The following is a 144,179-nucleotide window of genomic DNA, read 5'->3' on the forward strand; positions in this document are numbered from 1 at the left end:
GTGCAAAAATATGTACCCATGAAATACAATGTAATTATGCATAATAACATTGTAATTATGTGTAAGCAGACATTTATTTACTAAGTAACTACTATGTAAATACACAGCAATTACAGACACTTAATGGAAAGTGTTACCATTTCTCTTTTATTAAATTACCTAAAATCTATTTCAGAGCAGTTCAAAATGACACCCATCAGCCAGACTGACACTGTTAGAGGGGAGTGATGTGTCCACACACATTCCAGATAGTCGCCTTGCAAAGGCAAAGTGGTGGCAGAGATGAAACAGCTCATATCATGCCTTATCTTCACACAAACACTGGAAATCACTTTGCAGCCAGCTACAAAACTTTGAGCAAACAGCGTAACGAAAGTTATCAGCTGCCATGCTTATTATTCAGAGAGAAACGACGTTTAGTTTATTAAAAAAAAGAAAAGATAATCCCACTTAAACATTTTTTATCTTCCATTATGGAGTCAGCCGTTCAATTAATTTAACTGAATTCCGTTACAATTGACCCAAAACACAAAACTTATTTTAATCTTACTTTAAGCTGATACCCAGGAGAGACTGCAAACCATATTGCAAACCAGTGTCCTCTTTCTACACCGTATGAGGCCGCTTGTCAATTTTGTATCCAGGTCATTCTCATATGAGTGATAAAAGATATTAGTACACGCTGTACCGAGCAAAGTCTATTTTTATACTGCATGTGAAGAACAAACTCAAAGATTTTGATTAGAATAAACAGTGCTTACATAACATGTGTGGTTGTAAATGTTACTTTGCTTATGGTGAACATTGCAAATAAAAAAATATATATATGTTTTAGAGATGAAACATGAATTAAGTTGTGGTATTAATGAAACATGTATTTTCAAAGATTACTTCTTTATATTACGTATTTTAAACTAAATATTTCAGTCAGAATTTCACAGTCAACATAACATTTTGTATTTGCGTGTTTTAACTTAAAAAATGTAATTGCAAAATTATTTACTGCAACTAATTAAAACACATTTTGTTTGCACAATTTGTATGAATTTGTACATATGTGTATAGTGTTCTGTTGTACTGATGTACACCTGTTTTATTTAAGGAGTACAACGATTTAACAGAGAACCATGCGGGAGGAATCTAATAGGAGATTGTATTGGTTTAGATATTAGCCCTCTCTAGGTTACAGTACATAATATGAACCAAAGAACAAAGAACCAAAATATTTTCAACAAAAAGGATTGGCTTTGATAATGCGGCTACTGCTAATAGAGGCAAGAAAATTGGTTTTAAAATCTCTTTAAAATCTCACTCAACACACTTATAACTCTTGAAAGAATTGTCCACTTGGAGACCCAGTGCATTTAGTTTAATTGTTTTGGGGCTTCTTTTTGCTAATGAGTGCAAGTCTTATCAAGAGGGTTTTGTTGCTGCACTGTATTTGCTAAATATTTATCCCACCACCCCCCCTCCCCCCCCACCAGTTGGCCTGAGGCAAGTTTGGTTTGCAAAATGTTCCCGGACACATGGTAAGAATTAAGTAGCCTACACCCTTGGCAAGACGGTTATTAACTGATCCACAAAACTCAGTTCATTTCCATCCACTCCAAAACCACTTTTCAATGGTGCAACCCAGTCCCATAAATAACCCTGCTCAGATTCCTGATCACTGGAGGGCTATTTAGACATAGTAAACAAAGCTTTACTATTTGGGAATGTGGTGGAAGTTTCGATATTAATTCCTGTAATAGAGACTCAGTAGAACAGACAAAGTTGAATAAACAAGTTTAATAGTTTGCAAACTTGAGAACAGCTCAACACTTACAGTGTCAGGAAACCCAAGCAATGCTCTGCTGGCAGATCCAGTAAACACAATATATATACCTTGCAACATACAGTTATTGCGAGCCAATCACAGAAGCTTAACTCAATATACGTCGGATAGCAACAGCTTGGAAGATTAAGCGAGACCAATCATATAACTCAAAAACAACCTTGCCCTACTTGCAAGCATCCTGTACTGTCTTAATATCTTGACTAAACTCGGTGACATTTCTTAAGATTTCTTAAGAAATGTCACGGTGCAGCGTTACAAAATGAAGAGAGCTTCCTCTCTCTAACTAGCAGTTAAAACTTTCCACTTCAAATAAGGCTACGCCTCTGCACCTGCAAAATGAAATGAGGACACATGCACAATAACAATTATTTTTATCATCTTAAACTTAATACTTCATAAGGCACAAATTACATAAATTGGTATATCTTGAGTTCTATATACCTTAAAAACTTGATACACATGTTATTTTAATGCATATGACAAGGTTAATGTAATGCATAGCAAATTATTCTTCCACAGGAACAGGTTGCTTCCGAAGAAGACAGCACTCTAAAAGTGGATTGTGGTTGGTTGGTGGTGACAGCTCAGTAGGGCTCCCCAGAAAGTGAAAGAGTGTAATACTGTGAGAACACACTGTGGGGGCTGAACTGCCAACTGGTGTTCATAAAAACAAGCAGAGTCTGTGAGAGGTATCAGTGCATGAGTTACTACTCTTGAAGAGAACATTGTCTTTCCAAGAGAACTGTCATCACTGGCAACTAAAGACATACGATCGAGACCAAAACGTTAACTGCTTAGTCATTGCTCAAGGTAAGGCAAGATGCTCATATATTCGTATTTCTATTGCATTTGTTTTTAAATACTGATATTGCTTTTCTTTTTGGTTGAATAAAGCTAAATTATAAAATGAATGAATAATGAAAAGCGATTTTATTGACTTAATATGAGAAATTATGAAAAATAAATATACTGTATGTGGGATTTGATGTATTAATATTTTACCTTTGAAATGTAGCTACCTATATATATATTTGTTCCACTTTTGATATATAGTATTTTAAATGTATTAACGTAAATGTGTAGCATATTTAAACAATATATATTCAGGAATATGCTTTTGAATAACTGACACAAATCAAGTGTTATCAAACATTTTAAAAAGCGTTTACTCCAGTCTTTAATTATATAATTATAAAAAATTAAAAAGAAACAAACAACTAAGTAATATAATTAAAAGGCTCTTAACCCTTTCAGACATGAAATATATTTATTTTCCATTTCTTTATATGGGGAAAAATGTCATCCTCATATGAGGCTATCATGCATTTGCGTCTTCCATACGTCCCCATATGAGGTCACCATGCATGAAAAGGATTAAGGACACGCGTGGCTTATTTGTCAGTTTTGTAAAATTAACATGAAATTTTCTCCTTTCAAAAAAGGAGTTGATAATTAAACAGCTTGAAAATATGCACATTCATTTCAATTGACCGGATTCCTAAGGAAATTGTGAACGGAGAGCATGAAAGACCAGAGAAAGCATCCACCTATCTCAGTGTCATTGAGATCAGTATAAGACAACTTTATTGTTATGATTTATGTGAATTGAGAAGTGTCCTGGATGATTTCCTGTGTTATGTTAAGGAAAATAATGAACCCCTAGATAGATTGAACTTGCTCGGACTGCATGATTCTGTTTCTCAAGTTACTTTGTATGCTACATATTTCGTAATAAATCTGTGTATATGCATTAACTATCATTTAACTTGAGGACATAGACTTTATAAATTAGTTTAATGGACACTTAAATTATTTTCTTTTAATATGTTGCATGCATACACATTTATATCAGGATGATATCACAAACTGTAGAATTCTGCTAAGTTTGGAAGGTTGTTGTTATTTTCGTAAAAGTAAAAACCTTAAAAGATGAGGATGTTATAAGTATAGGTAGTTATTTTATTTTGCAACTACGTTGGCTAATAAATCTTTAAAGATATTCTAGAAACAACTCTATATTATGTGATTGAATATCCGACTTTGTAAATTGGGTGCAGTGTGTAGTACTGGCTCTTGTTAAATGGGTATTTTTATGGTTGCAACAGGAAATAGTAGCGAGAAGCTGCCCTACAATGTGCTTATAGGGCAGTGAGTGTCTTTTGGACTGCACCAGAAAGTATTGGCTACAATTGAAATGAACTGACTGAAAGATCCTCAGCACTATAGAGTTACAGAAAAAGTATGTTTCAAAGAGTCTTGTGAGAGTCTCAACAACCCCCTGCTTGTTTTGGCATTGTCTGTCCAAACTCAACCCATCACATACTAAATTGTTTTTGAACTGGCCAAAAACACAGACCATGGAAGCAGATGTTTAATGTTGAAAATCCCAATGTGTTGATGCCACCTTTTCATTGCATTGTGCTTGCTTCTCTGTAAAAGGTTGAATCGATACACCTAACCCTTGGGTATTCCCTCTGGAAAAGCCTGTTTTGGAGAATAAACATAACATTCTAGCAACATCACAATGTCATACAATTAAAGGTTAACTTATATTTCATTAAAATGCTGTTTTTTTTACTGATACACAGTAAATCAGAATCTGAAATACCACGTTGATGAATTATTAACCAAGCTTATCTCTGTCAACCATATGATGATGCTAATATCTACCAGGACCATCTAAAATGAGCAGACTGAAGTGCAGCATGGTTTGGTGTCTAAGATTCAAAGCATTAGCAAATGGATACCACTTTTGCTGATTGATAATTCTCTCCTCAGCCAAAAAAACAGACATAAGAACTGTGATTTCCTTCCTGTGCATGGCTTCAGCTGTAATACATTGCCTTTTTTCTTTATATGGGAAAATCAATTTACATCCTTTGGAAAAGCTCCATAGTTCAAGCCTGTTGAATTGTACTCCTTAAAGGACAGTGTCTGCTGGAGTGTCATGTGTGTCGTTGACTAGTTTATTGGAGCACCCAAAAGCTCTTACAAACAGGAAATGAATAAAAAAGCAGAGAGCTGTAATCTATAGCTAATGTGTATGTGCTGTATATATACTACTTAGCTTTGTTAAGTCTGCAGTTGAAGATGTATTCAGTAGAGTGCAGACATCTGCTGTTCCGATATTAATGAACTACAAAATCAAATGTATTACAGAATATCACAGAGCAGTCTGAGCCATTCCTGGTTTTACAAGACGTTTAATAAGACACACCTGAGCTTGTTACCTATACACTGGGGCTAATCAAGCTCGTAATAAAACCTAGCATGGGTGAAAATGCTATGCAAAAGGAGTCTTATTTCTGTCCCTGTGATGTCCAGTCCATGAGAGCTCAGAGCAGCTACCCATAAGTGGCTTTGCCTTCTGTCTGACACAGAGTCTTATGCTATATTTCTTTTATGATATATAGTTAAACAGTAACACTAATTTCAATGTGATGGAATTTCCATCTGTCAGGGTGTAATATACTACTACCACTAATATCAGGGTGTAATATACAGTATATTTCAGAAAGTTTACAACATAGCATCATTTCACAGACAGTTATAAAGTATTATATTCTGTGACAGCACTGACGTCTCCTGTAAACCACATGTTTACATTTTATTAATCTTGTGCACCAGTTCCCCACCTGGCCAGGAAAAATAATCTGTAAATCCAATTCTGTCAGTTCATTTATTATTGTTCTCAATTGGGAACCTGCTCATGAAAAGCAGGCTCCAGTTTTGTGATTTGTGTCGTCTGGTTCCTCTCTAGGATCCAATGAAGTCCTGGTTCCAGTAATAATGTATGACTACCTTTTAAACTTTCGTCATGCTGCCTGGTGATTGTAATTTATGGCTATTAAAGCAGAGATACACGGGCTCTGCCAGGCAACAAACATTTCAAAATGCTCTACGCAGTATCAAAGGGTCAGCGACTCATTATCCAGATGCTTTATTTATGAGGCAACGCATTCACAAAATAAAAACTCCAGAATTGTAACGCCACCAATCTGAAATCATCATAGTTGAGGTAATTCAAAACTAGGTTTCATTATATGAAAATATAAAGGCAAATGTACAAATATGCATCTATTATATATATGAATCGATGGTTGGAAATTTGGGCCTGTGATTGGTTAAAACCTAATCATAGGAGCAAAAATAGGTTGAACTATTGCCCTAACATCCTTACACCACCGGGCAATAGTTTCTATCTGTCATGTGATTGGTTCACATCACTGTCAGTCCCTCCCCTTTTCAAAGGAACGACTTTCACCTCCATTCCTAACAACAAGAGAAAATGATTAAATGTGAAAAAAATGTGATTCTGTGACTCAACAGAAAATGAATTACAAAATATACTGCAAAATAAAGATGTTCCAAACACTAACACTAAAATTGTGATTAAAACGTCACTGTCACCTTTTTCGGACTTTCTGAAATTCAAACAAATTCAATTTGACGATGTAAACAAATATGACGGCTGGTATATAAACTGGATTATGCAGCATTCAACAGGACAGACAGAGTGCTGTATGCCAAAACAACTTTGATAACTATGCAGTATGAACTTCAAAAACATTTTCTGTTATTTATGTATGTTATTTATTTATTTAACTTATGCTTTATCAGCTATATTTTAGCTTTATATAGCACTGCACCACTGTGTATATATGTATGTATATTTATATGTGTGTGTGTGTGTGTGTGTGTGTGTGTGTATATATATATATATATATATATATATATATATATATATATATATATATATATATATATATATATATATATATATACACACACACACACATACACACACAAGGTAATCGTATACATATAACGGAGGGAGGCAGCATCGGGGCTGGTAGGTGACGTAATCACACACAGAGACATAAGCCCGATATACGTAGCTTGCAAAGCAGCCGGCTCTTTTGTACAGCGGTATTGGCGCTATGCTTTAGTGCGAGAGGTCCCGGGGTTCGCGCCCGCCCCTCCGTCTGTGCGTGGATTGCCTCGTCCTGTGTGATGCGCCTTCCTGCATTAACCAAGATCGTTACAATATATATTGTAAGAATTCTTGAAAAATAATTATTGCACTGTGTTTACTTTTCTTTCTACACAGCTTAAGAAGGGTTTTTGTCCGAAACGTCCTAAAATGAATGATTTGAGTTTGTGTTTTAATTAATACGGGTCTGGACTTTATTGCAGCAGTACTAATTTATTTTTTTTAAGCCAGCAGATGGCACTACAGTTGCATGTACTGTTTTGCTCAGGACTGAGAACGATGCAATATTTATTTATTTAGACAGGAAAAAAAACACTACTGAGATACATCTAATTTACAAAAACCCTATGTTGGCAACAACAGAGCCATTATGATAAACAGAGGAGAATGTTTATGTGTTAAGTCACATTATATTAATACAATAAAGTTGCAGACAAGGTAATCAAGTCAAAATGTGACTGCTATTGGGGGGGGCACATTAAACTGGGCAGCTGGCTCTTTGAGCTATATGTATGTGTGTGTGTGTGTGTTTATATATATATATATATATATATATATATATATATATATATATATATATATATATATATATATATATATATAGTGTGTGTGTATGTGTGTGTGTGTGTTATATCAATAAATAGCATCACACTATTATATCAATATCAATATTTTGGAGATGATTATTGGAGGGGTCTGTGCCTCTGCTCGCCTTCCTTTTAGAAAACTACCTTCTTTTAGTAAACTACCTTCACACAAAAACCAAAAACAAATAATTTGCTTACAACCCATTGTCAAATATTAAAAGAAAAGGCTGCTTAGTTAGTTATAATTTAATACCTGATAATTAAATTGCTTTGAAAATCGTGTTAAGTGTGGTTAATTTCCTATGAGAGACCTCAGCTATGCTGATGTGCCCATCACAATCCTCAATCTGTCAAGCATAGAAAAATAGTGACACCTTGTGGTGTAAAGCAGACAGTACATATTACACCCTTGTCATGGTGGTAATAGAATACTATTTAAAAAAATTGAACATAACTAACTATTGATTATGTAGGGTCAATTGAACAGAAATATGTAAAATACATACTACAGCTATAAGAAATACAAATCCTTTGTCTTTATCCTTTCATGAACACATTTTCAAATCATAATCCAGTGGGCCTCACTTATATGTGCATTGTTATCATCACTTGCGGCTGAATATAAGAGTTTTCACTCCTAGGCAAATGCAGTTACATTCACAAGATTTCCATTACACGAGAGTAGATGTTAAAACTTCATGCTGATTTGAACTCGGCTCTCGCCAAGATAAGCACCAACTAAGACGTAGCTTTACAGTAAACTAATGTGATCCATATGCGTCTCCATCCATTTACGTTTCCTTCCATATGATGATGTAGATATCCTTCTGTCTGGTGTTAATGGCTGAAGTGTAATGCTGGCTCCAGGGATCAGCTTATTTTGCCTCCCTGGCGCATCAGCACACACAACGGCTGCGATGCTGGCTCCGGGGATCAACCAAAGTGCGGCCTCCCCAGCGCATCAGCATGACAACCGTCTGGATTGAGCTAAGTAGGGTACATCTCTGGGGTTTTCAAGTGGGCACCTTCCATCCTCAGTGTTTCGTCGACTAGCCCACGACACCTCAAGAGGGCTCGACGGTGATTCTGGCGTCCCAGCATCACCCCCCTCCGTCCCCCACTCAACTCAGCCCAGCTTACTTACCTGTCCCCAGCCAGAATCTTTCCGTCTCAACCACAGCCAGTTGCTGCTCCTCTCTGCTGCTTCAGATAAGTTCTTCACTGTGCGACGCAACTCTTGGCCACTGAATCCGACGTCTCTGAGAAACCGGGTTGTAGAGTGTGCCACAAATCCTCGACAACCCACTTCCACTGGGTAAACCCGAACTCTCCATCCTCGCTGTTCCGCTTCAGTGGCTAGTTGAGCATACCGCAGTTTCTTCCTCTCATACGCCTCATCTACAGCGTCCTCCCATGGCACTGTTAACTCTACCAGGTGAACAAGGCGTGCTGATCCAGACCACAAGACAATATCTGGTCGAAGGTTAGTGGTGGCAATCTCAGGTGGAAAAATAAGCCGTTGACCAACATCTGCCAGCATATTCCAGTCTCTAGCAGCTTCCAGTTGTCCTGGGCGAGGATTGGTTTTAACACCTTTTCTTGGTGGTTGCTCTCCTGGGCGGAGGAATGTTGTCTTTTGTGTGTAATGTTTTGATGGAACAGGTGGCAACTTATTGGTCATGTTACGCTTGTCTTCCAATGCTAAGGCCAAACATCGCAGCACCTGGTCATGGCGCCAAGTAAACCGTCCTTGGCTAAGAGCCACCTTACATCCTGTCAAAATGTGCCTTAATGTTGCAGGTGATGAACACAAAGGACATGAGGGATCCTCTCCTACCCAGAGGTTTAGGTTCTGTGGTGATGGGAGAACATCATATGTTGACCTGATGAGGAAACTGATCCTGCTCTGTTCCATTGACCATAGGTCTTGCCAGCCAATCTTGCGTTGTTCCACACTCTCCCATCTCATCCATTCTCCCTGTTTGGCCTGGGAAATGGCCTTTATACACCTCATCCTCTCCTCCTGCTTTTGCACCTCGTTGACTACCAGCTTCCTTCTTTGAGCTGGGGCCGCCTTGTGCCATGTAGGAGGAGTTGAACTGAAACCAAGACCCCCTCTTCCATGCTGAACTTGCCCCATGATATCACCAATTCGAAGGGCAGCCTTTGCATCTTCCACAGCTTTCTTTGCCGCCCACTTTCTTCCAGTTTTCAACACAGGTGCTGCCTCCCTTACGCATTTATCGCGTGACTCTACTAATGTCATTTCCAGTCTGACCTTGGCGCACTTAAACTCCTCGGTTAGAGCAGAGACTGGTAGCTGCAGTATTCCTTTACCATAAAGTCCCACTCTGCTGAGGCAGCGTGGAACTCCCAACCATTTCCTGATGTATGAACTGATTAAAGCTTCCAGCTTCTCTACTGTTGTCAAAGAAACCTCGTACACAGTCAGTGGCCACAGCAACCTCGGCAGTAGACCAAACTGAAAGCACCAGAGTTTTAGTTTACCTGGTAGAGCGCAGCTGTCTATGCTCTTCAACCCTTCCACTGCTTGTTGTCTAACTTCTCCCACACGAACTGTGTCCTTTAGATCCCCGTCGTACCATCTCCCAAGACTCTTCACTGGCTTCTCAGACACTGTTGGTATTGCCTCACCATTAATGAAGAATGTTTTATCTACTACTTTGCCTTTAATTATAGAGATGCTCCTTGATTTAGTGGGCTTGAATTGCATTCGTGCCCATTCAATGTTATTGGTTAATTTGCCCAATAATCGATTAGTGCAGGCTACTGTTGTAGTCATGGTTGTCATGTCATCCATGTATGCTCGAATTGGTGGTAGTCGCATTCCAGAAGCCAAGCGCTCTCCTCCTACTACCCATTTTGATGCCCTAATGATTACTTCCATTGCCATGGTAAAAGCCAGTGGAGAAATGGTGCATCCTGCCATTATTCCAACCTCTAGGCATTGCCATGTAGTGCTGAATTCTGAAGTTGAAAAACTGAATTGCAAATCTCCAAAATAGGCTTTCACTAAATTTGTTATTGTCATCGGTACACTGAAAAAATCAAATGCTGCCCAAAGTAGTTCATGTGGCACTGAACCATATGCATTAGCCAAATCCAGGAATGTCACATGGAGCTCCTTCCTCTCCTTTTTAGCTGATTGAATTTGTTGCCAGATCACATTGATGTGTTCTAAGCAACCTGGGAAACCTGGAATGCCCGCTTTTTGTATTGAAGTGTCAATGAAGCAGTTCTTTAATAGGTAAGCTGACAATCTCTGAGCAATAATGCTGAAGAAAATCTTGCCTTCTACGTTTAATAGGGAAATGGGACGAAACTGACTGATGCTTGTAGAATCTTTTTCTTTAGGTATAAAGACTCCACCTGCTCGGCGCCATGCTCTTGGTACAACCTGTTTTTCCCATGCCACTTTCATCAATTTCCACAGAATTCGTAGAACTCCTGAAGCACTCTTGTACACTCTGTACGGAACTCCATTAGGCCCTGGAGATGATGAAGCCCTTGCTTTTTTCACAGCTTGCTCTATTTCTTTCCACTTAGGTGCACAGTCCTCCATTTGGTATTCTGGTGGATTGATAGGTGGGATGTCTGACGGAATTGACATAGGCTCCTGCCTTTTTGAATCTGTATGTGTTTCCTCCAAATATCTCTCCAGCTCAACCTTAGATGCTTTTAGTGTGCCATTCTTCTCACTGGTGAATAACTTCTTTACAAATTTGAATGGGTCTTTATAAAAGTTAGCTCTCGCACGCTCCTTCTTTTTGTAGCGTTTCCGTAGGCGCTCAGCTCTGCGCAATGTTGCAAGCTTATCTTTTATGACCCTTTGTAAGAGATTGAGTCCCTCCTTCTGACTTTGTTCTGCTCTTCTCCATTGGTTCCTCAGCTGTCTCCTTTCTCTAACTAAGCGTTCAATCTCCTGCTGCCGTCTAGACTTTCCAGGAATAGTTTGTACTTTTTCCTTCCTTTTTTCAACTCCAAACCTCTCACTTCCATATGCGTAGATGATGTCCCCAAATTTATCCAGCTTCTTTTCAACTGTTCCACTTAATCTTTCCAATGCAACGCAGAGATCTGTGTTTACTGTGTCCCATGCAGTTTTCTCACAAGCTCTTGGCCATTTAACTCCAGGCTTGTGCCCGTTGAGGTTCTTTTCTCTCTTATGCTGGTTTGTCTGACCGGGTTCACAAGGATCATTAGGTTCATCACTAACTGTGTCCATGCAAGTCCTCCTCACATCTATGACAGGGGTGCTGATATCCTGCGAACTGTGGTTTGCTTCCTGTCGCTGGATTTCATTCGACTGACTTGACTGACTTCGTAAGAAGTACTGATCAATGCGAGGCCCTTGTCCCTTCTCCCTCAAGCATTTCATTCTCCCTTGATGAATCTTCAAACCCCTGACAGTTGTCGCCTTGCTCCAGCCGCAGACACAAACCTGGAGTTCCATGTCTTTGTTAACTGCAGATCTTGAACTAGTCTTTTGTGAAGTACTCTCCATACTCATATCCGTTTCCGTTCCTAAGTCGTTAACCGTGTTGTCCAACATTGAGTCATCTTCCGCCCCCGCTCTCGCAGACTCTAGGGGTATTTTTCTCTTTAATTTCTTAGAAGCCTTGGGCGGGTGTCTCCAGCATCCTGTAAACACAGAGCTGGATACTGCCGACAAGGGTAGCTAACCCTTACCAGCCCCAATGGGGTCTCTTTCCTCCTGTCAGCTGTCTCTCCAGGCTGTCACAAGGTCTTTCCCTTGTTGCCAGCTGCACTATTCACAGCAGTCACTGGACGTATCCAGATCTTCATGATTTCCATTACACGAGAGTAGATGTTAAAACTTCATGCTGATTTGAACTCGGCTCTCGCCAAGATAAGCACCAACTAAGACGTAGCTTTACAGTAAACTAATGTGATCCATATGCGTCTCCATCCATTTACGTTTCCTTCCATATGATGATGTAGATAATACTGTAAGCCACTTCAAATTTAATTTGAATAGTTTTTGAATAGAGAGAGAGAGAGAGAGAGAGAGAGAGAGAGAGAGAGAGACAGAGAGAGAGAGAGAGAGAGAGAGAGAGATTAACAATGGAACATCATTAACAATGTAAATGTAAAAAATCAATTGAAATGGCATTTGATGCTATTTACCACAGTGTTGCGATTTTAAATTTTAAGTGCATTTTCCTATGTGTGATAAAAGCTTAAATTCGTGCATCATAAAATATTACAAACAGAAGTTTTAGCTTTAATTAATTAATTTAAGGCAAAAACAGCCTGCTAAACAGTACAGTATGTACGCTGTCTGTACAACACGTTCAATGTAGTATATCCTTCCTTGTTGTGGACAGTGTGTGTTTAATATAATATAACCTTTGTGTGTATGTGTGTGTGTGTGTGTGTGTGTGTGTGTGTGTGTGTGTGCGTGTGTTGCTTGAAGTGAAAATTCCCCCACACATTTTATAATAAGCCTTGGGTAGCAGGATACTTGTGTCAAATTGAATGTGTAAACCCAGTTAATCTCATTAGAACCATGCATTGTAACAGGTTTCACATTCTCAGACTTCTGTAATGATAGCACAGATACTGAGCAAACTGTTCAGCAGTGCTATTTATTTAGGTGTTCACTAATCAGACTTTCTCAGGTTCATCAATTCTATTAATGTGGAAAAGCATTTTAGCAAGCAATGTACCCAAGGGGTTTTTAAGTGTTTAGTTTTTGATCAGGAAATATATATATATATATATATATATATATATATATATATATATATATATATATATATATATATATGAGCTTATTAAATTGCATGATGTATGTTTATTAAGTGTCTCCAGATCATTGTGATTGATTACAGAATTTCAACCCCTTTTTGTTTTCATCTTTATAGGCAACAGTCGTTTAATCAAGCAAGGGCTTACGTCTGAAGTACAAATCTTCTGGATTTTACAGGCACTGTTAAAGATGGAGAATTCTACAGCAGGAACCACGGAAGACCCCAGAATCTCGTTAAACTGTACTCGCTCTGGAATGCATAATTACATCTTTACTATGATCCCAATTGTTTATAGTTTCATATTTGTTGTTGGTGTTTTGGGGAACAGCATGGTGGTGGCTGTAATTTACTCCTACGTGAAAATAAAAACAGTTGCTAATGTCTTCATGCTGAACCTGGCACTGGCTGACCTCACCTTTCTGATTACCTTACCCCTGTGGGCTGCTTACACAGCACTGGGCTATAACTGGCATTTTGGAGGATTCCTATGCAAACTGAGCACCGGTTTGGTAACCTTCAATCTATATGCCACGATATTCCTTCTAACCTGCCTCAGCATTGACCGTTACCTGGCCATAGTCCATCCAGTGAGGTCACGCCCAAGACGTACATTGGTCTATTCCCGCATCACCTGCATCATCATCTGGGTCTTTGCTTTTGTACTGAGTGTGCCTACAATGTGTTTCCGTGACGTCATCTTAATCACCAACCCTAACATATCTGTGTGTGCTTTTTTATACAAGGATGCCAGCTTGAATAGAGTTCTGGTCGGGATGGGCTTCGTGAAAAGCATTTTGGGTTTTCTCATTCCTTTTGTGATCATTATCACCTGCTACTGTCTGATTGGCAAGACCTTGCTGGGTGCCTACCAGGTCCAAAAAGGCAAGGCCCGAAATGACGAAGTTCTGAAAATGCTTGCAGCAGTTGTGGCTTCCTTTTTCATTTGCTGGGTTCCGCATCAAATATTTCACTTTATGGACATACTTGTTCATTTGAAAGTAATAAAGGCCTGTAAGTTAATCGACATTGTTGATACAGCTTTGCCTTTTACAATCTGCATAGCGTATTTTAACAGCTGTCTGAACCCCATCTTTTACGGGTTTGTGAAAAAACATTTTAGGAGGAAATTATTAAGGCTCCTAAAATGCACCTCCCCTTTAAAGGCCCATCCAAGTCTTTCTACCAAAATGAGTTCCCTTTCATATCGGGGATCAGAAACTTTGCATTTAACAGCTAACAAGTCCATTACCTTGTGTTATGTTAAATAAACACACAAACATAGCAAATGCTACTGCACTAAAAAAAAAAAAACAACATCATCATATTCTGTGCCATTTATAAAAGATGGTTTTCTTTAAACAACATAATCTTAAAATAACATATGTTATTTTACAATCTATTCATAAAAATCCCTTAAATTTTAGATGATGTTAATCCATCTTAAACCATATCAGTCAATGTAGACAACTAAAATGGTCTAAAACTACTAAGACCGTCTTAAGTACAGTATTTTGCTTAGGCCATCTTACGTTTTATGATTAAGCTATTAAGTCCACACTATCTTAAAATGATAAAGGCCATTGTGAATGTTAGCTAAGCAGCTAAATAAACTACCTTTTATTCAGTTGTGCAGGAGATACTTCTAGTATGTTGCTTATGTTTGAGCATATAGCTACATGACCAAAAGTTTTTCCATCACCCTATAGAAGTAACACATTTTGCTTCATAGGGTCGAATGAAACCTGCTGAATAATGTTACGTTAACATATTGAATTACAAACTTTGTAGTTTTCCGTATACTTGAAAGACATTTCGAAATCCAACATGAAATACTGTACTACTATTATGGCTTCCTGTAGACTTTTGCAATATCATTTTGTAGTGTCTTTGGTTACATAAAGATAAATAAGAACGTTTGGCAATAACTGTAGTATCATGCAGTACAGGGTGAGTTGAAAAAAATGATCACTAATAAACAGGTATCAACCATTATTTTTTTGTTTTGCACCACTCTCCTCGAATGAGGCTTTATAGTACATATAATACAGTAGATGAGATTCTGGATTCTCAGCTGGTCATTCTTTGCAGACATAAACAATTGTTACTGAGTCCTCCTCCTGAAACACCTCTAAACCCTTTACACTGGAAAACAAAAAGATCAATCTCAAGTACAGTACTTTACTGCTGAACAGACATGGTTTCAAATGAAATGCGATTTAAACTCTCTGCACTTCGCATAATATTGTAGTGTACTAACTAATGATTATTGGTTTATTGTATGTGTATAAATATATTGATTGCCACTTCATATACAATATATGATTATTATTCTAAATTCCCCAAAAGCAGCTAGGCTTGTTAGCGATATTGCTAATGAAGAAGTAATGAGGGAAATCGTTACAGCTAACAGTAATACAATTCAGGGATGCTAAACAACTGCTTTGTCAAAACCAGGCCTTCACTGGGCCACAGAATGCTATTAGGTACCACAGTCCAAACTGGGCTTTTATTGGGGAAGGGTTATTATTACAAACATTACGGTACTGTATTGGGGGAAAATGTGGTTAGAACCAGAATGCCAAAACAGACTTTTAGAATGTATCATGTTTTGTAAATAGATAATATATTGTATGCACAGCACTGTGTTGTACTGTTAATAAAATGTATTTGTTTTAAGGATGGTTGTAAATTAAACGGGCAGAATTATTTGGTTAAACTAAAAATCTAGGTCAGTGCAAGAACCTGCAGTCATTAATCCCAGCTGTGTGGTTTGAAATGTAAGCATATGTATATTGTTAGCAGGGTGATACAAAGAAAACCTGACCTGCTGTCCCTACATACAGCATATTGGGATTCAGATACTGGGCTGTAAGCAGCATCATCATTATGTTTTAGTATTGGCTGAAAACATTTTTCACAATCAGTGGAAAACAGGCCAAGGTCAAGCAAGACCACAATAAATGTTATTTAATGTCAGTTATTGAAGCAGGCAGAGCCCCACTAAACATCGCTGTTGAAGTGTTCCATAAACACACTGATTAATCTCACACGTGTGTCAGCTATCAGCCAGGACAGCCTGGCTGTGTGCTCCGCCACCTTTGATGATCTTTTTACTGTAATGAATGTTCTCTCTTTGTTGCTTCTATATTTATTGTGTATGTCAATAAAGCATTACAATTGTACAATATTTCTACTCATAAAAAGTCGTGAACATGTTTTTGTGTGTGTACAGTTTCATAAGGAAAGGTGTCTTAAATAAATATGTCCATATATACACATGTATATCACCATATCAGATTGAGAAAAATCAATTACCTTTGGCAGAGAATAGCCAGTTCCATGGAAAATGTAATTTGAGTGTACTCTGAGTTGCTTTGGTGAGTCTGTGAGGACAAAGAGAAAATCAGTTCTAACTGTAGAACAACAGGGCATTGGTGTTCTGCACTGCAAATGTGACCATGCAAGAGCCCATTACCAGTAGTTTCATTCATGAAAAATAAATCTCACTTTTTATAAAACTTAAATAAATCAGGCATTTTCAACACTAATTAATAAAGGGAAGTGGAAAATCCAGCCAACTGTATTTCCTTTTCTTTTTTATAATTAATTGCAGGATTTCCATCATAAACTTTGTGCACAAGCGTCCCTTCAATTGTTCAGGGCCTCAGGTATAAGTAACACCAACTGCACTTAGATTAATATATCCTTAGCTTAGCTACTAAAACTGTGGCATGGAAATGCTGATGCCCTAAATAAACGATGAAAGGGTTGTTTGGTTTGAGGGTCGAGGTAGGGTGCCACTTCAGAATTTTAAATCACCTAAGAACAAACAAATGGACATTTTTACTTTGACTCTTAACTGAATATAAGTACTTAGCCCAGCTAACAAATTAAAAACACATTGCTAATGGTTCCAGTTAAGTTTTACATTTAACATAATTAAACAGAGCAGTCAGACAAAGATTTAGTTACACATAAAACTGCCCAGAATTTTTTTTAAAAAACTGTAAATCTCCAGGACAGCAGAGGAGTCAAATCGTTTTCCCTGTCAAGGGACACTGTGTTGTGCAGTGCTTTTCATACAGTAGGACTTGAGACTGCTTCTCATCATAGAAATAATTTTCACCAGATTGCTGGACAGACTAATCTAATAGGACAGCAGATGCTTGAGAACTGCACATTCTGTGACCTTCTGCTTTCTCAAATAATGTTTTCCATGTATTAAGAAGAATGGACACAACAGTGTCTACTTGACTTGGTTTCAGTGTTCTACCTATTAAACAATTAATAGAAGAAATTACTCAGAATAATACAGTCATTGGACTGCTCCTACCTGCAACTAATTTGGTTCCTGCTGGATTTAAGATATATTTTATTTCCCCCCTGAATTTCACTGAAACTGTGTTGTCTTTAACCAAATACAGCTTGTGTTAATTTTATCACGTAATGTTTGTCTTCCTAAAAATAGATTCTGATCCATTTGAATGACCCTGTGTTTTATTTATTAAATATGATACTGATGGGAAAAAAAAAATACTTAATTTGAACCCAACAGGTGTTAGACATGTATTAAAGATAATGCCGAGGGCATTTGGTAAATGACTCGGACTGAAACTTCTATTGGCTGCTTTGTGAAGAGATAAGGAGTATAAAAGCACTTGTGATACAGATGGAAAGTACAGACAACATGAAGGTACTTCTACTCCTGGGCTTTATTGCCACTGCTCTGACTGCTGGACCCTCAGCATTTGATGGGTAATTAAAACATACATTCATTGATTTGGGTGACCAAGAACCACAGTCTAGTTTAGGGGAATATATTATATAAGAAATGGATTAAACAGATATTCAAAAAGAAGATAAAGATGGTGTCATTTTGTAGGACGGCACCTCTAGAACAGTTTCACTTTATCCTGCTCCTAATTTAAACGTATGTGGTTATATAGAGTTGTTGTTATTTTTACAGGGCAAAGGTTTATCGCCTAAAGCCTCAATACGAGGGTCACGTTGAAGCAATTAAGAACTTGGCAAGCATCATACAGGTATGGCTTGTTTTCTCTCCATAGGATATTGCAGTCCTGTCACAGGATTTTCACCCCACATACCCCTGTTCAATATATCTAATGTGGTTCAAAACACTGAAATATATAGATTGAAACAAGGTCCGTGGAGGTATGTGTACTTTTTCAGACAAAAATACACAAATAGAACTCATTCAATATTATAGATGTAATAACCTTGAGCACAAATAGTAATATTTTAATGATATAAACGGTAGCAGGAAGATCAGCCCTTGTTCGGTGCGTGGAGATGCTCATGAATGACTGAATTGAAGTTGTCTCTTTTCAGGTTGATTTCTGGAGCCCTGACAATGAAGAAATGGTTGCTGCACACACAAATGTGGATATCCATGTGAGCGCTGAACAGGCTCCACTTTTGGAAACCCTTTTACAGCAGAGCGGAATGGAGCATGAGTATGTCTTTCATGTTTACACTTTGGGTTGAAATGAGTGGAAAGCAAAGATGTTCAAATGTTTGTTTGTTTTCTATCCTTGTGTAGAGTGCTGATTGAAGACCTCCAGTCTGCCATGAAAAATCAATTTGACAACAAACAGCGTTCAACCGCTGGCTACAACTATGAAAAATACAACACCTTTGAGAAGGTAGGTTGATCCTGGTTTACTGTCACAGTCATGAACAGGTCCTTCCCTTTAATTTTAGGAGAACTAAAGGACTCCCTACTCTATATTTTTCAGATTGAAGCCTGGACTGCCAGTATCACTGCTGAAAACCCTAATCTTGTCTCCAGATCCCAGATTGGAAGTTCCTTTGAAGGACGCCCTATGTACCTTCTCAAGGTATTTCAGCCATAACTATAAAACGCACACAACAGTGGTACATTTCTAAATATTAAAAGACATGTATTTCTCAAAACGCTGAACAGATTAAGAAAGACTTACGGTCGAAACATTTGTCATTTAATTTTAATTAAGTTTATTTTAGTATTTCTAAACCTTCTTAGGGTAGTGTAAAGTCTGAATAACCCTTTGGTGCCCAAATGATAGAAAACCAGAGAAAATCTGATTATGCAGTACATTGTCCAATACTACTAACAAGACACAGACGTGCCGTGTGTTATGGTATCCTACAGGGCAATTCAGACCCTAATAAAATGACCATGGCCTCCATGCGGCGTGTTCATCAAAAAAAACACCATCAGTTTGCATCCGAAGGCCTGCTTCACTTTGGTTCCTATGCATGTGGGTTTTTTTGCTGTAAAAAATGCCACGAGTGGGAAAAGTTATATTGCAACCTCTTTTTCTTGAGAAAAGCAAATCACAGTTTTCTGCACCTAGACATTAATAAATCAGTTCATCCGAAAGTATCAGGATCTGACACCAGCGCAGTTCACTTCACAAATTCATGTTAAGACAAAAGCAGACTAGTTTAGATTAATTGAAGGTTAATTAAACAGATAGTCTTTCTCAATATTACAGGTGGATAAAAACATTATCACTACAGATCAATTACTCGCAACATATCCCCTTCAGTCACACATTTTTAATGTAACTTTTTTGAAATTTTAAAACAGTTTGTGTGAACTCTATGGAGTTTGAGAAGTTGCCCTGCCATAAAAAAAAAACATATATGCATTGTAAAATAGATACATAGATAGGAAACTTAACATGGTACAATTGTGCACACAGTGACTGAAGAGGGTATAATTAATACATAAAAATAAAAAAATAAACCATAAGAATGTATCCATGAAACAATGCATTACAATTAACAACCATGATGTTCCACACTTCCTATGTTATAAATGAATACTTTATGCAATTCTTCCACTGAGACCGGATAAGTATGTTATCCTAGATATTCATGGTTTATTATCTTGTTTCTGTGTAGAAGAGTAAGTAGTATTGTCCCATATTCGAGATAAAAAGCTAGACAATAACAGTGGTTGGTCTTCTGTGTTGCAAGCAGATGTACATTTATGAATAAAGCAATAAAAAACCTTAATGGTAAATGACAGAGTAATGGAAGTTATAATGATTAAGGACACCTCTTATCCAGCTAGTCCCTGAGAAAGCAGTCAAAGAAAAAGCAATAAAATATATATTGTTTTAATAATTCTGCTATAACTGGCATACAGTAACTAGAGCAACTCCCATTAATTTCACACCTGTCTCTTTAAAGTCTGGGGTTAATGTATGCAGCACAATTAAAAGAGCATTTAAATGCATACCAGTCACATTATGCTTCTTTAGATAAATACACCTACATCTGCAGAAAAAAAAGATAACGTAAAGGAACTACAATTATAAAAGTTTAACGCAGTACTGTATTCCATCATATACATTCATAACAAAGTGTAATACAGAATAGTGAAAGCACAGGCCAGCATCAAAAATTATAGAGAAGTCAAGCCTTCTAAAAGTTATGGTTCACCATGCTAAGGCTTAGTATATAGCAAGGCAACATGCAAACATTTCTGTGCAAATGTACTGTTTGTATGCATTCCATTTTCAAGGATATCATTTATAATACAATTGCAGTAAAAACAAGTTGTTTCCTTCATTCCTATAAAATGTGTGACGTTATTTTTTACAGCTAGGCAAGAGAACTGGCTCCTCAAAGCCTGCTATCTTTGTGGACTGCGGTATCCATGCTAGGGAGTGGATCTCCCCTGCTTTCTGCCAGTGGTTTGTGAAGGAGGTCAGTACGATGAAAACATAATCTCAAATTGTACATTGTAAATGTCATGTTTCAGTTCACTTTTTACACAAGGCCAGAGCACAGACACATTGTTTAATTGCTTTAGTAATAGCTACAAAGAGAAAATGGAAAAGACACACTTAAATCTTTAGAATATTTCCGTAAAGATTACGAATGATATCGATACAATAATTAGATAAATTACTTTTGCTTTGATTAAATAAATGAAGCGGTTCTAGACTGTTCTTCAGTTTCTTTAACAAGCAGTCGACAGAAGTGTCATAAATATCAAACTATTTCATTAGTCCTGACTGAAACGTTTCAATGTCTCTTCATCTCAGGCTGTCACGACATATGGCTCTGATGCTGAAATGACCCGTCTCTTGGACAACATGGATGTCTTTGTTCTGCCAGTTTTCAATGTTGACGGCTATGCATACACCTGGAGCAAGGTAAAGGGTGAAGTAATCCCTCTCTAGTCAGCCTCTCAGGCCCTCAGTGGACAGAAGTTCACCACACAACTGAGCACAATTGGTGCTGGGTAGTGGGCACCTTTGAACTGGCATAGAGCATTATCTCTATTCAGTCTTCAGGCTCCAGTGCTGCTAATCCAGCACCTATTTAATGAGCATCAGATTTGCAAATTATCATATTCTTAGATTAAATAAACCCTACATAAAAAGGTGCAGGGTGTATCTCACTGGTCTTTTTTTTTTTGCACTCTAGGACAGAATGTGGAGGAAAACTCGTTCCAAGAACTCTGGTACCACCTGCATTGGTACTGACCCCAACAGAAACTTTAATGCAGGCTGGTGCAGTAAGTATGTGTTAGTCAAACTACGGTATATATAGGATGTCCCCACACCACACCACACCACTGAAGAGTCAAACATGTATGTATCATTCAAGCCCTAAATGTAAGAAACATACTGTATACAGTACAACATGCTTGATTGAATGTCAATAGAAAACAGGAAAATAATACAAGTGCTGTAGTCAGAGTTTTGTACAGGAGAAAAGCAGTCAGGCTGTAGTGACCTGGATTATAGAAACGGTTAACTTTGAAATGGTTTTCAATTGATAGTAGGTAACAGGTTCTAATACAATGTTTGTATATTTTTTATGCAGTTATTGGAGCTTCAAATAAACCATGCAGTGATACGTATTGTGGATCCAAAGCTGAATCTGAGGTCGAAGTCAAAGCTGTTGCCGACTTCATCCGTGCAAACCGTTCCATCATCAAAGCCTACCTGACCGTGCATTCCTACTCTCAGCTGCTCCTGTTCCCATACTCTTACACTACTGCACTGGCGGCTCAACACAGTGAACTGGTATGTACTGTATGGGAGGCATCCTAGCCTTTCTGGCCTCGCTGGCTCTGAGTGGGGGAAATTCAGCATTATATCACTATTGTAGAATATATATTTTTTATAATGAATAGTTAAACAGGAAAAATCTAGATATATATAGTCTTAATGTGACATAATTTCTGTCTCACACAAACTATCTTGAACAAGGTATATGATAGCTGTATCACATCAATATCAAGGACCTCTATACATTATCTATGTATAAATGGAATACACATGATTGTAAGTCTTATACTTCTATGATATTATAATCAATGTCATTTTCTTATAATATTATGCTAATCGTGTGTTCTTTTTTTTTTTTTTTTTTAGCTTGCCGTTGCAGAAGGAGCGTCAAATGCTTTAGCCACACTTTATGGAACACGTTACACTAGCGGCCCTGGAGCAGTCACAATCTGTACGTTAACAATTTATGTTCTTGACACTAAATCAAGTGTTATACAGGTATAGATGCACTCAAGAGAGGAAGATATGCTGCTTATGATCTGTAGCTACCAAAAGATTTGAAACCTGCAGCCTGACATGAAATACAAGGTACAAGATGTCTGTAGCATACAGTACAAATCCCCTCAACATTACCATGAAAAGAAAGCACCCTAATGCCCATCATGGCATGTAGGATAGCCTCTTAAAATAATCGCTTATAGACATTGAGTTCATAAACAGTGTTTCTCTCCACATAGCTTGCCTCTTTCTAATAATATATCCAATTAATCAGTTCAATGTTTTGTGTCTCTAGACCCTGCTGCTGGTGGTTCTGATGACTGGGCCTATGACTTGGGTGTCAAGTACTCTTTCACCTTTGAGCTTCGTGATACTGGCAGATATGGATTCCTCCTTCCAGAGTCACAAATCAGGCCAACTTGCCAAGAAACAATGCTGGCAGTCAAATACATTGCCAAACATGTTCAGGATAACCTTTACTGAAATGGTTTGTAAGGAATAAAATAAAACAGAATAAATAAAACGCATGATAATATTACTGAGTCTGTGTTCCTCTCGTTCGCCTCAGTGAACCTATGTACTTTACAGTACAGTATACAATATGTTAGCAAAAATGTATTCCCATCCTGGATGTAATAAACAGGAAGACTGGTCATCTATATAGACGTGGCATACGTACTACATTGTGGTGGTGTCAGCCTCTTGCCAGGTCCTCATTGTAAATGAGAATTTCTTCTCAATTGACTCATCTGGATAAATAAAGGTGTTGATTGAGTGCTACTCCTGAGGAAAATGTGTCATGATGGTCACCATAGGTAGAAGTTTGGTTGAACTAGCAATCACATTGCTGATAAAATAGGCAGTGCCATTAAACTAACCCACTGAAAGTGTGCCTGCAAGCAAAAATACTTTGTTAAGATAGAACGGGGATGAGAAAACACATTCTGTATCATGTTGTTCATATAAAACCTGTAACTGACGATCCAAATATAGGTGCCCTTAAACTTAGAGGTATTAAGACCTGAAGTTGTTTTAGATCATTATAACATAGCGCCTGGTTTCTGTTTAGCTGTGCATGTTGAACCAAATTGAAATTATATTTCTTTGCAACCATAAATAAGTCACTCCCATATCTATGTTCTGGCAGCTGTACTTTTAAATATCACACAAGCCTGTTTGTCAGCAGATTGAATACAACACAGAACTGACAAGAGTTACTGTAGGTGTTATCCAACTTGAGTGTGTGGGTCTTTCAGTTAATAAATTATGCAGGGTAACACCCAGGTAGATATAAAGGAGGTTAGCGTGGGCCTGTTTGCGGGCACATAGTCATTTTACTAAGACAATTTAACAGGTTTGACACAACGGGACTGGGCGTAGGGCAAGTTAGACACACATCTCCTTTTAATGAACATATCAAATTTTTCTGCTTAACCTAAATAAAAATAATAATAATAATAATAATACAGGTAAGAACATACATATGTACGCTAATTCAAAATAGATGTAATAGTAGATATCTGTCAACAACTGGTGCATGACATCGAGGGTTAGCAGATTGTAACGTGTATTGTTTAAGTATTTTGCTTACGTAAAGTCATCTAGGTCTTAAACACCACAAATTTGTATTGTCTTATTTTATTATGTTCTGCCTGTATACTGCTGGTATACGTCAATCTCATTGACTTTTTCGTCACACGACTGGTGATAGCTCTAATTTTGAAATTACACCTGTGTAAGATTATTGGCAATTCAGTTTTACGCGTCATATTAAAGGAGTTAATCTTTTAATTTGTGATTCGGTCTTAATTGATGTAATCTCTCTCTCTCTCTCTCTCTAGATATATATATATATATATATATATATATATATATATATATATATATATATATATATATATATATATATATATATAAATAAATAAATAAAAAGACATAGACTGACTGACTGAACGAATGAATGAATTCACTACGGAGTTAGTCCGTTTGACATATTTTTGAGGACTGAGAGAAAGCAAACGGAAAACAGACAACGGACGACAATAGCTGAAAATGTTAGAACTGGTCTTTCTTGTGGTTTTTTGTCTTCTTGTAGCTGTTCAACCAACATGGTCGGAACTCCGATTTGAAGGGTAAGACTGGAGATTGTAATTGCTGAACGTGTTTTTAACAATAGTTTTTTTGGTATCAGAATTTTTGTAAAACTGAGTGGGTGTGTTTTTTTTAGGGCGAAGGTTTTCCGCATGAAACCCAATACTGAAGAGCAAGCTGTATTTATTAAACATTTGGCACAAAAAGTAATGGTGAGAACAAACCGATTTTGCTAAGGTTATACAATATGACAGCTAGATTTTAAATATCATATATATATATATATATATATATATATATATATATATATATACATACATTTTTAGTGGATTTAACAATAGTCAGTATTTTTTATTTTCACGTTCCTTCCAAGTATGCATTGCTAGTCACTCGTGGTACTTTTTAGTCCATTACAAGTTTTGCAAACATTATTAGACAGGTAACAGTATTTAGTATCTGGTTGTTTTGTTAGTGAGTTTGTGTGGCATGCATTAAATTGGTGAACATGTTTATAAGCAATACAGTCTTTGCTATTAAACAAATTGCAGGATCACATTGGGGTGCTTTGAACTGAACCACCATTGCAGTGTAGTGTTAAATACTCCTAAATAAGTGGATTTCTTGCCCACAGCAGAATCTCATTGGCTGAGGGAGGTTTGTCACTTTTATTTTAATCCTACAGATGGATTTTTGGTTCCCGGAGTCTGTTAATCAAGTTGCTCAAGGCATGACGGCTGACATTCATATAGGAGGAGACTCTGTGTTGTATGTCGAAAACCATCTGAAATACAGTGGAATTGATCACAGGTGTGTGTAAATTATATATATATATATAATTTCCCCTTCTACAGTAAACATTGCACTTTTTTCCCTGGACAGTTTCTTTTAAATTACTTTTAAATTATAAAATGTAAAGAACTCACGCTTGACATGTGATTGTTTTCTGTATTTTATAATTTTAGGTGTTCTCATACACATACCCTCTGACTTAAGCAAAAATATGTTTTATTGTGACTAATAAACAGATTGTTTGTGTTGGTAGGCAGGTCACTTGTTTCCATGCCTGTTTCTTAATCTGTTTGCATGATCCTCCAGCATCTTCATTGATAACCTGCAAGACCAGATAAAGAGCCAGTTTGACCGTGTACTTCGTTCAGCAGAGGTCTATGACTATGAAAAATACAATGACTGGGATAAGGTCAATTTACATTACCTGTTTGACTAAGTATTTAAAAAAAAAAAAATTAAAAAAATATATAAAAACACTAATTACATGTTTATTTTGTTTTAGATTGTCTCCTGGACTGAGCACATTGCTGCTACCTTTCCTTCTCTCGTCACTCGTACAGAAATTGGCAAAACTTTTGAAGGGAATCCCATATACCTGCTGAAGGTTGCTTCTTGCTCATTGGGATGAGTTATTAAAAATTGTCATACAACTGTTACCTGGTATCTTCTTACAAAGTGCACATTGTATCATAGATGTCTGTGTACTATTGAAATACAGTAGTTCTACTCACTCTACCCCCTGCTTCCACTTGCTGTGATGATGGGTTGCAAATTACATCTTTGAGCTCTGTTATTGCATACTTGTACGTATTATGAAGTAATGCTATGTATATAACTAACATTGATACGGAGAAATCTAGCTTCTCTGAGTCTATCTAACCACTTTTTGGCAGGTCGGCAGCCGCCAAGATCAAAGCAAACCTGCTGTCTTTATGGACTGTGGTATTCATGCGAGAGAGTGGATCTCCCCAGCATTTTGCCAGTGGTTTGTGAAAGAGGTAAGAGTAAAATGTATCCTCTTAGCAGTCCTGTTTTATTTAACCCTGCCTGAAAGATAACATTTCAGAAAGCACAGCAAATGCCAGTCAGGCAACTTAATCAATGGCTATAGTCTGGGTAGCCTCAAACAGCTTTACCATACATGTAACAAAGAAACAAATATACTGCTAAAATGTATTGTATATTTACATGGTTTCAGAAGCCCAGAAAGTTGTTATTGGTAACTTGTTTGTTTTCTTTTTTTTAGGCCACAAATACGTATGGAAGTGATAATCTTATGACCACCCTTCTTGACAACCTTGTGTTCTACGTTGTTCCAGTCCTCAATGTGGACGGCTATATCTACACCTGGACAAATGTATATATTTAGACTTTTGTTATACTTGGCCCTAATGGATTTTGACATGGGGGGCCCTTTTTGCCCTGAATATAAAACATTTCTTCTGAATGTCGGGAACTGGCTGACTGCCTGTTCAAACTCGAGTCTTATCCTGAACTTTTTTTTTTCCATCAGAAATTACTTTTTTGATGTTTTCCAACAGGTGGAATGGGTAAAATTTACATTGGAAAGATGTAAAACACGTGGAAACATAACTATTTGAAAAAGAAACCTATGTGATAATGACACAATTATTGCTCGGGAAAACAAAAGGGCTGAAATGGTGTTAACCGGACAAAGTATTTGACTGTCAAACGGTTTGATATTCAGGGCCTTTGACTCCTCTTGTGTCTTTGTCTGAACAGGATCGCTTGTGGAGAAAGAATCGCTCCAAGCACCCCAGTAGCTCCTGCCTTGGTGTTGATCTAAACAGAAACTTTGATGCTGGATGGTGCAGTAAGTGAAGGAATGGTGGCTTGCTTTGGATCCAGCCCCATTGTTTTGAGTAATTTTAAAATCCTGATGTGGGGATTTTATTTCTGTTACTCGAATGCGTAAGATGAGGTTTCTGCGTAACGGTGTCTGCGCTATTTGGAGAATTCAGTTTCTTGCAAAGTTTAAGAATTAAAAGTGTGGGACCATTTTAAAAGCGTCGGGTGTTTTGAAATGCATATTTAACACTGAAAAGGGAGATTTAAAAACAGGCTTTTACAAACACATCTATTTATATTTACAGAATTGGGCTCCTCCAAGAATCCATGTGACGAAACCTTCTGTGGATCTGAAGTAGAATCTGAGCTAGAGGTGAAGGCTCTCGCCAACTTCATTCGCACTCACTCTGACATCAAGCTGTACCTTACCATCCATGCCTATGCACAGGTGGTGATTGTCCCCTATTGCTACGATTATAAAACCACTCCCCATTGCAATGAGCTGGTATGCAACAGTTAGTAATTCAATTTTGATTTGAACCAGTCCGTGGCTGCCTTTTTCAATCTATTTTCCTTGCAGAATGAAATCGCGAAAGGTGCGACACATGCTCTGGCTAGTCTTTATAATACAAAATACAACTATGGTCCTGGAGCTACCGTCCTGTGTAAGTGTGTGTGTGTGTGTGTGTTTTTTTGTTTTTTTTTATATATACTTTTTAATCTTCCTTGAAAAGAGGTTATTTGTAAGTGCTAAACCAATGCTATTGGCGAATTACACCCCCCCCCCCCCCCCCCCCCCATTTCCAGGGCGTTTGTTACTCAAACCTATGTCCTGGTGGAATGGTATCTGTCTTGTTACAGACCCTGCTTCTGGAGTTTCCGAAGACTGGTCCTATGATCATGGGATTAAGTATTCCTTTACCTTTGAACTCCGGGACGTCGGGCGCCATGGTTTCCTCCTACCAGAGTCTCAGATCCGTCCAACTTGTAAAGAAACTATGCTGGCAATCAAATATATTGCTAAATATCTTCTGGATCACCCTTATTGATCAGATTAAGCGATGGAATGTGTATTGGCTGTTTTGTATTATGTACTAGATATTGGATTTTCTATTCTGTTGCAACTTTAAAATCAATTAAATGTGTGTATTTTATAGAGGAATTGTATATGCTTCCTTCAAACTTAATAGGACAAAATAGTCTTCTGCCTGACTAATCTTTAATCTGACTTTATGGTATTTATACATTTAACAATCTGTGTAATGGTGTTTTATTTTTATATAAAAAAAAAAAATCCTGCATATTCTATGTTGAAATCCATCTTTAGAAACAGAAGTGCAATTATAATATTTAGCCACTAGGTGTTGCTAAACACCAAAGAGAAATTCCTGTTGGATATTTTGTTTTTCATGCTTCAAAAAATCTTGAATTTGTATTCTGAAAATAAATTGCTTTGTAACTCTACCAACGCCTCAACTGGTATTTGTTTTCATATTCTCCTTAATCTCTACCTGTTTAAATGGATGTTTTGATAGGGATTTTATTGTGAACATGATTCATGATACTGATTGTATAATGAATATTGATTTAAATGTATACAGATAGGATACATTGCCTAGATAATCTGACAATTCATTCAGATGGTGTGTATCAGTTTGCATGAAGAAATTGGTATTGTTGTTTCAAATAACTTTAATGTCTAGACTGATTTTGTTTTATTTGATTGTAAACTAAAGTCTTAAACAATATGTTGAACTTTTCAGGTTCCATATGCTATGCAGATTTGGTTTTCTCTCAATATTTGGATATTCTACACTGAGATGATTGAATTCTTTCCTCCAGTCTGTTAATCTGCAGACTATTCAAGCTCTGTCTTCATGGCTTTCCCCTCCTTGGACATAACACTCGGTGTCAGTGCTGGATGAGAAATATGTAATTCAAGAGTAAACTCTACAAGAAATGTGTGTTGTGTGTCCATTTAATAAAGCTCACAGTCAGCAATTTACTGCAAAGGAAATTAAAAACTGTCACGTTGCTTTCTGGGGCAAGGCCCAATCAAGAACCATTACCAACTGAATGTCAATGGTTGTGAAACTCACAAGATGAGGAGATCTCATCACCAGACCTTGGCACTGCAGTGTATATGTCTAGATTCTACTCTAACCATTTCAGAAAACTGGTCAAATGAACATGTGGAAAACTAAGGAAAAGCTTAGGTGGCTAAATGTGTATTAAGAAGTGTCTGCTTCCTGGTAATTAATCCCCTGATGTGTTATATTTAAAATGCACTTGCTAAAATCAGACCATCTGACCGATAGCAGAAGTTCCAACATTCAGCAGTTTATATACAGCAGCTTTATATGTCAAATACTTGCAAAACCTTGATTACAGTAAAAAGAAAAGTGAACAACCAAAAAAAAAAAAGGGGGGGGGGGGGGGGCAGTAATAAGCTCCACAGTAACTTTTCAATATGCTTCAATTTCAATAGATAGAACTGTTGGAGCATAACTGCATATAAAATACAGCACTGTTCACTGCAGAAATTTCACAGTATGCAAAGCATAACAAACAGTTCTAGGAATCCCATGACATTCTTGTAGCGGTATATTTAACAATAAAACTCAATGTGAGTGTTGTGTGGTACTGCAGCTTTAAAAATAAAACGTAGTTGATATATTTTGCTAAACAGTGTAGTGCATGCGTATAGTTATCATAAAAGTAGCATGTAATTATTTTTACAACTTTGGGAGCAGCCTCAGTGGGTTACAATTAGGAAATGAAAGAACAAATTAAATATGCATATCTTTATAATTCATAGAGCAATTTCTACAATGACCAGTCACTTTAAAACTGGATTGAGGGGTGCATAACTTTTTACCACAAAAACTAAAAACGGGTAAATGAACAGATCATTTTCCCCATTCAAATGTTTAACTCTCGTGTGTAGAAGGAAGCTCGAGTGAAGATCACGTGACAGTTCCAGCGTATAAAAAAAGACTGCATTATTAGAAACACACTGCTGCTGGTTCCTCTCGGCAGTAACTTGGCTGCGTTTGACTGTTTTGCAGTAGCATCGCGACAGAGCTACAAAAACCATGACAGGTAAGGTAGGGGTTTTAGACTAATTATTATTGTTAAAGATTTCTGTCAACTTGTCTCGGTTAAAATATATTGCGAGTTCATAGAGCCTACCAAAGAAAGTTAAAAGCTAAAATTGAGCAGCATATTAGAAGTATAAAAAATGTATTTTAAAATATTTGCAATATTTAAAATAAGCTTACCGTCTTGATGCTTGACCAAACTAAGCTCACATAAACAACTGGACACCATAGAAACCACGAATTGTGCTTCCTCGAGCGGAAACCAACTTGCCAATAAAATACGTGTAGTGTAGTAGGCCTACCTATCTAGTACGTGACCACTTAAACTTCAACAACGTAAATCTAGCTATTTATTTATTTATTTATTTATTTTGGAAGCAGTAGCGTTACGCAAATGTTACCATTTTATGGCAGATAGAGCTATCGTTAGATGCTGAGTACAGGCGTATATACGCACGTAGCAGTGTAAAGCGGAAATTATACTTTTTTTAAAAGTAAACCAAGTTTGGTAATCTCTGGAACCTAACCACGTAGTTTACACACAGTATTTAATATTCTGTCATGTTACGGTAGCTGGTCAAAGTCCCGTTTTGTGTAAATATAATAACCTTTATTTCCAAGGTCACTTTTTTTAATAGTCTGATGGGTAGTGCTGCTAGTACTAGAGAGCTATACTATACTCGGTCGTTGCAAAGTTTGTCAAGGTAACAGTGGATTGAGCACAAATATGAAGCCGTAATCTACGACGTACATATGGTAAAGTTATTTGATGTTGTTATTATTAAACTGTTAGTGGAAGACCAAATGGATGTAGGGAATGTAGTACAGGGTAGTTGGGTATGCATGTCGGTTTCATGCCGTGTATACTATACTAATGTGTTTGTATTTATAAACTTAGTACGGTTTATTTAGCTAACTGTACATTGCTAACAGCCTATCTTTTTATGAACACGGTCTCAGTAATTCCAGCTCTGAAATCTGCAAACAAAATTAAGAAATTACTTTCAAATACACGGCATGTGTAGCAAACAGAGGGTGACTGGCATTTTGTTCCTATCCTTTCACCAATAAACCAGCGTCAAGTACAGTTAATCCCCTTCATTCTCTTGTCACCTAATAGCATCAAATATTTTTATGCTGAGCATAGTATGCTGAAGTCAATAACCTGTCCTGGTAAATTCTGAATAAAAACACATTTTCTCAAACTATGCAGACTTGCCATGCTTTCCCACAGACCTCTTTTTATCGTCTGCAGTGCCCGTTGAAAGGATATTTTTCCAAAATCTCTCCCTAGCTCCCCAGTGTAAAATCTTAAACAGTGATATCTCACCCCATAACTAGACTTGCTCCTCATAGACCCAAGTGCCGTGTGATAATGTGAAGGTTCGTTTCTAAAATCTTGCATGCTACTTAACTTTTAGTTTGTGCCTCCCCAAACCGGATTGTATTGCCTACAGTATTTTAGGTGTGTGACTGACCATTAAAAAAAAAAATAATAATAATAATAATTGGGTAAAGCTATGGAAAGCCAGAAGAGATGAGGTGGGGATGGCATACCTGAAGCTCCATAACCTGCATGTGTTGATGCACACTGTTGCACATTTCCTATTAACCTTTTAAAGTTCATTTTCACTTCTGCAGTGTGACCTCCTATTTAGACCTCAAAAGCTGAATCTATCTCTAGCCTAGTGAAGGAACTTGACTGGATTTTGACTGTTTGGGGATTTACATCTAGTTCCCTTTTATAAAGAGGATTATGGTACACCAAGAGCACTTTGAAACTGTTTTATGACTGGCAGGTTGAAGCTGAATATTGCAGGTAGAAATGCTTTCATGTTACTTGGGTGAAAACCTATTTACATTTTGTGAAGTCTCGGCTATACTAAATCCTTTTTTGTGTTTGCTTAGGGCCATTGCCAATGGTGAATAGGCCTTTTTATAGCAAGATTCTTGTTTATCCAGATATGTTTTTATAACTTTGCTTGTAAAAACCTTGCGTCTGTTTGTATGGCAGCATGGGTACAATCAGGGTTTCCAAGGCAGTCTTAATTTGACTGGGTTCTAATGTTTTTATAAATAGTGGGTTTTTTTTTGTTGGTTTTTTTTGTTTTTTACTGTAACTACTTTTGTAATGTAGATACTGATCTATGTACTGAATGTTTGTTTACAAGCATCTTAATGGCTCAGTATAACTCCTGGTTCCAGAGCTTAGTTTGGACCAGAACTTGCTGATACAGTGACTCTAAAGCCCTGGTACATGTCAATACTTAAACATAGAACAATGAAGAGACTAGAGATTAGTCAAACGCATTCTTAAATGCAGTACCTATTGGTCATTGGAAGATGATGGCTTTGCCTAATTTTAGCAAGTATTTTGTATAAGGAGTATTGGGTTCATGATTCTAGTCTACCTGTTAACTAAAGAAAGAAAGAAAAACCCATTAACTTATAATTTTCTTAATAAACAAAGTGCATAGTTGAAGACAATTTGACCAAGGAGTTTAGGTAATTTGGGTGGTGCTACTTGAAGGTGTGCTGTTTCTTTACCTTCAGGTTGCTAGTTAAGTTCCAATGGCAGGTAGTCTTTCACGTCACACTTTTATTGACCTGAAAGACAAGCTGAGGTGTTGGTATATTCCAGTAATGTAAAGCCTGGCGTGTGTTACTTGTATGCATGTCTTTCCAGATGCATTTTATAGTACAGCATGCGAGACATCCTATGTGCTTTCTTGTTTACAGACCAAGCCTTTGTCACATTGGCCACAAATGATGCCTATGGGAAGGGAGCACTGGTGCTTGGCACATCGCTGCGGAACCATAGAACTTCAAGAAAGCTGGTGATCATGGTTTCTCCTCAGGTCTCTGAGCCCATGAGGTAAAACAGAAGCATGGTTGCATCATTGGTTTATTTTTTCCTACTTTTATTTCCCAAATACAATTTTGTTTTCTTCCCACCCTCCCATTAGGGCAGTGCTTCAGAAGATCTTCGATGAAGTAAGGCTAGTGGATGTATTGGACAGTGGGGATTCTGCACACTTGGCCCTAATGCAGAGACCTGAGCTGGGTGTTACATTGACTAAGCTTCACTGTTGGACTCTAACACACTACTCTAAATGTGTATTTATGGATGCAGACACAATGGTTAGTAACTCCTGTTTTATCCATTAGACAAAGTGCACTCTTTGAATTTATTTTGACAAAATGCCTCATTGTATTTTATTAGCACTTTGATATTGAACTGTTTTTACTGCATTTTGAATATAACAAAAGGGGGAAGAAAATATGCAAACATACTATAGCTAACAAATCCTACAGGTGAGTACTACTGTAAAAGATCATTGGTCTGGCCTTCCAGTGGGGTCTCTGATTAAACCTGCTATGCATATGTAATGCACAAACACATGTTAAACAGAACCAATTTTCTCTATCTAGGAATGTTTTATTAAATCTCTGTTCTCCTATCATTCTAGGTTTTGTCAAATATTGACGAGCTGTTTGAGCGAGAAGAATTATCGGCTGCACCAGACCCCGGCTGGCCAGACTGTTTTAACTCTGGACTATTTGTATTTCGACCTTCCAATGAAACCTACAATAAACTACTACAGTTTGCTTCAGAAAAAGGAAGCTTTGATGGTAGGTTCCCCTGAAACTAAGACTGTACATTTGTTTAAACAGTAAGCATTGGTTTACACAGAAGGTTTAATCTAAAACTGTCTATGCAAATTTTCAATGAAAGTAGATTTAGATGTTTTTTGTATTTAATCGCCTGTTAATTCTGGGGACTCTACAATTTTACATGCATTTCTACATTCAATATTCAATTACAGTAGTACCGGTAGTTGGCATCAAGATGTTAGTGCCCCCACAAACTTGACACTGTTCAATTTGTAAATTTAAGGCCAGTTTAAATACTTTATGGATTTGTTATATGGGGGGGTGGGTCTGCACTTAACTACACATTGTCTTGCTGTGCTGGGGCCATTTATGATAAATCTGGAAAATCTATAAACAGCAGTAATGTGCTCAAAGCCCATCCTTTTCTTATCCTTGCTGTGCAGTGTGTTTTAAGTCCACACCCTCTTTTATACTTTACCCAGTAAATCCACTGGGGGTATGTCATTTGGGGTTAGATGTATTGAGCTTTGTGCTTGCAGAAACTGTCTTGACTTGCTTCTTGCTGCAATAGAATTAAGAATGGACTTGTGTTTTTACCCCCATTTTACAATCTGTTGCATTATTGGTTGGCATAAAATGGCTTCCCAGCAATTCCCTTCAGTCCCCTAACTGTATGCAGGACCCAGCTAAAATATGTGTTATCCTCAATGGTGGCAGTCTATTGCAGCTTCTTGTTTTTTTTTTGGGGGGGGGGGGGGGGGGGCTCTAAAAACCTCTCTTTTGACATTGACTTTTAATCAAGTTATTGAAAGGACAGCCCACAACAGCATGTACTTATTGAAGTGAATGCACTATGGGAGAGTACAGTTAACTAAGATTCTAGGGCATTTGAAATCCGGTGGGTTAAAGGATGGCCGTTCACTTAATCAGGACTATCTTTACTGGCATCCAACAGCTGCACTCTTGGCACAACTCAAGGAAGCTTTGCTGCAGTATATGATCAGGACATAACCACTATAAAAGTAAAGAGAACAGTAGTTATTTCTGTGCCTGCTTGCTATTGCTTGAACCTAATTTTGTTAACATGTTTATTGAATACATACTGATTTTAAAATGGTTGCTCAATGTAAAGTGTGCTTAAATTCTTCACCAAACTGCCACATATTGGGGTGTTTCGTTATTTATTTTGTGAAACTTGAACTCCAGACCTTTTCTGAGCACACTACTTGCTTATGTAAACTCATTTTGAAATGCTGCCTCTAACTTTCAGACTTTACAGGCTGAACCATGGATTTATATGGCTTAGTTATGGATATGCATTGCTGCCTCGTGCTAACTTTAATACTACTATGTACCCTAGCTTACTGATCCAGGAGAAAAGAGAATAACAATTTCTCCTTTTCTGTGTTGTAATCAAAATGGCGTTTTGGTGACGGATATCTGAATGCCATAAGCTCCTCTGTTTAATATGATGCCAAGATATATTTCTTTAAATGTCCAGTCATCTCCTGGAAATGAGAGGGCTTTGAAACAATATGCTGTTCTGAAATTGCTAGCATTAAAGAAGCCCAGAGGGGTTTTGTTCAGCAAAACCATTGAGTTGTCCAATGATGGCACTGGCCTGAGATTCCTTTGGTTATTGAACTCCCAGATGTATACTGCTTTTGGGATGCTTGATTTGGTGAGTTGAACAAGGATTAAAAACCGAATCATTGCCCATGTTCATGGCAGATGATTGAGTAGCTAGAACATGTCTCATTGGGGCCCCCCCCCCCCCCCCCCCCCCCCGAGTGGCGCATCCAGTAAAGGCGCTCCTCGCAGGATGTGCCCTATAGCCTGGAGATCGCTGGTTCGAATCCAGGCTATGTCACAGCTGACCGTGACCGAGAGTTCCTAGGGGGCGGCGCACAATTGGCTGAGCGCTGCCCGGGTAGGGAGGGCTTAGGTCGGCAGGGGAATCCACGGCTCGCCACGCATCAGCGACCCCTGTGGCCGATAGGGCGCCTGTGGCTCTGCAGCGGAGCCGCCAGATCTGTGTTGTCCTCCGGCACTATAGGTCTGGTAGCATTGCTGTGGATCTGCAGTGCGAAAAATGACGGCTTGGAAGGAGCACGTTTCGGAGGACGCGTGTTTCAGCCTCCGTTTCCTGAGTCGGCGGGGGGGTTGCGAGCGGTGAGCCGGGGATACAGATAATAATTGGGCATGCTAAATTCGGGTGAAAACCGGGGTAAAAATAATTGGCGACGACTAAATAAAAAAAAAAGTCTCATTTACCTGAAGCTTAGCACTTGCTGCACGGCGGGGGCAAGGCAAGCATTTGTACAAGAGGCAGCACCCCTCGGTACACATCCTGTATTCTGTGACTGTCAAGTTCCAACATGGGTTATGCAAGTCCTATATAAAGTTATCATGTCATTGTCCTCTGACCTAATATGGCTACTAAATTGAGGTTTTGTAACTTTGACGTTTCTGCTGTAAAGACAGTAGTTTGAGTTATTGACTTAATATTTTGTACAAAACTATTTTGGGTTGTACAACTTTGAAGCATTACATTAACCATTTGTACTTTATTAGTAATTCTCTTCCACTTGAGTAAATCTGCATAGGCATGGCTTGCTTGCTTGCATGTCTATTTCCCGCTCCTGGTGGGTGACTCTTTGCACGCATTCCAGCTGAAATATTTTCATATCCTCCATCTTGACAATAGGGGCTCAAGAGCAGCTGAACAGCAGATTCTGTTTCAAACGCTCTTGCTGAATTGTGCTGAGACACGTAACAGTTTAAAACTGAGTAATGGAACCTTGAAGCTGTGTGTAAATCCATTTTCCTGTTGCGATAACCAAAACATGCCCCCTTCAGTACGGAACTTTGATTTGAAAATTGTGTGGTTTAAGGGTGCGTTTGGCTATATTCTGTATGTAGCAATAATTAAATGTTTAACTAGTCTTTCTCAATGTCTTGCATTTATTTTTATTGCTGTATATTCAGTTGGATGCAGACTGGAAATAGCAGTCATTTTCATTTCTTTTTGTGTGGGGGTGGGGTTAGTTATGAAATGGTTCATAGAAAGGTTCACACTATTCTGCTTGATTGACTCTAAATAATCACATATTCATCCAGCAGTAGTGCAGACTTCAATTCTGAAGCCTTGTTTTTAGATTTCATTGGCATTTGCTTCCTGTCTGCATGGCATGGCTTTGGGGCAGTCTCTAGCAGTGGGCCAAGTAAGTAGACCAGAACAATTAGGGTGGGACTTACAGGTATTCTGGATCACTGAGCTGTCATATTCACTGAATATTCTGTTTTAATGAGACTCTGAAATCAAGAACATTTGATCAAGTCGGTCGGTTACAACATGTAGGTGTAAACCAGACATTCAAGGAATTGTTGGTATTGTATACAGCTCTCTGGTCTCTTGGGTAGTTTCTTTGTACAAAGCTTTGATTTGGAGAAGATAGGCTGGATAAATGTGCAGCCTATCTACAGAGCACATTAATGGGATTTTTTTTTTCTGAATGAGATTTACAGTGAAATATGAATCCATTTGTGTAATAGGATTGTGTAATAAGATTTGTGTAATAAGATTGGGAATATTCCCACTTGCTGTAATCTCTGCTACTTGATCTGTAAAGAGACAATGGGGGAACACTTATCTTCAGTGTGTAGATTGACTGTCACAAAGCTATTTTATTTTAAAGTGTGTTTTGTGTTTTTTTTTTTTTTTTTTTCCTCCAGGTGGGGACCAGGGGATTCTGAACAGTTTCTTTAGCAACTGGGCAACAGCAGACATCCAAAAACATCTGCCATTTATTTACAACCTGAGCAGTATAGCCATTTACTCCTACTTGCCAGCATTTAAACAGTAAGTACTTTAACGTGTTAAGTGTGTTTTATAAACTTATATTAACACGTCTATTTCTAAACTCTTGTAATGAGGATGTTAGTATATCTCCTAGCATGCTTAAACCATTAACCGACAGCATCTAAAACAAGTTTTACAGAAATTTGTGGCTGTTTGTTTTAACTATAAAAGTACTCCTAACTCCATAACAGGCAGTGTTGTGTGGTACACTGCCATTACGGATTCTGTCCCCTGTCGTGAGATCTGGTTAAAAGCTCTAAGACCAGGAATGCAGACGAGCCATTGTGCGGGGTTGCCGGTTTGCACCCAGCCTCTGCCTTGTAACTATCAAAACATCTAGTGGTCAGTACTGCTAGAAGGGCAGTACCTTCTCAAGAATGCACATATCTGGGACTATTGAACTGCACTGTTGGAAAATGCTGGAAAAGTATAAATCTGTCTGACATGGCAAAGTGTGCTGTTAAATGCTCCTTAACACACATATATAAATTATATATATAAATTATATATAATAATTACTCAAGAGCTTACTCAAGTATTTTAAAATGTCAGTATTTTAGTTTTAAATACTTCACTTTTAAATTTGAGTGAACTTCAGAAACACCTACATTTTAATCCAATAAAGCCATGATAGGTATAACCAGAATCTGGAGCTGAAATGTAAGTAACTGAGAATTCCTAGTCATACCGTGGTATGACCTCAGGTTACTGTAGATTGGAGCAATAGCTAGCATAAGCAACCAGCGTTGGCTGCCTGTCCGTGCTTGGTGATCCACCTTGGGCCTCAGATACCAATGACTAAAAATAGGTTGGTTTATTTAAAGACCTTTTTATGCATAGCTGAAGTGTAAAATAGTACTGAACCTCAACTGCCACTCCACAGCTGCCTTGTTTTGTCCTCCCGAAGTTCAAACATGTCTGCTCATAGTCCTACTACACTTGATACATTTTGTATTTAAAAGGTACTGTATTTATATGTACACAAACAGGTTTTTATAATATATATATTAGTGCAAGTGAATTTTAAAATTGATTTGTTAGTTGTGGTTCTGTGAGTAAGTTCTGTTCAGCATACATGCCTAGTTAAACTTAAATTTATATGTTCCATTTTTCCATCCTCTGTGTAGAAAAATAACCTTGCTCAACAAGCATGAATCTTGTCATTTCTGGGCATGCATAACTCTGGATAAGAAAATATATTTGAGGCATGGTTTTATGAAGCTTTTTTTGGGTGGGGTTCTGACCTAACAAACCTTGTCTTGTACAGGTATGGTGCAGAAGCCAAGGTGATCCACTTCCTGGGAGCAGTCAAGCCATGGAATTGCAGATATGACTCAAAAACAAAGCGTGTGACTGGAGACAGCCAGGATCCACCCTTGCTTCATCCAGAATTCCTGAATATGTGGTGGGACATCTCTATGTCCATACAGCCTCTGCTTGCAGAACATGGAGTGGTGATCCATTCAGAGCCTGTGTGCCAATCAGTACGTGTGTTTGTGTTTGTAAACGTATCCCCTGTAGGGGTCCTAATTTTACAACGGTACATTGCACAATTTAAAAATTCATCATTTTAAAATGTTCTTGTGCCCAAACTAGTATACTTCAGTACAATTCAGAGCCAGTTTGTGTCTTGGGTTTCCTTTTTTCTTTTTAAATATGTAAATGGGAATTGTGGCACACTTGCTATACTAACACTACATCTTCCTTTCTTTCCATACCTCTGACAACTGTTTTCAGCTCTCCAGTCTGGTTTCTACACTGGCATTCTCTTGTGGGTTCTGTAGTGAGGTATGCGGACTGAAACCTAGGCCTGCCTCTGCTTGTGTTCATTTCTTGCAGCTTTTTTTCTTTCAGCAACTCTGCCTGTGTCCATTTGTGTTGCATGATCTCTTGGATCTTTTAAAGCCTAATGTGGCAATTAAATTTAGGGACATTTGGCAAATAATGCTTGTGCTGCCATAAATGAGCAGATGTTGGTTAATGTGGGATGATTCTATAGATGCCAATCCACCAGTTTGAATTTTTTTTTGTCTTGTGTGTAATGAGTTTGCCTCTGTCCACTTATTTGATTTCTGCTTTGTTTTAAGTACTCCACTTTGTATCTTATCTTTGTGTTCTGCAATAATGATTTCAGGATGAAGCCAGTGAAGCAGTATCTCGCATCCACGTAGGTGCACCCCCACCTCCCCCTCCCATGTCCTCTGCAGAACGCAAGCAGAAGTGGGAACAGGGACAAGCAGATTACATGGGAGCCGACTCATTCGACAATATCCAGAAGAAGCTTGATGCCTACCTGAAGTGAAATGTGTTTACTGTTTTTCATAAACTTAGTGAACTTGCAGCTCTACAGGAAATGATTCCAAAACTTAAGTCTACAGAATTATGGTCCATATGCTTCTACTTGCGGACTGATTTTGTTTACCGAGTTACTGTAGGTACTGTGGTGTGTGTGTGCTTTTTTTTATTTATTTTTTTTCCCCTCGTTTTCTGGTGTTTCAAACACCTTTTGACATGATTGTATCAAAGTAATGCCTTTTTAAAGTAGCAATTTTAAAAGCTAACTTTAGACTGTTTAAATGTAAAGTGCCCTAGGTCACCTGAGAGAGGTAGGTACAGTTTTTCACAGCTGTTAGCCATACCAGGCAGCAAAGAATATATCAACTTTGGAAATGCAAGTTTTGACAATTCAGTAACTTTGTGAAATTGTGCTAGTGAATATACTCCCCTCTTTATTGGTAATTGTCAACTTGAAACATGTACGTGTGTATATAATATATAATCATCTATGTATATCTATCCGATACCCCCCCCCCAGTATAAATACATTGTATTGGGTATCTATTGAACAAAAAGTACAATCATATCCCCTTAAGCTAGTGTTTCCTCTAGATCTAAAATTGTTTTGGAATACTGCACCTTTTTTCAATTTGGTCTTTTAAAAAATAAAAATTTAAGTCTTGAATCTTTTGATTTAAATTGTACTACGAAAGGGAATAAAGTGGCTTATTTAGATTAATCGATTCTGATCTCCTGGCTGTTTTCACAGACCTCAAATTTGGTAACAACTATTGCTTACTATGATGTCTTCAGTATTAATGTAAAATAGCAACTTGCTGTTAAGTCTACTTTGTAAATATTTTGCATGTTTTAAGATGGTTTGACACACTTGCTATATCCAGGAAAAGCAAATATTTAGCACTTTAGTAAATCTGTGTGGCTTACTAGTGAATATGCAAGCCCTAAAGGACAGACTTTCCTGTTGCCTTGGCTTAATCTACTGTTTACAAAAGACACTTACTATTGCGGTGACATAGGGCCAAATGAGGTATAGGCATTTGAATATTTAACTTGCAGTTCCTACCTTTTGCAACTCTGTTTTCATACATTGTTCAAATGAATATCCAGTATTGCATGGACCTTTTAAACTGCAAAACACTCCTTCAAAATGTTTGCTTAGGCTGTCTCATGTTAGAAATTTGTCAAGTTTTCACTGATGTATCTATACTGGCACTGAAGCAAAAGCTTTTGTGCAGCCATTATGAAGTTTATCAAAGTCCATTAACATTACAACTAAACTGCTGCATGTTTCCTGTACCATGGCACTTTATCTGCAAAATAAAAAACTACTGATGTGAAACTATGTATTGTAGTTGTGGAGTTTAATTGATTCATGGGATGTGTTTTTGTAGTACAGTGGATCTATTTTTATCTTTTTATGCAATGTTTTGAAGCTGCTTTTTAAATTTGAAGAAATGGCTTCAACAAATGTGTCCAACTAGATCTTGGTCTTGTGAACATACACAATCGAAACAACTTAGACAAACTGATGGCTGTATTTATTTTGTATATATTTTTCAATAGCAAAGGCATACAAAATGCTTTGTCATTAACATTTTAGGAACAGGAAACTAGACACAGTAGCAACTGTCATATTGGCCAGTCTAAGACCAAGCCAGCATTGCCAATTTTCTTTTTTTTTTTTTTTTTTTTTTTTTTTCCCCAAAAGAAAAGCATTTAGATTTCATGATTGAAGTCTGTTGCATAATAACTTAAGGAATAGTTAGACATGCTGTATTCTATCTAGGATTTGGTTAAAAAAAAAAAAAAAAAAGATAAGTGGAAGGGAATCCATTCTAGAATGGTGAGGACAGTCTGAGCACTAAGTAAATTCCCCCCCCCCCAAAAAAAAAAAAACCTACAAGTTAAACTATGCCTAATACAGAGGTGTTGTAATTTTGAAAACAAAAAGCTTATTGTTTTAAGATTTATAAAGTAATCCCCACCCCTCTGTGATGAGTGAATTTTTGGCAGAGAGCAGTTGCCTCTTCTACATCAAGAGTGATGATGCAAAAATAAATCATGAGCTCACTTTGGTGATCACATCTCTTGTCTGGCCAAGCCTATGGCCTCTATCAACGCACTGGTTCTCTGCTGCAGGATTCCAAGTGTATGAAGACATGGTAACATGCACTGAAAAGCTGTTAGTAAGAATCAAGTTCAAGTAATTATTGACACAGCTTTGTTTCCAATTAGAACACAATTAATACCTGTCGCTGTACATGTTTAAACAAAATAAATATTTTCATCTCTAATATTTAGCAACAATGCCAAAAAGGTACCAGATCCATCAGGGAAACCCTTGGAGCTGCTGTGAGAGGCTGCCAAATGGCACATTCTTCATCCGACCCCAAACCCAGCACGAGATTAATTTTGTTAATTAGCATCTCCCATAACTCACTCGGTGTGGCATCATCTTCATCTTGTAAAAGAAAAAGTATATTCATTATTGATTATAAGGATAAAGCCTTCAAATGTTAGTTTAATACTAACAGTGTGGGTTGCTATTGCATGTACCATTTATTACTTTAAAAGGGGGTCTCTTTCATTCATTTTAAGTCTACATTCTGTCCTCCAGCTTTACCAGTAACCGGACTTACCAGTTTGTAGAAAGTAAAATAGTTTTAGTTGCAGACACACAAACTTCCTCCCACTCTGTCAACCAAACATCTAGCCTCCTGCTACTATGTGCACTGGCTCATTAAAGAAAAAAATAAAATGTAAACCAAAGGGAAAAATGAGAAATCTTTTTATCTTTTGTTTTCTTTGGTGGTGTTTTTGTATACTGATAATGTTTACAAGAAAACCTACAGAGATGCGGAGTGCTTTGAATTCACTAATTCTACAGGGATGCTAAATTAAAGTCTAGAACCATGTTTCTGCTTATTAAAATTAAAAAGGTCAGTAATTATGCAGCCACTTTTAGAATCACTGTCAATACTGTAGAAGCAGGAAACTAACATTGTTTATGAATACCTGCAATTCTTGCATTATGAAATACCTTAAATACGCTGCTGAAGATTACTGTGCCACAAATCTACTGGGAGCAATGCCTTTTCAAAAACCTGCAAGTCTCTTTTCTAGGTTATAATTATATTAAATTGTCCATGTCTAGCTTAATTTCTGAGAGAGCGTATAGAAAATACACAATTACTAGAATTAAAGGGTACATAAGGACCTTTTTATTTTATTGTGTTACATGTTCCCATGTGTTGCTACAACTGCTTATGTAAGGTGTGTGTATTGTAATTTTTTTTTTTTTTGTTACATTTTGACCACTTTTAAATTGCATTCCCTGCCTCAAGATGACTTCACATGTACCCGCATGGACCTCTCAGAACTACATTTCCCATCATCCTCCTGTTCACTGGTAAATCCATCTCAGTTACATATCCAACATTCCAGCCTATTCTATCTATGACTTTCAAGAAATAATAATAAACCATTTTATTCAGGAATAAAGAAAGATCATAAAGTGCAGTGTCTCACATAAACATTCCAAATTGTTTACAAACAAAATATAATCTACAAAACGCCAGAGGTGCATGGTGTAATCTACTGCAATCTCTTTGGTTGCAAATAATGCAATTGTTTAAAATTATCCAAGAACATTCATAATTGTACACTACTTGCCTGAGCTGAGGTGGCCAAACAAACCTTTAGAATCCACAGTCGTAGCAGAGCTTCCAAACAAACATTGGTGACAGCATAACTGCCTGAGTCTCACCAGGATAGATAAAACTACTCGGTGTAGTTTGTCAGAACAGTTCCTTCACTGAAGCACCTGCAGAAATCAGATTAAATGATAAGTGATGTGGGCGACCTCTGCTTAGCAAGCAAACCCGTAATCCACAGGGCCCATTTCAGAATATGGAGCATGTTGTTCCCTTACCTGCCAATAACAGTTCTGCCTTCTTTCCTGACAGACTCATAAAGCTGCTTCTCCTCCTCGGACAGCGCGATGTGCTGAATAAATGCCTTCTGCTCTGGTAACTCCATCACTGTAAAATGTGTCATGTTATTTTCTACCAAATGGTATAACACCAAGCAAGTGACTTTCTCTTACCCCAAAATCTGCTGCTAGCACATTGTAGGTCGTCACCACGATGTCTTGAAGAAAGGAATGATGGATCCCTGCTCCGGTCATAACTGTAGTAAAGATAAACACTCAGCTTTACATTGGGGCTCACAGGCTGCTCAAACTGGTCCTGAAAGACATCCAATTTTAACATTCAAGTTTGTTGACAGTAGTAATTAGTCTGATTGCACCCTGTGATGACATGCCATGCTGTATTCTTACAATTCAAATGGTTATTAGAATCCCTTTATGGTGTCCATTTCCTCACAGTTTATTAAATCTGACAAATGATTACTGTAGGTCAACAGTATCACTTACAATCCAGTTACTAAGAACAGACAGGGGGCAAATAGTAAGGTTATCGGGGAAGAAACATGTCCTACAAAACAAAATAAATTCATGCACCAACTTACACCCCTGCAAGCAGTTTTCAAGTACCTGTCGATCACAGACAGTCAGAAACAAACATGTTTTTTTTTTGGTTTGACAGTATTATTAAAGGTGATGGAGAACATTGTGCTTTTTTTAAAAAACTTATTCAATCATTTAGTTCCTTGTGCATGATATCTTGAGAGTGTTAATGTAATATTATGGACCTGTAGCAATAACTGAATAAAGATGTATTGTGGGTGCAACAGGAAACATCTATCTGATGTCAACATATTGGTGTTGCGGTAATTCTCTACCATTGATGAAGTAAAACCACCTTGTTCTCCTTTCCTTGAATGCCTGCAACCAGTAAAAAAGTAAAAGTGCTGAAGTGTTATGCAGGACAATTGCTGAGCTGCCACAAAAAAAAGGCTACATGTGTTTATAATATGGGCGTTACAGCCCAATAAATATCCCAAAAGCGAACATATTTGAAAAGTAGACAAGCAAAAAGAATCCCAGGACATACCTTTGCTTGAAACTCCTTTGTTCTTTCCCTGTTTTTGCTCTACTTTACCTAAAAAAAAAAAGAAATTATTTCAGGAATTATCCAAGAATCAAAAAACATGAAGTGAAAAAAAGAATAATTTCCTCTCCCAAGCTTACTTTTCTTTCTAGGAGACACCCCATGTACTTCTGTAAGTGTACTTCACCTTTGTGAAAAAAACAAACTTCAATAAAGCATTACGTTTTCAGCAAAATAACAGTCACACTTGAACTAAAGAGTGTAACAGCATTCCGGTTAACTTCACTTTTGGCTTTGTGGTAATATTTACAGTAACTCTTGCATCATCCTAAATGTGTACATAATTACATTTCACTATATGGTCATTTTACTGTATTTGTATCTACAGTGAAGCCTGGATTAGGACTGAAGTGCCAGTGCCTCTGTTGTTTACTGTACTTTAACTGAGGGAAGTACTTTCCTTTCTTGAGTTTCCAGGCTGTGACCCATTCTCCTTACAATACGTGTAACATAGAAGACAGACGAGACAAACTGACCAGACAACAAATCCTGCAACACAGCAATTGTCTGGGTCGTTACAATATATATGTTAATTTGAAAGTAAAAATATATGAAAGCATAACAACATTTATGTACAAAAATATATTCACTAATATACAATTGAACAAGAACTGCTGAGTATTTATTTTTGTTTCATACAGTATTAAATTTCAGTGTTTACATCTGATAGTGAAAAAAAATCAAGATAAATAAATAAATAAATAAATAAATAAATAAATAAATAAATAAATGTCTATGTATTGATTTATGTATTCATTTATTTCAATATTCATTAACGTATTTATTTATTTATGTTTTACTTTTACCAAATATATAGGCTATCCTTCAGCATAGCTAATTCTCAGAAAAATTAACATTTCATTTTTTCCAGTGGGGACCACAAATAGCGTTACTCTCATCAACCAGTATCAAGAGGAGGAACTATACTTCCTTGCGCCAATAGGGACCATAATGAGCGTTACACTGACAGGAAACCAAAAATGTTCAGATCTCAGGGTCGTGGGCTGTGTTTCATTTCAAAACCTCGTCCCTACACCCTACTTCCCTTCAAAGTGATCACTTCCAGGAGTGATCACTTCGAAGGGGAATAGGGCGCAGTGGTCGCAAAAGTGTTTCATTTGAAACACACTTCAGCGTCATCATTCACAGCCAGGAAAAGGCGTCATCATTAATCAGCTCTGGAAATGCGTACAGACAAAAAGAAGAACGCGGGAGGTCATTGTCATTCATCCCTATATTTTTAATAATAAATGAAAATCGGAAGATGGGATCTGCAATGAGAAGGAGAGCCCATCATCGCCGTCGTGCAGGAATTCCTTACAAAGCTACTATGAAATGTTCCTGTCAGGACACTGCACTCTGATTGGTTATCATATTATTGTTAATAAAACAATGAATAATCCTCTCCCAACACTGCAGCCATTACACATCTAAAGTAGTTCATGTTTGGCAGTGAATGAGCGTTTTTGTTACTTTAAAGAAAAAAAGTGACCAGAGGTGCTGACTTCCTCAGTTGTCCTGACAGGAACATTTGGTGGTACCTTTATAGGCACTGCCAAGAGGCAAGAATGATGATGATGATGATGATGAAGACGACTCGAAAACAGAGTCCCAAGAATTCTCAGCTGGGAGAATAAGAAGGACATTTTTACCTTAGTTTGGCGACTTATTTCTCTTACACTATGACGACTTTTTTTTGTACATTTCTCCTAAGTGTTGGGAACTACAAATTAAAAGTGAAATGGTGCTTTTGCCTGATTTACTTTTTTGCGCCAATATACCCAGAAACCACGTACAGCTATCCTTGCTGTATAGATAGAGAAGAGAACAGATAAGAGGGGAAAAAAAGTCTGACAGTTCTCGTTGATAACTTCGCGCGTTCCTCTCAATGTCATTGAATCATCGCTGAAATCCAAGCCAGTTCCATCGCCTACCTCAGCCTTCCACAAAGTTCCATTATTGAACTGCAGTAGAATATGTGAACTCTGGGTGGTGCTGTTTTTCAATATACTGTAACCATTTGTTCTTATTAATAAAAGCCACGTATTTCAACATCAAGCCTTACCTAGCTTTCTGTGAAATCGTTATTAGAACACATTCTCCGCTGCTCTACTAGATTAAAAAGTACTTATTTGTTTTGATATTCATTATATTGCAAGTAAAATTGAATTAGTAGCTAAGATTAAACCCTAATAATAATATACTGTGAAAACGTTTTGTGTAAAACAGACATATCCAATGTACATGTATTTGTACATTTGGTAGTTTTCTAACGTATTCCTACTTGTGAATTCCAATATTGTATGGTTCCTAAATACAATGTAGAGATGAATTTGTTTTGTGCAATGCTCATTACTGATAATGGGGTCCTTTCTTTAGATCAGGGAAGTCTTGTGGTTTGCAGAAACAGATGTGTAAACCATGTTAAACGCCGGGATAAATTACATGGCTATTTCTATGTATTCAAAATGTATAATTGATCTGCTGATATTATACAATGTAATAAATGCAACAAAGCAACAGGTGTAACTGTATTAGTTGTATTAGCAGCAGGAAACAACAGCACAACGTGTGCTAAATAAAGACAACTGCTAGGTATTTGTCCCAGACCTAAAACTGTCAACAGCTATCTACCTACAGTAACTCTGGACCCCCGACTGGCACTGACACACTCCCTCATTACAACCCAGCACATGTAACTCAAACCTTGCTTTTAAATAATTTCTCAAGCCTTACAATTCTAGGGTGATGCAATACTTTTGGCCATAGCTGTATATGCAGCTGTGTGTGTACAGGTGTTGTTATGTGCGGTTTGCACCAGGGACCGGTTTCGATGTACTATATTCAAGGTGTAACCACCTATGCTTTCTCATTATTCAACTGGTTTCTTAATAATTCTTAAGTTAACACCCTATTTCATTAATACATTCTCAGTACTTCGTATCCTACTGAGGATAGTTGTGCAAGCAAGCGCGTTCCAAAATAGCAAAATTGGCTTTAACATAGCCAGATATGTTAATTCCTCTAGCTCTTTCTCTGTACACTGTCATTTTCCCCTTCTCTATTTTACAGTGCATTTCCACTCTTGTACCATCTATGTTCTTATTATTCCAGTTTGTGCATACACTCGTATTTTTAACAAGCTTGATTAAATTGCATTCAAACCATGTAGCATATTAAAAAATTTAACCCGTTCCTACAGCTTCGTCTGAGTGGACGAAATATAACCAGTGAAGGCGTTTTTCTTCTGAACCGACGACATTTTAGGACTCTTGGATTTATTTAAACGCCGGGACCTAGCAGTGAAAGTGACTAGGAATCTACAGGTTGTTAACTTAATCCCAACATTAAACCCTGCAAAAATGAGAGATCAGACTGTGTAGCAAGTATTATTGACTGCAACATGGTTTTGCAACCACATGAAAATGGCACACTTCGGGTAATGTGGTTTTTAATGAAATCTGGGATATAGCAAAGTAAAGAATACTGAGGGTAATAAGTACATTTTTCTGGTTGTCTCAGCTCTTTAACTATTTGAACACTGTAGACTGGAATAGGTATAGAGGTCTGTTAAAGGTAACTCCACTCAACACTAGACTGGTAAGGCCTTCTCAAAAATTTCTTAGGACCAGTATAACAGTTATATTATTCGCTATTAGACATTGCTTCCTTCCTGCATACCAATACCAGGGTTGATTTCATTTGCATTTAAATGCAATCAAGAAATATACACCGCATTTGCATATGAATCAGTTTGCGACGTGCAGTAGCATTTGACAGAATATAGTTGATCGATTTCAAATGCATTTGACAAGTATTAATATTTAACCAACGCCAAGTGGAAATAATGTAATGATACAGCTATTAGTGATACATTGTTAAAGTAATTGCAGGGTTACTTGTGACCTAATTTCTCCCAATACAAAAATACTACAAGGTTTTGGGCACAGTGAATGTATCTGCAGAATTAGTGCTGCAAGTACTAGTATTGTACGTGAAGTAATATTACTAATTAAACAACTAGAACTTCTTGCTATCAGGCTAAATGCCAACGCCGTATGTAAAACACTGTGAGAATAGAATTTCTGGAAAAACTGAATGTACAAACCATAAAAGGGGACGTTAGTTGATTCCCTGCTCTGCATGCCTTTATTTGTAAAGCCACGAGTGGCAACACTCCTGCAGAAGGCTGCAGTGTGATAGGATATTTCAAAGCAGGAAGTTGAAATCTGTCTGGGGTGTGTTTTTGTCTTGAGTCCTAACGCCAATTGCAGCGGTGCCAAGCAGAGTCCTCGAGGTGCAGCAGCATTTAAGATGCCGAACGTTTCCCGTGTGAAGATGGCACTCATGGTGCTGTTTTCTTTGTCATTAACTCTAGTTTTAGGGTTATGGCTCCCCGACTCTTTGAATCTCGTTGCAAGACTTTGTGGTTTTACAGAAACCACTGTAACTCACAGCATAGTGCTGGTGTACTTATTATTTGTGCTGATATGTGTGGCAATGCCCGATTTGCCCAGGGGATCCGTGAAGGTAAGATTATTATTATTATTATTATTATTATTATTATTATTATTATTATTATTATTATTATTATTATTATTATTATTAATAATAATAATAATAATCAGTCATTTAGCAGACACTTTTATCCAAAGCGACTTATATACTTGGGGGTGAACTATGCATCAACAACTGCTGCTGCTGCAGAGTCAGTTACAATAGTTTTTACGTCTCATCCGAAGTAACTGTTAAACACATTTTTTGTTTGTTTGCTGTGTAACTGACTTTTCGTCGTAAGTAGTATACATGTCATTGCAATATTGTATATGGAAAAAACATATTAACCAATACGAACAGTGCCACATATATACAGTATATAGTTTGCCAGTTTATTTGCATTTCTTTGTTTTAGTTTTTCTTTACAGTGCGGTCTTTATAAGTCAGGACCAGAAAGCATCGAAACTGAGGCTTTGGTATATCAACCGTTAATACTAGTATCAGAGAATAAGTCAAATAACTTAGGTGTTGACTTAGTCGATTGCTTTAGCTTGCGAGGTCATGTTGAGGTTGATTCGGGAGTAAAAAAAAAAAAAAAACTGGTCTGATTAAGTAAATCCAATTTAGATAAAAAATATACCCCCCTGCCCTGCGTACACCAGCATTCTGAGTGACAAAGCAAGAGCACAACACATATTTAACACCCACCTATCAGGAAGGTCAATTTAATGACATATCTGGGTGTTTTTATAACAGTCCCTCAAATGATAAAGTTAATTTGTCAAAGTCTGGGTTAAATTATTGCTAAACAAATAGTTTGGATAGTAGAAGCTTAGTTTAAAGTGCAATTCAAGCCACTTGTCTTAACATTAACTCTATTGCTTGTTGAAGGCTGGGGTCTAAAATGTACTTTTAAAGCAGTAGGTTATTCCAGTAAGGGAGGGGGGGAGGCAACGTTTGTTTTTCACTAATAGATAATAACATTTCACATTCCGTACTATAGTATAGAGCCACATGGCGTGCAGCCATATTGAGCTCCAGTTTTGCAAGCAGTATTCCTTACAGTAAGCAGAACATTACTACACTATATGCCTACCACATTCTGTTGTCTTTCAGGCAGAAACAGGAATGCAGTTTGATTCTGTCTTGGCAATCTATAAACTTAACAAAGATAGCACTGATAATAATGTAGTGATGCCAAGTAACAAACGAAATAACAAACAGAAAAACAGCTGTAAAATGTAGTAACTGTGGGACAGTAAGCTTGTATATAGGGGTTATGTTATAGTAACACTGGTTATACATCAAGGCAGTCAGCAACCAATGTGTTTCCAGTGCATTCCTTGGCTTTGAATTCTAAGTGGCCCATGCTTTTTCCACTGTCAAATCTGTGGGAACAAAATGAAATGCTTTATTTCCGTTGTAATTGTTGGAAAGGCACCAAGTTTGCTGCACAACATCGTTTCTTAAATAAAAGAGCACATTGTTAATACTTGGTTGTTGTATTTTCCTTTATTTTGTGTGTGGATGACCTGTCCTGACTGTTTTTTCTTCAATGTAGCTTTAAACTCTTCAGTCGCACACTCCCCCATGAAAGCTATTACCTTAGATGTTTTTTTAATTGTTGGGTTTTCCTGAGCAGGTTGAAGGAAAGGCTGTGTTCATTACAGGCTGTGATAGCGGATTTGGGTTTGCTTTGGCAATGCACCTCCATGCACTGGGGTTCACAGTGTTTGCAGGATGCCTCCAGAAGGTAAGCTGGTAGCATGTATATAATTGTTCTGTTAAGGCACTTATCTAGTCTTTGTCATGCTATATATGTAAAAAGGGTTCATCCTTTGGAAACGCAACTCATTTAAAACAGAAACAGTTCATTATCTGCAGCTAAACTAATATAACCTTCATCAAGCCTCCAGGCATCCAGTGTTGAAATGCTCTTACAGTATGGAAGTGCCTGTTTGGTTTTAATTAGTCAGACTTTGCTGTAAATCAAACAGATACATGGATAAAAGGAAGGGAAAGGCTATGATTAAAATGTCACCATAGCAGTACTACATTCTGCATTTCAGAAGTCAGCAAATCAAATATCTGTACATAACGTACAAGAATATGTTGTTCGTTGGAATAGCAGACATATATGCAAATGAGTGACCATTATAATTATCTGCCCCATGAAAGAAAGGAGGTTTCAGTCTTCATGCTCGTCCATTAGATCCCAGTTCAGTGGGTGGTTTATGACATGCACAACACTCCACTGGAAAGTGCAATTGGAGCACCAGAAGGGTGTGTGAGGGGAGTGCACAGAAACTAAAAAATAGGAATTGTCTCATTGCTAGTTTTCCCCCTTCTCAAGCTAAATGTAGTTAGTTTTTTGTTTCTATGGCAGGCAAAGGAAGGGACCGGGGTGCGCGAGCTGGAAAGCATGAAATCGGACAGGATGAAGGTTGTGCAGCTGAACGTGTGCAGTGAGGAGGAGGTGGCTGAGGCTGTGAAGTGTGTGAGGAAACATTTACAGGAAACTGAGACAAGTAAGGGAGCACACATTTCTGAGCACTCCACCTTCCATGAGCAGGCAGAATTCACCATGCTTTCTACTGAGACAGGTAAGGGAGCGCACGTTTCTGAACACGCCATCTTCCATGAGCAGGCAGAATTCACCATGCTTTCTACTGAGACAGGTAAGGGAGCGCACGTTTCTGAGCACACCACCTTCCATGAGCAGGCAGAATACACCATGCTTTCTACTGAGACAGGTAAGGGAGCACACATTTCTGAGCACTCCACCTTCCATGAGCAGGCAGAATTCACCATGCTTTCTACTGAGACAGGTAAGGAAGCATACATTTCTGAGCACTCCAGCTTCCATGAGCAGGCAGAATTCACCATGCTTTCTACTGAGACAGGTAAGGAAGCATACATTTCTGAGCACTCCACCTTCCATGAGCAGGTAGAATTCACCATGATTTCTGGTTCTATATTTCCATTAGAGGTACGTTACTTCATGTACTAGCAACAGAAACATGAAATGGAAAGTAAAAAAAAAAAAAAATTTGGAGGAGCACATGGTATGCATCGCAATGTTTTTCCATCACGTGTACATTTGTGAAATTATATTTGAAAATAACCCTCATCAAATAAACCAACCAGCAGAAACACAGAAAACGGAAACTCAGGGCCGAATTAAGGGACGTGGGGGCCCTACACTAACCCATATTTTGGGGGCCCTATGCATATTATGTTGAATAGTGTTATTGGCATATTGGTTAGTCCAGCCCTGAGATGGGGACAGAGAGTGTGAGCGGAGCGGAGCGAGTCAATTGTACATGGAGCGGGGGAGCGGAGCTGGATAGGAGCACGGAGCGGACATTTCCAGCCCGCTCTTTCACAGCACTGAGAAGAAATTGCAGTTGCAGGAGCTAGTCCTATTCACAAAGCTTTATTATGAATAAAATCAAGTTTGGTATCGTTCATAATCTCTCCAGGTCTGTGGGCGTTGGTGAACAATGCTGGAGTATCAACATTTGGAGAGGTGGAGTTTACAAGTCTAGAAACATACAAGCAGGTCGCAGATGTGAATCTGTGGGGCACCATCAGGGTGACGAAGGCTTTTCTTCCGCTTATCCGCAGAGCCAAAGGTAAGCTGGACTAAAGTGCTAGAAAGACAAGAAAAAGTTTTAATACACAAAAACTGGGAGTAAAGATGTCAAGAAAACTAGTTTAGGCAGTGTGTTGTTTATGTACTTGTCATAAAATACTCTCCCAGTCTTATTAACAACATGTGCAAACTAGTAACAAACAACTTTGGTACAGTTAAGACTACTTGAACTACTTGAATTATTTCTGGTCAGTAAAATTGGGCCCAATTAACCAAGGAAAAATAGTAACCCCTCCTGGTGAACGACTCAGCATAAAGACCACTTCACTTTTAACAGCATTCTTTATTAGTACATTTTCTGTGCCTTCTCTCTCTCTCTCTCTCTCTCTCTCTCTCTCTCTCTCTCTCTCTCTCTCTCTCTCTCTCTCTCTCTCAGGACCAGGTTTTTATTTAGACTCAAGAGTTGTTCTTTGTTTCCAGGCAGGGTGGTAAACATCGCCAGCATGTTTGGAAGAATGAGCAACTCGTCTCGCTCCCCATACTGTGTGTCCAAGTATGGTGTGGAGGCCTTTTCAGACTGCCTGAGGTACGAAATGCATCGCTGGGGAGTTAAAGTCAGCATCATCGAGCCTGGAAACTTCATTGCTGCCACTGGGATCCTGACACGTGACATTGTCATGGAAACAGCGGACAAACTGTGGAAGGAGGCCCCCCAGATTGTGCAAGAAGACTATGGGAGAGCACACTTCGACCGCCACGTTTCAGTCTTGAAATCCTATTGCAACAGTGGGTTGAGAGACGTAGCAATTGTTATAAAGGACATTACAGACGCAGTCATGTCCTGCTACCCATACACACGCTACAACCCGACAGATGCCTATTGGTGGATCAGGTTACAGATAATGACCCATCTTCCTGCTGCCATCGCAGACAGGCTCTATATTTATTAACTTGAGCGTGACCAGGTTACCAGTACTTTATGTTAATGAGAAAAAAACAATCTCTCAAAAACAGGTCAAAGTATGCACTATAGCTACAGAACATTGTGTTTGTGCTCTAGTAATGTTCTGTATTTGTAGTGTAAAGGTTAAGTGATTCAATCCGCACTATTGAGATTTTTACACACATCTGTAGAAATTCAAGGATTTCCTGGAAAAAGACCTGAAGAGAAATGAATACACATTTTCAGGGTTTAATCTCAAGCCTGTTCTTTAGTCTATACAAGTCTGATCATTGAGGGCTTTTTAATGTAGAGACCTTGAACATAGCTCTTGCACAGACTGATCTGTTAATCTGTTCTATTGCTTAACAATACTGTATGATTCAAACTTTTCTAAATAATTGTGTTGCTTTTTGTGAAATGCTATTGGTGGGGTCACCACTTAAAAGTGCATTATTATTATTACAACTCTGCCTTTTCCATAATCACTTTATAGAATTAAAACATGTTCATTAAAATTAATTGTCAATGGAGTTCATTCTTTATTGCAGAAGCACACTACCCTTTGCAGATTAAATGCTGTTTTGTCAAGTAGGTGTAGCATGTCATCTAACCATAGCATCGTGTCCTTCAGATGAAGAAAGAAAGCTTTGTTTTTTATGAGTGTATGCTGTAGTTCAGACCTATTTTCTGCCATCTGTAAGTAAGCATGAGGCTTGTCAGAAACATATTATTTCTGAGATTATTTTTTAGGTTAGGAAAAGGCAGACTGACTGAATGTCATGGCTTAAGATTTCAGGTCCTAGATGTAAAAAAACAGATCTGACTGCAGCTCTGTATCTAGGTCATATCTGTCTTGGGCAACATAAGGTATACAGAATAATACTTGAAATGTAAGTAACAAAAACTGCCTGCTTAAATGTTGTACACACTAACCTCAAAAATAATCTCAGAAATAATATGTTTCTGACAAACCTCATGCTTACTTACATATGGCAGAAAATAGGTCTGAACTACAGCATAGAAAACAAACCTAAATTACACATTTCCTAAATGCTTAATCCATAACTGCAGGTAATCAGCCTCAAGACAAAGAATGTGCTGTGTGGTTTAGCATAAAGCAGAACGATCTGAACACCGATTATAAGTTTTGGCGGTGTAAATTTTGCATCAATAAAGTGTAGTGCAGCTTAGTACTAAGTAAATTCACAGTTAGGAGCCAAGTGTGACCAACTTTCATGCCAAATCTTAATATATAAATAAGAAAGTTTGTCTGTCAGTCTGCTCCTTTATGCATTCGGACCCCGCAGGAGCCAGATTAAATCAAACTTTGCATGGCCTCCGCTTTCATCCAGGGGAAGGTCGAGGGCTATGTTTGGATCCAGAATTTGGACCCCCCGGGGTACTTTATTTAGTAACCCCATTGCTGGATCACTACAGTAGCCATGTATCTCAAATTAAAGAAACCCACAAACTCCCCCCCCCCCCAAAAAAAAATAATAATAATTTAAAAATGGAAAAAAACAAAACAAAAATAAAGTTAAAAAAAGGGAAAGGGTTTCTCCGAGCGCATTGTGCGACACCCAAGATCGGTAACTTATAGGAAACCATAAGGCTACCATTCCCCAATTTGTCATGCATGAAATATTGAAATATTGAATTTCCCCGGGCAATGCTGGGTGCTTCAGCTAATTTGCTAAATTTTTGTGACACTAAAACTCTTTTAATGGCATTATTGGAATACTGGGGGACCTAAAGCAGACCTGAGCTGTGGTTCAAACTTATTGGAAAGCTTGTCATGGAAACAGTAAACAATAATAAAAACGTTGCTTTTTTTAAACTTCAGTAATTTACATTTTTAGTAATTTAGACTTAATAATAAGAAAGAGCACTGGAAAATATTTTATTTTAAATGTTTGTGGAATAAAAATGACTAATATCCACTGGTGGCCCCCAATGATATCTTAGTTGTTCTTGTAGTTTTTAGGCAAGAGTAGATCTAGTAGGATCTTTGGGCAGCTAGCTACTTGCTCTGGAGGGATTTCACAACCGAGCTCTGTGGTCTGACAATACACCATACACCAAAAGGATAGTACTTTTTAAAGGAAAATAGGAAAAATAATCCACCACATCAGGATTTCCCAGAATTACCACTTTGGCATTAAAGGGTCTGTAATTTATGGCAATTCTCTGTTTTTTAAATATTATTGCTTCTGTTCATAATACTGTTTTAATAAGGCACTATGAAACAAGTCCTATGTTCTCACTGTTCCGGAATTCTGATAGAATTCTGATGCTAAAATGGAACATTAAGCACAGGTTGTTTATTTTTGTATTTATTTTTTGCTTTGATTGATACAATGATAGAACAATGAAAAAATACAAAATAAAATTGTTTTATACAGTTCACTGGGTTAAGACAGTAAAATAAATGACTACATCTGTAGCAGTGGCTTCTAGGCTGATAATGTCTAGAACAGCAGAAACTGTAATAGCTACTGAACTTTCACATATAAATACACCAGACGTATTTGTAGTATAAAATGTAACTAATGGTAAAACAGCAAAAACAAAAGATTTGCAAAGCTTTTTATTCCATAGCATTATTATTCTTAACTGTTTATTTCTTGTTTTGCAACATAAAATTGTGTCCAAACAAAATTGGAGCATGCTTTGTGACTCCCTCTATAATGTCCTGTACTGCTATAATAGAAGTGGTTAAAAATGGCTCTTCTATACCATGTCTGTTCAAACCCTACAGCGGAGATTTAAATACCAAAAGACAACAATATTGCATTTAGAAGAATGAAATAAGGACTTGGAGCCACAGGCCACCCTGAGCAAGAACTCGCAGGTAATAGAAATGAAATCTGTTGCTGATTTGTGAGGCAACAGACATCCCCTCAAAGGGAAGGAGCCCTCCAGTGATCACGTCTTCCTGCTGCTTTCAGTATCTATTGATCCAGTAACTAGACATTTCTAATGTGACCTGACTTTTCCCCAAGACATATATATATAAACAAATTGAACTAAATATACACCTTAAGGAATTTACTGTGTTTCATAACTACAACTCCATAACCCTATTCATTGTCTTTCATGCTTTCAAAATGCGTCCATTGCTGCATGCAAGGACTTGTGAATCATGGTCCAAAAATGTATTTGTTTACATTCCACAAAAGAACAATGCACAGGCCTTTTTATTTTAGTATAGGTTTATTTTTAATTCAAAGAATGTTGAATTTTAGGCATTCTTTACAGATAGTGAGTTTCAACAGATAATTTGTTGAATATCAAAAATGTACTTGTATATGTTATGGTCAGGGTCATACAATTCTGCTAAAAACCAAAAAATGAAACCTCACCATTTTGTGTGGGCTCAAACCAAGCCTTACACGTATATAACCACCTAAGTTGCAGTATTTGTACTACCTGAATCTATCAATTAAAAAAAATAAATAACATGCTGAAATTTTATTTTACAATCGAGTATTGCAACATAGAACACTATGCCTGAATTGGCCTCTAGAGGTCTGTCACAGATGGTTCTGGCACGTCCCTTTTGTGCTGTAAGTCATTAGATCCTTTTGCATGGAAGGCCTCGGTTGCAAGGGTGTGCTGTTCTTTGATGGACCCAGATTCAGTAAAAATGTGTTTGCCCACCTACGATGGGAATGAGAATGCAGAGATGGGAGCCCAGCTAACAAGATTGAAGTTTTTGCAGGTATCAGGCTTTTAAAGAAAGCAGAAACTGACCCAAGCCTATCACAGCTACTGGAAGCAGGGCGATCTTTGGGATAAAAAACTGAAGATTTGTGAAACTGTAACAAATATTGTAATGACTGTAATGTGTTTTAAAGAATGTACAACCAATTAGAAAATATTATTAGCAGATCTGTGTAAGGCCTGTGGGAAGGAGTTCATTGCATTGAAGGTCAGACTGACCTGCTGAAAGTTCCAAACCTCCCTTATCAGGCAAAAGCATCTTTTTTAATTAGACTCAGAGTCTCAAAACATTCTGATCCAGCGAGAGCAGAATGGCAGGATCTATGGAGCACAGTTAATATGCTAGAAGCAATCGAACTAGGTTTGATTATAGTAAGAAAAAACAAAAGTATTTAAATAAATAAGAAACCTAATATAATAACATTAAGTAAATGTATGAGCAGCACTAAGTTTAAATATCCATTAATATTAATAATAAAAAATTAGCCTCTTGCCTTCTGTGTGTATCAATGAAGTAAAATAGAACTGTAGTTTATAAGAGATTGCTATATTGACATATCTGAATTAGAACTACAAAATCATTTAAAGTATAAACTGTAACTCTTAACAGTAAACTTACTAAAGGAATACAACTAATGTTGTAAACTTGTTCTCGCCTGCTTGTAGTAAAAGCAGTGCTGAAGATGACTCATTGGTTTTGGCCGATGAAGCGAGGATTTTTGATGGTCAGCAATTTAAAAGCCAAGATGATCTCTATAATGAGCAATCTTGTTAATGTTAACGAACGGGAATACCTTTTGGATAACAGAAGATAGGAGTTTATCTTACAATAATCATTTTCTATATATAACAGAAATGAATTCGAACCTGGCAGGAAGCGTTGGACGTGTTAAAACGTTAAGTAAGATATTGGTTTGAAATAATGAGTATTGAAAAATGTTTACGATAGTGTTTCATATTAATCCAGCCTAAAATTGGCAAAAAGCAAAGGTTGTCTTAAAACCTGCTTTGACTGGATTTTGTATGAACAGTGAAGAAGGTCAGACTTAGTTCAGTCAATATAACACTAAGGCATTCTGGTATATTAATGCTAGCCTGTGTTTAGATATAAATAACTGGACCTTCCATTAAAATCTTGAAAGACTTATCAGTGGAGTAAAATAATATTACAATTTCTAGGAGCAACTGTTATACTGAAGTAACTTAATTAGAAATACATCTTATAATGCCATTTAAAGTTAAACTGTTGAACATAGGAATTTTAGAAACCGAGAGAGAGGTCAAGCTTGGTCCAAGCATGGTACCAGTTAAATAAGGCTATTATAGTTAACGTGTTTATTACAGCTTCAATTTAAATGAAACTAATTGAACTGACCACTGTATGCTTATTCAAAGGCAGTCTTTGTCAAATACTTTGTTAACACAAATTTGTATATGAAGTTAAACTGACCCATTGACAACACACTGAAAAGGTAACATAATATGTGGCTAGGAGGGATATATATTTTGACCCACCTTAATATAATCAAATAGAGCTGGTGTTACATATTAAAAACATCTCTCATATATACACATATACTTGTATTATATTATAGCAAGGATTCTGTGAACGTTGGACCACCTGACTTTTTAGAAAAAGGAGGAGTTGGAAAAAGAGAGCGATGAAATCATGTTCCAATATTTTTTGGCAAGAAGATATATCTCAGTTTTGAAAAAAGAGTTGACCGGATCCTTCTAGAAAACATCATTAATTTAAAAATAAGATATGTCAAGGCCGAGTGATGATTAGATTTACTTGGGACCTGATGTATTCAATGGAGGGAAAAACCTATAAAAACCAAGGTAAAACCCCAGTCAAGTATCACGCGACTTGCTAACTACAAGTTGTGTGGTCCATGCTCTGAACATCTCTGAAAAACTGATTGCTGTTTGGTGGTATTCACAAGTCTCTGCCTTTTGAAGACAGTTCTTATTTTTTAATATATCCTACACTACGCTTCCATATACTGGAAGGTAAGCATATTTTTGAATTTAATATCTCTTTTATATTGATGCATTGCTATAAGGTATAGAAATGATGTTTTAGTCTTAAGAGAATGATATATATATTGAATGTTCTAGAATTTAGCAGTGGGCGTTTTTAGTTTTATGCATGCATAGCCTAAGGGCTAAGCATATAATTAACCATATCTGTATTACTATACTGAAGTATTAATGCTGTTAAACCTGTAAAGGCACCAGATCGCCTGGACTGCTTATTACTTGGGATTTAAGGTGGTCTGTGCAACCAACCAATCCAATTTTTAACATAAGCATTCACTACTACTGCCCTGATTCGTTAAAACTTTAAATTAAATGAGTCTGTGATTTTCTTGAATGTTAAGAAGTAATCTGGATACATTGCAAGCCCAGAGCACGAACAATCCACTTACAGGAGTCCGAAACATCTTTATGTCATCCTGAACGTCTCCCCTGAGTTTAAGAGTGTGCTCAGAGCATATACATAAATAAAAAAAATCCTGACAGGTCGCTGTACATTGTTAAGCATTTACTTGAGACAAATATTAACAGTTTGTTTTATGCATGGAGGAATCCACATACAAATCAATATGGATGTCTGATTAGTAAGAGATCTAGATTACTAATCGATATGTATGCAACTGGGTGGTCAGAGACAGGGTATAGAAGCAGATGGGTGGTGATTTATAATCCTGTTCCCTGAAACAAACCTGGAAGCACACCCTGGATACTGACACAGAATCTGGGCTCAGTACAAAATAAAACGTTGCCAGAGTTGTATGCCAAGATACCCGTATGCTTTCCACTGAGTTGCATAGTTACTTCTTGGCTCATGTTTATTAAAGGACATTCCCCTCACAGTTGAAAACTGTCTGTACAGTATATAGTGTCTGCAAGCTCCCTTTGAGCAAATGCTTAACCTGCTTTATTTGCAATTATGTGTCAACAACAATAAAGAATGTGCATTTTAAAAATTTTTCTGTTTTTATATTTATGATACATTTACTTGATGCAAGGGAAAATGCATTGTAAATAATGAACAAGAAGGTATTCTCTTCAGACCCCCTCCACTATACAATATTCTTTACAATACAAAATACACATCCCCCTCACCTTGTAATGTGTGTACATTCTGATCTCTAGCAGGTTATCAGGGATTACTGACCACTTTATAGCAATTCAGATTTCTAGACTTACAACTGTTGTTTTTTATAAAACTATGGAGGCTAGAAAATAGCCTTAAATCACATCTTAACAGATACAGCTCCTCATCTAAATACAGTGTCTTAGTTTTACCATTCTACATAAGACTGGGTAGTTTAACTAGACGTTGGCCATTTACACTTTAAGCAAGCATTAATAATATAAATTCTTACAGGTTAAGGTGTTCACTTAGGGGTAATAAGTCACAGATATCTGCCAAGATCATCATTCAACAGGGAGCCAGCATACTGAGCCCTTTATAAACCATTAGTCTGATCTCATTGCCACATGACTTCATCTAGGAAAGATTCTGGACTGCCACAGGCAATGCTTTACTTGAAGGGTTTGAAGCAATAAATTTGCTTTACAGCATGCAATTTATGAGTGCAATTATCTATTTTGAGGAAGTTTTCATTTTAGTCGGCCACCATATTAAAAAAAATATCTCTATTCTATCTATATATCTATATATCTAGATCTATATATATATATATCTATATATCTAGATCTATATATATATATATCTATATATCTAGATCTATCTATATATATATTTATATATATATATATATATATATATATATATATATATATATATATATATATATATATATATATATATATATATATATATATATATATGGGAGGCTGTGTGGTCCAGTGGTTAAAGAAAAAGGGCTTGTAACCAGGAGGTCCCTGGTTCAAATCCTACCTCAGCCACCGACTCATTGTGTGACCCTGAGCAAGTCACTTAACCTCTTGTGCTCCGTCTTTCGGGTGAGACATAGTTGTAAGTGACTCTGCAGCTGATGGGATAGTTCACACACCCTAGTCTCGAAGTCGCCTTGGATAAAGGTGTCTGCTAAATAAACAAATAATAATAATAATAATATTCTCTATAGATTGCTTTAAAAAAAAAAATCACACCAAGAAACAAAACAGAGTTAATGATTTTATTATGTTATCTACACATCTAATAAACTTTGTTGTAAAAAAAATATCACAAGTGAAGTTTATTCCCCTGTTAAAAGCAAGAATACAATACATTAATTTCACAGTATAGGCCACATCACTCCACTGCTCAAGATGAATTGTCTACATTTAAATGACACTTACAATGTTAAGATACTACACTTAATATTCCTTTTAGTTGTCCAAGATCTTTTTCTTAAATTGGCAAAGACATTTGAAAAAGACAAGAATGTTCTCCTAAAGTTAATATGTTGAACGTGTACAGTAGATTACTCTTCCTGCAGTATAGAAGCCGGCTGACTTCTATGTAAACGTGAGCTTCTGAGGTGACAAATTCTTGACCTGGATTAAATCGGAGATGTGTGGTACATATTTTCTGTAATAAAACCACCCTCTACATCAGGGACATTATTATTAAGATAAATATTATTTAGCAATCCCCTGTTTTACGCCAATTACAACTGTGACAGTAAATAACAGAATTGTCTAAGGAAATACACAGCAGAAAATAAATCTAAATGGAAAGTCACTTGATCCTATTCACAACAGCTAACCTAACCTAAATCAAGCATCGATGTCCCCTAGACTAAGATAAAATAAAGTAAAAACCTTTAAAACAAGGATTATCAGTCACAATAGTGATACTGCAATAGGTATTAAAAGCATGCATTAACTATTTAAATGCATCAAAAGACAAAATAATAATAATAATAATAATAATAATAATAATAATAATAATAATAATAATAATACAAAGCCCCAGCAAAGCAAATGCCATGAACATCACACACACACACACAATAGAAGGTGCATGCTCTTAAATTAGGAGTTCAGCAGAAACATTGCAAACACTGGCAGCATCAGGGATTTATAACACCTACATAGTCCTAATATCTAATTTCTTAATATACTACTAAGAGTGTTCTCTGTGATTCTCTATTGTTTCTTCTTTGATCATTATCTGCATTAATGTTGAAGAGATGGGATGAAGATGAGCGTTGGGCTGTGCACTGAAGTCCATAGGTAAAGCATTGTGCACTGAAGCCTGTGCAGGATACATATGCTTCTGCACCTTGATTCCCCATAATAACCCCTGAGGAATCTTCTCAGGGTTTTTTTGCTGGAACAGTAAGCAAGGCAAATAATGATTTAAGCAGAAACATCAAATAATTCAAAACATGATTAAGATATTTAACAGGTTACAAAATAAATAAGGAACATGTAGATGGTATACGGCACACCTGCAAGCTTTGGTTTCTCGCAGCTAAGGCACATGTTCAAAACAGCCTGGGCATTCTCACATTATCTGGCTGCTGAGAGATGACTCTTTTTTGGCTCAATTTTAGTATAATCCAGAAAAGGGAAAGACATACAAGCAAACATAAGCCCCTTTCAATGTATTCATCATTTAATGTCATATTTTTTACATTTTAGAGGTGACTTTAGAGGTAAAGGAATCCTAGTTGCAATACAACTCTCTCACTCACCGTTCCAGGGACTGTACCTTTTCTTGTTTAGAGTTCCCATCATCTACCTTCTCATACCCATAATATGCCAGGGCATAAACCCTGGTCCCCATGTAAAAAAGTGCAACTTACTGGCAACTTCCTGACAAACGAAATGTGTAAAACTGGATAAAGGTGCTGGAAATCATAATGTCTCAACCACAAAGTACACAGATGATCAAAGCAATTAAAATCGAAAAAACAACTTTCAAAATTTATTCGCCCACACATTTGCATTAAAAAACAAAATAGGTTGATTCAACATTTTTATATATATATATATATATATATATATATATATATATATATATATATATAAGGTCTTCCAGCCAAGACAGTTAATGTGCACATGATACAAATATGATAAACGATCTTGAGGACTGGTTATACACTAATCCCATGTGGCTGCATACAAATCCTTCCTCATAACTGAGGATCAGTACAGCTTTTTTATTAGGTACCCAGCAAGCCTTGTCAAGTTAACAGATAGCAATATGCAAACATGGGGGCTATGTCTATCTGTTATCAAAATTATCAAATGCTAAGAAGAGATAAAATCACTTGCTTTGGTGTATAGTCTTAAGGAACAGGTTGTTTTGTCTCCTTGCTGTATAATACGCTAGTGGTTTCTAGATCATTGCATGGATTTATTTCCCATCACCCAAAATACATTTTAAAAACAAAAGGTCCAGCTTTTATAATCTCCTAGGTGCCATGCCAGTACCCAATATAGCCATGATCTTGACTATGATTCTTTTATCTCAGCTAACAATGTCACCTTGGGTAAAATTGATTCCAGTGAACCTGCAGAGGGGAGGAGTGGTTGCATAGATCTTGGAAAGTTAAAGAATTTAGATTAGAACAATTAGATTATAAAAGTATATATGTAGTAAAAGGATAAATACAGTAGTACTACTACACAAGCTTAACATCTCTAATCAGTCTTCTCAAAAGGGATACTTGATGCACTTGCTACAATTTCTGATGCATGCTTGCTCCCAATTCAAACTGGGCAGACAAGCCCATTTTACTGAATATTTTACAGTTTAGCTTAACTAAAACGTTCAGTTCTTTGAACCTTATTTAAAACAGAGCAGCATATGATTGCAATAAATGTTAAACCCATCCAGTGAATCAGAATATTGTCGCCCATTTCTGCTACCAGTCATTATGCCTTGTGAAAAGACTTTCTTTTGTGTGAAGCAGTCCCATTTAAAATAGTACATCTGCAGTCTCAATGCAGAAACAGATGTGGTATAGAGCTTTTTTAGAGTTGAACCAGATTTACTTTTCCATGTATCCATGAATTCTAGATTATAGTAAACACTGGTACGGCAGTTTAATGCTCTTCATTAGTACTTTCAACACTGCAGATCTGTATACACAGCTAAGAAAGATACCTTCACTCAACACAGCTGACCAAGAAACTAAACAAATATAAATTGTATTATTAATATCTGTACATTTGTATTTATTTTTCAGTACAAGACACTAAAAACTATTTCATTAAGTTGTTGTAAGATGGTCTGTTTGTACAGTTATACTTTTGGTTTCTTCCTTTCGTGCAAAGGTTGCATCTTACATTGTGAAATGACAGCTTGTGTTGACAACTGAGGCAAACACAGAGAAAACTATGTTTTTTTCTTTTTTTGGCATGTTCAAAAAATGACAGCGAAGTGGTTTAGTGTACTGTACTTCTAATTTAATTCAATTCTCACACCATTTCTTGCCCTTAATTAAAAAACGAATTGTTAGCAAAACTAAAAACAGCATCATAACAAAAGGCAGACTTGTCAAGGTTAAGCACGGGAGGGATCAGGCCGCAATTACACTCAAGACTTATTTATTATTATTGTTGTTGAATATTGGTCATTTACAGGTGTAGGTTTGTTGAAATACCAAATTGAATTGTATCTTCCATCTGTGGAAATTAATAAAAATGTACTTTAGCTTTAAAATGACACCATGGGACTATCATAAAATGGCTTTTCAGAGCCAGAGAATGACATTAGAAAAGGAGAGTTTTAAAATCCGAAGATATAGTAACAAAAAAAATTGGTATAAGCTAAATAACTGTTGTTGTCAATATACATATATACCTATGACCTAAAAACATGAATTGAACATTATTCAAGAAGTCGTTTTGTTACATAGCGTCCACAGTAATTTTGTTCTTTACCACCAGCTGGTCGCAATAAAGTATCCAAGTTTCTTTTTCTGGTGATCAAGACAAGGCCTTAACAAGGTACAGTTTATCTCCCTGTTCACTGGTAAAAATGGGTGCCTTTTTGTAATGTTCCACCAGCTCTTCCATAGAATCGAATTTGCGCTGTCCAATGCAATAGAGGCCGTCCTTTAGCTGCACCTTGAAATGCTTATTTTTACCTTGTGCTTTCAAGGAGATTGAGAAGTCATTTGGCTAGAAAAGAAAGAAAGAACATTAAAAAAATAAATTAAAAAATACTGTAGTTATTGTTACCATGGACACAGAACTACAAGTGTAACTGGAGTGAGACAATCACCATTTAAAAATAAAAAGAGTTAAAAGGTTTGACAAGTTTCTTTATGCCTTTGAGATAACATTTCCATGGTTTGCCTCTTTCAACATGCTGGGGTTAGTTCAAACCATAGTGGTGGTATGAGAAGAATTCAGCCAGTGATCAAAGACATGGAATGCATAAGAAACAGTGATGTAATCCTTAAAATGCAGTTCAAAAAACACATGAAAGCAAATGTGTACACAGTATTTGGTAGTGCTCATATACGTTATGCGGAATACGTTATGCACACATTACAGAAGGCTTGTGCCAGGGGTTCACCACTCAAGTACAGTTCTTCTCCAAACCAAGTGCAATTCTACAGCATAAACCTGTCAATAAACCCTTCTCTTCATTGACAGAAATTCATACCACCACCCTGGCAAAACCTCCCTGGAAAAACTGCAGTGGGAGTACAGGAAGTGGCTTCTCAGCTCAAGACCCCTGTTCCTGATTACACTCACACTGCTCACTATACTGCCTCTAATTTACTTTATATATTTGTCCATTTAGTATGGACGTTCACAGAATCTACCACAGCTGTCGTTGCGGAACTAGCTGATTTTACTTTGAACTGCAAATCGACCCATCTATTTAAGTTAAACAGTATTCCCCTAAAGCAGCTATGGCTGGAACCATTTCTGAAATGCACATTCTTTTTAAGAAGGATATCATTGTCCATTTATACTTAACTAACAATGTATCCAGGTTGTGTTATGTAACTGCATTCACGTTTAGACATGTGAATGTGCAGCTTCTGTTTTTCGTAAACAAGATATGTTACATGAGCAGGTTTTTCCAGGTTAACTTTTTTTTATTTATTTATTTTTTTACAAAATCAACCACTGTGGTTCCACCCTTGAGAGCAACTGTAACATTACTTATTTGGTTAAACACACTGATTACTGTATCATGTGAGGCATGGGTTCACCAGGCCAGCCAGAAGCCATATCAGACACCTTGGCATTTCACTCAAACATTCAAAAACAACAGCTGGTAACCATTTTAACTGACCTACAATTCTCTCTAAATCATGTTAAAGCCCACTTACCGAGGACTCGCTGTCTCGAATGAGGAAATCTCCTTCTTCCCCCCTCTCATTCAAAGCCATTTCCGCCTGATGTCTTGTTACTTTCCCATAGTACCATGGCCTGCCTGCAAACTTCCCGCTGGTGGCCGGCACTATGTAATCGCAGTCCGGTGGGGGGGGCCCGGCGCTATTTGGAGAGTTCTGAGAATTCGGAATCACATTCACATAGTTCTTTGGCACCAGCCCCACTTGGCCATCGCTTTTCCTGCACTTCCACCACTCTGGGTCATTCTCTGGCTTCTCGACAACATCCATGACCTCGCCCTTCTCGAAGTTGAGCTCCTCGTCGTTGGAGGAGCTGAAGGGGTAGAGTGCCTGCACCACGTGTAACACACGGCTGCTGTTGGCATTATGTACCACGGCAGCTAGCTTTTCAGTCAGTGAACTCACAGGGTCTACAGACGAGCCGTCAGAATCCTCCACCACGTAGTTGGAGGGGAACCACCCCACGTGTCCATTGTAGCCGCCCCTCCACCAGCCATCGCTGCACTTCTCCATGACTATGACCTTCGTCCCCTTGACCAGTGAAAGCTCGTCCTCCCGCTCGGCTGCATAGCTGAACTTGACCAGCGCTGGCAGGTTGAGGTCATAGAGCCGCTCGCCGTTGTCCGAGTAAAAGTCTGCGTCTGCGTTTGAAGCCGTGTCCCTCATGCTGGTTTTCCGCTTCACTTTCCCAATTCCTAGAATGGATAATAAGGATATAGTTAGCTGTGTTTCTTTTGTATGATTGCTTGTATGATGGAATCCACTGAATTATGCGTGAAGGGGTACTTAAAATGGTACGGAACACAAAACAAGACATTTAAAAACCTATTTCACTAAAACGCACATGTCTATTCAAACCATTAATGCATTTTTACAAGCTATTTTTGTATATATTCTTTTCAAATGTAGAAACAAACACATTTAGTTTTTTATATCATCCTGCACATAGTCACGATGCAAGGCATTATCAGTGTGGCTGCGGCAAATTACTACCAAAAAAAGGGTTCATTATCTTGTACAATACTCACAATAGAAATTGACAAATAACTGACCGAATATGAAACTAAAAAAAAAAAAAAAAAAAAAAAAAAAAAGCAAAAGCTTTAGGTCATTATCATCTGGAAACCAAAAATACCCATGACTGCACACTGCAGCAATATTAGGTCACAGGTAGCCTGATATTCCATTTTAATGTAATGAGACGCACCCACCAATTTACCTTCACAATGAGTTTTCAATCATTTAACCACAGAGCCTGCTTTGGTCTTACAAGCTGGATCTGTCCAATAACACCACCAGGAGGAATCACTTACTTGTTCCGAATCAACGTGGTTGGAAACAGACCAATACATTTCCCCAATGACTAAGGAGCAAACTGTAATTGCATGTTGTAATTGTGTAAAATTGACAAATCACCATACCCAGAAAGCAATGCACTGGGATTTTTAGTTTCCTTCATAAATTAATTTATTGAACTCTACACTTTTTGCATAGTCTGTCGAGACCCAAGCAAGAACAGTTAAATACCATCATGCCAAATGAAATGATTTCGCTGGTACTGCCTCAATACAGCACGTGCTCTCTGATTGCAAGATTTTTTTAAAACAAGGTAATATATTTCAACTATGTATACAAAGTTTTATATAAATGCATGCAGAGTCAAAAATTAATGCAAGTTACAGCGTGATGTAAGGGCTTCTTGTTCGGTCACAGTTATTAACCTAGATCAGTGGTGGCCAATACACCAAACACTGCGATCCATTTTGGTGGATCTCCACGGGCTCCGCGATCCACCAGTAAACTATGACCAACAAATATTAGCGGGATTTATAATGGTGTCTAATACTTAAGATAGCAATAATAAAACATAACAACAACAAAAAAAAACTTATCAAAAACGCGCAAAAGCATTTTGAATATTAAGCATAGGTAGTTATAAAACTGAAACCTACCTGCATTTTTCATCAGTCTTGAAACCTGGTGTAGGCAGGGCTCTACGCTAACTTTTAGGCACATGTGCGTCTAAGTTAAAAAATGTAGGCACGCACTGAAAAATTTAGGGGCACACAAAAATTCAATTTTGCTCAAATTTATTGTTGAATATCTACAAATCTTTTTTCCTTCCTTTCTTACACAAGACTTGTGCAGTTCAGTACAAAATTATAAAAGGACAACTCCCCCCCCCCCCCCCCCCAACTTAAATGATTTTTAAACTGCCTGGTAGCATCTTCCTCAGAATGTGCTACTTGCCTGTTGGCAGCAGGATGGTCTGGTTGATGTTTCTGGATGTATGCCTCTCCGCACATTGCGTTGCGTTTTCAAGCACTGCATGTAATATATTTTCATGTTTGAACTTCTGGCTCCCTGTTTAAAATTCAGTCTTGTAGTTTTTAATGTGTGATTAACAGTAGGCAGTGGACACCAATAAACTACATTCCCAGAGTACATTACGATTGAGCTATGAGAGTTTAGATCCGACTGAGGGTTTTTTGTTTTGTTTTACACTTTCAGCTGGGAAAAAAAAAACATGTTTATTTTGTGTAGTCAACCTTTAGAAATTTCTAGTCGCACACATGTTCCTAAATTAAAATATATGTTTGCACAAGCATTTATTTTAGTCTCGTGCAGAAACTGTTGGGATATTTTCATCTGTGCTACTGGATGACACAGAAGGCTCTCCTCATCAGCTGTAACAAACTGTTGTTAGTGATTGTTCTGATTTGTCCCGAGATCCACCACCAATCTTTTGCGATCCACGTAGTATCGGCGAGGTTTGCTTTCGCAAGTTTGGCTCTGTAGTGTACAACTACACAGGAGGTGGGGGTGCTAACCCTGGTTTTTGTGTGCTTCTTTTAATAGATTGGTCTGGCTTTGTTTTTTGCTGGCAACTAGGTGGGAGAAAGATGCAACTGGAACCACACAATAGGTTCCTAATAAAGATGTACAGATTACCAGTGAACTGCTCAAAAAGTCTACAGTGCTTAGTAATGAACACTTCATTACTGAAATGTTTAACTTCCTGATTCTCTAGATGTTAAAGGGTGCTTCCAGCTCAGTTGGCAGGACACTGGCACAATCCTAAGAGCGAGCAGGTGTATTCACCCATTTACTGTGGTCAGTCTGTCTTTCTCAAGAAAAGTGTGGCAGACTAATGGGGTAGGTTTGGATCCCAAAACCAGCACAGAGTGGAACAGTATTGCCACTATATACTAGCATCTGCACTTAAAATCGGCACCAAATAAAACAAAACTAAAACAAACATGTATGTGCACTTTTATGTACAGTAAGTGAATGTGCCAAACATAAAACTTTATTCCTAAACCTATTGTGTGTATTTAGTTTTTACCTGTACATCTTGAAAACTTAAAATAAAGCATGTGTTCTACATGCAAACTACATTAAGGACAGCCTTTAATTACACAGAACCGCAGTGACCAAAGTAACTACAGCTGTAATGCAAGCACACCCAACACAGCTTTAGTGCTTTGTGAAGAAGTTCAAATTCTACTTGAGTGCACCAAGAACTGTAAGGCTCAAAAAATGCATGGCCAGTCACAGAGTTGTGATTCAATAATAGATCTCCTGGCTCATAGTTTACCAGGCTGCAGGTACAAGTTTAAAGGCAGGAGCTCTAAAACACCATCAGCTTTACATTTAAAAAAAAATCAATAAACTCGACAGGGATAAAAACATTATAATTATCAATCCTCTGAAAATTATAAAACAGTCCATACTCAAACATACATATTCAGTAGGTCAGCACACACAATATTAGACAATTATTGAGTCAACACGCATTTCTAACATTGCAGAGCAGGTCAACAATCATCATTCTAGAGTACAAGCGGTATTTATTTTCTAGTCTGGCTAGCCATGAAAGATTATATCAATGGTGAATGCAGGTACATATGACAGTGCCTTCTAGTCAGGGCTCAGGGCTTAAACTGTGGACAATAATACATTCCGAGTCATGTGACCTATGAGTAATCATTTCTTTCAGCTGTCAACAACCAGTTTTAGTGTTAATTATTTTAAATACAGTAAGATACTGGACTTGCACATTCAGCACTGGTCTCGTGTTCCTTGCATTACCACAATTCAAGGAAGAATGCCACTAAAATAGGTCTAAACAACAATTTATTGACCCATTGACAGGGCTGGCGATTTTTTTAAATTGAAATCTATTTTTTAAAGATTTTTCAAATTATGGAACATTTAATAGTGTCATAGTTGTAGCTCTACAGTACCTCCAAATACTATAAATGTAACCTTCTCAGGATTTTGCAAATGGTGGTATGTGAATAGTAACATACCAAACCAAATTACTCAAAATCCTAAATTAATTCATAAATAAAAGCAAATGTATCACTGTGGCATTCTCTAAATGTGAACTATATGTTTTGTCTTCTAAAAAGGCTCTGGAGTGTCATCACAGCCATCATTACTGCATCACGCATTGTCATGTTAACTACATTTTAATGTGCATAAGACTGAAAATCCCCTTTCACACTTAACTAGGTATTGCATCAGCACAATCCTGTCTTTTTACATCCTTTATCAGTCTTTCAGTCTCAAGTTTTCATGTATGTACAGTTGCAGACATAAGTATTGACACCCTGTATATGAAACAAGGTTATTCACTAATTTATTAAGTGTAATAAACTTTGTTTGTTAAAGTATCTTATTAGGTCAATGAAATATCTTGGTGGTGGCTGGTGTGGTTGGGGCTGCCAACAGGTTTGGGGAATTCCAAATATTCCCCCCTTTAAAAACATATTTAAGACTGTCAGATATCACTTAAAAACAGGGAGGTACCAATTAAAAACTTGTAATTACAAGATGAGAGTCCCTGCATTTTCCGATAATCTGAAATATTTTAAGGACGCTAATTGATGGCCAGGCTGCAGTTAATTTACTGTATATGAAACACGCTATGCGATTAATTTTATCTCCATTATTATGTAATGCGGTATGTATGTTTGTGAAATATTCGAAAGTAATAAACTGAGGTATACAGTATTTAATTAGATTATAAAGTTGTCAATTTTATAACACTATCAGAGTGGCTGTTACTTGGAGAAAATGAGTCTCTACTAACCTAAGCCTAATACAGATCTTTATAAGCTCTTTTTAAAACAGCTCTCAGACAGGTACAACCAATTTCAGACACCATAATAATGATAATAATCATAGTAATACAAATAATGATAAAAGACCAATTGAAAGGCTTTTCTTAATGTATGCAAAGCTACATGGATAAATATCTCTGGTTATATTGGCCTAAAAACTAATTTCTAAAAACTACTAAACAAAGAGTTTATTTTCTGTTTATAAGTAAATAGGTTTCAGAAAAAAACAGGGGTAACATACAAAACTGGACAATGTGTATTCACTTTAAATTACTTGATAAGAGAACTACAGGTCTATAGACAGTCCAATAACACTATACTGTAGCACAAAGTTTGTTAGCCTGAATGACTGGCTTCAATTCAACTTAAAACACAAGAATAACATTTAATCTTTGTCTCCATCTGATTATAGTAAAGGTTAAAGAAACAATGAATATTTGACTCTCAAATGTATAAAACAAATACTGGCAGATGCAAATTGCAACGTGCTATGAAAGAGCAGAGCGCAGACGCCAAAGAACAATGGATTCTGTAGTGAAGATGTTTCACCTTTGTGCTCTACAACTGGTAATTGGAAAATACTGTTGATTGCAGAGACAGGTGCAGGCCTCCAGGCCGAACTGGACTGCTCCAAAAGAAATAAAAACAGCATTTGTTCAATATTAAAAGCCAATATGTGACGCGTAGACTAATAATCCTACAAACGCATTTCATATGTATTATATCAAAGCAGACTCAAATTACGTTGCACGGTACCTTAAGATGATATTGTAGATCTTATAAAAACAAATAAAAATAGTTTTTTTTTTTTTTACTTCAAACAGCTTGCATTGTCCAGCAAATGTCTCCGTTTTGAAAGGCACATTTTATCCAGATGTTCCAAACCTGTCTCCTCTCTTATTGCCCAAGTGTTAGTATTTAGTTAAACTAACATCCTGATTTCCTCTTTGGCATTGATATGCATCTACCTTAAAGCCAAACAGCATTTAGAATTTTGAATTAAAAAAAAAAAAAGCAAAACTAAAAAAAATTTCATTTCCGATTCCAGAGACAGTATTGCCACCCGAAATCAGATTTGAGGCTGTGGCATTAGGATTCATAGCTATAAGGCTGTTCCACTTTTCTTGTAAAGAAAACGCAAAGCACAAGAAAGTCATTTGTTTTACTGCCATTGGGTATAGCAAGCCGTTTCATTAAAAAACTGCCAACAGGAGTTGCTGTATACAGTAATCCTGTCATATCTTTCAGGAATGTTTTGCCAGGCATTAAATCTGTTTCTACAACAAGCACTTGGGTTGCATTTCGTATTTTGTTTTACACCATACAAGCATTAAATTTGAGTTTTAGATGGAGCTTTATTGTGAGTGGGCTAACACTGCCTGCTGGCTTCTATACACTTGCATTGCTGGTACTCAACTTGTGCAGCAGCTTTGAGTTTTAAACACTCACAGGCCTCTACTGCAGCACCTACAGAACTGTACTGAAAAATCTGTACTTGACTTCAAAACGAAAGCATGAATTCTGTTAGCGATAAGGATACAGTTGACATGTCTTTTAAAATCATGATTTTTTTTTTTTTCAAAACTATTACTGTGGTGACAGGGCAGCACCACGTTAATCAGAATTTACTTTTTTCTGCCATTTGTGTTCATCGCTTATTAGAGATAGAGATCAACATTGTTTATCAAAACAGGCCTTTAAATTGCCATAGGAAAATGTTAACATTTGTAACAGTGGTACAAACATTGAATCATCTTTGTAGAATGAAGAAACAATTCAGCTCCACGGTGTCAGTCAACTGATTTCCAAAGGAAATAGCTTTTCACAGACTCAGCGATCAGACCTGGTGTTGATACTGAAAGACCAGCGCACACCATTACAAAACTGTCAGAAGCGAACACCGGATCATGGAAAGTATGACACAGGCATCATGTTCAAGTGGTTAATACAATACGCTGGAGAGGGGATGATGAGGTCATGCATTGCCACCATCCATAAAGTAAGTTAGAAACTAAAAGATGGAAAGCAGCATCAGCCTTAACCTTTGGTCTGGTGGCAGTAAACTCACCGTGCTTCAGCAACCCTTACTGCTCAGCCACTCTGACAGGCCAGGAGGAAACCAGCCAGTCTTAGCCTCATCTTAAGTGTTCAGTAGCTTGGCAACATTGGGGGGAGATCATTTATTTATTTTAAAACTTACTGTAAATGCCTTTCAAAACTCTTCCCATTATCCTGTCTCCGTCACATGGACTCTGAACAAGACTGATCCAGCTTCAAGTCATGCAGAGGCAGCAACAGTTAAAGTCAGCACATTTTAATCTCTTAACTTAAGAGCACCTCATAAAGCAAAGGTAAGTTTCACTCACATGAAAGTGAAGCCCGGAAAGCCAATTTGGAGCTCAACAAACGATTGTGTCATTTTCTTAAACAAGAAGGAATTTATCACCTAGATCACAATCGCTGGCTGGTGATGATGATTGACAGTGTTAAAAGACTACTATTTTTTTTTTATATATATATATATATATATATATATATATATATAGAGGCTTCCTTGATTTAACCAAGTACAAAACAATACTACTAAAATTAAAACAATGTAGATTTGCTACAAGTAGATACATTAAATGTTTTTTTTTTCAGGGCTTTCGCTTTTTATACACTATGAAATTATTGCTTTTGGTTACTTTCCAAAATGCTTGGCCGCTTTTTTCGGTCACCTATAGTAGTAACTCGACAGTACTTGAACACTTAAGTTGTACCTTTTGCTGTCTTCCACAACAAAATCCTTATGGTCATGGAGTCATTCTTTTGGGTTTTTTGTGCATCTAGGTATTTGTTTTACATTTCACCACAATTTGCAAGTCTGTTTTAAATTCTCACTATCTAACTAATACAGCTTTAAATCTCACAAACAAGCCTTCTACTGTAACTGTAATCTTATTTTAAATCTTGCAAGCAGAGTCTCCAACAGAACTACTCAGTAGTTGGGGTGGGTTTAAAGTATTCAGAACGAATCAATGATAGATACAGTCAGGAAGGAGGGACATTGTCCAACTGCATGAAAGGTAGTTTGCTTTTTGAAGTATATGTTTTTTTGTTTTTGTTTTTAAATGGGAAAGCAGTGAAGTCACCGTGAATTCAGGAACCATTTCCAGTGTTTTTTTTTACATTTCCAGTGTTTATTGGCTATACACCTATTTCATTTTTTGTATTGGGGTGTTTTACCATTTATTGGTTAAAACTGAAAATCAGAAGCCCTGTTTAATACATGCAAGTCAGTTTCTCATAATAACTATTAACAGAGCACTTTATTACCATTCTGAATATAAAGGAGATTGAAGTCTCAAACCAGCAATGTAACTACACAGGGTGGTCTGCTACAGACATTTATTATGTAAGTTTTGCTAACATATTAAATTAAAATTTGGTTAGACATGGGGGAAAAAAAAACTTGTGTGAACCGAATATTATTTTTTGGCCTCTCTCTGGGTTTAAATTACCTAAGCAAAACGTAACCAAGTCATTCTCTTTCTCTGTTTTCGACTGGAATCAATTAAGGAATGACATCACAAAACAAACTAGCTGAGCAAACAGTCAAGGTTCTCAGGGACCATTGCTGCTTGATAATGGGAGAAACTGGGTGTGTAGCCTTCAAAGCTCGCTCGCCATTAACTAGCAGCATGCTTATGTGGAATAACACAAAACAAATAGAGGTGTGCAAACATTTCACAAACACCCCTCAATGACATGCGATATCAGTCACAACGTGTTATAGAATCTGCACATGTATCAGGGCTGCTTCAAATATATTCTTGACAATTTCCCATTAAATTCGACGCACTCACATGCAGGAGAACAACAACAACTAGCACAAATGTGCTCCCCAGAGGGTCATGAAGACATTCATTTTCAAATTCAACTGGTACAGTACCTCATTGCATCACACTCAAATTATGACCCCTCTGTCTAAAGAAACCTATTGATGCAGGATAGCCCACCGTCAGAGGAGGCATAAAACAAAAAACCCTTAATAACCTGCTAGGTGATTATGTCCTAACATGTGACTGTTTGTTTGAAAGAAAAACGCAATGAAAGAATGCAGGTCTGTCAACTTGAAGTGGATGACAAGGTATACAATTTAAAACCTTACTTAATTTAAATATATACTGTACTCTCATTATAGTTGGGAGCCATAGTTAAAATACTGTGCTATGTGTTCCACATATAACATCATAATAATAGTAATGCATGTAGTAAATTGGGAGACAGCCATCCTACACAATACTGTATGTTGTTGGTGTACATTACATGCAGTTTGCATTGTGAATATGAAGTTTGGGATAACTGCCCAGTTTTTGTCCTTTTCTAAACTCCTTCAAAATAGAGTAGGCCAAGCATCTGCTATTTTTCTCAGCAAGAAATACTGGTATTGTAAAAAAAAGAAGGCATACCATCTGTGTCCGAGACACTGTATGCTTCCCCCTCACCGGAGCCCTTAGTTAACTTTAAACATCTACAGTAAATAATGTGTTGGCTACATAATAGTCAGTGTGCTGGAATAAATAATTACCACTGCTGCTAAGCAAATAGCTTGGATGAACAGGATTCAAACCGTCAATGCCCACAATGCAAAGTTCTGTATATTGAAGCCACTGTTTGCTGGTTGCCTGATTGCGGTATGCAAATATTAGGAATCTAGATGTGCATTAAACAATCTTAATTTTCTTTTATGAAATCATATCTGCCTTATGTAAGATTTTAGTACAGCTATACGTTTGACCACACTGTTCTCAGGATACACCCCCCCCCCCCCACTGCTTTTGTCCTTTAGCTGCATTTTCTGTGCCAAGTTACAACACACGGATGCCCTTCCTGCTATTCTGCTAAGAACACTAAAAATATCAGCCAGATCTGAGGTACTGACGATTCAGCAGCCCCAACCCATTTCACTTCCTTTAGCTCAATTTCTTGCTGGATTCAGACAATGAGAAGTATGCCTTGACCGAGATGGTTTCCGCTTGTGGAAACAACAATCTGTGAACATGCCAGCGAAAGAGAATTACATTTCTGTACTGCTAAGAGGCTGCACTTTACTAATGTATTTCAGTGCTACTTATTCTAAAGCTCACAAACTGGTCGGGTTTGGTAAATACATGCAGTTCAGTAATAATAGTGCCCTTTGATGTCTGACACACACAGCTAGCTACACAAAAAAAAAAAAATACCATAAAATGACACTGAAAACAGGTGGGTGTTATCCAAACTTTAATTTAAAAAGATAAATCTGATGTACTTCTATGAAATATCCTAATATAGTACCTTGATACAATTTAGTATTCTTACACAACAGGCTCTTAAAAACAAACTCACACAGAACATATATTTATTTTCTTAGTATTATGCAACATGAGGAGACTGGAGTCAAACTTCTAGAACTCATTATATTAATTATAGGAATAGGAAGTTAAAATGTACTATAAATATCCTAACAAAGTCTAGATCAGTACGACACTGCTTTTTGTTTTATGATCTTGGTTTACTTATGTAAAAGTATCTTGACAAGGTGGGGTGGTATAAAATGTTTCAAGACTCTAGTTGAATTAAATCCACTTAAGACAGGAAACTCACATGACTAGAGGGAGCTGGTCAACACAGACGAATGAATGTAAGAATCTCTGCATTTTAAATTCTCAGTGTGACTCCGTCACAAGCATTAACTTTGTGTAAGTCAAACATTACCAATGACAACTATCAGAATCTAGAAATTTAGACCTACCCCTATTTGAAATATGTTTTTTGTAAGAAAAAACACCATTTACTCACACAAGTATTCAATACATTTAAAACTAGAAAAACAAGTCAGAAATGCAGATCAACTCGGCATTAAGACAATAGCTAATAAACAAGAAGTTTAATATAATAGGAAAACAAAACAAACACTTACGGAAGAAATGTTTAAAGAGGTTTGACATATCCATTTTTGCTCCCTGTGTCTGTCCTCTTCCCAGCTAGTGTTGAGTTATTCCCTTTGAGTTTCCTGAAAGCATTCTGTAATTATCACTGAAACTCCCCACCCAGCCATGTGACCAGCCCAGCAAATGAAAAGCTCTGGGGCCTCCACTGAAACTTTCCAGCTGCCAGGCTGGCCCATTCCTGTAGGCTTCTGAAGGAACCTGTCAAACAAGTCATTGCAGGTTGTCAGGACAACCAGAATTTCACCACTTACTGCCGGAAATGACCATACTGTACGTGTTTAGAAAAAAAAAAAAACAACAACACCTCTCCACCCAGTGAACTTTCCTGTACAAACAAATTCTTTAATCATTGAAAAAAAACATTTCAACATTAAAATGCAGTGCACCCTAACCACATGATCCTTCGCAACAGCTACAACTCCCCACACATGGGAATTTTTGCTAATGAAGTTTGGTAATGAGGTTAAATTAATAAACAGTCACATACTGATTCGTTGGCATTTAGTGACATTAAATCATGCCACACGATTCACTTTGTTTATCCATGCAGCAAGACTACTAAAAATTGTGTCATAAAATGATTTCTAGTCACAGCTATTTAAGCAGAACTAGTTTCTGTAATTTAGCTCTCAACAACACCTAAAAGACCTGCTATTTCAACATTAATCTGCTAATCCTTTCAGCATTTTGTTTATTTTACAAGAATCCTCGGTTTACCATCCTCTGAGGTGCTTATGTGCTTTTAACTATTTGTACCTTTGTGATAACGAAAACAGATTTGAATAAGTCAGTGGTGGTTTACAATGCTGCCCAACATAATACCCATAAGAGTTAAATATAATTAACCAATTTACTTTATTGAAAATACCACTAATCAAGCAAACTGTATACATCAACCACAGCCCACAGACATTATCTAAGCATTCCATTACATCTATCCACTGCTTTCATTCATTATTTATTTATTTTCTTAGCAGATGCCCTTATCCAGGGCGACTTGCAATTGTTACAAGATATCACATTATTTTTACATACAGTTACCCATTTATACAGTTGGGTTTTTACTGGAGCAATCTAGGTAAAGTACCTTGCTCAAGGGTACAGCAAGAGTCCGGAGCCCTAACCACTACTCCACACTGATTTCTGAACAATGGCTTGTTTTTCTTGACCTACTGGGTGTTTGAGCTTAAAATAAATACCTAAACCAAGATACACTCCACTGCAAGGTATATCAATTTCTTCACATTGAAAAACTCAACCTGATCAGGGTTGGATAAGATGTCAGCCCAGTTCATAGACACAGATATGAAAGAGGTCTCACACTTCCTCGTTCCTGCTCCAGAGAACCTCTTCTCTCCCCGGGCCTTGGGGTCCCAGCCCCCGACTCCGAGAAGCCAAAACATCTAAACAATGTTCAGATCTATGCAGGATGAACAAACGGTGATGTTGTTCACTTACAGTGCAAATGTGGTTATGGGTAACTATAATCAAGGACGATCGATTAGAAGTTCTCTTGCAATGACAGTACGGCATATCTATGTGAAACGGGTACTTGAGTGTTAATAACTCAATATCTGCCTCTTTCTGATGCGGAGAAGCTGTGGATTAATGACATGAAGTCCATGAGCTCCTGAAGTGTTCCATACATAATCACATGAACAGGAACATACATTTTTCAGTGTCACAAAAGCAGTTACTGGTAAGATAGATCACATAATAGCAAAGTAAATGGATCTGTATTATGATGTATGGTACAATCACAAAATCAACTGTTCCATCAACTATTGTAATGTTCTGTTACACACTGCATGTTCAAGTAGCCTCAAAACTATTTTTTTAAATAAATTTTCTATTTTATAATTGAAAAATGCAGGATAAAATATATTCAGGATTCATTTTTGATTATTCTTTGCAAATGCTATTTTAGGAATACTGGTATCATTCACATTGTGAGCTGCTGGATCAATTTCATATCAATACAAGTAAAAAGTTAACGAGAAATAAAAATCTCTAACATAAATCCAACAGATCTATCAAGGGTTGTATGTTTATTTACACAAAGCTTGACACATTATAGAACAACCATTGTATTCTAAAAATAAAAATAAAAAACAGAGACACTGGGGCATCCAGTATCAAAATACAGGACACAGTTCTCTATGTGACTGTTCTCTAGTGAACTCACTGCAATGTGACCATTTATTTTACATAACTTTTACAGGAAACCCCAGCTGGGATTAATTTCTCCATTTACTGTGAAAATGTACTCAATAAAAAAGGCGTGTACACCATAAAAATAATATTCCAGAACACACAGCTGAAATACTGGTTTACATCTTTAGAATGTGATCCAATTCCAGATAGTTTATTCAAATCTTGTATGTATTTTTTTTATTTTTATTTATGTATTTTTTACATAGCTACTGCATTCTTAAATGTAGCTTTTGTGCAATCGGACTATGTGAATAGGCCAACTTGTTTGCATCGCTATGTCACTATGAGTAAAACAGACATGGTGTGGAACAATAGGTGACAATCATAGAACAGGCATTTTCAACAGGGCCTTAAAGTAAACCACCTTCTTAATGCAAGATACTATTGTGAACTACAGTTGTTAGGGTTTCATGTAGCAAGCTATTAAAAAGGGTTAGCATCTAGCTGTTTATTCAAGGAGTTCAGGTTTACGTAACATAGCCATTGCTACAGGGAGGGGTGTATAGCAGCCTCGATCTAACAATTAAACGATGGGGCCAACTTCCAAGAGTGTAATGGAAATTCTTAATTGCACTTTAAAACACTCTGCTTATTACACTCTGCTTATAACACTTTGAGACACAACGAATGTCAGAAGCAGACATTTTGCTTTAGCAGAAGCATTATTTATATAGACTGCAACAAAAGTTGACCCAATCAGAACATGGTACTGCATATGCTTTTATCACAGATATATTTAGGTTATTTATTTCTGAAGTCTCAGCTATGCCATATTGTGTATGAGGCATTGCATGTCTCCATCTCAAAGCAATCTTGGCAAGGCTGTAATTTTGCAGAGATGTCACTGGTTTACCAGCTCTGCCGGGTGGAGGCTAATCCTGGACTGATTTAGACAGATATATTCCCGCCGGGGGACCTGGCAATTGAAACATGCACACCAAAGTAAGAACTGAGTAAAAGATAGTAATTAGTCACCGAGTCACACATTATCCAATGGTAGACAATTGACATTTTGACCTTGGCTTCTTCAAATGGGTTGAGCAGTGTGCTTAGGGGACACATCCAGGGAATATTTAAAATAAATTATATATATATATATATATATATATATATATATATATATATATATATATATATATATATATATATATATATATATATATAACACAAATCAAATGCAGAGCAGATTACAAATGAAGCCAGTTTACAGATATGTTCTATAAGTTCAGACTTTATTTACATTTTTGTATGATGTTGCCTGCTGAACTATATTTCAAAAACCTGGACATTTCCATTCAGGTATTTGAAATACAGTACAATCAGAAAATAAAACTGTGCAAAAGGGGATTGTCCCATCACTATGCACAACAAAACATACCTCACTGTGATATTGGCTACATGCAATGTACAAGGTCACAAGCCATACTCTCTCCCAGTGTATTCACATGGATGATCCATGCATTTAACCAACAGGAATCCTAACAGCTTGGGAAAAGACTTGCATGACTCTCAGCCTCTCTGCCCTGATTGCCACAGTTCAATGTATGGAGTTATTATTTCCAGCAAGTGATTCATGCTCATCATTTGTCTTCTTGATTCCATGTCAAGCTTGCTTTTTAATTTTGACTGCCTGTCATAGCAGGATTGCCTGGGTGCGTTTGAAATGAATCACTGCATGGAACGATGTGGTAATTGGGTAACGAGAAGTCTGTTACAATGCCAAGTCTTAAAGATATATGTAAACAACCACAGCTTAACACCATTTCACATCAAAATATAAAACATTTCAACTGCCAACATGCAGGCAGCAAGAGTGAGGGATGCAGCTCAACATTACAAGCTGAATAAGCCTCTGTGGTTGGGAGCCTATACCACGAAATAGCAAGTTAAGCAGCTAAATCACACAGTTTTGTTTTACTAATACAGTCCATTTTATTGCAACACATTTGGTATCTAATTTGTTTGTAGAAAGTTAGTGCACCTGTTGATATAACCTTTATTAAGATATTTCTGCCCCACAATCCTCACCTGTAATGGGAGGAGCAGTCCTTTAAGTTTCCTTCACACTGCAAACACATTAAAATGTGTGGTTGCTGGAGGGCTTCATAACTGCATAGATCCAGTGCTGTTTTTATGATGGCAGACACACAAACACACACACACACACACACACACACACACACACATACACAGCAGCCTCAGCATTTGCACTTTTGTCATCACAAAGGCAGAGCAGAACAATGCGATGTTCATTATTTTTTGCTGGCTGCTTTACAAACAACCAGGTCAATCTGCTATACAAATAATGCTAAGGTGTCAACCACAACATCCTCTTCACTCTGGTTACATGCAGTATATACATATTTTTTCACATTTTATACCAGGAACAACATTGTTGGCAGTGATACAGTTTGTATAGAAACAGTCCCGCCCCATAAAAGTTTCACCACCAAAAATGTTACTAATACTATGTGGAAAGTTTTGTTTCATTTAGCAGGTAGTTACCATAGACTAATGATAGTGTTTTTAAAGAGCCTACAGCATGGGATGCAATCAATCAAATACTTTTTACATTTCTGGTTAGAGGGCAAGGCCAATGGAGAAACGCAAGTCACTGGGCTGAATAAAAACAAAACCATGACAGCAAAAGATGGGTTTAATGCTGACTGCATTTAAGCTTTTCACAGATGTAACATTATCCTATAGCAAAACCAAATAGCAGCACATTTGAACTTGTACTAGCAGGCCAAAATCCTATTTAAAGTTGTCTTGACAGAGTTGGCAGACTATTAAAGAAAGTACCGATTTCTTTTTTTTTTTTTTTTTTTTTTTTTTTCTTAATTGCAACAGCGAATGAAAGTGTTTTTTTTTTTTGTTTTTATTTATACAATGGTTGGCAGAAATGAAAAAGAAGATTTTCATACTCAAGTCAGCAAACTCAATAATGCAAAAAAAAAAAAAAAATTACTCGACAGCGATAAAAAGAAGATCAAAGAATAGATTGTTCAGCCCTTGTATAAATCAAATGATGCACACTTAATAAAAAAAAATCCAGAACTATAACAGGAAATTGCACTTCGCTAGAACCCTGCTTTTAAAGTGCGGGTAACATTGACAGAATGACAGGAAACTACTTTTAACCAAAGCTAGAACAAGTGAAATAAACACAGTAGGGTCTCAGTTCTCACGCAAGTCAGAATCACACTCCACACCTCCCACCACTATGTCAATCCAGAATTACAGCAGTGATAGTACAGTATCATGAAAAGGCAGACTATCAGTATTTTTGTACAAGTTGCTTCCATATACCCAAACCACCTGATACTCTCAATAACTTGCTACGTACAAGTCAATACAGTACCAGTTCTCATTGTAATTGGATAGGCTGTATGTAAAAATCTAAGTGTGTACTGCAAGTGTGATGCAGAATGAACGGACAGACACCTCCACTATATTCCCTACAGGGGATAATAAAATGTCTGAGTGACAGTGCTAGTCAAATGTACGTCATTTATTTTCCTCCAAATGTTAAGATTTAAATGTGTAGCATGAGGTATCACGTTACAAAAACAATAGCATTTAAAAAAATGAAAAATAAAATATTTTGGGGAAAAATAAAAGCGAATAAAATGCAAGGTACTATTGTTCTGAATATTAAGAGGCTGCAACACGGGACTCCTGAAAATCATGAATTATCCCCATTCACAAGTCAACTTTGTCCTTGCATGCAAGCCTTAAAGATTTTCACTCTATGCTTTTGTTGGGGTGGGCTTCACAATAACAAAGAGGTCTGCCCCCACCAATAAGATATTAAAAGGATGACTAAAATAAACACACTTGTTAAAACAAATCTCTCTGCAAAGACAAAGGCACATCACACACAGTTACTTCCTTTTTAGAACAAAACTTTTTAGAACAAAGACATTGTATGTTGGCTTTGAGCAACCCCTTTCAAACCAGACTGTCAACTTTTGTACTTTAAAAGGAAACAAGAAAATCAGCTCCCCATAAAAAGAAGCTATTTTACTTTCAATTGATCTTTAAGAAAACACAGGTTATGAAACACGTTTTATAACTTAACCATTAGCAGCTAAATGAAACCTGCCTGAGCTGCCTTTGTGACAATCAACCTGACGATATAGATGTCCAAATTCCACTTAACTGTTATAGCAGGTTGTTTAGCATATCAAAATTATAACAATGCTATCCTAGTATAAACTAGGACAATAAACTAACGGATGGCAACTCTGGTAAATTTAACCCACTTAGGAACCTGCCATAAATTAGGATTGTGGGCATTAGTTCTGTGACTTTCGCAAGTTTTGTGGGTTCAATCCCCAGTGGGGACACTGCTGCTGTACCCTTGAGCAAGGTACTTTACCTAGATTGCTCCAGTAAAAACCCAACTGTATAAATGGGTAATTGTATGTAAAAAATAATGTGATATTTTGTAATAATTGTAAGTCGCCTTGGATAAGGGTGTCTGCTAAGAAATAAATAATAATATAATAATAAAAAAAAAAAAAAAAAGCAAAGCTACTTTACCTGGTAGTAGTCCTTTAAGATTACAACTACGCCCTTTAATACTTCTCCCAATAAATTACATTATTGTAAATTAATATCCAAGTCCTCTTGAGAAAAGCATTCAGGACCTCTGATTAAACAATTGCACCAGATCTGACAGAGCTGCACTGTGTGAGAAGCCCCATCCTACAGTGACCACCTAGCTGTCTGCATCTTCCTGTGCCACACCAGCTCAAGTGGCACAGCTCAAAATACCACAGAGTAGTATTACACTGCATATGGTTAAATTTGAAAAAGACCCAAATACAGAACAGCTCAAAACCTGCTTCTGTAGTTTGCACCAGACATTTAAAAATGCAAACTGTAATACATTATGTTATAAAATAAATGCTACAAGCAGAAGATTAACCAATAATTGGATCCAACTTGGACAACCACTTGAAATATGGTGGTCTGCAATGCTGGTAGAATTTTGGGCAGTCAACACTGATACCGAGGGAACTTTTTTTTTTTTTTAAATAATAATAATAATAATAATAATAATAATAATAATAATAAATAATAATAATAATTCTCTGTATTGGTATAAATTAATGATACTTGGGACTTGCACTTAACACTAGCACCGCCATAGCCGCTTTTTGAACGTCTTTTGCAATTCAAATTTAAATATCTCTGCGTTTGTGAATTGCTCGTGCATGTCCGTTCTTAAGTGTTACTAAATATTTGAATTAAATACCCATGCGGTGTTTTAGCTGCAGAATCGTAAAAAATGAATAAGTTATAAGCACTTGCTTCTTCAACCGCCAGACCCGCAGTTTATGCAGCATATTGAAATCAATACAATACAGCCGGCAAATTAGTCTGGGCTTTGTAATAAAATCAAAGTCCTTGTGAAAGAATGTATTTTATACCCCTGTTGAGTGCTGAAACACTAATGAAAGTCATTCTACACATCATATATAATTATTATTATTTATTTTATTAGCAGTTGTCACAAAATACACATTGAATCATAATACAGTGTGATATAGCTATGCTACTTCATTTTGCAGCTAGCCCTGGAGCTACGGCAGAAACATTTTGATAAGGAGACACGAAAGCCATCTGGCAAATGCCCCTCAACCTTCAGCCAGCGTTGCGCCGACTGGCACACAGAAGACAATGCCAGGTTGCTAAATGCAATAAAAACAGAACTTTTGACGTCTGTGCCCTTTGTGAAAAGGCAGTATGTGGCAAATGCACTGGTACAGTTGAAAAGTGTGTTTTCTGCATAGATTTTACTTAGAAAGCTGTAATAGAACTCTGAACAGACAGACAGAGCCCTTGAACTCTGTTTCACTCAAAGCGCTTTCACGTTGCATAAGTTATGTTATATTTTAGTTTTATGCTATTTTAGTTTTACGCCGGTTGTATGTATTCCGAAATCTTGGGAGGTTCTAGTGTTAAAGGAATGATTTCACTGCACTTAAGGAATGATTACTCATTATAATATTTTGCATTTATTCAAATAAAACTGGTTTCAGGAATCCAAGATAAACACTTCACCTACTCAGTTGTTCTGTATTTCAAGAAAACAGAGAACCACTTGGACTTTGTGAGCATCCATAAATGCAGAACATTTTTACCATCCACTCAGTAAGTTTGTATTTGAGATACATGGTGAAAAACAATCAAATAAAAGCAGAAAAATAAATCATGCCACAACATTTGCACAAATGATATGGTGTCTTTTTTTCTAAAGCAAACCTTACCTAAGGTGTCCTTTAAATTCTTTACAATAGAAGCTTTTCTTGCACTGTTCTTCCTTTCCACATAATTTGACGGCACAAAGCCGGTCCTGTTCGTGGAGTTCCGAACTCGCCACCATGACTTGGAGTCGTCAAGCAGCCAAAGTCTCTCATTCTTCTTAATGTCCAGCTCCTGGTCCTGCTGGGCCACGTAGTCAAACTTGGCGATGACCACAACCTCTTCCGTCATCTTCAACGGACCTCAGCACTGTTAGAAAGGAGAGCACAAATCAGCAAACCATCAGCGACAATACAGTGCACACAATTATATAGAACACGGCTGCCAATCATAAGTAATCCCCATTTTTCATGTTCAAAAAATGACACCATGGCCCATGAGTAGATAATGCAAGTATTATTATTTACTACTATAATAATGTAAACCCCTGAAAGAAAGACAACCTTATACTGCAAAATGAATTCAGATTCACATTAATTATGAAACATTCCAACGTAAATGGGTTTTGCATTTCCAGTGCCTGTTTCCTGTGCAGTGTGTTGTGAAAGTACAGTGCAGTCATGCTTGGGGAGAGCTACTGGAATACAACCCTAAAAAGGTTGCCCCAAAAGAAAAGAGCACAAGAGCAGTCAACATTAAAAAGCCGTTTGCTGAAGCAGGTCTACACTGAAATGAAACATTACATCCCTGGCATGGTCAACAGATGGGAGATTTTTGTACACAAGAAGCAGGTGGATTCCAAGACAGGACATTAACTGTTTCTGTCATTAATAATTCACTACAGTCAATACAATATTTAAAACCATGGCAAAAGGAAAATGGAAAGGAAAAAGATGTAGTGAACGGACAAGAACTTGTGTAGCAATTTAAAAATAAACAAAATGCAGGGGAATTACAGGTGAAATGCAAGATTATTGCAACATATAAAGTATTTAACAAACAATAGGACAAGAAGTCTTTCTCTCAAGACTCTTTATATTACTGCAAGTATTTGCTTCTTACTTTTCTTTTGTTTAGGACACTGTTCTTTTGTAATGCAACACAAGATTACAATGTAAACCTCAACAGTAGCACAGCCATCACATTTCTTTCTATTTTAGTCATTAACCAGCACAGAGGAAGATAAATGAGCCTTCCTGTTACTCTGTGTAAAAATGAAGATACAATACCCAGCCACCCAACACAGGAAGCAGGGGAGTTAGGGTTTCCAGTTACTGACACTTACTGCAACATTCATTTTGTACTGGCATTCGTTCAGATCTTTAGTATCCCTTTACAGTACACACACACACACACACACACACACACACACACACACACACTTTATACCAGTTGTTCTCAATTGGGCCTCTTAGTAGATTCCATTCTCATGTCCTTAATTACTTAACTGAACATCTAGATTAAATGCAATTAAAAGATGTGGTAGGAACAAGGCTGTGGGCTGCTCAATTCAACAATAAAAACCAATTAAGTAACAATGTTCTGGACTGAAAAGGATTGAGAGTACCAAGATGTTAGTTTATTTGTAAAACATGCTATAAAAAAGGGACATACAAGATAAAAAAAACAAACTGATAATGTAAAATATTGTACCATATACCAATATGTACCATATTGAGTTTTATGTCAATCTTTTTTTTTTTTTTTTTTCAAGGCTTTCGTTTTTTATGTACTGTATGAAATTATTGTTTTCGGTTACTTTCCAAAATGCTTAGCCGTTTTTTTTCGGTCACAACAGTAGTAACTCAACCGTACTTGAACACTTAAGTTGTACCTTCTTTCCTTTGCTGTCTTCCTCAATTAATTCCTTATGGTCATGGGCACATTCTTCTAGGGTTTTGGGGTTTTTGTGTTTTTAGGAATTTTTTTTTTTTTTACATTTTGCCACAATTTGCAATTCTGTTGTTTTAAATTCCGTGAGCGTGTAAATACTCCCTATCAAACTGTAATATAGCTTTAGATCTTGCAAGCAAGAACAATCCTTTGTTTCTAAATGTAATCTAATTTTAAATCTTCCAAGCTTGAACAACTCCCCCAATAGAAAGGTAGGAGTTTGCTGCCACTCAGTAGTTGGGTGGGTTTAAAGTATTCAAAACTAATTAATGTAGGTTATTTTATGTATTTCACTGGGAAAGGGGTCAAGTCAAAGTGAAATGATTAACCATTTCCAATGTGTTTACTGGCTATACACCAAATTGATTGATTTATTTTTAAAATCGGGGTTTTATCGGTTTGTATCAATTAAAACTGAAAATCAGAAGCCCTACATACAGTATCTACAGCGGCTGTCACCTTATAAGCCCATGTTTATTGTCTTGTCAGAAGCGCAGGACATTCTGCCTAATTAAAGCATTTTAAAAACAGACAAACAGAACTGTGTGAATTAGTTTGCAAATAAAAAAAATAAAAAAATAAATAAAAAATAAATAAATAAATAAATAAAAATAAATAATTAAATAATAACAACAATAATAATAATAATAATAATACGACTTGATTGAGAACATTTGAAGGCTGTTTAACATTCCTCAGTGATTCTCACAAGGCTATGGAAAGCGCAGCTTACTGTATGATATCTTGGTAACGTCTTGTAGTGAAAAGATTGGGTTGTGTCAGCACTCGTATTCTTACATCTGGATACTAAGAGAACGAGAAACCCCTGCAGCACATAGACCTCTGGGTTCTGCACTGCCAATACTACTTTAGTATCAACTCAAAGCCATCCCATGGTAAATGCGGGACACTGCTGGAAACAGCTGAGCCTTTAACCTACAATTCATTTTGCACATTTCCACACAATGCCATAGAAGGTCCTTGGAGTCCATGAAAACACACTTGGCAGCTGGAATGCCTTAATTTATGATGCTTTCTGCTCTCAAGCTTAAATACACAACAGTTTTTCAAACCACAAGGGAATATACTAAACTAAATTGAGAAGCTCGTTTGAACTTCTCTAACCTTTCACACAGCATCGAGGAAACAGGGATATTCACAAACCCAACTGAAGAAGATTTATTTGAATTTTATTTTTTCAATCCTAAAAAAGGCCCTCTACACAATTATGATTTAGCAATTTCACAGCTGATCTTTCCCGCACCCTGAATAAAGGGATAATACAGCCCTACTCAGTAATATGTGAGTGTGCTTGTCGTGTCTGAGCAATACAGTCCGATGTGTACCATTACTAAGCCCAGGGCAGTTTATTCAATGCTGTTATGAAATACCTGGTGTAAATTCAAGAAACCCAACTGTTCTACTGAATTGCTTCATTAAGTTTCAACACATTGCAGCTGTGACTACAGTTCTCAAAAGGGACCACAACTCAACCATATTTGAGATATCCAACCAGTTGTGATGAAACACTAGTGTCGCTAATCCACAAGTGACTTGTTTGCTTTCATTTGAAATGGAAAGTAAAACACTGAAAGCCTCAGAGAGAAGTCAGCCCGTAACAAAAGCTGACATTTGTTTTGACAGAAGCGTCACCCAGGCCACCCTCTCTTTAGTTCACCCCTAGAGCTTACAGTAGACCGAAATCATACCAAATTTTGCCATGCAGGTTGACACAGATGCTAAACTTCACAATTGCTGGTTTTACTTGGTATCAAAATGGCAATGCAAAACAGACTGCTGTGGGAAAAAGAGAGACCAAAAACTGAAGTGGAAAAAGGTTGCAGATTTTGCATGCACAACCTCAAGTTTTATTGGTAATGGTGGATTGTATCTCGCAGCATCATCTCCCAGGGTGGTTGGGTTTACATTGATGGGAAACAAGTTGGTTTTCACTGCTGCTGGCTGAACTGTACTACTCTGAATAAAGATGACATCCCCCAATGCTTTCAAAACTACAATAGCATATTTTATTAATCCTATACTAGGTTTGTACAAATATAAAATACAAACATTTTAGATGGCTTCAAACATCGCATTTGTCACTAGTTCATGTACAGATATCAATTAAGGACCAAATTACTAAACAGTTGGTGAGGTTGTATCTTTCAGATCGAGGTACAGCACAGGTCACACAACTGGAATGTTGGTTTTATATACAGTGCCACACACTTAATGCTACATACTCAATTTGGCAGTACAGGGTTAAAATATTAATAAATAAATAACGCATTTTAATTAAATGCGGTGAACAGGAGTCACACATTTGCACATATGCTCGCATTCTACCTTATTATGCCACTGAAGTTATGACTGGAAATACCAATATTTATCAAAACAATCGCATGCAGATTTGACATGGCTGTCCCAGAAGAGTTTTCAAATTGAACACATTCATCTTCACAATGGAGCACTGCGAAATGTATTCACTGCCAGCTATGACGAACAGGATTCTAGGACACTTTAAAAGGACAGACACTTCAGCATACAGAAATCCAAAGAAAACATTGAATGAATACTTTTCAGAAAATGAAGGGGCATTTTGGGGAAAAACAACACCCACAACACAGGTTTAAAAACAGATGAAATTATCATCTTCTCTGATGTTTATATTTTGTGGATCCCATCCTGTTCAGTCACACTCGCCCAAACTCTGGCTGGTGGTGTCTGTACCACCTTTAATTGCCTGCTATATAGCTAGAAGCAGATTAGCTGTGATATTTCCTGCATTGTTTCCCAAAGGGTCTATGCCATCATCATCTGACCTAGCTGTCATAAACAATTTGGATCAAGACACACACTGGATTTCTGGGCTGGTTGTGTATCACTGTGTGACTGGCACGGCCGAGAAACCCTTCAATGTTGAATGCAGCTTGCTTGGATTTTTTACCGAGAACACTGAAATCATTTCAGTGTTCCTCTGCCACTGAACAGAACGAATGTGGACATTCTCTCTTTGAATTGAAAGGAAAGAACACGAGTGGGCAGTTTGCGTTGTCAGCAACAAACCAAAATTCTGCAATCAAACTAGCATAGTCTGGGTTTCATCCATGCAAAGGCCCACTCCTGGTCAGCAGAAGGTCATACTCTTGACAGTAAAGGATTTCCCCAGAGTATGTGCATTATGCACTGTTGCTCAAGATCTGGAGACTTGTTGCGACACACAGTTCTGATTTAGAGAGACCGTATACAAACACAGAGAACAACATTAAATATCTATTTAAAAACAGGACTTTCAACTTTCTGAGCACTATGGCCATAGCAAAATATTTATAATAAAATCACTATAGTGCTTGAAAATTACATATCAGACACCGACTTGCTAATATGTGATTCACAGCATTATTGCAGAACAAAAATATCTTTGCCAAAATACTGACTAATTTGCTAGGTCATGAAGGAAAAAACTAAAATGAAAGCAAGCAACTTCACGGCTTCCAAGGTGTTATCGTGAAATTTAAGCATTGTCATCGCCCGCTATCCATGTGACCAATGAGCTTCATTCATCTGTGTACATTACTTCCCATAGCCCTCTACAACTCTATGAAGTTTATAGGTTTCTATATGTGTTCCATAATAACCATGACCCTATCTGCACTCTCAAAGGAGTTATAAGCAAGTTTTGTATTTGACCTTTAGGAGAGGTCAGAGGTCATGAGCAATAGCATTTTTTGATATAGCATATATGGGTTCCTATGTGTGTTCCATAGTAACCACGACTATCACCACTCTAAGGAGATATAATGACAGTTTTGCATTTTACAGACGTTTGAAAATGTGGCTCAAAAAATCTAATATGGCCACCAAACCATGTGACCTATCAACTCCATTCTTTTGTTGACAATAACTCCCATAGGCCTCTACTTTTCTTACAAAGTTTCATCACGCTACCACATTCTACCATAAATAAATACTGCAATACAAATATGTGCAAATTGACCATAGCTGAAATTTGATTGGCTTGCGGCGGCCATGTTTTTTTTTTTTAGTGACTTGCCTTGAACAAACTTGATAGACAACCTTGCCAAGGTTTTGTATGCAAAGTTTCGCTTCAAATCGGCATAACGGTTTCAGAGAAGATGACGTTAGACAATTTTTGACAAACCCAATATGGCCGCCGAAACATGTGACCAATCGACTTCTCTTGAACAAATCTAAATCTAGGGCAAAGGGTAGTCTGTGCCCCAAGTTTCACATCTCTACCATAAGCGGTTTTGGAGAAGAAGATTAATTTTTAACTGTCCAAAATTCTTGAAAAATCCAATATAGCCACCAAACCACATTCACTTTCACTCTGACACAACTTCCAATGCCTCTACCACCATACCATGTTTCGTGACTTTTCGTGCTATGGTGTTGATTTTCAGAGCCATTAAAAAAAAAAAAAAAAGTGAGGAAGAAAAAAAAATGTCTTCCCAGCCAAGTTGATTTGACTTAATTGGCAGAGCTGGTACTCAAATTTAAATTATACTGAAAAAAGGCCAGTTATGCGTGCCTGTTTTGGCTGGCATGGCATTTTTAGTTTGCAGTCTGTTATTTGGATTTAGGAACTTGGCTGCCTACCTAAGGTGACAATATAGCAAATAACAGATACAGTACAACATCAAGAAACCAGACTAAAAGAGGGATAAGCAAGCCGTCTTGTTAACTGAATTTCATGAGAATTAACCTCACACCCTGACTGTACTGAAAATACACCATATTGCAAACCAAACTTGTTAACATGTACTATAACTTAAGCAGAATACAAATAAGAAGTACCGGTAATCATTTGAATTTCACTCTTTCAAGAATAAACAGTGGTGTTACATTTCACATGAAATAATTAAGAAAGTAACTGTCCGCTTTAACACTAGAACTGCCAGATTTTCGAACTACCTAGAACCGTCACGTGGGTCACTTTGACCTATACATTTTTAAACTGCTTTGTTATGAAAATGAAAGACATACTAAATCAGATACAACTGAAAAGTTTTATTCATGAACATCATATCTAACATTTGCATTGCAGAAACACTATTTAAATGGGAAATGAAACATAAGGCTTTTTTTTAAATGAGCGAATATACAGCACGACTACAAAACAGTGAAAAAATATAATACAAATTTCAAAAGAAATGGGTATGTACATATACCCGTGTACAGGTGTAAACGGATACATGTACACACAACTACAAAATCGAAATCATTGTTTCTAATACTACATAAAAATAAAATATAACACTACTTCCAATATGATGGCTGCATTGTACTCTATGGAGGAGCGTACGTATCTGCCAGCTGACTATGCCTGCATTCAGGAGCTGTGTAGTAAACACAGATGCAGTTCCATTGAACACTATTGTGTAAACACTTGTAAACTGGTACATACAAACCTGTAAAACTAAAACGTTGTTTTTTTCTAAATGCAATATAAAGAAAGAATATATAAAATAGGTTTCATATTAGGCACATAAGTTGTTATCCTACCTGTCATTTCAGTTTGCTGTATGCATCTGAGTGCAGCTTGCCGTATTCCAATCCGACTACTTTCAAGATTAAATACTTCCTTCTGATATATTCCCAGTTGCATTTGTGGAACAAAACAAAGGATTGTTGTCTCCAGGTACATTGAAAAATACGCAACTAGGCTTTCACTGAGCATCTAGACAAATCCACAATCATAGCAATCTGTCTCGTAGTCAGTCTACAAACAAAGGCTTGAAATAAAAAGAAAATTAAAAAAAACGTGTGCTAGGAGGAGGAAGCATGTCTTGTTTGCTGCATTTACAAAAATAATAGAATATCTTACGTTATATTAAAAGAAAAAAAAAAAAAAACCCTGACATGTATTGTAATGCATGGGTCACATTAACCCACGTGGCTGTTCTAGGTAGAACTGTTTAAACGTTTATAATTTTCTGGCTATCAAACGCCGTCAGGATATTTAGTTCATATATTTTAAAAAAAGTCAAAAACGGACACACATCCGATTTACAACAGAAGAGTAATTAACATTTTAAATGCAAAAGGGGTCAAACTGACCCGCATGGCGGTTCTAGTGTTAAACAAAACCCTGCCAGTTATGAACCTTTCTAGCCTGCAAACCCAAAATGATTATGATGAACGGACAATCTGGATAACAGGCCTCCAGGTGATCGATCCTGTACTGTACTTCAAAGTTTAGTTTTTGTTGTTTTCAATAACAGAATCCATAGGGCTTAAGCAAAATCATTAGTGTTGTATTTATCAGAAACCTCAGACAAAATGAGCACTCCAACCAAATGACTCATGTCTGACATTTGCCAATGCAACTGGACAAACTCAGTGGCTCGCCCCCTAATCTCCCGACCATGTTGTGGCACAAAGCCAAGCAGGGACAGCACGAGCAAACGTAACACTTAAAATCAGCCTTGGAAGCACAGTGGTTTTTAAAGAGACAGTGAGTAGGTACTACACCATCTCAAAAAAATACAACCTCACAGACTAGCAAATCTCAAATCTAAGTTTCTGCCACTTACACAAACATTATCTTCAGACTATTCGGGAAAGGCGAAACGTCTGTCTCGAAGTCTGTCATCCATTTAAAGTGAATGTAAAACAAAAGAGAGATTGATAACTGCATTCGATGATATGTAGACTTTCTACGGAACAAAATCACTGCCTTGAGATGACATCAGTATCCAGCATTGTAGGAGTCACAGGATAACAATTACATTCCAGAGGTGAACAGAGGAAGCTGGATGAATCCCCCCTCAGGGTACTTCACTGACTAACACAGACATCAAGCAGCTAGATTTGTACAAGTAGTAAATGTGAAATGTGCTGTACATCATTTTAGATGTATACTGTGGTTTGTTTGTATTGCTCTGAACTGTGATTGATGGGCATAGTTAAATGAGCCTCAATTATATAAATGAATCAAAAGGGATTGCCACCACTACTACATTAAACCAACAAGGGGGGGGGGGGGTACATACTGTTGATCACGGACATTACGAGAGCAGAAACACATTTGATAGGATTATGTTTGTCTCAAAAGCAGTCTTTGCAATGATTACAGAATGTTATAATCTCACCTGTGCCACATCAAAGCTGTCCACTTCAAAAGGTGTGTTGCTCAATGCTGACCTAAAAAGAAAAGTACTATAGATTATGTTATGTAAACAATGCACATGGATATTAAAATCACTAGCATTTTGAAAGACAGAATCTGGAGTCTAAGAATGCTGCACAAATAGGTTGAAATCGGAACACAATTTAGGTGTCCTCTTGCTTATTTTTTTTTATTTTTTTAAGGTATACACTTTGTGGGATCAGTTCAACTAAGACAAATCTATAAAACGGCTTGCTCTCTCAAAGGGTGCAACACGCATGTACCTTAAGTGGTTTACCACACTATCAGCGCCTGTAGAATTCTTGGATACTTAACATACTGAACCACCAGCAGAGCTTTACAAGACCAGATTACATGATTTTCTGACACTATTTTTTCAGTTACATATTTAGTAAAATACTACTTTTTAGAATAAATAATATGGTTAAAAGATTTATTTTAAAACATTTACAGATTTTGAGAACATAATTTCTCTTTAACCATAAGCTACAGCAAAAAAAAAAACACCCAACCACAACAGTACTTCCCGTAATTTTTGTATTTATAAAAGGCACGGGGAATATCCACGTTTTGCTGTTTTATGGTTGTTTTAAAATTTGTCACATTAACAAATTGAAAAAGAGAACATTTAAAAAAAATCACCCTAATTTGGGGACTTTCTGCATCTGTTATGAAATAGATTCATGTGATTCAAGTTCTCCCAACTGATATTTGATTTCCTTTTTCCTGACTGTGGTTAATTAGACAGGGCAGTAAAACATATTAGAAACCAAGTCAAGTATACAAATGTTTTGTCCAATGCTGTTTTCAAAACCTGAACTGCACTCTGAACTTATGTAAACAAAAATACTACAAGAACTAGGCAAGTGTTTATGATTATGATTCACCAGAAATCTGTAGGTTTTCCGGTAGAAGTTGATTGATGTATTGCTCAGACTATTGATAAGTTAAATATAGTGCTCCCTCGCTAGAACACGGGTCTCAGGGGACGTGCAATATGAGCATTATAAACAGGGCAGGTGGTGGGGGGGGCGCCTCGGGACACAACACACATCTGACTAAAATACAAAATAAAAATAAAATTAACTCCCTCTCATATAAATGTATAGTGAAGCAAAAATGTAACTTTCCGTGAATTAACAAAAAAAAAAAAAAGGTAACATTCCCACTCATTATTTTAATTAGCAGTTTTTAAACTATAAACAGCCTGGCTAAACGGCGGTCGGGAGTTCAGTTCGAAGCGACAGACAAGCAAACCAAGTGCGAGAAGGAGAGCCGGTCAGGAGAGGGGAAGAGGGAATGGGCTCGCCCCAGGTTCGGCTGCCGGAGCGGGGCTGAAGCGAAGCTAAAGCATCTCATCTCCCGGAGAAAGCCGCAGGTCCTCTCACAGTAATACAAAGTAAATACATTAGGAAAGAAACACGAAATAGGCCTAATATATATTTAGTTATAAAACGAATGCTGAATAAGATGTCTGTTTTATAAAGTGCCAGCGCAGCTTTTCTTCAGTTCAGATACTGTATCAAAAGGGAGAGACAGAAGCGGAAGTTAGACTGAGAAGTTGTTTAAGGTTTGAACAACAACAGTATTATAATTTACTGTAGAAATAATGCATGAATCACTAGCATAGGGAATTGGGAGACCTGCTGTAGGAGCGTTATATCCGAGGCGCGTTATAATCGACAGCCTTATAGCGAGGGAGCACTGTACACTTAATTCAGGGGAGTTCTGAAACCCAGGAGTGGGTGTAGGAGAAGTGCACGTTTCTATCCTTACTGCCAAAAAAAAAATAATCCTGTTAAGTCCTTGGTAAGTAAACTGTGTCTGCATTCTGTATTTGTAAAAAAAATAATGCATTACAATTTTGATCACACACCAAGCCCTCCTCTAATACAGTAAATACTAAACTAAAGCAAAAAATGAGACCATGGGCACATACCACATGCAATATAGTCACCATCAGATTTCTGAAAGGGGAAGTCATACACTTCATTTACTGTACTAATTAAAATGCATACTGATGAGGAATGGGTCAAACTGTAAAATTGTTCTTATGACAATGATGATACTCGTATAACTCGTAAAACGCCAGTGAATTATCCCTGGAGATAAACTCAATAAAAGCTATCCAACTTAATTCTGTGGTCAAAGGAAACCCTAAACCCACAGTTACCGAGTTCCGTTTTACTTTGACATTCTTTAATAATGCACAGCTGCAAATTGGTTGACAGTAAATAACGTATGCAATTATACGAGTCAGGAATACGGATCTACTAAAAAGTGAGCTCAGCACTTATTTTCAGAATTCTGAAATGCTTCTACACCTTGGAAGAATACAGCAGACCCAGTTGTAAAGCTGAATGACCTTGGCCAATGGTGCAATTTAGTTAACAGAGTAATTTGATAAACATGTTTTAGCCCTGTCATAATCCCTTTCTGCTATCCGCAAACACTTGGAGTTTATTAAAAAACAAGAACAAAATGTTTGTGCAGCTCAATGATTTAAGGGAGATGTAGAGTAAGACATCTGGGACCAATTCCACATCAGTGAAGTGTTTTACCCATCAGCATTTTGGAAGAGAGAAATCAGCTGGTGTGAATGCTTTAGAAACTGTTAATGATGGTGTGAAGGCAGGCCACAGAGATTCTGTATACAGTTCACTGTTTGCTTTCCTTACCTATGAATGACAAAGTGTGTAACTTCTCACACATGAGCATCTGCTTATCACTTTAATAGAAACAGAATAATTAACGTTTGCAATTGTATACCTTGGTAATGCCTTTAACCACTGAGAGACGTTTGCATATTAACAACAACATGCAGCGAGTCTGGTTCTGTCGAGTCACGGCCAACAGTAAAGCAGTACTGGAAATGATATAATTTATCCACACCCACACCAATAACCCTCGGTCAGCATTAAACAATTTTGCACAGGCCAAAAATGTTATAACTTACTGCAAATTTTTCCATGTTGCACATGGAAGGAAAGAGTTTATGGATTTGTATTTACCAGTAATGACTGTAGAAAGCTGCCATATTTCTCGAACAGTTAAACAAGTACTGACCTTCCACCCTTTATTTCCATGCTTCGCTTCCAATCTTCCAGCATAACATTCCATTTTTGAAGAAATATTTTATAGCTCCAGGCCCCACACTGAATGGGAATACACATATCTGGGGGGGTTTAAATACATCTTCAGAGATTCTACAGTTTGTTATCAGGAGGCACCCTTCATCATTCAGTTTCCAAGTTGGACTATCCACAGGGAGTTCTCCAGTACCCTCTAATTAAAAACAGACCACTGGGAGGTACAGGAGCAAAAGGACTTGCATACTATACAATCACACAATTTGTGTCTTTCAAAACAAAGGCAACACGCGTCTACGATTTGATTCCCAGAAAACAGCCAAATTAACATGTCAACCTAAATTCTCTTTTCAAAACATACAGTAACACATTGAAGATTACAGCATCAAGAACATAAAATATGCCAACAGCTGCAATAATATTATTGGTACTGAAAATGTACCGAGCATCAAAAAAAACATATCACTTATACTTGAGCATCAAAAGAAACATTTATATTTGGATAAAATTCACTAGATGTGATCGAAAAATGACAAACTTTGTTTTAGAACAGGTGCAGTGACTTTTTATTGTGCTGATTAGCAATTGACATCATGAATATCTTGGGCAGGTGTCGTGACTCTTGGCCTCCCAGTTCGTGGACTGTCATTGACAGAGTGTGTCTGGTTATAAAATTGCTGGCTGTGAGCACCCAAGACTGTGAGCCACAGTACGCTGCCCTAGTCCAGCCTCCAACATGCCGATTGCACGAAGGCGCTGCTCTCTTGACAGACGTGGCATATTGTTTTTTTCTGTGATTTTCTTGATTGCTTTTATTCAAGCTTGCAATTCAACAGCTGAAATCACTCCATATTCAGTGTCCAATCAGCTGTCTCACTAATTAAGTGATTAAGTGCATATGTTTCAGTCATAGTCACTCAAGCACGTCATGATCAAGGATGAATGATCGAGTGATTAAAAAGAAACCAAACATTTCGTCAATGTCCATCAATTTATATACCTTATTTCTTTTTTGAAAATAAAATGTGTTATAATAGTGATAAGTTTCTTTTGATGCTCGGTATTGAACAGGGATCCATTCATCATCCGTCATCCAAAAAAGTAGTATAAACTTAATGATCAGTAAATGCTGATGGAAGTTAAAATGTTTGCTGATTATTACGTTTCTACTAGATCTATAATAATGTTGCGCAATACATCATAAAAAAATTAAAACACATATGACATTACACAGCACAGTTGTCATAGCATCAGAAACCATACGACCAATATTTATCTTTTCAAACACTCGCTCCTGTAATAAATATATTTAAAAGTTGGGAAGCAAGCAATGAGATACCGAAAATACTTTACAATAATGACCTTCTACTCTGTGTATGAAGCCAGAAATTCCATCACATTGATGTACTGCCCCTCTTTTCTGACTGTTCAGTCCTGACCGCTCTTGCCCTGTCACGCTTCTTTCTCTGATATGTGTCTCCAGGTTAGGCCATTGTTTCTTTACTTCCTCGCCTACAATTGAAATAAAAAGTATATGCTTATGTATGCTATCAGTTCATAATTTCATGTTTTATAATACATATCATTCATGCCCAAGTCCGCGGCAATGTCTTTCCACAAGTTTTTTTTTTTTTTTTCAAAGTCTTTGTAATCTTTGTTGGATTTATCATCAAGTAATTTTTTGTTTGTCGACAGACACAATTAGATTTTCCATTTTGTTCAGGGAACTGCAATAATCCAAGTGTCTTCCCAGTCGTTTTCCTTGGTCAATGTAATTAACGCACATCAAATCGGATCAAAACGAACTTGTTTCGATTCCAAAATTGACACATCACCGTCATACGACAATTCCGGACTCAGTGTGCAAGGTGCAATAGGGAATGCACAGGATCGTTTTTTTCTTCTTAGACGCATGTGAAAATCAGATGCGTGATCGGATCCAGTGTGCAATCGCCTTAAGACAGCAAGTGTGGAACACAAAGCTGCTGCTTGCATGCTCAGTGCTGGTGCTATACAATTATTCTTTAGGGGTGAAGTTCCTTCCCGAGCCTAGAGTAGTGGATTTGTGAGATCGTTGGTAATTACTGATTGTTATTCTTCTTCTTCTTAATATCTTATATCACCATAAACTGAACAACCTCGGTCTATTAGACATGAACACTGTACAGGTTTCCAGATGGTTTCAAAGAGCTTTCTTCACTTATTTAATAATCAAATTAGAAGATATTACTCAATTAAAATCTGTTACCCACACCCTGTGTAGAAGACACTCCCAAATAAATTGCTGGCATCACTTAAAGGGCAGCAGTGTGGAGTAGTGGTTAGGGCTCTGGACTCTTGACCGGAGGGTTGTGGGTTCAATCCCCAGTGGGGGACACTGCTGTTGTACCCTTGAGCAAGGTACTTTACCTAGATTGCTCCAGTAAAAACCCAACTGTATAAATGGGTAATTGTATGTAAAATAATGTTATATCTGTATAATGTGAAATAATGTATAATGTGATATCTTGTAACAATTGTAAGTCGCCCTGGATAAGGGCGTCTGCTAAGAAATAAATAATAATAATAATAATAATAAACAGGTTTGCTTGTACAGTAACACCACAGGAAAGCACTGGGCTTATGCATGCAAGTGTGCTGCACTGTTAGAATCTAAAGTAGTGCTGGGACAAATATTCTAACAAATATTTTTGGCATGTATTTGGATACAAAAATCAGATGTTTGTATTCGCTACAAATGAAAAAGACCTGCACTTACCGTCTCAACTGAATTTGAGTGACAGTTTCATAAAATGGCAAATAAAAAAAGAGCTCCATGTGATATGTGAGATTAATAAAAAACAAACAAACACAGAATCAACGCAGCAGCTCTTGAACCTCCATTTAAAAGTTTTACTGCAAAAAGTAAATAAAACCAGTTTATGCGCGCACACGCATAGTGATCTCTATGGAAAGCCACCTGGGACAAAAATACATTGTGCTGTTTTAGAGTGAGCCAGAATCTCATGGGACAGAAAAAAGGCAAGCACGTCATTCTTAAACGCCTCGCTTAAACAGTACCCAACTTCCAGAAAAAGTGGCCACTGTTTACTGTGAAGAAACGGCAATGGCATGGAAAGAAATAATAAATAAAATGCGTTGTCAACTTTATGTACTATTTATTTCAGGAATAAACTAAACAACGTTTAACTTGAACTGCCATTTGGCATGCTTTGTTTTGTAGTTTATTCACTATTTCTATTTTAATGCGTTACATATGGTAAGGTCTTGCTGTAAAATAAAGGCGCACACACAGGGGCACGGCCACGCCCCCTGCTCCTGCTGCTATGCTGACTCTGCCTGCGTTCAGAGCAATATAATGGCTTTTATTACTTTTTGAAAAACAAACAAATATCCCAACGAATATTTAAATTATGAGTGAATATCCGAACATGAAAATCCCGTGTTCGTCCCAGCACTAATCTAAAATCAAATCTAAGGCAGGGGCTATCAACTGGAGGGTCATTCCACTCCAGATCTAATAGGTATCACTGGAATATCAGGAGGGAGGAGCCTGTGTCTACAGCTAAAACTACCTTTGGGATTCTTGGCAATGTCAACTGCCTGCTTTCTGAGAACGCACAGTGCATACAGTAGTAGGCTACACTGTGGAAGAACGTAAAAAGCAACATAAGCCATTAAACAGAATCACATTATTTTTATACTAAAATCATTAACTTACTCCTATATAACATTTCACACAAACCAAACTGTTGTTTTTTTTTTAAAGATCATAAAATGAGGGTAGAACAACATATTCCATAGTGGTCTGTTCTGTCAGTCTTTATCCCACTATCGCAGAGACTGTATACAACACATTTGCAACTGATTTTTTTTTTTTCTCCTATTTTTGGCTCTGCAAGAGACAGTACGTTGTAGCTTTTAAAAACATAACCCCCCCCCACCCCTCCCCCCAAGGGAAAACGGACACTACTGTAGTAAAACAATCTTTCTCCAAAATTCAGAGATTTTCCCATGAACTTAAAATACAGCCTTCTTTATTTCAAACGTAGAATTTCCTTTCAAAGCAGTCTCTTTGTATGCATTTATAGTCAATAAACATGGCAGAGACAGAAACTAAACTAGTTAATTTGTGCTGTTAAAAGCTTGGCTTGATAATTTACACTGCAACTGCTACAATATGCAGCAAGAAAACCAACATCACTGTGCATTGCTAACCACACAGACTGCACCTGTAGAGAATTTGGACACCTGTCAAGCAATGTCTAAATGTTTTACCATCTGCCTGTAGAATATGAACTGACGTGAAGGGTACAATTATAAAAACTGTCCCAGAAACCTCTTCTGATGACATTTAAGCATGTCACTTTGAAATAAATGAAGATATTGAATGCCAAATGCTGTTGGCTGCTAAAACCACATCCGAAATAAAACTTTTTCTGCACACCCACCCAATTGTTACAGGAAAAAACTTCATTACCTATATTAACATGTAAAAGATAAGCCTTGGTTTAATCAAGGTATGTACATGTTTTAATTATTAGAAAGAATTAAACAAATGCTCAAGCACAAACTGTGACAAAGTTGTGGTCAACAGTTTAATGTATACGTCGTCAACGTATGTATATTTCCACACACTGGGGTATGCAAACTCTCTCTCTCTCCTGTATATGGAGGCATTTCTCCGTTCCAATCAAGTTATTTTGTAGTGGAGTTGCAAGTATAATTGCACACAGAACATACGGGAAAACTAAACAGCTTTACTCCATGCTGTTTTACAAAGACAAAACGATCAAGTGTTACATCTAAATGCTCTTGGCTTAAACACACACTCATAAAACAAAACAAATAACTGGGAAGAAAAGTGTATACAAAAAAGCAAAAACCTTAAAGCTATATTGCTGTAATTTTGAAAAAAAAAAAAAAAGTAAATGTATGTATGTATGTGTGTATGTATATATATATATATATATATATATATATATATATATACATATATATACATACATATATATATACATATATATATATATATATATATATATACACACACACACACACACACACACACACACACACACAGCCGCCACATTTTTCCAATAGTTAAATCAGCTTACTGTCATCGGCGCCAGTTCTGCTCTGTTGCATTTGAATCACAGACAACTGCGCATGTGTTTATTCATATAACGTGCCTATTAAGGGAGTTTTTTGGGTTTAACCCGAATGCAGAAAAAAGCATTCCGGGGGGGGGGGGGAAATCGGGTTAAATCCGGAAATGAGACGACCTAGTAGTAGTACTAGTAGTAGTAGTGCTTACTTTAAAGTGTAGTAGGAAAAGCGCCTTGAAGACTGTACCTTATCTTCATCTAACCGTGATCTGTGCATTAACTGGCTATCAGCAACAAACCCAGTCCATGACATTATCAAGAATCCTTCACACGTTTGAATTTAATGCATTTCCATTTGAAAGCAGGTCCACAAGACAGTACAGAACAAATGTGTTCTCCTTATGACACACTGAACAAGAAAAAAAAAATTCAAGTCGGTGGTTTCCTTGACAACCTCTCACCATGCCAGAACAATATAAAAACTGATCTTATCTCACCGTGCGGAGGGCAATTTCCTTTTACACATGCAATACAAAGTTATAGTGCTTGAATAATTCTTGTCATTTCTATACACTAAAAAGATTAGCGTCCACGTCTGTACTAAAATTCAGTATATAAACACCATACCTAAATGTCAATAGAGATATACTCCTCCCTAAAGAATCACACACCAAACCTGAATGGGTGTTGAGTTAGTCCAATACACCAAATACCTGTGTTCAGAATAGAAACAAGGCATTTATCATGTTAATGGCCTTTTGTTTTGATCAATACCGACTAGCAGCCGCCTTTAATTACAATAGCAGTTAAAATCGCAGTCAGCAGCATCTCTCCACTCCCCTCCCCCACCCCAAACAGTGCAGGTTTAGCACTTATGGTCGCTATGGAAACTGCCTTAACTAGGGAATTCGATCACTACCATCGCAAGATCACAAGTCCAGTATCAGCATTTTTGTTATTCACATGAAATCTGGATTACCCAAAAAACCACAACCTCTTAGTAACCGAATATACAGGATATTAGGATGGTAGAGATGTCTTTTTTTTGAGTGAGGAAGAACTCTTATTGCCTACGAGTGTAACCTTATTGAAATATCTTTTTACAATATTACATTTTCAAAACAGATACACTATTACATCGACTGTCTATTACATGCTCGTACAACGGAGATATAAGGAAAATAACCACACAATCACAGATCTCTATGCATTACCAAATGGCAACTGCAGTGTAACTAGAGTAGTTCATGTATCTGTATTTTGAGGTGTATCCAAGAAAAATGTGTAAAAACTGACCATTTTGTAAAAAGTGTCTCTCTGGCTCACAGCATAGAACAGTGTTAAAGCAGGGAGTGAAAGTCCCATAACACAGCGAGACAGTGCAGTGGGAATTAAAGAAAATGGTTTCAATATGAAGGTCACTTACTCACTGGTCTCAGGACAATAGCAACCCCCAGCCGGTCATTCCTGCTCCATGTGACCCTGACCCAATCTGTGTGAATTGAAACATCCTTATCCTCCTCTGGAATTTCCTTAAAGCAGCCATCTATCTTTTGCTTTCTTTTTAAATGCCAGCACAAGCCACACCAACACAGATGCTGAAGCTGAAGCAATGGAAGGTCATGGGATAAATGCAGCCTACATGCAGTTCAAGGCTCATCTGTTCAAAAGGAAGTGAGATTCTCATATATAAAGCCTTTGCAGGAATGCTGGATTTACATATCTGTTGTTCTTGGATTAATTAAATTCAGGAGACTATTGGTTCAGGAGACTTTGCTGTTTTTTCGGTGTCAACAATACCTGGACTGAATGGGACCCAGAAACACACAGCAATGTAACAGATAATTTAGATCACTTTATTTGTAGGTACTAGTGAATCCCCTAATCAATTGAGAATACGTGGATAAAAAAAAAATATATATATATGAATGTTCAATGGCACTTAGTAGAGCCCACACGTTTTAATCTCTGTGACATACTTTGTCTAATACTGAAAAATGCTTTACGAGAAAGGGGCTTCCCCCGGATTCTCCTCTCCAAAGCTTAGAGTACACAGCAACCAGAATGACTGTTAGATAGATCATTAAGTAACTCCAGCAACAACTGTCAGCCATGCTAGACCTCCAGGGGGTTTTCTGATATACACCACCATCCCCTAGGGTCTAGGCAGAGACTGCAATGGCAACTCATTTCAGAACATCGCTACTTACTTTTTAAGTACATTAAAAATAAAGGCTGTAAATACTACTACTGGTAATGTTAACCAAAACATGAGACACTATAGACAATAAAAGTCAGAAGACCCTACTGTCTGATGTACAGTTTATGACTGGAAATCCAATCTTAATCCAGACATTCAGGACACAGTGTGGTGCTTTTGACCTTTTTAAAATACAAATAAAAGGTATTTTGTGGCAGGTTTTTACGTGCTATTTTGCTTGCTAGTTCTTATTAAGGCCCATTTGAAAATCATGCTGATCATGTTCATTTTCGTTCTTTGCAGAGCTAACAGCTGTAGCCCTTAACATTTTATAGGTTAAACTACTACTAAATTTAAGGAATTGTACAAGTATAAAAGCAGAATCTTTAACCTTTCCTTTTTTAGGCCCAAATAACATTCATCATGTTGGCATATTAATATTGTTCTGTGTAGATTAGCACTGCGGCATTTTAGACAGCACTGAAGCAGCTGTGAAACTTTAAGAAACTTCCCTGATCTTTGAGCTAATAGGATAATAAGAGTCTTTGATTTCTTTACCATGGAATTCTAAAATTACAGGCTTCACGCAAGAGAAGAGCAATGCTAACTGCACCGATTATCTTGCACATATATGCCATGTGATGTTAGATCCTACGCATTTGTTTATAAACTTTTGGTAGGAAAGATGCCTGTGTGCTTGTGTGTGGTGTGGATTAGGATCTCGGGTAAGTGGGTTAAGGTTTTTAACACGGAATTGTCTGTTGGCTAAAGACTGTTCACTCAGTCTAGGAATGATTTCTGTTGATCAAATCAAAGAGTTCACATTTTTATTTCCTATTCTAAAATAACCACACAAGGGCTTGAAGACTACAGCAACAATACAGTAGTAAAGCATAAATTATTTTTAGCTAGATTCTTACAATGCCTAAAAACAATAGAAAATAATTTTTTCATCCTGCTGGCAGTTCTGGAGTGCAGATGCGTAGGTTTTCTTCTGGAAAGTTGTTTTGGATTTCCCCTTCCCTCCTTCAGTACTGTAATTGTGGCAGAAAACACCTGTGTATCGGTCTAGTCAAAATACCCAATAATCTTTCCAGTCAGACAGACACACATCACGCAGAGTGAAAGGAGTTCAGTTGATGCACTGGGATTTTCAGAATAAGGTTCCCCTGCCAGACATTTTCACTGCCACCTTTTCAAATGTTACGGTTCAAGATTAAAATAGGCCTGCTGACACTATCTTCTGTAGCTTTATTTTAGGAATGGCTTCCAAACAGGAGGATGAACCCCCAGTGTGCGCTTTAAATACAGATGTGCTGCAGCTTGTTTGGTATGGGGCAGCTCAGACAATGCTGGCAGATAATGACATCATGATATAAGAATGCTAAAAAAGAAACACAAAACACAGACATTTCTTTCAAGGGAAGTGGGTCAAATATTTAAACAAGAAGCACCAAAAAAGAAATGTCAATGCAGAGCTCTTGTTCCTCGACTTGCCTGTGAAGGTAATCCATTTTATTTTATTTTTTTCACCAAACAAAACTTTGATGCACTATTTGAAATATATAAAAAGAAATCAGTGAAAAGATTAACATGGTGGAATCCACCATCATATTTTAATTTACACAAAACATACAAACAGGTAATGTATATGGATGTTCATCCTCTTGCTTACACCAATACTAACAAAAATAAAATCTGTTGCACAATATTTAGGTAAAAGTTATAATCAGGGCTTCTGATTTTCGATTTCAACCGATAAAACACCCCGCCACCACAGATACAAAAACACTGGAAAACACCAGAAAAACTGTGGAAATGGTTAATCAATTCACGTTGACTTTACCCTATTCCCATTAAAAAATAAAAACTACTACAAAAATAATACATTTCCCAGTGCTGCTGGGCAATGTCCCGCCTTCCTGACTTGTATCTATCATTGATTCGTTCTCAATACTTTAAACCGGCCCCAACTCCTGAATGAAAGCACATTCCTACATTTCTATTGGAGACTCCACTTGCGAGATTTAAAACGAGATTACAGTCAGGATGGAGGCTTGTTAGTGGGATTTCAAGCTGTATTACAGTTAAGATACAGAGGATTTAAAGGGCACAGACTCATTAACAGTGTTTATAGGCTTAATATTGGAAATACAAATACTGTAGAAGCCTGGATTTAATCCATGGAAAGGTTAAACGTGACAGAATTTTTCATAAAACAATGGGAAGGACGTCTTTAATATAATATAATAATAAAACCAGCCAGGTTTACACAGCTAACCCAATTGTGAATCACAGGTTTCATTTGTTCTGTGCCCAGCATAAACACGCTCTTCTCATATGCTTCCATAAGGAAGTTTCTGTTCACAAACATGGGGAATTGGGCCTCAAATAACAAACAGGTATGTGGACAAAGCCCTGTAATTAAAAAAAAAGTGCAACTCTAGGTCATTATTCAGAGTCTGGGCAAGGGGAGTCTAATCCTGAACATGCTTGCACAAGAACAAGACAGCAATGCAACAGAGAGAAAGCCTGTTTATCACAACAGAGGTTCAGGTTGGTGTAATCCTGTGATTCACAGGCTGCAAAGCAAGACTCTGACTACAGTGCAAATTACTACACACAGTAATCTTCTGAATCATGTGTAAATGGTACATTCTGGGTAAAAATACATTGCATCTGCCTGCCCCCCCATTACAATTACAGCAGGTTCACTCAAGACGTGTGTTTATGAAAACGTCCCCTAGAATTTACTGCAGCGTTTATGAAAAGGACAGGTAGGTTTTTAACACAACGTGTCATTCCTTGTTTCAGTGATGTTGGAATATTTTACAGCATGAGGTTCTGAATAGAAACAAATACTGAAACAAAGAAAAAGAATACAGAAATCAACAAAGAATCTGACAGCATGCAGAACGGACACAGCCAATAGATTTGGGGGAGGGGGGCTGATCTGAAGGTAGAGTAGCGCCCATGCATGTTAAAAATAGTGAATCATTGATCAAAGCTGGGCAGCCAGTTGTTTAAAGTTGTTCTGGACCATGTGGTTCTTTTTGTCATGGAAACAATAGACCTAGAAAGGGAACTAAATGAAACCACCAAGTGTACTTCCCTCGAGAACAAAGCTGGAAACAAACTAGGATGTACATTAAAAGGACACTACCACACTTCTTGGCCTCAAGCTATGAAATCGGGTATTGTACCACTAAGCCAATTTACCTAAGTATATACAGTATACTTCAGGGATGGAAGAAGACTCCTATTGTATAGCAGTTCCACCCATTCCAGGTTTTGATACAACCTTAAATAACCACAGTCTATAGGTAACGAGCTCATGTGTCTCATTAAAACCAGGATCAAACTGCTACAGTATGCAATAGGAGCATTATTTCCATCTCTGTACCACAAGTGCCAACCACTCAGGCTCCAGTACCTACAGAATTTTCCTCAAAGGATCCCAGGATATGGCCCTTTCCAAAAATCTATTTTTTTTCCCCCATTTGACTCACTGGTGCAGCAAGCAAGCAAGCAAGCATCATTTTTAACAGCAATGGCTGAGTTACAGGGGTTTGAGTAACCTGCTCGGTAGAAGTTTTCCAGGCTGCACTACTGTGTTAAAATCTAATTTTCTGCTCGGAAGAAGAAAACACGAAAGGAACTATGCAGATATATAGCCAGTATATCAGGAAATCTAACAATAGCATTTTAATACTCCACTTCGTTTCTTTTTAAAACATATACAATATGGCGCTGCCTTCAAAGGCCCTGACAATCTTGAACTACTTTGCTCAAGGTAGGGAAGTCTAAGATTGGTACTTATCTGGGATACGAAGGTTTAAACATACAGTAACTATGTAAAACAACAGCAATCAGTCCCTTAGCACCCTATAGTTCAAAAACAGGTCAAATGTACCATCTTTGTGTCCTGTCCGCAAGTGACTTGACACCAACATGATTGGATCTATGCATGTACACAGGTCTGGTGCTACAGATTAGTGTGTCTGGAAACACATTGTGCCTTTCCAGGTGCACCCCTCCGACTGGCTGGAGAGACTTTTGGAATTCAGTATTCAGTGTGGGGGTGGACCAACTAAAAGCCTTAACTCTTAAATTACACACTAGATTACCCCTTCAATCAAAGTAAATGGCCCTCTATAATTTGCAGCAGACAATACTGACTCTCAGTCTGAAGATCCAGCTCTGTACATTGCAACTTCTCATTCTGCTTTGGAGTCAAGTGCTCGAATTGCTCTTCTATTCTAAAATGACAAGAAACCTAGAGATTTATGCAAATCTCCTCCTCGTTTTAATCAGCTAGACACACCGTCCTGTGCAACACATTCCATCCAAACAAGGAAAAGAACCAGTTCAGTCTGTACAAGGCGAGGTTACGGGAAGTACTAATTACTGAGCCCATTCTGGTGCCTGTCAGCAAAGGCTGCTCGATACAGCGATTTCCCTGCAGTCAAATTTACAGAACAGGAATTTGGAGCTGGCTAAAAATGGAGGCCTCTGCTTGACAAATCTATGCAATGTAGAAGAGCAGGAAATTAAAATGAATGGCCGCTCACAAACGGGTCCTTTCAACTGAACTGCTCAAGAGGCGTAGCATGTGATCTCCATCATCACCATAAATCACAAAACTGAGAAACAAATGTGTTCCAAATCATATTTCAGACTTTACCATAAGTAATACACTCCCCCTCCCACCAAGAAACCAAAGCACTGAAAAAGTCTGGTCAGTCAAATGGCAAGAATGACCACATCCGTCTCAGAGGTGTTAATTTTCATATTGTAGAACAGTTCTTTTTTTTGCCACATAACAGCAGCGTCTATCAGAGTTCACTATTTGTCAGACAGCTTCTTGATTTGTATGCAGCAGAGGACGCCTTTAGTCCTTTACTTGAAGGAACCTCCTCCACATCATCACAAAAAATATGCTGAGCTTATCAATTTCAGTTTTACTCAGTCCTGGTGTGAATCAACGCAGAATTACTGGAAGTATGAGTGCTTTGTAAAAAAAGGATCTATTGTAAAAAAAAATTCTTCAACATGGAGGTACAAAGAATTTTCCAATATAAAATATTCAATAGCTATACCTACAATAATAAAACACACATACATAAATAAATAAATAAAAACAGGTGTAGTATGGTGCAACAATATGAAAACCTACGGTATGCGAATCTAGTACAGGCATCCAGAGATACTGAATACTGTACCATAGTTTAAAAGAGTGTCACAGAACCATCTGCAGTGTTTAAAATGAACAGATGACTTTGTGTTGTTCATATCACAGTAACTTGGTTTTCAAAATTCACACACCACAGGTAAATAAACTAGGGAACTGCTTTTTTCAACTCTCATGAAGCCAGGAGATTTTCTTTTTTTTTTTCTTCTAAACATTGCAGTGTATCCAGTTCATGCTCCCTGCTGCAACAACAGATTTTGAAATGAGTGCAGTAATGTGGGAACAGAAAACTAGCATTGTTGCAGGAGGGAGCGTGATCTGGATACACTGCGATCCTCGAAGATTTTTTGGCAAACTCCTGGCAAACACTCCACCCTAAATGTTGAGAAATAAGTTGATTTATGAATCATGATGTGAGATAAAAAAAAACGTAAAGAGTAGTCAGCAGTATGTTTTAAAATATACTGCTGCAATACAGACAACATGGGACACAGTAAAGATTATTTAATGCGTTTCTTGTAAACTTCACAGGGTGTTCTGGAACACGTTAACTACAGCATTTCTATGTCAAATTATCTGATGAAGAGAATCCGATAAAGGCTTTAAAAAAAGTATTTATTACTTTAACATAGCCACAGCTCTGTCCCTTTCTGTTTGTCTTTTTTGTGTGTGCTTTTATTAAAAATCACTTTAGCTTCCTATTCACATCCTGCGCTTGTTCTGGCTTTAGTTTGACCACTGGTGTAAATAGGAGATATAACACAAACCGTGATTAAGTACCAGAAAGCAAAACACCTAATCCATCAAGCTGAACTAAAGGAAACATGCAACAAACCTAGAGATGTTTCATCTTTTGTAATCTGTTTCTTTAAATAAAAAGGTAAAAACATTGTAGTCATTATCTAGCAGTTATCTCTGGCCCCCTTCAGACTACACACCAACATGCCAGGGAGGCATCACATAACGAAAGTCATGTGTATCTGTGTTTTTCAGGTTGAAGACAAAACATTTAAGGAAGCTTTGCATCGTTTTTTTTTTTTTTTGGAGATACTTTAAATAGGATCAGCTGAATATGTATATAAAGATCACAAAGGTCTCGTCTGCAGGTAAGTGGAAAATTAAGGTAAAGAAAGTTCCTCTGACAGCCTAGACAGTATAGAAACACAGTTACTGAAAGTGAAGTGAGGCATCAGTGTTGCAGGTTGTCGGTCGGTCGGTCGGTCCAGTACTACATGTTCCAGGAATCTACACTTTGAATAAATTGTTGTAGAGAATAATATTGCAATCATCCTGCTAGTGGCCTGAATAGAAAAATTAGCATTGCGACAGTGACTAAGGTTAGGATTTAGTTAAAGGTTTGGGGTAAAAAAGTGGATTTAAGATTAGGGTTAAGTTTAAGCGTAACATTTATTTTCAGTTTATGAAAATTTTAGCTACTGGCTTAAGTTGCAGGCAGCTACTGTAAAGTTCAGTAAAAAGGTTAAGCTCAGCAAACTCCTTACAAGAAAGAAGAGAAGCCTGATTTTTAAATATTCTGTTTTACTCAAAGTCAGATAAATGCATATGTCAAATGACACCGACATTGTCGTGCTATTACTTGGGAAACAAGGTGGCTATTATTGGATTTCCAACAAATATATCTGGCCAGCCCCAATGTTATAGAAATGTAGAGTACAACAACTGTCTCCCATTTATGCCACTATTTATTTTTTAAATTTATAAACACTAGACATCTGGCTACCTACAGACTCCCCACTGTTCCTTCAAGTTAACTAATCAAAAAGGAAGTTTCTGAGATTTGTACTGTACACAGTAACTGCTGAAAGTTTCCAGTAAGGTGTTATGCCTAGGGTGGGGTACAGGTTATAAAATAAAGTACCAACTGTTGATAAACTCATAACCTTTAATCTGGTCAGAACTATAACTGCAGCTTTTATTCACAACACAATGGTATGCTAAGAGACTGGGCTCACCCAGAATGGGCTGACTGGGTTGAATTCCATGGAACAGAGGTGTTAAGTCACAGAGTAAAAAGAATGACAGTTGTTACTGTGCAGTTAAATTGTTTGCCAATCCAATATTTCTACTCCATTTCTGATTCGAACGGGTTTATTTTTTTTGTAACAGACAACAGCATTGCATTGACAGTACGCAGATTTGTTCACATTTTAAATCTCATTAATCCCGCAGCGGTTCTAGTGTTAATGCATGCTTGAAGCACAGAATGAAACTTTCTTAATGAAGTTTTCAAGATGGAGCACAACAATTTTGAAATGAAAAAGCGTGGGGGAATTTATGTTGTGTAGCCACCCACTGCCCTTGTTTTCAGCTGACACAGCAATTTCCTAGTCCACTAAAGTGTTTTTTGTTTTTTTTTTTTTTTTTAAAAAGCAGTCATAAATCAGAGATGAGATCAATTTCAACCTTAAAGGATATACTTTAACAAAAGCACTGGTTTGAAGCTGCTGAAAAAAGGATGCGTAACAGCAACAGTGCAGAGACAAAGTGAAGAAAATCGGCTCCCTACACCCACGTTACTTTGCCAAGTCTTCACTTTAACGTCTTGAACATCTAAACACACCATCTTTGAATGTGCGGTGGGAGACTGAAGCCTATCACAAGTTACCACACTCATTACATGGCCTCACAAAATTACAATTGTTATCTTAAGTAGTTTAGTCGCTGAAGTTTCTTCCCTAAGACCCCATGAACCTTTCTATCCAAAGGCGTCACATATTAAACTGCAATAAATCTAACACCGTCCTGGAAGGTCTTGATATTGGGTACTAGATTCCCATGCACTGCACTCTGCTTTCAACATCTTGACTGAGGCTGCTGGGTCATTCTTTGATACCACCATTTCCACAGATGGCAAGCTGGCTGGCATGTCATAAAAGTACATTTCACAATGTCATAGCGACTGGAAAACACACAGCCCATGCAGGACCATAAAGGGATGTGAATCAATCAATACTATGCAGTGTCAGCTCTGTAAAGTGTTTTTCCCTGTGGTTGTGCGCATGGTGATGATCAAATTGTCAGTTATGCCACACATACAGTAGAGGTGGAAGAGCAAACTCTGTGCGTGTGTGTGTGTGTGTTAATACGAGCATCAGTTTTAGGAGCCGGGTTTCCTTATGCATTTCTAATCTCTATTTAAACGATACCTCTTTGTCTTAAGAAAATGTATATGGTGTATTAGAAAACGCATTTAGTATGGTTGAATAGTATGGCTCTGCAATACCAAGGGTTAAAAATGAAGAACAGAGACCTACCCACTGAACAGACTAGGAAATACAAATGTGCCTTTGAATCAGATTCAAATAGAAGACAAAGTTGTTCTGCAATCTGCTCACCACTTTATAGCACCACCAGTTTCCTACCTCAGGCAATCACAGCCCACAGCACAGCAGTGTACTTCCCATTTTTAATGAATCTAGACTACATGCTCTGTATTCAGCTTTCACAGTCTATGTAGGCTGCTAAATTAGTTAATGCATAAACTTTAATGTACTATGATTTTTTTTTCCAGTACAATAACATTTTTGCCAGTCTTTTTCAAACCTACCAATTATATTATAGTGATTTTTATTTTTTTTTAACAGTACAAATCCAAGAAACTATACTTTCTCTATGTGTGTCTGCCTGCCTGTGTGTTTGCTTGCTACTTGTGTGATTCTAAGCTCCCTGGATAAGCCTTGTGTGTGTTGGTGAGAATCAGCTTTGTGTTTAGTCATTCCAGGGAGTAGCTTCTGCTGCTAACATTCCACAGGGGCAAACAGAAAAAAAGGAAAATGCACGACCCCCCCCCCCCCCCCCCCCGAGCAACTTGTGTTTGATCTCCAGGTCTCGACGTTCGATAGGTGTGTTAACATAAAAAAAAGCAATCAAAAATTAAAACAGGTACAGTAACCGCAAAGTGTGCTTTTGAATAGGAGCTTTGTTCTGGCCTCACAGCATTTTCGAAGGTGTACCGCTTAACAAAGATATGCGTACAGCAGTTCTATCCCATAGTTGTTGTTTTTTTTAAATTCTCCAACCTAACGTTAATGAATTACTGTACACTACAACACCAAACCTAATGGCACATATTGGAAGAAACGAGACAATGCCAAATCCCATTACAAATATATCGCTAAATAAAAAAGTGACATTATCGTTATGAAATGCAATATGCTGGGCTGTATTCTGGACATGAAGACTAGTTTTAAAATGCACAGCACGTTAACTTTAACAAGTTTCAATCGATAGTAGCAGTGTTGTCAATTTCAGATAGTCGCGTTTCTCACATTCCATAGTTTTATTACCTAAAACAAAATAAACACAAAAGAAAACCATGTTAGTTGCTTTCCTACCTTAGCACCTAAGTCGAAAAGCGTTACCGTCCTTGAAATACTGAAAAGCAAATATCCTCAAACGTTTTAAAAAGACAATATACTGGTTGCAGTGAGACAGTTTTCTTCAAACAGCTCGTCCCGCTGTGTGAGCTAACTCCTGGCAACACTTAATTTTCTCTACAATCTAACTTGCTTCCAAAGACCTGCCCTCTCGTGCGTCAATTGGTCGTTCCCTCAAAATGATGCTAGTTTCGTTTGGTAAGCAACACGTCAGTCATATACACCCGAGCGCCTTGCGTGCATATATATTGCATAGTTTAACACACACTTCAGTGATTTAAAGCTACATATTGTCTTGGAAACTAACTGGGTGACTGTTCAGGGATTTATAGACATGGGGATGGAGTTCTTATTCATTAACATTAAGCATTTATTCTGAGTAAAAAGTGAGAGAAGCCAAGCACACAAATGCATTAGGTAGGCATTAGCTACTTATACTGTTTCAGACCTGTTAAAGTAGTTGAGCTGTACCTCTGGGAAATTCACGCAAATATGTTTTGTTCCATCAGGTTGTTGTTATTATTATTATTATTATAGCAAAATAGGTCAACGCAGGCAGGCGCATCACACAGGACGACGCAATCCACATACAGGCGGAGGGCGGGCGTGAACCCTTGACCTCGCACTAAAGCACCTTTTTTTCCAATAAAATGGGTCAATTTAATAACGGCGCTGTTAGCGTTACAGTGGCTGTTAAGAATGACCGAATAACGAAAACTATGCTAACGCTTGATTAGCCGCAGTGTATAGGTAACAAGCTCAGGTAAGTCTTATTTGCAATGGGAGTCTTATTTCCATCCCTGTTATTTGCACCAACCACATTTTGATGTATTTGCTATAAAGGGTCTCTAATTTATTTATTCAATGGCATGAAACTTCAGTTAAAATATTAATATCTTTGCTCCAGATGATCTTTTTAAAGAGGACCAAGCTAGTAAGAAACAGTGTGCATTTAAGAACACTTGTTTGAGCACACTGAGTTTACTTATCAATGTTTTATTATATAGAATACCTAATGATTGATTACATGGAATGCCTGGCACTCAAAAAAAATACTATAACTATAAAAGCCCATTTTAGTTTTAAAACATTAACCATTTGATGGTTAGAAGCTAGAAAGAAAAGGTGTGTGCAAACTACATGCCTTGCATTTTGTAGTATTTATTTATTTCCAGTTTTAAAGCATTAAAAGGTTCTTACATAAAAGTGTAATACAATATTTGCTCTGGAGCACTGGTAAAAATGTGCCATTGTATATGATGTGCACTACATTTACATGCAGGGTGCTAGATTTGTAAAAGTCCATTGGACTGGTGTTGTTTAAATTGTAGTAATCATCACACGTTTTAATAGCTTATTTCAAATCCAGTTCCAAAGATAACTTTATTATTATTTGTTTATTTAGCAGATGCCTTTATCCAAGGCGACTTACGCAGACAAGGGTGTGTGAACTATGCATCAGCTGCAGAGTCACTTACAACTACGTCTCACCCGAAAGACAAGGAGGTTAAGTGACTTGCTTAGGGTCACACAATGAGTCAGTGGTTGAGGTGGTATTTGAACCGGGGACCTCCTGGTTACAAGCCCTTTTCTTTAACCACTGGACCACACAGCCTCCTATCTCTTACTCAGAACTGCAAAGTTACAGAAATGAAGATAGGGATTTCTGAATGAGAAACCACAAACTGGTCGTCATCATTATCATCAACATCAAGTGGTGGTTGATTATGAGATTTTGCGCATCAGGTATGCCTCCAGTTTCTCGAGACATTCCTTTGACAGACAGGAGGTGATGTTCTTCCAGTGCTACACAGGGGGCCTGTGTGACAGTGCTGTAGTGATATAACTCTCAGGAATGGCCATGTTGTCTGCAGGATGCAATCTGTTTCCTGTTCTTACAGATGCACACGTTCATTAAAATGCCTGTTTCCCCTCTTTCTAATCAACACGTTAGAAAAAAAACGAGACTTTGAAGAGAAAATTCACTCGTGTGTAACCGCTAGTACCAAGAATGTAAACACAATCTGTGTATAAGACATAGAGTACACACCGTTGGTAATGATTATTTCACTGGGGAATTTTTCTTGCAACATTTACTTTTGCAATGAACTTTGGTGCTCGTGAAGGTGCCTTTCTGAAGGATAGCGCAGCCTCATTGCCCTGCACGCTTGGCTTGGTGGGACCACCCTAAGGGACTGAGGGAATATACCCACCCTTATCCTTGGCTTTTCTTATCGAGATAGCATGCAGTGATGCCCTCTGACATTTGGGTTGAAACCAAGAGCACAGGTTTATGTTTTGAGGCTCAAGTCATTCATTTTCAAACATGTTGGAGAAAAAAAAAGAAAACTCAAATGATGTTACTGCATTCCTACAGTGTTTATTTATTATTTATTTAGAAGATGCCTTTATCCAAGGTGACAGACTAGGGTGTGTGAACAATGCATCAGCTGCAGAGTCACTTACAATTACGTCTCACCCAAAAGACAGAGCACAAGGAGGTTAAGTGACTTGCTCAGGGTCACACAATGAGTCGGTGGCTGAGGTGGGATTTGAACCGGGGACCTCCTGGTTACAAGCCCTTTTCTTTAACCACTGGACCACACAGCCTCAGGTTACACCTTTACAATTGCACATCTACATATTGGCTTCGTCTTTACATTAATCAGTAAAAAAATAGATTGGATAAACATGTTTGAATTTGAATAATTTACCATCTAATGTTTACCAGTCATTGAACAGTTTAAGACTTGAACTGTCAAGCAATTGAATTGACCATGTGTTTGAACTGCACGATTGTAGTAACTGTGCCTTTTTCCCTGGTCCTTTAGAGTGCAAACATTTCAAATCATTCAACATTTTTTCGGTTATCAGATTTGCATAAAAGTAGACTTCACTTATATAAGTTTACCTTAGTAATTTTGCACTGTAGTTTTGCATCTTGCTTTCCAATGCTTTACCATGGTTTTACTATGCATTTACTATGTTGTGCTACCACGATAAATCAAGGTAAGCAGTTTTTTTGTGCATAAATTGGACATATAAAATAACCATTATGTAAACAAGAGTTGTGTTACAATCATTTTTGTGTGAACTTTCAATAAAATAAATGTCTGTTTTTTGAAGGTAGCTATTCTGAGGTAGCGACAGACAGGTTAATAATAATAGGTTGGTTGTACGACTCTGCCCCCTAGTGTACAACATATAAATCAATCAATCTTTATTTTATATAGCGCCTTTCTTAGTGGACCACCATCACAAAGCACTTTACAAGATACGGTAAAAATAAATAAATAAATAAATAATACATTAAATACAAGGCTAGGATGTGAAAATTCTAAAACATTGTGGATGCATATGTCATATAGAATCATGAGAATGAAGCTAAACGAGCGTTCTCCAAGTGTGGTGCACTTTTGCTTGGGGATAACAAGCAGGCCAGAGTCGGAGGACCTCAGCTTGCAGGCAGGGACATAGCGGGTCAGCAGGTTGAAGAGGTACTCGGGACCTGTGTGATGAAGGGCACTGTAGGTGAGCAGGAGAGTTCTGAAAGTGATCCTGAACTTTACAAGTAGCCAGTGCAGCTGGGCAAGACGGGGGGTGATGTGTTCACGTTTTTCTTAACATCTGCTAAGGATCCTGGCGGTGGCATTCTGAACTATGAATATTAACAAACTGCGATAAAAGTTAAATTCAATTTAAATAAATAAACGCGACTACAGTGGAAATATAAACTGGATAAAAACTACACTTTCACATGGCAGCTTTACTAAACAAGTTGTGGAAATCCCTGCAGTGTCATTATTGGTCATTTAATATCAGAGACGGCGTCCTTTCAGCACAAAAGACACCATGTATCACCTTGTATCAAGACCATGTATCAAGACCATGTATCAAGACCATGTATCACCATGTATCAAGCCGGTTTCTTTTAGACATACATGTATTTGCTTTCAAGAACAAGAGTGCCCCCTGTGGTGACAATGGTAAATTGTGATGACAATGGTTTGTGGTGCTTTTTTGTTGTCAGTTTTACCCCATTGTGACCACTTCCATACTATTTATCTCGGTATCTCAGAATATACTGTATGTATCTGCCCCCTCTTTATAGATCTGCTAATGGTTTGTTAAGGAAGCCAAATCAAATGAGCAGCGCTGCCCTAGCAATGACAATCAATCAGGGTGGGACATTTATTGAAATCCCTGTTTGCATTCAATCTCACCCGAGCTGCTCACTAATGTACTTGGAGTGTGAGGAATAACTGCAGTGCCAGTCCTGTGTTCATACAGTTTAGTTTGATCCCTTAAATGTACTGTACTATAATACTCTCAATGGCTTGTCTACCAATGCCAAACCTCTTGCTCTACCCCTCCTACTATGCACTGGACTTGCCTGACCTACGTACCATGTTACTGGATGCTCAGCTATTGCACTATCCTTGCACTATTGCACTGCTAATGTGTCATTGTAGATATACCTTGTTGTAATCCTTACTTGTTGCACCCTAATTCCTTTTGTATTTTAGTATTATTATTTATACTTACTGTAAACTATATTGTATTTAATATTAATCTTGCATTGTAACCCTGTACTGCTCATTAACACCTGTAAATCTCCTTGGATAAAGGCGTCTGCCAAATACATAAATAATAATAAATAATACTAAAATACAAAGAAGTGGTTTGTAATGAAGTTCAACCGGCCTTCCTGACACTTTCTCCTGTCTCAACAAAACAACAAGTGGGACAACACTTTAGTTTAAAACTCCCTTAAATAACTTACTTCCAGATACAAATACTTACCATTTTAGTGTTGCTGTTGACATTTCTTGTAGTTTTTTTTTTTTTTTTTAATCATGAATGCTCTTGTGTAATTTCTGTTAATAAAGTTTGTTTGGTGAGTAACCTGTTCACTGCCTTGTTTGCTCTTAAGCTATGCATTAAATGACAGCTTTTTTTGTTGTTGTTTTCTGATGGAAGAATGGGGGCTGAGTGTAGGTCTGGGGCTGGAATGAGTGAAGCAGAAGTGCTTATCTGGATAGGAAGAGTGGAGCGATGCAGCCTGAGCAGCCTGGCATGGATGGGGACAGCCTGAGCAGCCTGGCATTGATGGGGACAGCCTGAGCAGCCTGGCATGGATGGGGACAGCCTGAGCAGTCTGGCATGGATGGGGACAGCCTGAGCAGTCTGGCATTGATGGGGACAGCCTGAGCAGTCTGGCATGGATGGGGACAGCCTGAGCAGCCTGGCATGGATGGGGACAGCCTGAGCAGTCTGGCATGGATGGGGACAGCCTGAGCAGTCTGGCATGGATGGGGACAGCCTGAGCAGTCTGGCATGGATGGGGACAGCCTGAGCAGCCTGGCATGGATGGGGACAGCCTGAGCAGCCTGGCATGGATGGGGACAGCCTGAGCAACCTGGCATGGATGGGGACAGCCTGAGCAGTCTGGCATGGATGGGGACAGCCTGAGCAGCCTGGCGTGGAGGGGACAGTCTGGCCTTCTTTCCATCTCACCACATTTATTCAGTCTGATCCTTGACAACCACAGCAGTGCGCTTTATTGATTTTCACACATCTCTGACACAAAGGTCAATGCTAAAGGCTGTCACGAATCTAATCCAATTGTTCAACCAATTATTTCACTTTCCTAATGCTAGGCTCTTTATTCTGTTTTTATCTAGCTACAGCTTTCCTACAAAACTGAAACGACACACACAGTCTTAAAGCTCCTGAGTCGAGGTCAATGCTTCTCCTTCAGTCCACATTAGCAAATAGATATGTCTTATTTATTCTGTTCTTTGATCTCTGTATGTCACTGATTACATTTGAACCACATGTGTTTTTATTGTGTTGTTTGCGCATTATAATTGTTTTTTTTTTTGTATTGGTACTGGTACTGTTACTGGCGTTCTGCACTATTTGCTAAAGAGTTTTTGGTACTGGTATTGTTACTGGTACTGGTCCTGGAAGCCGTAAAGTTGCTTGCAACTCTAGTTTTTTTATTGTTTTCCAGGATCCCCTTGTAAATAAGGCCTCGGTCTCAATGGGTGAATCTCCTGTTTAAATGAATAAATAAATAAAATACATTTGAGAAATACTATGAGATAATGGGACAGAATGTGGATAGGCAGCAGTACAGCATCTAATAAGTATTAGAAATACATGTCTTTTTTTTCAGCACAGATTTCATGGAAAAAAATGCACTTCAAATATCCATTGACCTCTTAACCCAATTAATAATATTCAGACTTTACTCTAGATATTAGCATAGCATAATAGCATCACATCCAAAGGAAATCAGGGAGAAACCATTGTGTTCATTTGCTGACCATTTTATTTCACATATGAGACTTATCAAAGACATTACACAGTTGGCACTCTTTCAACAGCACAATACAAAATAAATATATCTTGATTCAGACATTCATAAGACTGTTCAATTGCACATTAGGGAACACTGTACACCATACGGTTGCTCTCACTTAATAGGGGAGTCTAGGATCTCTTCGTAATCTTGCCTCCTTCCCCGCCCCACCCAATAAAGCTTATAACCTGCAAGAAGAAAGACACTGAAAATAATTATAGAACCACCAATTACATCGTAAACAGAAGGGATCATACGTAACACTAAAAGTTGGAGGATCATAGCCACCACGATTTCCAAATGCTGGACTGTGCTGACCAGTGCTGGGTGAAACTTATTTAAAGCATAATAAACACCTAGGAACGCTACAGTGGAGCATATGCAGATGCCAATGAGATAGCCCCAGGTTTCGCCATCCAAGGGTATGATTGGTTCTTGAAGAATGAACATAGTGGATGCTCCCCAGACCGTACCAGTCCAGCCAAAGGTGAAAAGGGCAGTCCACATGCTAACCTTCTCCTTGATGGCTCTGTAAATGATCATGGAGAGGGCAGCAGTTAACCCTGCCATCACTGTCATGCTGTACCCAAAGGCTTCCTTCCAAAACCCAAGCAAGGAGTTGTCTTCGTCAACAATGTTGGGGATCATGACCAAACAAAGCCCAAACACACTGCTCACCACCGTCGCGATGTCTGTGTAAGCCAGTCTTTCATCGATGAGGAGGAAAGCTAGAATGGCACTGAAAACAGTGGTGGTCGCCCTCCACATTATAGTCCCGTTGCTAGGAGGTACGATCGCGAAGGAGGTGTAGGCGCAAGTGATAGATATGACATTGCACACTCCATAGAAGAAGAGACGTAACCTGTATCCCTCAGGGCCAAAAGGAGGCTCCTGGTAGTAATAGACTACAACGATGGACAGCACTTGGATCACAGAGCGAATGAAGAGCAGCTCCAAGGACGGAACTTTGGAGCGGTCAGCCGCTAGTCTAGTGATCAGCGCAACGCATCCGTGGGCCATGGCGGCTCCGAAAAGGGCAACCCAAGTCATCTTGGAGTTGAATATTGAGGAATCAGCAAAACTCTGCAGCTGCTGACTGACTCCATTGTCTTTCGGTTCCTCTGGGGGCTTGGAGCGTGCATCCATCGTGCCAAAGAAAGTTCTTGCTTGTCCTTTGCCATCACTCAGCAATTTCTTGCCTGGGGTTTCATCTACAAAAAGTCCATGGTCTTCTGAAGAGGGTGAGTCATCATACCCCTCATCTCCAGGCTGGGGGTAGTGGGAGCTGTACTTCACGGTAACTGTGTTGGGGTGAATTTTAACTCTCTTTTTCGGAGCACACTGTTTTTTGGAGGGGGAGATGTCCATTTTCCTATATGTGAAACAACACGCATTAATGAGATACACAGGTTTTAATTCGAATTGGACAGACTGTAATACAGGATTGATTTATTTTATATTGAGAAATATTGTCAAATGAAGCATTAAGGATTTTTCCAAAAATAATTGAAAATCTAATCAAAATGGCCCATCTTACTTTACTGATATTGTAGGTGAACTAAATGACAAAGGTTGAACTACTTAAGGGGTTTTGATACCAGTGGCATGGAGGGCAGAACTGCTTTATAGGGTTGTACATAATAATGAAATATAGAACTAAACAGCGACCAGTTACCACACACTTAAGCAATGTATCCAGATAAGTACAAATATAAGAAGTGGGCCCATAACCAAACGATCATATTCTATCAAGTATAGTACTTTAATGAACATCCTGGAATCCTGTGTAGAGGACACAATTCTTGCCAGCTCCTTGGTGCTTATACACAGCAGTGAGGAATTTGGTTAATTTCACAGATAAATGCACCCCAGTTCTGCATTAGCTTTAACCACTGCATAATGCTATAAATAGCCATCAAAGGCTTATTATGTAATATCCTGTCTTACTGACAAAAGAAAATCAAAGAAAATGGAAATACATTTAATGTATCTACTTTTCCTATTATAAAAACTGGACTTGTCTGGCAATATTACAGGCATTTTTTTTTTTTTTACTTTTACTGTTAGTACAACTGCCGTAAACACCTATAAGAATATACTTGACAACTCTTATTGCTAGCCTTTTCTTTAATTAATTGGATGCTTTTAAATCTTGCAATGCATCTATAATAATTCAGATCTAAAACAAATGATCTTAAATCTCTCAATATTAATCCAAACTATAATTACAAAAATCCTTTATAAGTACAAAAAGGTGCCGTGAATCGTCTGTTACTGTAAATTTGATCAAATACTAAAAATTTGATCACTTGTATCGATGAATAAAAATAATTTCTGTTTTTGACCTAGCTTTTTTTCATATAATACTTTCTATATTAATTATTATTAAAAAAATAAATAAAAAAAAATCAACTCCAGACACTCATTGCAATTAGCCTAAATCAAAATGCAGTCTTTATAAGTGCCATACAAAGTTAAGCATATAAAACGCCACAGGGGGGCAGTAAAAACAGGTTTCGAAGCAAAATCTGTTCTTCTAATTCAATCGAGTGCATAATAATGTCACTTTAAATATCATATCGAAATATTTTGAGTGTTGTAAAACAGTTTTATTATAAAATAATTAGTAAATTAAACATGTCCTAAATATTTCATTGTTTTGTTTTGTTTTATTAGATTTTTTTTAAAAAAATTATGATTATGATTAAACTCCATATACAATATAACAAATATTCTAATTACATGTCAAAAGAAAAATACTAAACCCAGAATTCCCACATAGGTTAATTCCATTGGAATTCTCGACATCAGTGGAGGTCACATAACTCTCAAGCGTATGTTTTATATCAGTCAATAATTTGCCCGTATACAGAAAGAAAAGCAATTAATTGCGCATTAGGTGTCACAGTAGGCTACGGTCTACCATTTGTCATTCAAAAAAATGCAACATGATCTAATATCAATGTACACGCAACAATAAATGACGCTTGCATGAGTATCAATGACAGTATCATACATTTAACTAGTCTCATTCTAGATGCAATTAAACAGTATATTGATTTGAAAAAACATTTTCATTCCGATCATCACAGCCTATACCTACACGAATTGATAGGCTACGAGAAACTAAAACTGCTATTTATTTATTGGTACTTTATTTAATCAGTTAAGGTTTTCTCGTACACACACGCACCAGCATTGATAAATCATAAACACATATAGGTGTTATATTTAAAAATGCACTATTTAAACAATTTTGTTTGTGTTAGTGATTTAAAAAAAAAAGTCGATCTCTGTACCTCATTATGAAAATGCTACAAATTACATTTTGTCAAGATAGAAATTCCACATCGCAATACCGTAATGAGGTGTATAATCTTTGCAAAGACGATCCAGCACTATAGGCTACGAAATTTAAAACTAGAACATTACAAATAAACCAGTCTCACCTTCTTGTACACTAAGATGGGTTGCTTCCGAAGAAAAACAAGCAAATTAATATAAATATTATCAAAGGCTAAAAAAGGTAACATTTCCTTTTACGGAGAGCATGAATTGTGCTTGCCATCTCACCATCCTAATTTGCACTTCGTTTCGAGAGAGAGAGAGAGAGAGAGAGAGAGAGAGAGAGAGAGAGAGAGAGAGAGAGAGAGAGAGAGAGAGAGAGAGAGACTGTTCATTGTCTGCATTAACATCTGTCACCGTGCTGAACGTGAGAAATGATGACGTGAATATAGTTTCCTGAGGCAGTTTTCCTATGATTTGCTTGTGATTAGCATCAGACTACTGTTTGCCTAAAAAGGACAGCGTTTGAAAAAGGGAACGTGAAAAAAGGGCAATGTTTTGTCATAAAAACGTGTATAATGTCTGTTTTAACAGTAAAACTGTTTTTACATACTTAATACATGAGCTCATCAGTGGTCCATTTTATAGTAACAACCTATATTTCAGAACCTGGATCAAGCTGGTTTAGAACAAGTAAATCATTCATCTAATGGCAATAGAGCAATAGAAACTAAAAGAAAATCAGTGTGTTCATTCAAGAGCCCCCATTTATAGGTTTGTTATTTCTGTTTATTAATTTGTACAAAAGTGGTTCCAATGCTACGCTGATATAAATGCTTAAATACCCAATTCATTTACTGCATCTGAAAGTTTCAAGACAGATATGGGAAAATCATAAGCAAATAATCGTGTTGGGGATTGGATTAAACAGTTCAGGACAGGCTGGTTTTTATTTGTACACCTAGGTTCTCATTATTTGTTTGACCGTTTTCCGGGCTCATAAATAACCGATTTGTTATTTTACCTGCTTGTTGCTAGACAAAACCAGTAATAAAGCCCAATCATGCAGCATGCTCATTAACCAATGGCTGCTAAAGGTCCCATGGAAACAACAAATTTAAAATGAGCCAATACTTCTTATATCTAGATTAAGGTTATGATTTATCACCAGCACTTCTCAGCAGAAAAGCAAGGGATTTATAGTTACTGCAGCTTTTCAAATTTTGGAGTGCTTTCTGAAGAATGATATTAGTCTGAGTTGTTGGAAGAAATATACTCAACATTGTATTTTTATACTCCTCAAACTGATTGCTATTGCATCCGAAGACCCCTCTTTGATCAGTAATCACAATTCCACTTGATAATATAAAAATCATGTTAACATTAACACAGATGGCCAAATCTTGATACTTGAGTTCTTCATCCCTTCAAGGCTTTCTTTCTTGTCACTAGCCAACCAGCTGCTTCCCCTAATCACTGACATGTTTTGACCCCTGAAGACATTGATGAGGTAAAATGGCTGAGATATTTTTCTGGCAACATTTTACCAATGAAAGTCAAAATGATACCGCATATAACCAAAAGAGTGAAAACATGCTGCAGGAAAAAATGGTATATAGTTTGACCAGCTGTGGTTTAAAACAGGGATTTTTATACATAGCTTTGGGACAGAATTTACCTTTAATGGGGCGATAATTATCCATCTGAATTGCCATTTATAAACACAGATATTGTGTCTGGAAGAAGCTTGCAAAAGCATTAACAAGCAGCCATGCCTTTCCATACGTGGAGCACAGAAGCTGTTAGCAACATTCAGCATATGTTTTATATAGAAATGTAACTCTGTTGAAAAGCAATTTCATTTCTGTTAGATACCGTTGTGAAATGAAATATAACATTACACACAGCCCAAACGTCTTGAAAAGGACAAGCTGTGCTTAATACCACATTTATAATTCAGTCCATTCATTGGTATCGCTTTTAACCTACAGTAAAAGGAAATTGTTCTAATGCTTTTCAACTGTGAAATATTTTTAAAACACAATTACTTCTAAAACCTGTAACTACAATGCACTGCACTAATCTAATGCTTTGAGTGAACTTGATGAATGATTAATGAACAAGTCTGTTTATTAAAACTATGTATGAGCAGCACCGGTCAGGTGTGTAAGACGGTAATGATGTCAAAGGGGTGACAGAAGAGAGGCCATATGTATTCTATGGAGCTCGTTGCTATGGATACGATTGCATCAAGAGAGGTGTTACGCTTTTGTTCATTCTTTGTTGTTTTGTAAGAAATATCTTCTCTATTTGTATTGTTCCTTGGCATATTCTATCAGTCAAACATTAACAATATGTATATGTATGTACATATTTGTGTGTGCATATGTATGTATGTGTATTTGTTTGTATGTGTGTGCATATGTATACACGTATGTTCATGTATACGTAGAACCCTAGGTTTGTTTTCCCTTATTCTCATTTTTTTCCCACACTAATAATAATATTACTATGAACTCAAATACTCTGTAGTGAGGGTCCCTGTGGAGCGGGTGGGTTTTATTGGAGGGTTTTGTTTGTCTGGTTTTGTGTTTAATAATAATAATAAAAATGCTTTTTCCATAACAACAGAGCTCTAAAACAATAGCTGTAATTACACATAAATATGCTGCACATACAGCAAGGCTCTATTTTTACCATTCTGTGCAGAAAAAACAGACTTGAAATGAGTCCCAGCTTCATTTTGCAGTATTTTGCTATAAAAAGAATCTGTATGAAATCAGAGTTCGACGGCCCCCTGACTCTTCTGCAAAACAGATGATCTCCCCCTGAGGCGAGCAGCCGAGACTGTCTCATCTGACGGAACATTACATTTGTATTTGGCTAAGCATAAGACAGAAAAAACTGTTTTTATCATGACAGAGATGGTGATAGAGATTTTAAAGCTTGTTAAACTTGAGAACACAGCTTTCCCTGTGTCCAATTATCATGAAACTTGCTGAATACAAAACATGAATTATTAAGTGCATAATAAACTGTGGGTATACTGGGGCTGTCTGTCTGTCTGTCTGTCTGTCTGTCAAATGTTCTTAAATAAACTGTTCAAGTAATAACAAAGCAAACTAGTTTCATTGTAAATGTTTAGTGAATGGCAATGTGTAGTAACTGTGAATTTTCAGGTTAAGGTCCTGCACTAGTGTATTTAACCTTTTCAGTGTATTGGACATTTGACCAAACAGAAGCCAGCATCACCAGTACATCTCAGTACCTGGGAGAGGTATTTAGGTTAATGACCGCTCTTACATTATTATGCATTTATTCATTTACTGGCGCATTTCAAGACAGACTGTGCAGTGAATTTGTATGCCTCATTAGACTATTGTGACCTCATTATTATGCAGTGACCTGTACCTGCAGTGACCTGAAACCTGAGTCGAGGAAATAGAATCAAAACAATAACATTCAACCAAACTTAGAGTGCACCACTTATACTTAATATTATGTATATATATTAAAAAAAAAAAGATATATTTCCACTCAGCATTATGGTAGAGACTCTCTTGAACTGCATGAACCGATAATAAAGTAAATGCTAATTAAGATGCCTTACAGCATGCTTACCTAATTATGTGCTTTTATTAATTGTTTTCTAAATTTAGCATGGAATTGCTTTATAGACTTCATCGTATCTATCTCATAATATTCATTACCTAAGCTTAAACCTAATCCCAACCCCAACCCTAACCCTAGTCCTAACCCTAACCCTAACCCCAGCCCTAACCCTAGCACTAACACTAAACCCTGACTCCATTTCAGCTATTCAATACAATCCCAAAGTGCTCTTTTCTAAAAACAATAATGGTCTAGAACAGACCATTATTGTACAAAATAAATAGTCAGTTCAACAGCTTGCCTCTCATATACATATTCAGTTGATCAGCTGAAAATACTGTAAAGGGACCCGATTGAATCTACCCTGTTGAGGATGTGCCTCTACAGTATGTTTCCATTCCTCTCTGCGTATATTTAAAGTGATTAGTCCATACGTTAGTATTCTAATTGATTGATTGATGATTATATCCATATGGCAGGACAGACACATCGTCCCCTAGTTGGGCATTTATAAGTCACTACACAGCTAGTAATTAAGCTACAGTTTGGGGGGGCCTTCAGTTAAACATGTCATGCTATAATAAGGGTGGCAAAGATTAAACATGTAAAAACCTGCACTGTGATACATTGTATGCTGGCCTGTTCTGATAAGTAGCCATGCCTGCAGAGAAACTGTTTGACAGTGAAGGACAGAGACCTGGAAACTCATGGCATCTCCAGGGGATTTAAGATTGACTCTGAGAACACCTTGGTATGGTGCTACTCCCTGCACCGGTTACAGGGTGTCAGTTATAGCTGCTATCGTTCTGTCATAGCTGTTAACTTTCTGTTTTTTTAAACCAGCTACCAGAAATATACCGTGAATAGATCTGACTTGAATGTTGTGATGGCCCTGTCACTGTAAGGCAGAAGTTCTCACTTTATTATCTGATCCTTTTCTGCTTTGTAATATTGAATAATGAACATCCTTTGGTGAAACCAGGAGTGAATATCAAAATGTCACCTGACATGTTTTGATAGAGGGCAAGACATTTCTTTTGGCTCGTTGTCATGCAGTAACTTTCACTGGGTATAAATATTTAAAGAGGCTCATTCCACCTCCTTCTAATAATCCTGAGTAGCCAAATAAATCGCTTGTGAAAATGCAAAACTCAGTTAGTGCACAGTTCTGCATTAGATGGGTGGGTTATATAGAAATGAGTGTAGAACTTAACCTTCTCAGAAACCATTTGTTTAAGATGTAGAATCTAGAGACACATACATCAATTTGTTTAGCCTGACCGAGCCATTGAGTCCAGGGATTTATTGCATTACCAATATTCATTTCTTCAACATCCTGCCCTAATATAAAAAGGTCTCAATAATGGAATTTGTATGTATTATTATTTTGGAATAAAGTAAGGGCAGCCTTTGAAATCCTGTTATCCAATATGTATCTGGAAGGAAATAACATGAAAGATTCATGAAAGTGATTTACAGTATAATCGTAAATCTCGAAAAACTACTCACTTCGAAATCTTTTGTAGTCATTTTTGTATTACTTTAGTATAAATACATGTTAATTTGGATTCATATGTTGTTTTTTTCTGACTTTATGTGAATGAAAAGACACAAATTTGCCTGTTTTCTCATTGGAAATAGGTAAATTTCAAAATATCACTGTCCTGGTCACAAAAGCAAAGTTTGTGGGGAATAATAGCCATTTTCTATACTTTTGAGGCATAAGTAATTAGGAAATAACACCTACTACCCAGGAACAAAAAAAAAAAAAATTGTTACACGGTGTAATCATCTTCACACCCTTCTTCAACTGATAATCATCTTCACACCCTTCGATGATCATCTTCACACCTTCTTCAACTGATAATCATCTTCACACCCTTCGATAATCATCTTCACACCCTTCGATAATCATCTTCACACCTTCTTCAACTGATAATCATCTTCACACCCTTCGATAATCATCTTCACACCCTTCGATAATCATCTTCACACCCTTCTTCAACTGATAATCATCTTCACACCCTTCGATGATCATCTTCACACCTTCTTCAACTGATAATCATCTTCACACCCTTCGATAATCATCTTCACACCCTTCGATAATCATCTTCACACCTTCTTCAACTGATAATCATCTTCACACCCTTCGATAATCATCTTCACACCCTTCGATAATCATCTTCACACCCTTCTTCAACTGATAATCATCTTCACACCCTTCGATGATCATCTTCACACCTTCTTCAACTGATAATCATCTTCACACCCTTCGATGATCATCTTCACACCTTCAACTGATAATCATCTTCACACCCTTCAATAATCATCTTCACACCCTTCGATAATCATCTTCACACCTTCTTCATCTGATAATCATCTTCACACCCTTCGATGATCATCTTCACACCTTCTTCAACTGATAATCATCTTCACACCCTTCGATGATCATCTTCACACCTTCAACTGATAATCATCTTCACACCCTTCGATAATTATCTTCACACCCTTCTTCAACTGATAATCATCTTCACACCCTTTGATAATCATCTTCACACCCTTCTTCAACTGATAATCATCTTCACACCTTCTTCAACTGATAATCATCTTCAGTCCCTTCGATAATCATCTTCACACCCTTCTTCAACTGATAATCATCTTCACACCTCCTTCAACTGATAATCATCTTCAGTCCCTTCAATAATCATCTTCACATCCTTCGATAATCATCTTCACATCCTTCGATAATCATCTTTACACCCTTCTTCAACTGATAATCATCTTCACACCTTCTTCAACTGATAATCATCTTCACACCCTTCGATAATCATCTTCACACCTTCTTCAACTGATAACCATCTTCACACCTTCTTCAACTGATAATCATCTTCACACCCTTTGATAATCATCTTCACACCCTTCTTCAGCTGATAATCATCTTCACACCTTCTTCAACTGATAATCATCTTCACACCCTTCGATAATCATCTTCACACCTTCTTCAACTGATAATCATCTTCACACCCTTCGATAATCATCTTCACACCCTTCTTCAACTGATAATCATCTTCACACCCTTCGATGATCATCTTCACACCCTTCAATAATCATCTTCACACCCTTCTTCAACTGACAATCCTCTTCACACCCTTCTTCAAACTCTTCCAGGTCTAAATCACTGTCATAAACTCCTGAAATGAATGGCAGGCCAGTGTCAGTTTAACTGTTTAAATGAACCTAGGGGACAGCTTTTCAAAGCAATAACACCAGTCTTTAATTAACTCACATTTGTTTGTTTGTTTTTTAATTCCAAGAGAATGAAACAAAACAGAGACATTAACAGCTTAATTCAAGTTTTAAGTAATTTGATATTTTAGTATTTAATAATATTATTTAAAATGACTTTTCATTACTACACATGAGTAAATAGTTATTTTACTATTTTTAATTGTAATTGGTATTGTTAACAAATCTTTTAAAATCTGTCTTTGATTGTTTAGCTAAATGTGGCAAAACTGAATACTGTACACATTGTGAATGGACTAACATAATGTTTTCGCATGAGCCTGGCAGACATACATTGAACTAGCAGCTGTCTGCTGTGCCTGTACGTGTTTGTTTTAGCTTGAACTTAAACACAGCCTGACTGTACAGCAGTTCCAGTTGAAAAGTCTGTCCACTGATGCATAAAAGATAGACTTGCTAACCTTTCTCATGGCATCAATACATGTAAATTGTGGAAAGACTGTTGAATCTGTTATCCAGGCTTCCTCAAAGGATCCATTACAAAACTTTTCAGTCAGTCTGCACTGAATAAACACAACAGCCTGAGTTGTATTCTCACTGGGTTTGCAAGCAGTTTGTCTGATACTGGGTCAGTTCAGCGTGTGATAATACAGTGTTTACAAAAAAAGTGACAGTGCCATACATGTGCTCTGTCTATAATTTCTAATAAATAACATCTGTTTTTTACCCTTGAGATGTATCACCTGACACTACTTATTTGTCTATGTATTTATTTATCACTGGATGGAACATTTAGGTTATTATCGACAAGGATTATCGACTTTCCTGCAGTTCAATACAGTTCGTAAAAACCACAACATTAATAGCAGTAGCTCAGCTAAAGTGAAGAATGAATCACTGTTACAGGAGTCTCTGTGATATTTAAATGTCATTGCTCGGGAACAGTTGTTCTGAATGAAGTGAATTTTGAGCTTATACTCCAGAACCATGTGTAAAACGTGAGGTCCACAAACACAAAATCCACAAAAAATTATAGAATGAAATGCAGAACATTAAAAGCTTGCTTTCCTTAAGGGGTTAAATAAAAACTAGGGCCCAGTTCAGTTAAAGCCTTTTAGGAAAATTGAAATTCTGTATTTGTAATAAAAAGATCAAATGCTGAGGAGTTTTTATTATTGTATGTATTTATTAATATATTCAATAATGATGAATTCAAATCCATGTTCTCTTTTTATTGCATGAATATATATATATATATATATATATATATATATATATATATATATATATATATATATATATATATATATATATATATATATATATTTTTAATCTAAAACCCCTTTTCACACCTAAGAGTCAATTAAATAATTGGGTCTTGGAATGTATAGTACAGATGGTCTATCCTATTGTGTGTATTTTAAACACATTAATGGGCACCTTTTTGAATATTCCACAGTTTTGTTTTTAAAACAGTTAAAAAAAAAAAAAAAAAAAAGACTTAGCAACCTGTTTTTTTTTTTTTGTGGAGTTCTCAGATAATTTCTTTGGCTGCTATTTGGAGTACACCTTCAAAATGTCAACATACTTACGTCAATATACTACCTTAGATAAGATAAAAATGTATTTTCCTCTACAACTGCCTGGAAGTTGTCTATTAAAAGTGATCCACTAATGCTGGTACCATTGCTGCCAAAACAAAGAAATCAAACACAAAGAGACCTGTTCGCTATCAGAGTAATCAATAGTCATTGACCTACCTGTAAAATGAAACAACTCCCTCATCTGTTAAGTCTCTTTTAGGTCAACATTTCAAACAAGTACTGTTAATTTAAAAACAAATAAACCTGCAGACCTCAAAACCTTCTTGTTTATGTACAACAGTGTGTGAATATTGATATGGATTTGAAAGAAAGGTCAACTCATCCATTCTTGTACTATTCAGGAGTTCTCCTTCATTCCAGGGACGCTTGCAAAGATTGTGTTAAACATACCACTGCTCCAGAGGATGGAAACCTTGCAACCATTATAAAATACAGGCTCATTGTTCATGAATATTTCAAACTGTTTGAGATCTGAAGCTATTGTCTAATGTTTTTTTAATCTCACAGAACATCTGGCTGGGTTAATGAGGGACTTTGTAACTCAGCTGTCTGCTCTTAGTAAATTGTAAAATCCATGTCTCCACGGATGCCTGATGATGCTTATCCAATTTTTAATGGTTTTCCTAGAATTGCCCCGGTCATTCTGTGCCGTTATACCCACACATGACTGCATTGCCATGTCTGATTTTGCAACTGGGTGGCACAGAGGGGGCTCATTGGCCAGCCTTTCATGTCTTTCATTTCTGGAAATCAGGGTTCAAATTAATTATAGTCTCTTTTAAATTGAACTTTCTAATCTACTTAAAACATGTCCTACTACTGCCTTTACCAGTAAAACTAAAAACGTAATGAAACAAATTAACTGAAGTCGATGAAATGCGCTTTTGAACGTTACAGAAATAAGTGCAAACGCAGTGGTGCTGCAGCAAGCAGCAAACCAGCCCTCTACCCTCTCAGACTGTGCAAGGGCCTCAGAGGTCTGTTTAATAAAACAGGAATCTTCCTAGAAGGGAATGCATAGACTTTTTTGTTCACCAAAACAAGTACTTTCCTTCACCAGCTGATGAACACATTAGCCAAAAGGTTTGTCAGCTTGTATTTGTTTATTATTTTACTACATTTTATCATCTAGAATTGCTTGTTTTCTTCCCTTTATAACTTGGTTGTTTGAATTTAATTGAACCGAATATACTGGCGTTGTTGCTTTGTTGGTCTTTTGTTACCTCATCATTCTGTTGACCTCAATGGTAATGAGAGCTATTAAGGTTATACATTAATGACTTGCAGTGTCTTCCACTTTGTGAAGCACAGACTACTAATGAAGAAATGTTGGATTGAAAAGGAGATATATAGACAAGAACACTGTACATCACAATATGGATGATTGTGTTCTGTTAATTAACTTTGCACTGAAAGCTAAAAGCATAAAGCTACAGAGGTCTTCTAAATTACCTGCAATGACAGTTTGCAAAGATGCATTTCCATAAACCCCAGATGGCTTAAACTTACCTGCTGTGTCTTTAAACTACGGCTGAGTAGCTATTAATATGCACAACCCACTCATAAGGCAGATCTGCCCTAGCTAGGTGTCATTGCTACAGGACCAAAATGAGGCAACCTATTAACTCTTTAACTCTTTACTGTTTGAAGGCTGGGGAGAGCAATAACTTAATTCAACGCCTTTTAGGCTACAAGTGAAATTATTTTAATGATATTAATTTGGTACCTCATTTTTCGTAAGAGGCAATCTTTTCAAGGGTGCCAGCGTTGTATCAGACATATAGATTTGTACAGAACAACACACCAGGGCTGTGTTTCTGTGAAAGCACACTCTTAAATAATATGTAAAAACATGTCCTCTGCCATTTGCAGCGTAATGTCAAGCCACTCACAGCTGATGAGCAATGTGTGTGACTGACAAGGGCACGCTTATTTTTAAACCAGGTAAGGAGATTCATTTTATTTGGCAAATCTTGCCTTTGAGAATGATATTTCCTATCTCAGCAATGAAGCATCAGGGAGAAGCATGATAGCCATTCATTGTAATGCAGGGAGTGCGACTGAGGCAGCAGTGCCACTTTACCACAGGAACAACTGAACATGCTGAATACAAATGGTCTCATTACTGCTACACTCGCCAGTTTGGTCTGTGAAGTCCACAGTGCAATCCTATTACAGACAGCAGCATGTTCCTGCTCCACAATTCCACTGGCAAATAAAAAAAAAAAACCCAAAGCTTTCCTACATTGCATGAAGGTACATATATGAACTGATTCAGTTTTACACAGCTTAACCCCCAGTCATATGCAGTATCAGATAATCATGCTAGGATTTTATGGTCTTAAAGTACTTATTTAAATATTCCCAACATCAAAGTTGGTTTTGTAAATACTTTTTTATATCTTTAACACACATTTGGATGTTTCAATTTTAATTATGTAGAAAATATCAGTCACAGGGTTTGATGCCATATGGATAGTGATTGCAGACTCAGGCTGTGGTGTATTTTTAGTGTCCGTCCCTTACGGATATAAACATAGCTCTCTTTATAAACTACAGCAGCTTTGCAGAACTGTGCCAAAGTCATTACAGTAGCACTGGTAATGCTTACTTTTTAACAGCAGTGCTGTTATGAAATGTTTTGTGTGTATACAAAACCTTGAAGGGCATAGAGCACAACAATCACTTTTATATGGTTTTAATATATTTGTATAGCCTATTTCAGATTTTACAATCATTCAAGAAGCTGTATTTTTACACCTATAGGATGCACGGCAAATGTGATTGCAAGCACTGTTAAAGTATTGCAGAGAAAGCATGAAGACAGGGAGATATTTTTAGCTGTTCAGCACAACCCCTGCTATGTGAACTGACAGCCCATTACCTCTGCGTCCATGTGGCACATACATTTTAGCTTGTTGTTTATCTCAGTGGCATGTCAATTTGTCTTTCCCTGTGTTCATTTTAAAAACCCATTAAAAACCCAACTGTATAAATGTTTAATTGTAAGTAAAAATAATGTGATATCTTGTAACAATTGTAAGTCGCCCTGGATAAGGCATCTGCTAAGAAATAATTCTAAGACCATTAGATCCTCAAAACCATCCTATACTTAGCTATCCAGTTAACTGCACATTTTATAAGGTAAATTATCAATAGACAAACACACACACACACACACACACACACACACACACACACAATACATCACATATGTAAACAGATTGTATTTTGTACCAGTAATGCACAGTTAATGACTCCTCCTACTACACATTCGGGCCACACCTCCATTCACAGAGGATTGGATAGCGGCTTGGTAATTTAGGATTTTGATTGGTTGAATTGGCTAGCCCTGGTGTATTGATGTCTGAAACAGGATCAGAATCTTTTTCAACAAACAAAGAGGATTCAAACTAAATAAATGGTATTGATCATGTTGGCATATTACTGCACTGTTCTCAGCCACAGGGGCTGGCTGGCACACACATTTATTTTACTTGGTTGCTACAATAACGAGATGTTGCTATGTATGCAAATTCTTCAAAACAGTATCAGAGCATTTCCTCACTCGCTTTTACTCCACTGTAGACATAGTTCTATGGCTGTGTATATTGTATGCACGTTTTTCTGTGTAGTTGCAGATTATGAATTGCTAAATGGTGGTGGGAAGGAAGGGTAAAATAATGTAAAAAGGGATTGTAAGGTTTGAAGGTTTTTAAAAAGGTAAACCTTTGAAAAAAATAATGACTAAAGTTTGGTGTTGTTACTCCTTTTTGTTTAATAGTAAATAGGTAAGTCAGGCTTTAAGAATGCTCTGTTCAGTTGGCACACTCTGACTCAAAAAGCCCCTTAGCCAAAGGTGACAAAAACAAACAATTCTAAAGAAATGTCAAGGGCCGTTGCCAACTTGTATCGAATATGTTCAACAGCAGCATGTCAGATATGGCACATGGAAATGAAACGATTACTTCTTTTTGAGGGAGACAGCAAGATAGCTGCATGGGATGTCTTACCAGATGACTCACCACCTTTGTGTCTGGTATTACCTTTTCATTCAAGACAAACATATCCCACGGGGGAGACTGATCAAAGCAGTTCAGTGGGGGTCTAATGACTGCATCAATCAGTTATAACAACAATATATCCAATTAAAAAAAAAAAAATACTGACTTGTGGGATGAAAGCATATCCTCAGTCCAAGTATCTGCGTGTACAATAACTGATTTTGTAGAGGAGAATAATATATGTGTGAGGAGAAAGCCACAGGCCTGAGCGAATTATTATTAAATATTTACAAAAAGAACACACCAGTCTGGGAAACATTCAAACGAACAGATGACTCAATAACCTTAAACCTAAATGCAACAATATTAAAAATGTTCCTTTTTATATAAATGGCATATGCATTGTAATCTGTACAATTTATCAATGTCAGTGTTAAGGTAAATGTGTCATTCCCACAATAGTTAACCTTTAATGCTGTAATTATATCACAGAATATATTTCAGTACAGCTTGATTTACCACACTTGAAATTATATGTTATATCTCTGGCCTATAAATATCTTTAGGGGAAACCACCATTACATTCAACCAAGTAATGGCTTGTCATTCGTCAGTGTAAATGCAAGCTATAACATTAAGTTGTATTCATGGTATTATAATGAGTAAACTGTGTGGTAAATCAAGCTGTACTGAAATATATGGTCTTTAACAATTATGTCTTTAACACCACTATTTACACAATGTAACAGAAACAACTGAAAAATGACTGATATGAATCAATACTGAAAAAAAAGGGTATTACTCATTCTTCTCAGTGAGCAAAGCAAATAAAATCACATTGTTTCACCACTGCCAGTGACATGCCCTCCCACACCTCCCTTAAAATTGTACGGGTAGGCCTATCTGTATTTTATAAAACCTTCATTTATTTTAAAATGTATGTGATGGCTCAGCATCAGATATAAGGCAAATACTGATTTCAGTGGGAGTACTTAAGAGAATCAAGTGGGTGGTTAAACAAACATGAAGAGCTTTTTATACACGTTAACCTCTGAACAGCTCTGTGATATAATGAGGTGTGAAAAGCTTCAGATGCTTTGAGAAACTTCGCAGTGCAGTAGAATCTGACAGGCAAAGTGAAAGACACCCAACACGTGCTAACCAATGCTGCATTATTAGCCTTCATTAACACCATCTTCACTTGTTTTGTAACGTTAATTCGGGATTTGCTAATGCTTCATATACAACACAATACATAAACTGCGGGATCCTGGTACTATTGCTGTACGAGCGACTTTGAACAACTGCACATGAAGTGATTACTGTAGGTACCATGAAGCAGAAGCGACTTTTCACCAATAGCGAAATGACGAAATTGAAGCATTAAAAATACAAACAATGAACAACAACAACAAAAAAAAGATACCCAGTATAAAATGATACCAAAATGATAATGTTGCTTGTGATAAGAAGTGCTGTTTTTTTTTTTTCAAATGTTTTGTTGTAATTGTTGTTTTTATATTTGCAAATGTTCACAGAAGATTGCAAACTTGTAAGGTTAATAAAGTGACAGCCAGTTAACTTAGAAATTTCCATGCATCCATCCCTGTAAGCTGGTCATAAGATGTCTCTCTCACTTTCTTGTTCTGTTTAGAAAAAAGTATTTGCCAGTTAGACTCAACGACTTTGCATTACAGACTACATTGCTGTTGATGTGTTTTGAGAGAAGAGTTTGGCAGAAATATTGTACTATGTGATGCAAAATGTGCCTGGGGGTGATAAATCATCACACCAGCGGAGTCAACAAACCGTTCCTTTTTCATCTTTTAATAATGCCTTAAGGAGGTTGCAGACAGCAGAATTGTATTTTTATTTTATTTATTTTTTGCTCAGCACCAACCTATTGTACATGAGTAGAATACTATTATGGCCAAAAGACTAAGAGGTATTTATAGGCCTATTAGCTGAGTAAATACATTTAGTAATTATTACTTAGAATTAAGCACCCCTGGAATTAATGCACAGCTATAATATTAGGAGGTATTTATAATGATGCCTATGTAGCTAAGTAACTTGACATGCATTTGAAAGCTACCCTGTGCTTTATAATAGATGTGCTTTAATGGTCTATTATTGGTGTTGGTAACTTAGAGACTTTTGGGCTGATCTTAGTATAGTGTTAATTACATTAATTGTACACACAAGCGTGATCTAGAAAATTCATTCAGATGTTTGTGTGCTTCGATTATATGCTTAATACAGCTTATTTCAACATTGTTGTCAATGGAAATTAAAGTCTTCTACTTGTATCCGAGATCAGATGTGGAAGAAAGAATTGTGGTTTTATTCATCAGGGTTGGGAATGCTCAAATAACAGTCATTTACATACAAAGTGAATTCTCAAATCAAGTTTATTTGCAAGAAGCAAAGATGAAACCATCCTAACAGCTTTAGACAAGTCTGTTCTCACTGGTACATATCCGACACCTGCCATCAGTGTGGAGCTTTTACAAACCTTTATAAAGAACTTGATGAAAGCACAGATCACATACATTACCGCATATAGGGGGTGATATAAGAATAGGCTCAGTGCAAATAATTGCGGATGCAGAATTCTAATTGCATTGCGGCCAGGCAATTATTTTGCACTGCACCCTATGTAAGCTTAAGAGTAATGCAAATTACTCAACATGCACAAATAATGATCCGCAGTTATGATAATGACGGTCTCAATGAGCACATTGGTCTCTTAGTTACTCGCTTCTACAATGGTTTGCACCTTGTTAAAAGAGGAGGGTCAGTAATTGCCTACGTGCAAGGCCAATTTTATGCTCTTTTCTTCATTTGAAAGCATTTCAATATAATTTTAATTGATTAATTTTTAGCAGCCGGTAAAATCAGACTTTATGGTTTCTAAACACAATTTACAGCAGCATTATGGGGGTTTTGCACCCGCAAATCACTTTGCGTGTGTCCTTACATCACCCCCATAGTATTTATTAATAAGTACTGGTATATACACCAATGCCACCTGCTGGCCCATTAACAAATTGCATCTCTAATGGGAAACACACAGCGAAAATTGTAATTAAAAGAGGATAGCAGGTGGAGCTGGATAATGTTTTTATCTGAAAGAAAAGCAGATCATTCCTACTGTCTGGAGTTATTATTTAGACAGAGGACACAAGAGTGGTAAACCAGCAGGACGACGAGTATAGGGTATACTAATGTGGCAGCTGTAAGGAAAGAAATGAGCAACACAGGAAGGAGGGTGGATACTTACAGAATTAATTAGACACAAATTACACACAGTTGTGACAGATTGTGTTTCTCTGGTCTGAGCTCTCTTTAGACACATTTCCCAGGGGTGGATGACGAGTTACTGCTCTTAATGTGAATGATCATACAGTGTGGGTCAACATAGACTGGCTTTATTGTGGTGAGCCTGAAGTGTAATGTGAAAACTTTTCATCCACAATCTGTTCTTTGTGAAAAGCACAGATCAGGGATCCCTTTCAATGACTTAAATCAGGAAGGCTTCAAATTCAGGGCATTACTAAAATGGAGTAGCGATAATTATAGGATTCTGGGCTGCTTGTCAGGTTGCTAAGGAGACTGCTGAACAGCTGCTTTTCTAGATGGCCTGCCTTTTAAGGACATTTTTAATAAGACATGCTTATGTTTGCTTCACTTATATGTTCATTTTTTAATCAGAATTTTAAAGTTGCTAGCTTTATTTGGTTTATTAATGCATATCTAATTTCTTTTGTGCTGGATTAGACCTGAATTTGGACACACAAGAAAAGAGGACAGGGTGACTTTTTGGAATAATAAAGATTTCAGGAAAATTAGACTGATTGTCTTGGGTCTATTTCGTTAGGTTGGCAAACAGACAAGATGCACCAAAACCTGTCCCAAACAATCAAATATGACCTAGTTGTAATTAAATCAATGTGCATACATGCTTTCCATCACCGAGGGGGACAAATGTCATCATCAAGTAATTTGGGTTATTGCCAGAGGGAGATCATTGATGCCGTTTGATTATATTGTGCAATAATAATAATAATTATAATAATAATAATCTTGGGAATCTGCTCATTACCTGGTGTTTTTAAGGTATTACTGTACTTTGTTTTGTTCTGTGTCTATCGGGGATGAAGGCAATAAAATAAGAGTAGTTGTGAGTATGTCCGTTTGTAGGAAAGTCTCCAAACTATCAGAGCTTAGTAGAATTTCAGCCCTGAGCCACACTTGCCTTTCACCTAGCATTCCTGTTACACTTCGAGTGCATCTGAAATATTATTATTATTATTATTTATTTCTTAGCAGACGCCCTTATCCAGGGCGACTTACAATTGTTACAAGATATCACATTATACATTATTTCACATTATACAGATATCACATTATTTTACATACAATTGCCCATTTATACAGTTGGGTTTTTACTGGAGCAATCTAGGTAAAGTACCTTGCTAAAGGGTAAAGCAGCAGTGTCCCCCACTGGGGTTTGAACCCACAACCCTCCGGTCAAGAGTCCAGAGCCCTAACCACTACTCCACACTGCTGCCCAAATTAAAGAGTGAGTAGTGGAGTTCTGGAAAATATAGCATTATACGTTCCCACGTGTTGCTACAACTGTTTAAATAATGTACCTGTCATTTTTCTTTTCATTATTAACAACCTGACAACTTTTTACACTTATAACTTTAAAGTCTGTTTCAAAACTACTTTCAAAACGACCACTCTAGTGCACTGGGGTTTGAGATCTGTCCTCTAAATCACTTTTCCATACCACATCATGGATCGTTATTGCAGTGTTACCTGTTTGATAGTGTGGGCAATAATCCTTACACTATCAGTGCACTAAAGTGGCAATTTTAAAAAGAGGTTTGAAACAGACTTTAAAGATATAAGTGTAAAAGGTTGTCAGGATGTTAACAATGAAAAGAAAAATGACAGGTACATTATTTAAACAGTTGGGGACGTATAACGCTCTATTTTTCAGAACCCTGCTACTTACTCTTTAACAATGATGAGTCATACCATTAAGTCCCTGAGGCTGTGTCTAAAGTCACCTTAATGTTAGGTTCTCAACAAGTCAGTCGAATTGTTTGACAAATCGGTATTTCCTAAAAACGAAGGACCATGACAATTACTTTTTTGATGCTTACAGGACATCTATGTTTTTCACTTTTTCAGTTCTACAGGTACCAGCACTCGCCTTCATGTTAATGAATGTTTATTTTAGCAATTGGATAAGGACCACAAAGCCTCCTAGTAGGAGGGATTTTATGGCAAGCCTGAATGTTGTTTTTAAGTAAAGTTTTGTCTAACAATATCCTCGTTTAGATTTTGTGTGACAGTGTAACTAACTAGGCACAGTATAGAGCCCTTCCTCACACATTTCCAATTGGAGTTTAACCACATCATATGCTGCTGACGTCCAGTTTGCTGAGCAAGTAATGGTAGCCCTTAGCAACCACCCACCCATGCAGGGTCCTAAGTCTTTGAGTCTATCTTCCCCTGAGTCTTTTCAGAGTGCAGTAAATGAAACGAGTATTCAAAACTACATCACAGATATGGATCTGAAAAAAAGAACCAGGAATGTTTGGGGAGCGAATATTGAGCGCCCTCTGTTTGCATGCATTCCAGCTTCCTAGCTGTGGGTGAAATGGGTGTTGATTAAAATGTGAGGAGCAAGGAGATGGATTTTGTTCTTGGCTAAGCTGCCTTGCAGGGCACTCTGAGCTTGGCTGATAAGAGTAAAGAGCTTGATTTGCTGTTTCTTTCCACTTCATAGCTCCCACTCTGATTAGCTGCCATCAAACAGATCATTTGCAGCAATCAGCACCCTTTCTCTTCCCTGTCTCATAAAAGAGAAGTCAATAAAGGTTCTGGTAATGGGGGGGGGGGGGGGGGTCTTTAAATAACAGATTCAAGTAAAGATCAGTTGGCGGTTATATAAAAATGTAATAAACCAAAACGTAATAAATGTAATAAACACCTTCTTATGTAACAGATATTGTTTATGTATTGCAC

At 37.3% G+C, this 144,179-nt stretch overlaps 7 protein-coding genes across 14 annotated transcripts; 5 read left to right on the forward strand and 2 right to left on the reverse strand.

Annotated features, from left to right (window-relative positions):
• Window positions 1-2,542: 2,542 nt before the first annotated feature.
• On the forward strand, window positions 2,543-16,389 carry LOC117423670 (type-1 angiotensin II receptor-like). The gene is made up of 2 exons (XM_034039741.3): window positions 2,543-2,647; window positions 13,327-16,389. Exon 2 carries the CDS (start codon window positions 13,401-13,403, stop codon window positions 14,478-14,480), a length of 1,080 nt encoding a protein of 359 aa, XP_033895632.3. The 5' UTR covers window positions 2,543-2,647; window positions 13,327-13,400; the 3' UTR covers window positions 14,481-16,389.
• Window positions 16,390-17,899: 1,510 nt separating this feature from the next.
• LOC117423574 (carboxypeptidase B) lies at window positions 17,900-23,283 on the forward strand. The gene is made up of 11 exons (XM_034039576.3): window positions 17,900-17,967; window positions 18,179-18,254; window positions 18,562-18,686; window positions 18,773-18,875; window positions 18,969-19,070; window positions 20,827-20,931; window positions 21,273-21,383; window positions 21,658-21,748; window positions 22,060-22,262; window positions 22,614-22,698; window positions 23,041-23,283. Exons 1-11 carry the CDS (start codon window positions 17,900-17,902, stop codon window positions 23,226-23,228), a joined length of 1,257 nt encoding a protein of 418 aa, XP_033895467.2. The 3' UTR covers window positions 23,229-23,283.
• A 1,376-nt stretch (window positions 23,284-24,659) lies between these two features.
• LOC117423575 (carboxypeptidase B-like) lies at window positions 24,660-28,898 on the forward strand. 5 transcript variants are annotated; one of them, XM_058990275.1, is made up of 11 exons: window positions 24,660-24,877; window positions 24,973-25,048; window positions 25,519-25,643; window positions 25,932-26,034; window positions 26,128-26,229; window positions 26,519-26,623; window positions 26,872-26,982; window positions 27,369-27,459; window positions 27,740-27,939; window positions 28,015-28,099; window positions 28,296-28,898. In XM_058990275.1, the coding sequence occupies exons 1-11, from the start codon at window positions 24,798-24,800 to the stop codon at window positions 28,481-28,483; spliced, it is 1,266 nt and encodes a 421-aa protein (XP_058846258.1). In that variant the 5' UTR covers window positions 24,660-24,797; the 3' UTR covers window positions 28,484-28,898. The 5 variants fall into 5 exon arrangements, with proteins under 5 accessions (XP_058846258.1, XP_058846259.1, XP_058846260.1 ...); XM_058990276.1 differs by having other exon boundaries at window positions 27,740-27,882; XM_058990277.1 differs by having other exon boundaries at window positions 27,740-27,807.
• Window positions 28,899-30,412: 1,514 nt separating this feature from the next.
• Window positions 30,413-41,652, forward strand: LOC117422893 (glycogenin-1-like). 2 transcript variants are annotated; one of them, XM_034038107.3, is made up of 8 exons: window positions 30,413-30,536; window positions 33,275-33,410; window positions 33,502-33,676; window positions 34,006-34,168; window positions 37,886-38,012; window positions 39,280-39,496; window positions 39,750-39,800; window positions 40,147-41,652. In XM_034038107.3, exons 1-8 carry the CDS (start codon window positions 30,530-30,532, stop codon window positions 40,312-40,314), a joined length of 1,044 nt encoding a protein of 347 aa, XP_033893998.1. In that variant the 5' UTR covers window positions 30,413-30,529; the 3' UTR covers window positions 40,315-41,652. The 2 variants fall into 2 exon arrangements, with proteins under 2 accessions (XP_033893998.1, XP_033893999.1); XM_034038108.3 differs by lacking the exon at window positions 39,750-39,800.
• Window positions 41,653-49,629: 7,977 nt separating this feature from the next.
• On the forward strand, window positions 49,630-54,943 carry bdh1 (3-hydroxybutyrate dehydrogenase, type 1). Its single transcript, XM_034038504.2, has 5 exons — window positions 49,630-49,912; window positions 51,522-51,632; window positions 52,266-52,407; window positions 53,362-53,514; window positions 53,955-54,943. Exons 1-5 carry the CDS (start codon window positions 49,697-49,699, stop codon window positions 54,422-54,424), a joined length of 1,092 nt encoding a protein of 363 aa, XP_033894395.1. The 5' UTR covers window positions 49,630-49,696; the 3' UTR covers window positions 54,425-54,943.
• Window positions 54,944-62,301: 7,358 nt separating this feature from the next.
• On the reverse strand, window positions 62,302-116,189 carry LOC117423584 (cytoplasmic protein NCK1-like). Of its 3 annotated transcripts, XM_034039628.3 has the most exons (5): window positions 115,975-116,189; window positions 95,994-96,045; window positions 87,051-87,294; window positions 67,428-68,146; window positions 62,302-66,258 (listed from the first exon to the last, which is right to left on the reverse strand). In XM_034039628.3, exons 3-5 carry the CDS (start codon window positions 87,274-87,276, stop codon window positions 66,064-66,066), a joined length of 1,140 nt encoding a protein of 379 aa, XP_033895519.1. In that variant the 5' UTR covers window positions 87,277-87,294; window positions 95,994-96,045; window positions 115,975-116,189; the 3' UTR covers window positions 62,302-66,063. The 3 variants fall into 3 exon arrangements, with proteins under 3 accessions (XP_033895519.1, XP_058846264.1, XP_033895520.1); XM_058990281.1 differs by lacking the exon at window positions 95,994-96,045; XM_034039629.3 differs by lacking the exons at window positions 87,051-87,294; window positions 95,994-96,045; window positions 115,975-116,189 and adding an exon at window positions 78,528-78,668.
• A 6,152-nt stretch (window positions 116,190-122,341) lies between these two features.
• On the reverse strand, window positions 122,342-125,997 carry LOC117423241 (solute carrier family 35 member G2-like). The gene is made up of 2 exons (XM_034038751.3): window positions 125,833-125,997; window positions 122,342-123,755 (listed from the first exon to the last, which is right to left on the reverse strand). Exon 2 carries the CDS (start codon window positions 123,749-123,751, stop codon window positions 122,498-122,500), a length of 1,254 nt encoding a protein of 417 aa, XP_033894642.1. The 5' UTR covers window positions 123,752-123,755; window positions 125,833-125,997; the 3' UTR covers window positions 122,342-122,497.
• Window positions 125,998-144,179: the final 18,182 nt, after the last annotated feature.

This window comes from Acipenser ruthenus, chromosome 17, assembly GCF_902713425.1.
Source record: "Acipenser ruthenus chromosome 17, fAciRut3.2 maternal haplotype, whole genome shotgun sequence".
NCBI classification, from domain to species: Eukaryota; Metazoa; Chordata; class Actinopteri; order Acipenseriformes; family Acipenseridae; genus Acipenser; species Acipenser ruthenus.

Excerpts from the sequence above, each read along its gene's own strand:
- LOC117423574 (XM_034039576.3), top strand. The coding sequence starts at position 17,900 with ATGAAGGTACTTCTACTCCTGGGCTTTATTGCCACTGCTCTGACTGCT. Across the intron at positions 18,687-18,772 it reads CAGAGCGGAATGGAGCATGA|AGTGCTGATTGAAGACCTCC; the intron begins GTATGTCTTTCA and ends ATCCTTGTGTAG. Across the intron at positions 21,384-21,657 it reads ATGCATACACCTGGAGCAAG|GACAGAATGTGGAGGAAAAC; the intron begins GTAAAGGGTGAA and ends TTTGCACTCTAG.
- LOC117422893 (XM_034038107.3), top strand. Across the intron at positions 33,677-34,005 it reads TTATGGATGCAGACACAATG|GTTTTGTCAAATATTGACGA; the intron begins GTTAGTAACTCC and ends CTATCATTCTAG. Across the intron at positions 38,013-39,279 it reads TACTTGCCAGCATTTAAACA|GTATGGTGCAGAAGCCAAGG; the intron begins GTAAGTACTTTA and ends TGTCTTGTACAG.
- LOC117423575 (XM_058990275.1), top strand. The coding sequence starts at position 24,798 with ATGTTAGAACTGGTCTTTCTTGTGGTTTTTTGTCTTCTTGTAGCTGTT. Across the intron at positions 26,983-27,368 it reads ATATCTACACCTGGACAAAT|GATCGCTTGTGGAGAAAGAA; the intron begins GTATATATTTAG and ends TTGTCTGAACAG. Across the intron at positions 28,100-28,295 it reads TCCTGGAGCTACCGTCCTGT|ACCCTGCTTCTGGAGTTTCC; the intron begins GTAAGTGTGTGT and ends GTCTTGTTACAG.
- LOC117423584 (XM_058990281.1), bottom strand. The coding sequence starts at position 87,276 with ATGACGGAAGAGGTTGTGGTCATCGCCAAGTTTGACTACGTGGCCCAG. Across the intron at positions 68,147-87,050 it reads GAATTTAAAGGACACCTTAG|GAATTGGGAAAGTGAAGCGG; the intron begins GTAAGGTTTGCT and ends TATCCATTCTAG. Across the intron at positions 66,259-67,427 it reads TTCGAGACAGCGAGTCCTCG|CCAAATGACTTCTCAATCTC; the intron begins GTAAGTGGGCTT and ends TTTCTTTTCTAG.
- LOC117423670 (XM_034039741.3), top strand. The coding sequence starts at position 13,401 with ATGGAGAATTCTACAGCAGGAACCACGGAAGACCCCAGAATCTCGTTA.
- LOC117423241 (XM_034038751.3), bottom strand. The coding sequence starts at position 123,751 with ATGGACATCTCCCCCTCCAAAAAACAGTGTGCTCCGAAAAAGAGAGTT.
- bdh1 (XM_034038504.2), top strand. The coding sequence starts at position 49,697 with ATGCCGAACGTTTCCCGTGTGAAGATGGCACTCATGGTGCTGTTTTCT. Across the intron at positions 49,913-51,521 it reads TGCCCAGGGGATCCGTGAAG|GTTGAAGGAAAGGCTGTGTT; the intron begins GTAAGATTATTA and ends TTTCCTGAGCAG. Across the intron at positions 51,633-52,265 it reads TTGCAGGATGCCTCCAGAAG|GCAAAGGAAGGGACCGGGGT; the intron begins GTAAGCTGGTAG and ends TTTCTATGGCAG.